Here is a 144179-nt window from a genome sequence, read left to right as displayed (position 1 = left end):
ACAAGAAACTTGCATGGCATGGCATGGACAACAGACGACCTGACAATCACACACTGAAAATAGAGGACTTAAATACACAGCAGGTGATTAGGGGAAGTGGAGACACATGAGGAAACAGCTGACTAGGATAAACATAATGATGCACAGGCAAGAGTAAAACTAACCGCATGAGCACAGAACACAAGACCCCTTTTCAAAATAAAACAGGAAACATGCAGACTTAGACACGACAACCAGAACTTGACAATGTAAGACACAGACATGAAACGCATGAAGAGCAGGGGAGATTTAACATGGTTGGAAACACGAGGGAAAAATAATAAGAACTAGAAACACTTAGGCATAATAATACAAACTTGATAACATAAGACACGCAGCATGAAACACGAAGGGTGAGGGGAAGCTTAAATACAGGGGAAGAAAACACAAGGAGTCTAATAACCAAATGAACTTAGATAACCTAATGAACAAAATAAACTCAAACTTAAAACGCTGGGTCAAAAGACCCAGGACCATGACACAACCTCACTGATCAGCCAGGAAGCCAAGGACCCTCGCATGCACTGGTTTATGACAAAAGAAGTACGCCAGATCTTTCAAGTTGTGCAAGAACAGGAGAAGACCTGAATCTAATTCATACTCAAAGTGTTAAATTGGGGGGGGGGGGTTGCCATCTTGGAGTTAATATGATCTAGGTAATTGGTGTGATCGACCCAGAATAACAGTTTATTCGAGTTCTAATTGTGTAATTACTTTGTTTATTACAACAGTTGTAATGTTATTCAACACAACATTGAAATTCTACTATTTTTAGTCATGCTCAAAAAAAAGGATCATCAGTGTATATAACCACCTCAGCTGGCAAATCATTAAAAAAAACAATTCACTTTTGGAACGCCACAAGATTTTTCCATACTGTCAGAAAAGCTGCTATTTAGAAATGCTCACCATCACCCAGAAAGACAGTTGTTCATCTGAGATACAACAACACCTAGGTTCAATTATTATTATTAATTGATTTTATTTGAAAAGGAAAAATGCACAATATTAACACAAGTGTTGTGATTCAATGTTTTGTACCAGAGTTAGTTTAAGATTATTTGCATCTGTAGGGCCTGGGAGATTACATGCAGAAGATCATAAAAGTATTACAAAAAAGTAAAACACAACACACGTGACAAATCCACACAACCATAAACACACACACACACACACACACACACACACACACACACACACAAAACACATCATTATAGACATTTCATTTTGTTATTAAAACACTGTTGTCGATGACCTTGAACACAGTAGCATCTAAAAGCACAACCCTGTCTAGTTTCCTATCATCTATATTTATTAACCAGTGATCCCTTATATGTGCTGAGGCAGTTCTAGTATGAACTGGTCTAAAAGCATGCTGTCCTAATATGAATAATCTGAGTGAGACAAGCAACCAGTTAAGCTCTGGTGGTATACATTTTGAGCCAGTATGGCCATTATTTTATTTAATAATTTGACTAAAAATATTTGAACACCACACTATAAAGAAATCTACAAACATCCTAAATTCTTGTTAACCAACTCTTAAGCGTTAAAAAATAGTTTCATATTGTATTTTAAACTGGAGTTTCCCCTCCTCTTGCGACTTGCATAGACTTTAGTTGTTCAGTTGTTAAGTAAGTGTTCATTTGGCAAATTCCTATCTCTGATTTGTTGGAGCGTCTTGATCTGAAGCAGCTGAAATAAAAACAAACAAACAATAAAAAAAGCTTTAGTTTCTGTTTGGTTTGGCAGTGATGAACAATAAAGATCCATGAAATGTAGCCCACACACACTAAAAAATGAGAATATCACAGAAAGATTTGTCTCACCACTCAAAGATGGCCAGTTTGATCACAAGCACTGTGATTCCTGCAGTCTGCAGTAGAGCAAAGAGACCAATACCACCTGAATGTTCAAACAAAAGATTTTAAAGTTTGCCTTCCTGAAGAAAAGTCGAACAATCAGCAATCACAAAGATTCTTTAAGAGTGTCATAGACAAGACAACAATAATCCATAAACAGGAATGCCAAATGCCTCTTTGCATTCAGTTGAATGAATACTGGTTAACATTACCTTCAGTATTCACACAAATCTCTGCTGATGTCTGATTACCCAGCTCATTAGTGGCCACACAGTAATAAACTCCTCCATCTGTTACATTGAAGCTGTAAATCTCTCCTTCAGATACTTTTACAGCTCCATCTCTGCTCTTCTTGAACCAGGTGAAGCTGATGACTGGCGGTTTGGCTTTACTATAACAAGCTAGGTTCACCTGACTGCCTGCTGGCACTGAACCTGATGGGTTGATAAATGCTGTGGTTTCTTTGGGGAGCACTGGAAAAAAAGGGGGGAAATAGCTCTAATACGGATTCCTATTATCCATTATAAACATTTAATATTCCATTACTCATAGTTTACTCACAGGATCCATAAAAACACTATGATTGTCTTACATGAAACACTGAGAGTCTCTTCTGTCTCTGCTGTGTTGGTGTCGTTTCCTTGTCTAAATTAGAGTCATTTATATTTATTTATTGATTTTATTCTTATCCATTTTTTAATCTTCTTACTCTATTTATATTTATATTTATATTGTATCCCGTTCTTATTTATTTTATCATTTTACCCTGTGTATAGCCTATTGTGGCATATCTCCAGTGTTTCCTGGAGGGGGCTCTCTGCACTGGGGCTGTGATTGACCATGGCTGCTGGGTCTCTGGGGGTCCTCTCAGCCTGGCTGGGGGGCTCCTTTGCCTCCCTCCTGCTGTGTGCCCAGCCTGGAGGCTTCGGTCTGTGACCGGCTCTCGGTGCAGACGGCTCCCTGTTATAGTGTTTCCTCACTTGGCTCATGTGAACCCAGCCCAATTTTTACTCTTTAAGTGTGCGTGTGTGTGGGTGGGTGGGTGGGGGGGGGATGGGTGTGTATTCACATCATTTATGTTAATGAGAGTGTGGGGAGTGAGTTGGAGGGTGGGGTGGGCTGCTTTTAACTATGTAAAGCACTTAGTGCTACATTTTTTTGTATGAAAAGTGCTTTATAAATAAAGACTGATTGATTGATTGATGACAACATGCACAAGTATGGAGGAATGGAAGAAAGTCTGGGGGTTTTTGGGCGAAGTCTCCTCCCTGGAAGTGGAGACGGATGGAGATCACGCAGGCAGACGAGGAGGAGCCCATGCATATCAACCATCATCAAACAACATTTTACTTTCTGTTCCGTGAACTTTAGTTCTGGGTCATCAAAAGCTTCTGTGTACCACCTGTAGGGTGATCGTGGCTCAAAGAGTTGGCAGTTCGTCCTGTAACCGGAAGGTTGCTGGTTCGAGCCCCGGCTCGGACAGTCTCGGTCGTTGTGTCCTTGGGCAAGACGCTTCACCTACTGCCTACTGGTGTTGGCCAGAGGGGCCGATGGCGCGATATGGCAGCCTTGCTTCTGTCAGTCTGCCCCAGGGCAGCTTTGGCTACAACTGTAGCTGCCTCCACCAGTGTGTGAATGTGAGAGTGAATGAATAGTGGAATTGCGCTTTGAGAGCCCCGAAAAGCGCTATATAAAATGCAATCCATTATTATTATTAGGGTTTTTAGTCACACAAATCACAGAAAAATCATTGAAAAGCAAAATAGCTAAATAGTTTTAGACTATATCCCTCCTTTTGACACATGGTCCTTCCCATGTGTCACTTCACCATAACTAGGAAAATAACAAAAGTTATTCTGTTCCATTATTATTCTGTTATTTGTCAGGCAATGTCAGAGCTTATCCTCTGGAGTAGCTTCGCTCCAGGCCTGTAAACCTGTGTTAGGAAATGAAATCAGTGTGGTTTTCATGTCGTCTGTTTAACTCCTTGCTCCGCCTGGAGCCTGCATTCACACCACAAAGTCAAAGTAAACTTTATTGTCATCTCCACTACATACAGTCCAGTATATAGAGACGAGACGACGAGCCTCCAGTTACAGCAGTGCAAGTAAACAAACAACAAATATGAGAAGAGTAAGAAAATAAATATACACTTTAGGACTCGGGGTAAAGGGATCAATAAGATTTAAACATTTATAATTTACGGTTTGATGATTTAAATTCTCACACACAACCAGTCGAAAGGTGAGGGAGACCCGCTGCTTCCAAATAGAGCACATTTCATTCATAATTATGTAAATCCAAGCCCATTATGTATTCATGATTTGAAATACACCCTCGACAAAGTGAATCTGGGAACTAAGGTGTAGGTCCATTAGGTTATGTTGTGGCGATCCTCGAGTTGGGGGATTTGTGTTCATACTGGAGTGCAAAATTAAAACCAATGGAAGATGGACAAGAAAGGTTCAGAGCCATCAGGTGCTCAGTTTAGAAAAAATAGAAAAGAAGAGGAGAAGAAACGAGCAAAAGATACAGGTAAGCAGATGTGTCATTGGATAATGGCAGGTCATCCTAAAACAATTAGAATCAGATACTTTATTAATCCCTAAGGAAATTATGTGGGTTACAGTTGCTCCAAGAAGAAATGGTAAAAAATAGCAACAGTAACAGACTAAACTCCAAACAATTCATTATGTTACAGATTTTAATATTAATTAGTCATTGTTAATTGTTGATTTGTCCTGTTCTCATTGTATGATGAATTATGATGGCTGTTTGGTAGCTGTTTGCATGCATACTCCCTCTCTCTTCATATGTGTGTGCGCGCACCAAACAAGCTAGGACCGCCACTGATAGTGACAGACTCCTTCTCCTTCAGATCACCTGCGATTGTAATATTGGGCCCCCAAGGAGAATCTGTGGTTTCACATCACAAAGATATTAACACTACAGAGCACACTAAGGGTACAGATTGTACAGATTTTAAAGTCTTCAAACCTTATCTTGTGAACTTTTACTCTTAAATTTAGAAGTTCAGAAATTTAAGCAAGTACTCAAAATAATAACAGTGCACAAATTGAAATAAGTATAAATGTCTTCTCATTGTCCGGCTGTTACATTAATGTGAGTCCAATGTAATATTTATATAATAATTCCTCAACAATTATTGATGAAAATTAAACAATTAAGGGTGAGTTTTCAAATGAGTGTTACATTATTATGTAATCATCTTATAAAATAAATCTGAAAAATTCTTTACCTCTGACCAATGTTCCCTCTAAGCTGCGCACGTGCGCAATTGCGCACTGCTGGCACGGCCTCTGCGCACAGAAAATATGCATTGCGCACAAAAAAAAAAAATCTCACCTGAATTGAAATTAAAATTAATACATTAACAATTCTGTTTTGCAGTGTTAGTCAGTAAGTGACTGGCTGCTCCTGTATGGGATTAGAACGATGCCACCTTATCCCGTAGTCCAGCCAATAATGCGATTCACATTCGTATATACGCAGATAAGCAACGTTGACAGGCTATGACAGCGTCCTTATGTGCCGACACTGGTGTTTTAGCTAGCAAAGCGGCGTGGAGCCACGTTAATGACAACATGTACAACCATTGGAGATGTGAGCAGGACAGACGGAACAATTGACAGAAAAAGTGTGGACTTTATACCAGTTTTGATTTTGTGTTGATAGGCCACGTAAAAGTTATGATAAAAAATATATGAAATGCTTGGTTTTCTTCCTGAATACTATTGTTGTTTATATTTACTGCGGGAAGAAACGGTAAAAACGGCGTTTTATAAGGAAAATGCAAGCACTCTCCACCTGTGAGCAAAAACAAAACCAAAAACCCCCAGCCTTTCCTATTGGTCGAAAAAAGTACCATGTCGACCAATCAAAAAATGATATGGCAACGTGGCATCTAGTTGTTAAGAAACGGGGGGAAGTTTTAGGAGTGACGGCGGTGTTTTGAGATGTGAGAAATTTGAGACGTTTAGCGCAAATCTTGTGTAGTTAGTGTGTAGTGTAGTCAATAGTTTTGTTGTGTGTGTCAGAACAATGAGGCCACTGCTGATTGTTACAGGTGTTACAGGAGTGATACATCTCCTGTTGTCAGGCTTGCAGGTATCAGGCTTGTGACGCTCTCCTTTATCTCATAGTGGACAGAAATTATTTTTTGGAGTGGCACAAATAATTTGTGTGGCATCAGATTTGATGCAGAACAGCTGATTGTTCTGTAAATAGTTTGAAATGTTTGTTTAAAAGCGCATTGGCTGCATTTAAAAAAAAAATAGCTGCAAAAAACTTTGCAGCTACTAGACCACATAGTCATACTCATAATACAAGTCAGAGCTTTACATATACATATATATATATATATGTATATATATGTATATATATATATATTAGGGGTGCAACGATATTCGTATCGATATTGAACCGTTCGATACAGTGCTTTCGGTTCGGTACGCATATGTATCGAACAATACAACATTTGTAATTTATTTTATCAACTTTCCTTCTGACGATGCTGTCTGTGTTGAGCGCTCAGTGAATCTGCGTTCAACTACTCCGCCTAGGCTGCACTGTCGAGCGCAGATCCACTGAGTGCTCCACACAGACAGCATAGTCAGAAGGAAGAGCGCAGGGCACCTCCCCCACCCTCATTCAGATCTGGCGTTTGGAATTATTTTGGTTTTCATGTGACGTATGACCCTGAAGGTAAGCGAGTCATGGACTAAAGTAAAACAGTATGTTGGATATGCCATGCAATGCTCAATTACATGGGTGGGAACTAGTGTGTTAGCGCAGTTAGCTCGTTAACGTGTTGGCCGTCTAGCCCCATGCACGGGGCGATCGGCGGTAGCTCGTTAACGGAGATTTGCCGTGTTGTGGTGTTAAGGTCATTTCAACGAGATTAACCTGAAAGCACTAGTGGGAACACAACGAATATGACTGCACATTTACGCCGACATCATCCTAGTACAAAGACAAAAACAACAAGCATGCTACTAACTTTAGCCGAGTCATTTAGACACCTGTTAGCACATGATTCTCCTTATGCTGCTGAGAATATAGCCCAGAAGAAGCGGATAGTATAGCTTTTATTTTGGAAAGAGACATTTCTCTGTAATAAACTCTTTTCCAAAGATGAGTGATTCCTCAATCAGATACAGGGCTTGCAATATCGCTAGCCCGATGTCCCGGAGCTAGCGATTTTTTCAGTCGGGCTACCAAAATCTATCTCTTCCCTGCCCGTTGGGCTATTGTAGGAAGGAAAAATATATGTCAATGCTTTTGCATTCTTTCAGAAATGTAGCTGGGTAATTATGTCATTGGCATCGGTGAGCCACTGTCAATATGTGACATATTGAAATCGCGTTTGAATTTGCGCTTGTTTTTTTGCTTTCACTTTGCAATCGTGCGAACTGTGTATAGAGAGCGACAGCACTGATTGGTGAGTGATGATAATTTGCGCACCAATTCCTCTGACATCGTCTTATTAATCGTTAGCTTATATGCAAACATGACAAGTGAAATCTCCCGCAGCAAGCTTAAACATGTGAGAGGTTGATCGCGCAGAGAATCGCTGAGCTTATGTGAGTGCGCGTGTAAAATCAGCAGTATATATATTTTAGTTCTGCTGAGCCAAATAAGACAGGTCAGGGTGAAGAAGTGACAGCCAAAGAAAAGCTTACCATAAAACGGAGAAGTTATGACAAATCAGACTATAAGGCAAAAAGAAAGTGCAGCTTTATGGTTTCATGGACAAAATAATTTCTGTGGCTGCAATATGATGAGCTAAATAACCAGGGCTGCACATAAGTGGTCCGCAGGTGCGCATTCGCTGTCAAAATAAAAAACACGCACAAGGGTTAGGGTTAAATTTAAAAACTGTACTTTTGAGTTAAAATATATATTTATAATTTTAATAAATGACAAATTAAAAAGGCATGAAGATTTTTTTTGTATCAAAAAAATATCGAACCGTGACACCAAAGTATCGAACCGAACCGAACCGTGAATTTTGTGTATCGTTGCACCCCTAATATATATATATATATATATATATATATATATATATATATTTATATATATACATATAGTTAAAAAGTTCAAGTTTTTTTTTACTTCCAATAGTGTTAACATACTGCACAGGTCAATGACTAGATTTTTTTACATTTTCATTGTAAGTGGGCTAAAGCAGTTAATGAAAAGTAGTCTAACATAAATGTAAATGCTGTAATTTGATTATTTTAATAAACCATGTCACTTGGATGGATTAGATGGTGGCGTGACCACAGTGCACATGTCTGATGTGTCATGATCCGGAGTCTGCGACTCCGTGTTTGTTTAGTTTATTAGTATTCTGTGGTTTTGGTTACCTTGGGTGTTTATACTCTTCTGTTTCATGGTTCATGTTCCTATGTTCTGTGTCCCCCAGTCTGTGTTAAGTTGGTGTGTTATGTCATTGCGTGTATGTGTTTCCTGTTTTATTGTGAAGGTCTGCGTCTTATGTGAGTGTTTCAGTTTGTCTCCCTACTCTCGTCACGTGATCACTCCCAGCTGTGTTCCCACCTGTATGTAATCTCCCTGTGTTCTCTGAGTGTATTTAAGTTGTGTCTTCTGTCATAGTAATTGCTGGTTCGTCTGTGTTGTTTCCCCTCGGTCTCCCTGCGTCTTCCCGTATGTATTTCTCCGGACCTCCCTGCATCCTCGTTTCTGGTTTGTCTTATTAGTTTACCCAGTTTAGGTTTCCAGTTTCATGTTTTGTCGCCACCGTTGTTTGTACTTACCCACCTCTGTGAATCAACACTCACCTGCACCAGAGCTGCCGCCTTTTGGTCCCTTTCTACAATTCCACACGGCTTGCCCCGGCAATCCGTGACAGTACGAACCAGCCACCATGGACCCAGCGGCAGTAAATCCGTCCGAGGAGCTCCGGGACGACGTTACATATAACGTGGAGATTCTCCTCTGGCTGTGGCTTGAGGACCCTCCAGAGGAGCTTCGCCGCGCCGTGGAAAGTCGGCTACAACGGCTCTTTTCCGGCCTGCCATGGCTTCTAACTTCGCTTCCTCCGACCGTGCAGGCTTTTCTCCGGCACACACCCCACCTTCTCTCAGCCACTCCTGCCTCGCTGCCCGACTCGCCGGATGTGATCTTGCCCGGCCCGTCGGAGCCGTCTGCGGAGAGGAAACGCCGATCGCGCCGCAAGCGCGCCACCCCACAGCCGGACGTTCGGGCTTCTAAATCGCCGGCTGTGGTGAGTGAGGACTCTTTTTCATTTTTGGACTGCATGACTGTTCATTCAGGGGCTGCGTTTTGTGTGAGGGATGTCAATGCGAGCTGCTTATCGCCTGTGCAGCTACCGGCAGCTCAGTTAGCTCCCCCGCAGCCACTCTCAGCTCGGTTAGCTCCCCCGCAGCCACTCTCAGCTCGGTTAGCTCCCCCGCAGCCACTCTCAGCTCGATTAGCTCCCCCGCAGCCATTCTCAGCTCAGTTAGCTCCCCCGCAGCCAGTGCTCCTCTCAGCTCAGTCTCCTGTGCCCCCTTCAGTTCAGTCTCCAGTGCCCCCTTCAGTTCAGTCTCCAGTGTTCCCCTCAGTTCAGTCTCCGGTGTCCCCCTCAGTTCAGTCTCCGGTGTCCCCCTCAGTTCAGTCTCCGGTGTCCCCCTCAGTTCAGTCTCCAGTGTCCCCCTCAGTTCAGTCTCCAGTGCCGCCTGTAGCGCAGGCCCCAGTAGCTCCAGTGCCGCCTGTAGCACAGGCCCCAGTAGCTCCAGTGCCGCCTGTGGCGCAGGCCCCAGTAGCTCCAGTGCCCCCGCTACCCGTAGCTCTGGCTCCAGTATCACCGGTTTCACTCATTCACTCCATGCAGGGAGAAAGTCTAATTTCACCTCAAGGTGCTTTTCATGGTTCAGCCGCCATTGGCACAGTTTGCCGCTCCAGGGCTTCCCCAGAGGCTAGGTCTCAGTCCCCGGCTGATTCTGGACCCCTGAAGTTTATGCAGCCACCTGAGAACTGCACCATGTCAGCGTTGCCTGGGCAGAGCCAGTGCTCAGTGCATCGCCAGTTGCCTTCGTGTTTGCCAGAGGACTCCATGGCTGCTGGCTTAGTGGTGACTTCTGCTGGAGGGTCCGTAGGACCGCTCCGGCCTTCGTCTCTAGTCTCCGCTGGGGGGTCCAAGAGACCGCTCCGGCCTTCGTCTCCTGTCTCCACTGGAGGGTCCGAGGGGCCCGTTCAGCCTCCTGCCTCCGCTGGAGGGTCCGAGGGGCCCGTTCAGCCTCCTGCCTCCGCTGGAGGGTCCGAGGGGCCCGTTCAGCCTGCCCAGCCGCCTGCTGTAGCTCCATCATCATCCTCGCCTGCTGCAGCTCCAGGGCCTTCAGCCTCGCCTGGTCTGGCTTCAGCCTGTGCTTCGCCTGGTCCGGCCTCTGCCTGTGCTTCGCCTGGTCCGGCCTCTGCCTGTGCTTCGCCTGGTCCGGCCTCTGCCTGTGCTTCGCCTGGTCCGGATCACCATCGCCTGAGTTGCCGCCATTGCCTTCCGCGCGGTCGGCCCCCTGAACTGCTCCGTCGTCTCCCTCGTCGCCGCCGTTGCCTTCCGCACGGCCGGCCCCCGGACCCTCTTCGCCTGAGTGGCCGCCGTTGCCTTCTGCACGGCCGGCCCCCCGAACTGTGTCCACGTCGCCGCCGTTGCCGTCCGCACGGTCGGCCCCCTGAACTGTTTGGACTCCTGTGCTGTCGGCCCCCTGGCCGGCCCCCTGAACTGTTTTGGACTCCTGTGCTGTCGGCCCCCTGAACTTTTCTGTTTTGGACTCCATTTTTCTTGGGCTGTGGTGTGTTTCGTTTCATTGGTTTTCTTGGGTTGGGTCTCGTGTTTTGTTTCTCTTTTTGTCTTCTGGCCTTCTGGTGCTCCTGTTTTGTTTTGCCTCGAGCCCTCCGTCCTGGACCCCCGCTGCCCGCCCTGGTCGGGTTGTTTTCTGTTTTTTCTGGCTGTTTTTCTTGTTGGGCTGTCTGGAGCCAGCCTTTGAGGGGGAGGGGGGGGGGGGTCCTGTCATGATCCGGAGTCTGCGACTCCGTGTTTGTTTAGTTTATTAGTATTCTGTGGTTTTGGTTACCTTGGGTGTTTATACTCTTCTGTTTCATGGTTCATGTTCCTATGTTCTGTGTCCCCCAGTCTGTGTTAAGTTGGTGTGTTATGTCATTGCGTGTATGTGTTTCCTGTTTTATTGTGAAGGTCTGCGTCTTATGTGAGTGTTTCAGTTTGTCTCCCTACTCTCGTCACGTGATCACCCCCAGCTGTGTTCCCACCTGTATGTAATCTCCCTGTGTTCTCTGAGTGTATTTAAGTTGTGTCTTCTGTCATAGTAATTGCTGGTTCGTCTGTGTTGTTTCCCCTCGGTCTCCCTGCGTCTTCCCGTATGTATTTCTCCGGACCTCCCTGCATCCTCGTTTCTGGTTTGTCTTATTAGTTTACCCAGTTTAGGTTTCCAGTTTCATGTTTTGTCGCCACCGTTGTTTGTACTTACCCACCTCTGTGAATAAACACTCACCTGCACCAGAGCTGCCGCCTTTTGGTCCCTTTCTACAATTCCACACGGCTTGCCCCGGCAATCCGTGACATGATGTCGCTCACAGTGGTCCAAGGGATTGCTCAGGGAGTTTGTGTGTTCGCTCAGACACATTAAAAATTAGAGGGAACATTGCCTCTGACTGTTATTTGAAGAGGATCACAAGAAGCTGTCGCTTTGAATGTTTCACTCTCTTCTCTGAAGAAGTATGTGTCTGTGTATGTGGTGGTTAAATTAGAAAAGTGGTGGTGCAGTCTCTCTGACTCAGGTTTCCAGTAATACTTATTCAATAGTAGTGATATGTCTGTCGCGAACGAAACGACGCAAGTCGCTGGAGAACAAAAGTTTTTTCTTTCTCTCACCTTCTCTCTCGCCCTTTTTTTCAGCTTCAATCTGCAGTTTTTAAAAACGTATATAATGTTCGGCAACTTTCCTCGCCTAACTTTGCTAGTTTTGAAGGTCAGTTATTGGAGATGACTGCTTCCACGATCACTCTGTGTGTGTTGGTCTACCGCCCAAATATAACAAGTGTTTTATCTCGGACTTTGCTGACTTCTTGGGTTCCGTTCTTTTTAAATATGATTCTGTTCTTATTCTTGGTGATTTTAACATACACATCTGTTGTAAGGATGACCTACTTGCTAAAGACTTTCTTGCTTTAATGGACTCTTTTAACCTATTCTTTAATGGACCTCCTTCAGTGGGTAAATGAACCAACCCACGTTAAAGGCCATATTTTGGACTTGGTCTTTACATATGGCCTGGATATCTGTATTAAGGATATAAATGACGCTGGGATTTCAGATAATTTTCCTATTTCCTTTGATATTGGCTTATCTGCCGCTGGACCGCAGTCTGAAGCTCTTTCTCTGTCATGACCCTGTGCCTTCTCGGCTGACTCTGTATGGCTACAAGTGTTTTTGTTGTGCTGCATCTCTCTCTCTCCCCTCCCGCGCACTGCGCTCTACCGGGGCGGAGTCGTGACGGCTCCAGCCCCTGGCTCGGACACCTGCAAGCAATCATCTCACCCACTTCTTAAGGCGGCTGCTGAGAGTGCTTCCTCACTGGATTATTGTGTAACACTCGTCAGTGTCATCACCTATCTGAGCCGTTTTTCGAGTTTCTGTCGTGCCACTACTTACCTGCCTTTCCTCTCTGTGCCAGAATTCTCGCCAGCCTGAGGACCGCCGTTGGTGAGCTAAAGCCGGAGTCCGAGCTACCTGAGCTTCAGTGGATTTTGTACCTAGCCCTCTTCTTCCCGTGCCTGTGTTCCCCGGAGACCCTCTTCCTGTGCCCCCTCACCCGTATATGTTCGCACCTGGTGTCTGTGTGTGTAAATAAATCACGAACTTAAGTGACGGTCTGCCTCCGAGTCCCTCCTGAGCCTGACATTCTCGTCCGCTACGCGTAGGGTTGCCAACCGTCCCTTAAAATACGGAATCGTCCCGTATTTAGAAACAAAAGTACACGTCCCGTATTGAGCTAATAAGGGACGCACTTTGTCCCGTAATACAGGGAGAATCACAAAAAGTCTAAAATTTTAATGGATTTAACGCTTTGTTTGAAAACATAATTCCCAGCCCCTCTCCTGCTCTGATACCAATGAGCTGACAGCACACTTAGCACGAGTATAACAATTCAGATTACCGCTTATCTAATTGGTCGAGGAAAGGTCGCGTGCGGAGAAGATACCGGAAGACAACAGATGATCAGCATGGCCAACAGAGAGACAAACACTGACACTGCGGCGCGACTCTGGGACGACAGTACACCTTTGAACAACAGTGCTTGTTCCCCTCCTAGAAAGAAAAAAAAAAGGTTGCAAAAATACAGGGAGGAATGGGAAAATGAAAACAACTGGCTGGGAAAAGTGCGCGATAACACGTATAAAGCGCACTGCACATTGTGCCGGTGCACTTTTTCCATTTGCCATGGTGGACTGACTGACGTTAAGCAGCATGCTTCTACACAGCAAATCCAGCATGTCCAAATTAACACTGTCGGATTTGATTTCAACACTATTAAAGTATATGGGTCCACACCAGAGAGTGTTAATTTAACTCTTTTTGGAGAGTTGGTACGTTAACTCTGATTTAGTGTTAAACACCAAATCTGTCTGGAGTTGATAATTTAACACTGGGTGTTAAGAGTTTATATATTAACTCTCAAAGAGTATTTTAGTTTAACTACGTAAGAGTTATCTTCTAATTCATTCTAAAAAGCAGGAATTTTACTGTTCTGAACTTCTAGAAATTTCTTTTGGAAATGAACATTTACTAAAAAGATGCAATGGTTTTTGAAAAACATTTATTCTGAACTGTGCACCACAATTTCAAAACATTTTCTGAAAGATGTAACAGTATACATGTTCTCACTTTCATTAGAATTTTGTTTATCAAAAGGTCTGACATGGTAAATGCAAATAACAGCATTCTCATCACTTATTTCTTCAATACAATATGCATGTCCTTCATTCATCCCTTTGTGGAACTTCAACGCACTTCTGCTCTCCCCCATATTCCATCTTCACAAGCATATCCTGTGCGGAGATTGAATAAAAATTAGTTGACACTAATTAACGGCACAAATAATCCAGTAAACAATTGCAGCACAGTAAAAAAAAAAAAAAAAGGAATCCTCTTTGAGCCACTACTTGTGTAAAGTATTTTCCCAAAAGAAGACACAGGCAACAGGTAATACTGAACTAAATGTAAAACCTCAACCTTTTTCATTTTTACCTAAACCGTGTGCACAAAACTCTGGAGGGATCTATGCTAACGTATAATCCAGTCAGGACGTCTGCTACTGCTGTTTGCTCGTGTGTTTTTTTTTTTTGTTTTTTTTTTTTTTTTTCATGGGCGATCGTTTTCAGGCTTCAAGTAGCACCATTATACCAACATTTCACATTCTAGACATTGTTTTAGGTGTATTTGACCAAAAGTTTGACTGAAAATTCACATGCAAGCTTTTTTTCAAGGCTGTGGTATTTGCCCGCAAACAATACCTTTCAGCTAGCTAAAACAGAATATTATGCTATCACCGAGCAACATGGCTACTGCCTTCCACACAGCTTTGTCTCAACTCCAAAGAGCCACAGAAGTAAAAGCTCATAATAATAATTGAAACAATATTTGAAAAAATGACTTACCAAGCATGGCAAACAACTCGAATATGTAGAGCAAAATGTTCTGAAACGGCTTCACTTCAGCTTCGATTGGAGCCGTGCTGGGGGCGGAGTCTGTGAATTTACTCTGTTGGTGTCATAGCCCCTCTAGGAGTTCAGAGTTAAGAGGTCAAGAGTTAATGTTTCCATTGTAACACCTCCAGATTTGACATAGAAACACTCATTTTTAACACTCGATTTTAACTACTATCATTTTACACCTCAGAGTTACATTAAAAGAATGTGACTCTGCTTAGAGTAAAATTAACTCTACTTTTGCAAGAAGACTATTAACACCAAAACATTTAACACTTTTGAATTTGCTGTGTACTTGTGGGCACATGATGAATATGAGGGTCGTGAAAGAAAGAGGAACCCTTGACCAATTTGTTGTCCACCAGGCCACGGCAGAAGCAGATATGGTATGTAAACATTGTTGTTTTTTTAAACCCTCTGGTTAAGGTTAATATGGGCATGTGCAATGAATATCAGCACTGTGTGGCCAGAAGTTTGATAATATAATTTGTTTTGTGTAATAAACAAGGATAGATGATTACAACAAATAGATGACTAATACATAAAAGTAATACATAGATGAATAATGATGATGAGTTATGATGCGTAATCATGGGAACAAGCGGGTTTACAAACTGGAGCAGCTGATTAGCATTAGAAAAGCTGAAATAATACCTCAACTGAAGCCACAAAGCCCGAATAAGTTGACACAGAAGAGACTTCAGTTTCAAGGCAAGGCAGAGATCCTTCCTTCCCACAGTGATTGTGGTCTTCAACAACTCTTTGAAGACTTGATTAGTCTGAGCTGCAACAACACCTAATTTCCCTCTGGGATTAATAAAGTATTACTGAATTGAATATATATAAGAATACACATTATATTGAAAACATACATATATATGACCATACCCATTTCTTACAAGTTGCATGCGTAATTTATACTTTAAAGTCAGTTGATAAACTACACAAACTATACAGATATACTGTAATATATATATATATATACAGTGGGGCAAAAAAGTATTTAGTCAGCCACCGATTGTGCAAGTTCCCCCACCTAAAATGATGACAGAGGTCAGTAATTTGCACCAGAGGTACACTTCAACTGTGAGAGACAGAATGTGAAAAAAAAAATCCATGAATCCACATGGTAGGATTTGTAAAGAATTTATTCATAAATTAGGGTGGAAAATAAGTATTTGGTCACCTCAAACAAGGAAAATCTCTGGCTCTCACAGACCTGTAACGTCTTCTGTAAGAAGCTTTTCTGTCCCCCACTCGTTACCTGTATGAATGGCACCTGTTTGAACTCATCATCTGTATAAAAGACACCTGTCCACAGCCTCAAACAGTCAGACTCCAAACTCCGCCATGGCCAAGACCAAAGAGCTTTCGAAGGATCTGGGGGTGGGCGTCCGGGTACACACCGGCTCACTCCTTGGCGGCCGCTTATTGGGGCTCGCTCGGGCCACTTTGGAGGTGGGGTGCCCCCGGCCTCTCGGCCTGGGGCTCGGTCACTCAGGCACAGCTGGCTGCCGGCGGAGCTCACGGGCGCGTCACTGCAACTCCCCCTGGCTTCTGCTCCGCGGCTGCTGAATGAGCTCTCATCTGGGACTCTCCTTAGCTCTTACTGGGACAGTGGCGCGGCTGCCCCTCTGTGGGTCTTCCTTGGTCTCTTGTGTTCTGGGGGCCTCTGGATGTCTGGAGTTTTGATCTCCTCCATACCTGCTTGATACCATAGAGGACAGGGCTGTGGCTCCCCACACTCTCTAGCAGATCATTACATGGAGAAACCTTTGGAATGCAAGCATGCTGATCCACACAGGTATGCACACAGGTGTACACATGGGTATTCACAGATGCGGACTACAGCTTTCTTGGCTGCTGCCTCAAAGCACACTGTGCGCTGTCTATCTTGCGTGCTGCACAATATCGTTTATTATTTAGTAACTATTGATATCTATGACTAGCTAGTTTATTGTGATGGTGCTTTTTTTTTTTTTTTTTATTATGTTGCTCTTTGTTGTTTGCTGTCTCCCCTGGTTTTTTTGTTTTTCTTTCTCTCCATACAGGTGACCCAGGAGTTTTTTTGTTTTTCTTTTTGTTTTTTTTTTCTCTCTTCCCCCCCTTCTCACCATCTCTTCTCCCCTTTGGTTTTCTTTCTTCCTCTCCCCCTCTTTCTTTCATTCTTTCCCCCTGTCCTATTAAAAAAAAAAAAAAAAAAAAAGGATGACAAAGGATGAACTGAAGCTCCGCCATCACGTGATGTCACATGCTGCTGTTTCTGATGTCACTTCCAAAAGAAAAAAAAAGAAAAAAAAAAAAGACCAAAGAGCTTTCGAAGGACACCAGGAAAAGTATTGTAGACCTGCACCAGACTGGGAAGAGTGAATCTACAATAGGCAAGCAGCTTGGTGTGAAAAAATCAACTGTGGGAGCAATCATCAGAAAATGGAAGACATACAAGACCACTGATAATCTCCCTCGATCTGGGGCTCCACGCAAGATCTCATCCCGTGGGGTCAAAATGATCATGAGAACGGTGAGCAAAGATCCCAGAACCACACTGGGGGGACCTGGTGAATGACCTGCAGAGAGCTGGGACCAAAGTAACAAAGGTCACCATCAGTAACACACTACAACGGCAGGGAATCAAATCCCGCAGTGCCAGACGTGTTCCGCTGCTGAAGCCAGTGCATGTCCAGGCCTGTCTGAAGTTTGCCAGAGAGCACATGGATGATACAGCAGAGGATTGGGAGAATGTCATGTGGTCAGATGAAACCAAAGTAGACTTTTTGGTATAAACTCAACTCGTCGTGTTTGGAGGAAGAAGAATACTGAGTTGCATCCCAAGAACACCATACCTACTGTGAAGCATGGGGGTGGAAACATCATGCTATGGGGCTGTTTTTCTGCCAAGGGGACAGGACGACTGATCCGTGTTAAGGACAGAATGAATGGGGCCATGTATCGTGAGATTTTGAGCCAAAACCTCCTTCCATCAGTGAGAACTTTCAAGATGAAACGAGGCTGGGTCTTCCAACATGACAATTGATAGGTTTGTAGCTTGTACCTATCCACTGGAACGTTGAAGACAATATAATTACACTGCAAAGCAAGACACAAGCAGGCTGGTTTACTCATGCATGAGGGAAATCTGGCTGGAGCCAAGTGTCGTCCCACCACCTAGCCTCCATCAGACTCTCAGCCAGGCTCCCCATAGCACTCCTTTTATTGTGGTTACATGAATATGCATAGGGTCATTAACATATGACATCTTACATAGGTATACATGTGAACAAAGAATACTGTGTGTGTGTGTGTGTGTGTGTGTGTGTGTGTATGAGGTCCAGATGTGACCCTGTGAAGACTCCCCAAAGCTGGTGCCAGGAGTCTAGCGGTCCATCTGAACAAAAGGCTCTTATACTTAAACAGATATACGTGTGTTTGCTATACCATATATGTCATGATTCGGCCGTGTGGCAGGCAGGATGAGGACCCAAATTGCAAACTCACAGACACGGGGGATAAACTCAAAATGCAGCTTTATTGCTGACAGGTGATAAACAATAGCGATGATACAAAAGCAATGCAAAACTACACTAAACTGGGAAAAGCTAAAGTAACATGTACCGGAAGACACGGGGAGAACCACACACGGCATGAGGGAGAACGCGACGCCGAACAGAGGGAGACTCAGACAGAAATACACAGAGGGTAAACGAGGAAAGTTTGAACACACGGGGAACACAGGTGACACTGATAATCATAACGAGACAGGGCGGGGTGAACTGAACATGACATGTACAGGCACAGAGGTTCAGACAGGAGGAGAGAGAGCACGGGGAAAACACAGACATAACGGGCTGGGGAAACATGAAACAACCACAAAGGGAGACGAGGGCTCATAAATACATAGAGGGCACACAGGGGGGAGAGAGAGCACGGGGAGAACTTAGGCAGGGGAAACATGGAATAAAACATGGAATAAAACATAAGGAGAGACGAGGGCTCACAGATACACAGATGGGCACACAGGGGGTAAAAGCCATGAAGGGAAAACACTTAGGGAACAACACAACAGGGCAACTCAGAAAACATGGCCTAAATAAGAAACGAAATACAAAAATACAAGGAACTAAGAATACTGGGCCCACATGGCCCAGGACCATGACAATATATCAGCAAGAGAAGATACGGCCTTTCCTAGGAGGTGTGTAATCTATGCCGGAACACTCTGTAGAGGGAGTGAACGCACTCCCCCTTCATGCTACACAGAGCTGTTACTTTAGGATGAAACATCCTTTCAATCCACCAATGATTATATACACTTCTAAGCATATATGAGTAAATATTTCTAAGCATAAATGACAATCAACAATACAAATCTAACATTACCCCCCTTTTTGACCTTTATGCTTGAAAAGTTCCCAGTTATGAATACCCCATGTCTGACAGTTTCAATGCAAACATTGTTATATTCAGCATATGTCAAATCACCCTAAATTACTGAAAAAATACACAGTTTAACAAATGTATTAGCAGTTATCTCATTCCTCATTGATCTCATCTCATGGCAAACTGCATCCTACAAGCAAACAAAGAAATTGTCAATTTAATAGTGAAAACAAGAAAGTAACATTTTCAAAAACATCTCAGCTTGGTGATGCTTCCTGCGGGTGTGCAAATCACATGTCTCTCTGCAGGGTGGTTTGAGTTCTGCAGGGCGTCATGAATGTCTCTTCCAGATGTTTCCATCATTGTCCATAGGACCAGAGTCCAAATGTATGTAGAATAAACATTCAAACATACCAGTTGGTTTTGTTGTTTGTCAACATGGGTCTCAGCTATTTCCAGAGCTGCAGACCTCTCAGCACTCTAGTTTTATGGCCTCCACCAACCCCCATCACCTCATTTCAGGCCTTCGTCCTGCGAGGGGGATATTTATGACTCCTTCATTGTCCACGCTCTGCAGAGAAACACCTCTGTGAAAACGGTGCAGGGTTCAGTTGTCTTACTGCTGTTATGATCCCAGCAGCCTTCAGAGTGTCATCGTATGTACAGTATAGTGGCACCGCATTAGGTGATGTTCATAGGAAACTGCTGTCATCACCACCATAGCTTCTGGTTCCTGTGCTTTCACAGAATCATGATGTCATCCTCGACCTCCTTCTGCGCTGTCGATGGAGCTTGGCACGCTCCTCATCCCTCGAGTTTTCATGTTCCAACGCTGCTGAAGGTTTAAGGCAGAGCACGTCGTACACCTTAGCTGTCTTCCTCAGCGTCAATATTGAATCTTTCATTTTATTTAAAATCTCCTGGAAGCTCAGTAGCACAGCTCTCTGTGTCATGTCTGCTGTGCTGAAGATGATCTCTGATCCTCCTGAAGCCTCTCTCCTGGCCTCAGCTCCCATCTTGTGGACGATCCTCTCAGGCACTCCTTTTCGTCACGCATAGTCCTGATTTTGGGCCTGCTGGATCTGTCTCAAAACACTCAGCTTCTCCGCCTTCCTCCTGGTTCAGCTGATTCAGCCGTCACGCCTCGCACTTGGTTGCCTTAGAGTTGATCAGAGGCTGGAGGTTGAAGTGCGAGCTTACCCTACGGGGGCTCAATCAGCACTCCCCCCTCACCACTGAAACAACCAAGTGTGAGATTTCTCTATTGTGCTGTCTTGGGGGTGCCGGGGTTTCCTGGGACCTCGACCTCTTTGCAGTGGCTCCAAGGTCTGATCTCATGATGGGCCCCAACCAGCTTGACCTTTGACCTCAACCACTGCCTGGGCTATGCCTGGAATGTTTCTTGCTTCTCACTGCTGCACCTGTATTTCAGAAAAACTTCTATTTGGAGAGCATGTCAACAATCATCAAACCACATTCTTTAGTTCAGTGAACTTCACTTATAGGCCATCAAAGCCTCATCTGAACATGGATGCACCACTTGCATAGGTTTAATACTTGTAAATAAACGGCTAATCACACAAATCACTGCAACAATAATAGTAAACATTGTTTAATGTTAATTCTGGACCCCACCTCTTGACGCATGGACACTCTCATGCGTCAACTCACCAAACCTGGATCCCTGTCTTAAAAACTGGCTCCACCAGGAGCCTGCATACACAAGATCTGGAAATAAAATCAAACTTCACACGTATAAACAATTATATCAAAAGAGTAATAAGCATTCAGCACGGGCAAGACAAGTGTCATGTGCAGGTTTTCTCAAATCATTAAATCACTATTATTACCATAATTCGCCTCAAACATGGATCATCCCATGTGCTCAGTTAACATTAATGTAATCGGTGACTTCTCTTAAGCAAAGTCACTCCACTCACATATTATTATTATGGGCTCAAAGTGGCCAGCAAAGAGCCCATAATAAACTATTCCATAAATACCGTAATCTCTTATTTGTTTTACTCATGTCACTTGTCCGTTTCAGCTGAATCTTCCACAGCATTCTCAAAGAAACAAACATTAGCAATACACATTGACTGTGGTCAGATGGAGGTCAGACACAGGTCAACAGGTTCCAGAGGTGCCATAAAAACACCATAAAATCAACCATCAAAGTAACGTCACATTTTCCCAAAACACAGTGTAACAGCATCACCACTCATAACCTGTAAACACAGTTTTCCTCACACATAAACCCAAAAATCCTGTAGTAGGAAAAACATCAACCAGGTGTCCTGGTATAAATCATGTGAGCAAACCACATGAAGAACTGTAATGCTCGCTGAATCCTTTTTTTTTTAGGCTGGGACATAATTGTCCCAAATAAGTGGCTTTCTCGATCGGTCGTATAGCACTTTCAATTCCCGACGTGCAGATCTGCTTAAAGAAAAGAAATAAACAAACAAAATCAGTGCCTGTTCAAAAGATAAAAAATGAAAAATAACAAATTATCAAACCAAACTTTCAGTGCACTGTGAAAGTATCAAAATAAAAAGGCCTTATTAAGTCATGACACAAGCTCCTCATCAACTTCACAACAGGAGAAGAATCATCAGCTAGATTCACTCCAAACCAACCATCAGCTGCACAACACACAACATAACCCTAATGTCATATTAACTATGAGTTTAATCACCAGGTCTGTGCTCTTCACTCATTTAGGCCACAGATCTATTTTATTCAATTTTCCTTTTTCCCTTCATCATAAAACATGTGACATGCTGTCATGCACTTCACAAAAGACGTTTGTTCTGACGTATTCAGAGTTGTATATCTAGATACAGAATTCACTCGCACATCAAAGCAGGGAACTCAGTGTTTTAGAGTTTCCACTCAAACACATCTCATCCACTCGTGCTAGAATTCAGTCACCTTTCATTAATCTAAAACCGATCAACTAATTTGCATATCAGCCATTAACCCACTAAGTTGACAGGACAACAGGAAAGCATGTTCAAAATAGTATCACAAAAGACAATTTCCCTCATACAGTAAATTACTTGCTGCATCAATCAAGCAGGAAGCTTCTCCCAATTTACCATTTTAACACTAAATTTATTGCCTGATCACTGATTCATCAAACCAGGATTTTTTTTTTTTTTTCCCCACAAAGGTTAAATTGTTGTCCTGCAACTTGGAGAGTCAATTTTTTTTAGGATAAATTCAGTATTTGATAACAAGTGTCTGCTAAATTGACACTATTTTAACACTGATGAACGATAACAAACTAATTTTCATTGCAGGTTTGTGTAATTAGACAGGTCTAATGCATGTCTGTGGAGCTGCATATCCAGCAGAGCATGTTCTTAAAGCTGCCTTTCCTACACACTTCTCTGCTATTATTTGATCATTTCTTAACTAATGTGCTATGAGTCTTCATGAGTCATTTTGTGTTTGGAATTGTTAGTAAAGTTAATTCATGTTCTGCTTGTTTGTGTGATTTTGTATGTTTCTATCTGTTTCAGACTCCTTCACAATTTTCCAACTTAAGCAGTCAGTTTTCTTTTCCCCAGATTTGCTAACCCAAATTTTGATTTCCCACATTTAATAACAGCATTCCTCTGTGTTTCCACTTACTCTCACTCTGTTGTCATCTCACTCTGTTGTCCTCTCCCACTTGCAACAGTCCCCAGCCGGCAGTTCTCCTTCAGCTTTGTCCTGTGTTCCACTGTCTCTTCTTGCCATTTTACTCCACAGGTGGCAAATGTCAAACTCCAACAGTCTCCTCAGTTCTCCTCAAAAGTTTTCTTCACATGCATAGTGAAGTTGCAGCTTGTTGTAAACACAGTGCCATTCATCCGATCAGTCAGGATGATGGGTTTGCATTGCTGCTGCTTGCTGAGACTTTTTGCTCAGGACTTGATGCTGTCTCTTTATCTGCCATGTTATTGCTTTGGAGCTGCATTCTTCAGGGAGGAGTGAGCTTGCTTGTGAGTTTGTGAGGTTGAGAAACACATTGCGCTGTATATAAGTCAGCCAGAACTTGGCCTGCATGTTTCCAATGATGTTTAACTATAAATTTCTTCCGTCCGACCGCTGCATGTGGAAAATTGATACAGGTCTGCTTTTCACCTGAAAGTGACAAACTAAGACATGTTCATTATCATCACTGCTTAATCAACACACATCTCTCTCTCTCTCTCTCTGTCCGTGTTTGTGTGAACAATCCTTTCTTAAAGCAGAAAATGACATTGTAGTTGTTTTTTGGCTGATCAACACAAAACCTTTTTCCTATGATTATTTTTCTTCGTCTACAATGTAATTTGTCTCTTTTTCACTCTTTTTTTTTTTTTCCCTTTACAATAGCTTGTGATCCGCAAAATCACTGCTCTCACTCACAATCAAAGGCAATTACTTTTGCACAGTGCACAAAAACACTGTGATGTCAGACACATTCACACTCACTTTTTCATCTGCATAAATAAATCATATGGCTGGAGATATGTGCCATGGTGATCCATAGGCATGATCACCAGTTTATTTAATTATTTTTAATCCAACAAAACAAATAAACAAAAACACGATGCTGATGCTACACACACACTAGTCAAGGTGCAGAAAAACTGCTCACGGAAACGCTGCACACTCTCTGTTTCCCCTCTCTTTGAGTAGTTCTCAGACAGCTCTTGATCTGATAATGTGTAGCTTGCTCATCAGCTCAAAAAACAAAAACAAAACTGCAACGCGACATCACACAGTAGTTGCAGCATATTAGTTGTTTTCACAGATGTGCTCTATATCTCAACAATGGCTCATAATAAGACGACAGTCTTCCACACAGGTCAAGTGCCTCTATGCACTTCATGAGTGTAAATATTTACCTATATCACTTCACCTCACATGTCATTGTACTGAATTTGAGCAACCACAAGCTTAATGTAGGTTACTTTTAACAACTATCCACCTCAATGGTTTGGCACACAGGCTGTTGTCGAACAGGGCAAGCTAAAGAGTTAACATTTTGTGTCAGCAAGGGGTGGGGGGAAAGCCACCCACCAGAGCACAGCTGCTGATGTGGGCTGGCCTTTTCCACACACTCCTGGCTGCTTAGGAAACCATGATAACAACAACAGTCGGTGTCGCAGACCACGTGTTCTACTCCGCACACACTCACACAACAACAACAACAACAAATATCCTCACTCACAACCAACAAAAATTAGGCCTATTGTCTCAACGCAGTCTCACACAGTGACCACGTGCTCTGCCGCACACAGTGGCAAAGACTTACATGATAGCAGTGATCACGCGCTTTATCGCACACAGTGATAAAGACTTTCAACGCAACCTCACACAGTGGATGCGTGCTTTGCTGCACACAGCGGCAAAGACTTTCAACGCAACCTCACACAGTGACCGCGTGCTTTGCTGCACACAGCGGCAAAGACTTAAACTTACTCGGTGTTGCTTAGCGTGTAATGTAGCCTCGAATCCCGCCGATCGTCATTCATCGAGGAGAAAGGACAGACAGCGAATCCACAGGAACTTCCTGGCTGACGTCAGTCTTTCAGCGTGCCTCTCCCCCCCCTCGGTGAATGCGATCCCAGGGCTCCGGCATCGAAGGACCAATTAATGATAGGTTTGTAGCTTGTACCTATCCGCTGGAACGTTGAAGACAATATAATTACACTGGAAAGCAAGACACAAGCAGGCTGGTTTACTCATGCATGAGGGAAATCTGGCTGGAGCCAAGTGTCGTCCCACCACCTAGCCTCCATCAGACTCTCAGCCAGGCTCCCCATAGCACTCCTTTTATTGTGGTTACATGAATATGCATAGGGTCATTAACATATGACATCTTACATAGGTATACATGTGAACAAAGAATACTGTGTGTGTGTGTGTGTGTGTGTGTGTGTGTGTGTGTGTGTGTGTGTGTGTGTGTGTGTGTGTGTGTGAGGTCCAGATGTGACCCTGTGAAGACTCCCCAAAGCTGGTGCCAGGAGTCTAGCGGTCCATCTGAACAAAAGGCTCTTATACTTAAACAGATATACGTGTGTTTGCTATACCATATATCAGCAAGAGAAGATACGGCCTTTCCTAGGAGGTGTGTAATCTATGCCGGAACACTCTGTAGAGGGAGTGAACGCACTCCCCCTTCATGCTACACAGAGCTGTTACTTTAGGATGAAACATCCTTTCAATCCACCAATGATTATATACACTTCTAAGCATATATGAGTAAATATTTCTAAGCATAAATGACAATCAACAATACAAATCTAACAACAATGATCCAAAACACACCACCCGGGCAACAAAGGAGTGGCTCCGTAAGAAGCATTTGAAAGTCCTGGAGTGGCCTAGCCAGTCTCCAGACCTCAACCCCATAGAAAATCTGTGGCGGGAGTTGAAAGTCCGTGTTGCTCGGCGTCAGCCCCAAAACATCACTGCTCTCCAGAAGATCTGCATGGAGGAATGGGCCAAAATACCAGCTACTGTGTGTGCAAACCTGGTAAAGACCTATAGTAAACGTTTGACCTCTGTTATTGCCAACAAAGGTTATGTTACAAAGTATTGAGTTGTATTTTTGTTATTGACCAAATACTTATTTTCCACCCTGATTTATGAATAAATTCTTTACAAATCCTACCATGTGGATTCATGGATTTTTTTTTTCACATTCTGTCTCTCACAGTTGAAGTGTACCTCTGGTGCAAATTACTGACCTCTGTCATCATTTTAGGTGGGGGAACTTGCACAATCGGTGGCTGACTAAATACTTTTTTGCCCCACTGTATCTCTATTTTATAGGTGACTGCTGCAGAGGTGACCCATGTCTACCACACTGTAAAGCACGGTTTAAGTTATAACTCGGGTGACTGTGCACTCAAACTGACTGTACGAATGCTGAATGACTCCAGTATTGCCAAAAAGATGTCCTGTGGGAGGACTAAAGCTGAAGCAGTTGTCACAGATGTCCTGTCTCCAAAGGCAATAGAAGAGGTGATCAAAAAATTGAAAAGTGGTGCAACTCCACTCCCATTCTCTCTTCACACTGATGCTTCAAACAAGGGAAATCGGAAGATGTTTCCCTTGGCCTTGCAGTTTTTTACACCAGAGGCTGGAGTTGTCAACAAGATGTTGGATTTTGTTGAAAATTCAGATGAGTCTGCAGAGGGAATAGTAAAAATAATACAAAGCTCTCTTGAAAACGTGGGGCTATCCTTAGATCAGGTTTCTGCATTCAGTGCTGACAATGCAAATGTAAATTATTGCATCCACAACTCAGTCTTCACAAAATTGAAAGAGACCAACAGTGAGATCCTTCGTGGCAACTGCCATGCACATATTGTTCATAACACTGTGAAAAAAGCCCTGGACAAGCTCTCAGTAGATGTGGAAAATATTGTCCTGAAGATATACAGCTTCTTTTCCACCTCTGCCAAAAGGAGAGAGTCCCTGAAAGAGTTCTGTGAATTTTGTGACGTTGAATTCCATGATATCCTGCGCCATGTTGTGACGAGATGGCTGTCACTCAACCCTGCAATCACCCGCCTGCTGCAGAACTGGGACCCGCTGAAGTCATATCTCATCAGCATTGGTGAGGAATGTCCAAGGCGCCTGAAGGAATTGCTGAAGTTGACAGAAGATGCTGCTGGAATTGAGGGAGAGGCAGACATTGTGGAAGTCTACCTCCTCTTCTGTAATAATGTCATGTGTCTGTTTGAAGAAGTGGTGAAAAAACTGGAGAAGAATGTAACCACGTCTGTTGACCTCTAGTCCATCATGGAGTGTTTCCTGACAAGACTTATTCAGAGAAGAGATGATGGGTTCTACGGGTACCTAACAAGACAAAAGCTCCAGCATCTATCGCCATCTGATTCTGATGGTGCCAGGCAGGAGTTTACAGCCGTCCTAGGCACTGCCATCAGTTATGTCCTGAAGTGGTTTGACTTTTCAGAAGAAAACTGGCTTTTCCACCTGCAGCCCCTCTCTCTAGCATCTGGGAAGATTTCCTTTGATGACATTGAGAAGATCATTGAACGGCTTCACCTGGCTGGCAGGTAAGAAGAAAACATTTGCCAGTGAAATGATAAACCATGTTTTAATAGTATTGATGGTTAAAAATAAACAAATACAATTGATAGATAACATATATAAATAAAACCATAATCATTAACTTTGTTTGGAGTGTATATATATTAATTAGAAGTGAGCTCATTGTCAGTCTAAATTATGATATGTCTTGCTCAGAGTTTTACTCTGCAGTACTGAAAGACAAACAACTCCTAACTGCAGCAAGAGCTAAAAAAAAAATACAAATGGAAAAAGTAGTCTGTTTCCACATAATGTAGCATTGAGCTTGAGTTCATGAGTTTGTTGGGGTTTTTTTTACTTCAACTTTCAGCTACAGTCAAGGCCTTTGAGGCACAAATGTTGTGTTTACAGGTGTTCCACAAACTTTTTTTGCACTTTTCTAATTGCACTAAATGTGCACTGTTACAAGAATGTTTTTCTTTCTATTGTTTTCTATTAATTTATATAATTTTAGGTTAAGCAGGACAGAGTTCTTTGTGTTAATTTTGTCATTTTGCACAAAAAGTGAAGCGTACCAGTCTTTCGTTTAGGAAAGAGACCTATTTTATTGTGTTAATGTTGTCATTTTGCGTTAAAAATAAATGGATAAATGATCATTTGTTTCCCATGTGTTCATATCACAAAGAATATGCATCTACTTAACTCAACTTCAAGTCAAATGGTTAAAAAAAAAATTTCACACTCAAAAAAAAGAGCTAAAAAAATTCACCACACAGGGAAGGATGACGACAATTGGGTCGCCCGGCCCTGGCCACTAGGTGTCCCTTATTTTTTTTTCAGGGAGTTGGCAACCCTAGCTACGCGTACTCAGCTCTGAAGCTGTGTCAAAGTTTGCTGTGTCTTTTTTAGATTTGGCGTTTATGATTCCTGACTGCTGCTCAGTTTGCTCATCTGATGGTTATGCTGATATTTTGTTATCATTATTTTCATCTACCCCTGATTTGGCTGTACCTGATGACTGTTCTTTCTGCTCGGTTGATGGTTGTGCTAATATCCTGTTATCTTTTTGTTCTTCTATTCTTGATTCTGTTGCTCCCATCAAAATGAAGCACTCTAGAACCTACTCTCATTGCTGGCTAAATGATACTACGCGTGCCTTACAACGTGTTTGTCGCCGCGATGAGAGGAGGTGGAAAAAAGATAAACTTCAGCTTTCTTATGACATGTTACAGACAGTTTCAAACTGCTGCTAGAATGGCTAAGGCATCTTTTCTTTCCAAAGTCATTCTGGCTAATGGTCACAACCCCCATATGCTATTTAAAATTTTTCATTCTGTTTTTAATCCCTGTCCTGATATGCCTTTACTGTATTCACAAGCTCTTTGTGAGCGTTTTCTTTTTTAGATGAGGTTTCATCCCTTAAGCTTTCCTCTTCGTCTGCCTCTTATCCCGTCTTTTCTTCTGAGTGTAATTCAACTTTTCATCAATTTGAGCCCGTGTTACTTTCAACTCTGAAGCAGCTGGTTGATCAACTGAAAAACACCAATGCTCTGTTTGATATTCATTGTTAAGGGCTGCTTTGATGTAATTGGACTGAGCATTCTATCTTAATGAATTTTTCTCTACTCTCTGGATCTGTCCCACTGACCTTTAAGCATGCTGTAGTCCAGCCTATTCTGAAAAAAAAAGAATCTTTATTGTTATGATCTTTTGAACTATAGACCAAACTCTAAGCTTCCGTTTCTGTCCAAGATCCTGGAGTGACTAGTTCTTTCTCAGCTTCAGGCGTATTTAGATGCGAACAACATTGCAGAGAAATTTCAGTCTGCCTTTAAGCCATGGCATAGCACTGAAACAGCCTTGCTTAGAGTTCTCAATGACCTTCTTGTAAGCACTGACTCTGGACGCTCTGTGGTCCTGGTTTTATTGGACCTTTCCTCTGCTTTTGATATGGTCGATCATAACATTCTTTTACTAAGACTTGAGCATACTGTGGGTATAAGAGGCACTGTCCTCAACTGGTTTAAATCTTATCTTGCTGACAGGTCAGTTTCTCGGTTAATTTGGGCAACTTCTCATCTTCCTCGGTACCTGTGCGCTGTGGTGTGCCTCAAAGATCTGTATTAGGACCTATTCTCTTCTCACTATATCTGCTCCCTCTTAGAGCAATTTTTGAGAAGTATAATATTGCCTTTCATTGCTACGCTGATGATATACAGATTTATTTTGAGATTACTGACAATCTTGCTATGTCTTTTCACTATTTTCGTGAATGCATGCATGAGGTTAAAGATTGGTTCAAGAGTAATTCTCTTATCCTGAACGAAAAGAAAACGGAGATCGTGGTGTTCGATAGTAAAATACCCCACGTGTGCTGCTCTGATGCCTTTTGCTAGCTCCCCTTCTGATTATGCAGGTAATATTACTGGATAGCTCATTTAAATTTGACAAGCAAGTGTCTGCTGTTGTGAGGTCTAGTTTTAATCAGCTGTGCCTCATTTCTAAGGCAAAGCGCTATATTCCGCACAATGACCTGGAAAAACTTATTCACACATTCGTGACTTCCAGGTTGGACTACTGCAACTCTCTTTACATTGGCCTTTCCTCCTCCCTTCTCGTTAGATTGCAGACTGTCCAGAATGCGGCGGCACGCCTTTTGACAGGTAGTAGGAAGTTTTCTTCTATCACTCCTGTTCTTGCTGGTTTGCACTGGCTGCCAGTTAAGTACCGTATTCAATTTAAAATTCTACTTTTCACTTACAAAATTTGTAATAATTTGGCGCTGAGCTACCTCAATGAGCTTCTTAGGTTACACACTCCTGTCAGACCACTGCTACCCAACTTCTTCTGGAGCAACCTCGTTCTCGGCTGAAATCTCGCGGCGACCGTGCGTTTGCTGTAGCTGCCCCAGTCTTATGGAACAACCTTCCTGTTGCTATCTGGGCGTCTGACTCTATGCCACTGTTTAAATCACGGCTGAAGACTTATTTATTTAATCTTGCTTTTCCACCTAGTTAACATTTGGTGTGCGTTGGTACATTTTTTTGCGTTATGCTTGTTAACTACTTTTATATATTATGATTGTCAAGGTTTTATAATTGATACGTGCCATGTCCTTTCTCTTTTCCCTCCCATCTCCTTTTTCTTATTTTATTTTTTCTCAAGCACCTTGGTATACCCTTGGTTTTTTAGTGTGCTTTATAAATAAAGTTTATTATTATTATTATTATTAAGTGACCAATCACCTTCTCCTGACGTCATCTGCTAACTCGAAAAAACAAACGCCTTCAAAAAATCTACTTCACTTGCGAGAAGAGAAACTGCCCCTGTAAGGACAATATGTATAATGCTTACCATTTATTAAAGAAAGGTATCCTGAAATGCAAAGAAGTTCCTGGATCGGCGGACAGAAGCGGTTTCTCTTCTCGCAAGTGAAGTATATTTTTTTAAGGCGGTATTTTTCAAAGGTACAAAAGGGGGACATCACAACAATGTGATTGGTCACTTGCAATGTTGAACCTGGAACAACATTTATTATGATGATGTGGGAACAATACCAACACAAGGATATCAGATCGTCCTTTTTGGAAGACATGTATACCTATATACCTGTATACACTATATATCTATCTGCATTGAACATACATACTATAACGTTCCCGTAGACTCTTAAGCACGACAATTTTTGCCCTTACCATGGGTTATTAAGGTAGTACAGTAACAGGGCAGATAATGCTAGGGAGAGTCCTTCCAAACACCTCACTCTCCAGCTCCAGTAACTAACAGAGGTGGGACCAAGTCATTGTTTTGCAAGTCTCAAGTAAGTCTCAAGTCTTTATCCTCAAGTCTCAAGTCAAGTCTCAAGTAATGTCAGGCAAGTCAGAGTCGAGTCTCAAGTCACTGGTGTAAAAGTCCGAGTGAAGTCACAAGTCTGAAATTTTGAATTTCAAGTCCTTTCGAGTCTTTAAAAAAAAAAACGAAAAAAGCATGTTGCAGTTATATGCTAAATGTAAATATTAGACCATGTAATTTTTAAATCTGTGTTTTTCTCAACACATGACAAAATAGTGAACTTAGAAAATATACACAAATTGTGAAATTGCACCTCTTTAAAATGCAGCTCAATTAAACCTAGCTCCAAGAATAATTTTCACCGACAGTTCTGAGATAAGCTGCATGTTATTCTTGGATGCGGTTGTAGGACCGGCTTTAAAATCGCATGACAAAAATATCATACACATTAAAAAAACTGCATCACCAACGTAGCCTGAACAACATTTGCTAGTTAGATGAAGTCAGCTATCTCATTGTAGCATATTTATATGCATATTTATAATCATACGGTTCTTGGAGTGAGTGCACACACTTATGAAGTTTAGTAACTTCCGGTCACTGCAACAAGCCCAGGTACAGTTTACCGCCGGATGGGTACAGACCCTTGAAATGCACCGTGTAGAACAAAAGACCATCGTACGTATCATAAGTTTACCAGTCTCACAAATCGTCTTCATAAATACACATTCGTTAACCGTTTATTAATAGGACCTTTGAGCTCAATGGTAATTAATTAGCAGTGGAAATAATTTCTGGTACGCATCACAGAAATGTAGCAGTGACAATAATATTGTATGCTGTAATCGCACTGGGCAATTAGTGATACAAAACAACTGTTTTATCCTGTGAATAAAAGTATATGTTTTTGTCAATGTACCATGGTAATAACAGAAGCGAAACGCAATACTGTGTCAGGACAATTCACTATTTATGCACAATAAACAAAGGAGCATAGCGCGACAATTTCTGTTCAGCGCCAGACTTGCTTGTAACCTATATCACCAATTATGTTATGAAAATGACGCATTAACTACAACAGAAGACTGACCTTTGTGGGAATGCTTGGAGCAGACTAACCTGTGAGCTGGAGTGTTCTGGGACGTTATATTTGATCTTTGAATGGCTGCAATCCAGGCCATCCGTCGCCTGTTTGTCAGTGCCAAGAAACATCATGTTTCCGCTGCTGTTATCATTTTGTACATAAAACATGTTAATTTAAAATCAGGATAGTGTCGTGGTTCCGGGTCATTTGACCAAGAGTTTTGAGTTTACTTGTGTTTTGGTGACTGTTGTGTATTATGATTTCAGTTAAACTGGTTAGTTCTGAGTTAATTCTTATTAAGTCTCTGAGTTTAATTGTAATCAGTTTAGTTCCTTGTTTATTAGTTCCTTGTGTCTTGTGCTCTGTGTCCCTCTCTGTGAGTTTGCGTTCCTTCATTTGCCCATATGTGTATTTATGTCAGCTTCTCCCTTTGTCACAATCTCCCTCATTCCCTACTGTGTTTTCTGCCTGTACCTTAGTTACTAGTTCTTTTTTCATCCAGATATAAAGCTGTGTTTTGAGTTTAGTTCTGCCTTTGAGTTTAGCATTTGGGTACAATCCTGCCTGCCGCACACAGTAACACATGCCAGATATGTTTCTAAATAAAGTTCATGTTGTAAAATAACTCCAATAATGACTTTAAAATACTGAAATACTCACCTAAAACAAACAGGGGAATCAGAAACATGCCGACTGCCTCCATGTTCACAGACAGGCTACTCTACTGCCTGGATTAAAAAAAGAGAGATCATTTCACGTATGGAGCTGTAACACTGTGCTTAATATTTTTAAAGCAATTTCATAATAAAAATGTTCCTTGTCCATTCATACATTCCTTTTTCTTGTAGTTCTTTCTTTTTAAAATATGTTGAAATATATTTTAAAAAAAGCCTCTGTTCCAAGTCCGCTTGCATCTGCCAATCCCTCGCAACCTTCAGCGGGCCCAGGTCTGAGGTTGAGGGGCTTGTCCTTGGCTTGTCTCCTTCCCGGACAAATGTTGATGAAAACTGACGCTCCTCTTGGTTCTTGAAAGGTTGAGCGTTGATAGATTTTCTTTTGCACTCCACTTTCTCAGCTAGAGACCTGAGAACCTGGTTGTGTCTCCATGTGTATCTGCCCTGAGTAAGGCTAGTCCTACAACTAACCAAGATGTGCTTGAATGTTGCTGGGACTGTACACAGGGGGCAAGATAGGTCCTTTCAAAACCACAGCTGCAGATTTATTGGGGAAGGTAGCACATCGTATGTCGCTCGGATGATGAAACTTAGTCTATTAGATTCCACGCCCCAGATTTCACTCCATGAGAGTTTCCTCTTTTCCACACGCTCCCAATTCACCCAGCAACCTTGTTTGGCCAGTGCCACGGCTCTGGCATGTCTGGCTGTTTCCTCCTGTCGACGCACCTCCTCCACCACCATTTTTCGACATTCGGGTACAGATGCCTGTTGCCACCGAGGTGTTACTGCGCCAAGACCAAATCCTCCTCTGCCCTGTTGGACGTGACCCATCACGTCAAGATGCCGTAGAGCGGATTTTGCCTGTAGCACAGATGTGGCTGGGGTCCACTTCCTCCCCGTTGCTAGGGTGGGATCAGTGCCTCTCACTATGGGGTCCCAGGAGTCCGTGAGTGACATCGCAAGCCTCACTTTTGCACATTTAAACTCCTCAACCAGGCTAGGGACAGGCAATGACAGTATACCGTTGCTGTAGAGTCCAACACTGCTGAGGCATTTGGGAAGTCCGAGCCACTTCTTAACGTAGGAGCTCACTAGCCTCTCTAGTCGACTGGCATGATTGAGTGAGACCTCGTACATTGTCAGCGGCCACAGTAGTTTGGGTAATAACCCAAACTGGAAGCACCAGAGTTTCAGTTTCCCTGGGAGTGCAGTGTTGTTAATCCGCTTGAGGTCATCAGCCAAGTTCTGCCTTAGTGGTTCTAGTTACCATTTATCATTGAGGTCTGCATTATACCACCGTCCCAGGCTCTTTATGGGCTTCTCTAAGACTGTTGGAATTGGTTCTCCACTGATATAGAATTGCCCGGCTGTCAGCTTTCCTTTTACGATGGAGATGCTGCGAGATTTACTTGGCTTAAACTCCATTCTTGCCCATTCTATGTTTTTTCTGGAGCTTCTGTAGCAATCGCCTAGTACATGGTTTTGTTGTTGTACTGATGGTCATGTCATCCATGTAGTCTCTAATGGGAGGAAGACGAAGGCCACTCTTGAGTCTCTCACCTCCTACTACCCACCGGGATGCCCACATGACCAACTTCATTGCCGTGATAAATGCCAGAGGGGAAATCGTGCAGCCTGCCATAACTCCAATTTCCAGGTGCTGCCAGACTGTGGTGGTGTTCTCAGATATCACACAAAACTGTAAATCCTGAAAGTAGATCTTGACCAGTCCTGTAATGTGGTTTGGTACGCTGAAATAGTTGAAGGCCATCCACAAGGTCTAGTGCGGAACTGACCTAAAGGCATTGGCAAGGTCTAAAAAGACCACATGAAGGTCTCTTCGTTCTTTCTTGGCAGTTTGAATCTGGTGCCAGATGATGCTGGCATGCTCCAGACATCCCGAGAAGCCCCGGATGCCAGCCTTCTGCACTGATGTGTCAATATAGTTGTTTCTTTGCAGGAAAGTAGATAGCCTTTGGGCCAAGACACTGAAGAAGATCTTTCCCTCTACGTTCAGCAGGCTGATCTGGCGAAACTGGCTGATGGATGAGGAGTTCTTCTCCTTAGGGATCAGAATACCTCCTGCTCTTCGCCAAGCCTTTGGAATCACTCCTTTCTGCCACGCTACCTTTATCAAAGTTATTGAATATGTGCAATACAATGTTTGCTAACCAAATAAGGCCAGGTGTAGTCTTATCCCTTAACAGTTTTAGCAGAATTACAGTGAACCGTGTTGGCCAGCCAATGTTAGAAAGAAGGAAATGCAAAGACAGAACTTGCTTTTTAAGAAGGTGCATTGAAGTCAGTTTATCACAAAGCTGCTGAAATAAACTCTTCAGTTCTGTTAATGTTCTGTGAAAGAGGAAGTCTGACACATATTTAAAGATGCAAATTACCGACACACTGTCAAAGACCTTTTTACTCACTTGAGTTTTTTTCAAGCTATGCAAACACAAATGATGTTGAAATAAGTAAGATTCAGAGTTCCTGAAAACTAACATTTTCAATTTCACTTTCCTTATATATTAAAAGTGCAGATATATGTTATTAAATATATTTCATATACTTATTTGGTGGAAGGTTTGCTGGTCCTATCCCCTGCAGGTTAAATTTTTTATTTAAAAAAAACTAAGAAAAAAACACTCATCTTCTCATGGAAGCAGTCCCTGCTGTGTGACCATGTTTGTTTTTGTTGGTGTTGGTGTTTCCCGGAGGCATCTGGCTCTGAGGGTTTCCTGCCATTAAACCAGCCACACGTGGAAGACCATGACAGTCATCTGTTGCTGATCAGCCTCTTCTGAGTAGCTCCTTAAAAGAGGAGCTGAGCCTCAGTCGATGCTGGATCGTTAAGAGAAATCATTTAGTTCAGTTCCCAGCAAGTGAGTGACAGTGTTTCCGGAGTGAAGTGTGGCGTGTACTTACCGGTTGCTTGTTGTTTTCCAGAGTGTGCCAACACAAGTAGAGGGAGTTAAGCACTTTGTACATATACACCACGAGGAGGAAGGAAACTCACCACTTACACTAGAGAAGTCACAGCACAGGAATATGGAGCAAGCACAAGGGGAAAAAGAAACTCACACATGGAGGATTGTTTTACTTATCGTCATTGTCATTCACTGTAAATAAATTCAGAGTCCTGTGTTTCAGTCCTGCATCCACACCGCCCTTGACACATCTGGCATAATTATTTTAAGGTTGCCAATACCAGGAGCCACACACTAAAAATAAAAATGATTCATAATTTGGGGCATAATCAGGAGCAAAAAACAACAACAACAACAAAAAATAGAATGTAGCAGGGAAACTGAAAAGTACCACGCCAAAGACAATGGGTCACGCCAGAACTTCCAGCAACATGCCCCCCAATCCAACAAGTACCCGAATCCCAGGAAAGGGCAGCAAGTAGTGGTATAGGGAGAGGCAACACCACTCTCCATGACCAGGTGCCACAGTATTTCTATGTATCATGGTGACTTGTTATGTCGATTAATAATAATAATAAATTTCTGCTACATCCTGGTAGGATTTCTACTGTGCTTTAAATACTACAGAAATGCTGGAACTGCATTTTAAAGTTATCAGACTCAGTAAACAGTTAAAAAAAATGTACGCTTTAAAATAAGCATGTTTTAGAAAAAGAATAGAATACCCACTTTATTTTCCATTCAGAACACACACCAGTTAATGCACATCAGAGGAAAGTATCAGTGCATTTACTCACCATCAGACTGCACAATATGGTTGTTGGGGGAAAACTCTGTAAAAGACCCAGGAGAAATAAAGACACAATGAGACAAAGTTACTTTCTTTATCAAACGTGTACACGGGTGAGCTGCTAAGAACAACTCACACCATGCACAGTGGCTTGGTAATTTTTATAGGAAAGACAGTGAGAACAGGATAAGAAAATACAAAACAAATAAAATAAACAACTCCATATGTGGCGCTAGTCTCGTCAGCAGAGAGCTGGGAGAAGGCTGTGAGAGATAAAACAATCTAAAACAATACGTCCCAAAACAGTATGTCTTTGCTGAGAAAGTCTAAAAAGATAATTCTAAACTAATCTAACCATAGGCAAAGGGCAGACAAAAGGCATCTTTGTACATTTAAAAGAAGGTAAAGAAACATAGAATCATTTTTCCTGTAACATTCCCTCCTGTTTAACTTATTTTAAATGTATACAACAATTGTCTATGAAAATTATTTATTAAGTATCTTAGGCCATTTTTAATTTCCAAAATTTTCAAAATGTCAGCATAGCAGAAATGGCAGTCATTTGGTCTAAAGAATAAAACAAAAGAAAATAATAAAAAGAAAAACATAGTAAATGAAAATCAGAGTAAATGAAATAACAAGTGGAATAAACAAGAAAAAATAATAAAACTACAAAAAATAAAGGATAAAAACCTTATATTTTAAAACGAAAACTTACAAAAAATAAAAGGATGAAAAGTAAAATGAAAACTTTATATTTAAAAATGATGAAAACCTAATATGTAAAATGAAAACTTCAAAAAATACAAGGATGAAAACCTTATATTTAAAATGATGCAAACCTTAAATTGAAAACTTTATATGTAAAATAATGAAAACTTCATATTTAAAATGAAAACTTTATGTTTAAAACTGAAGACTTCAAAAAAAATAAGAGTATGAAAACGTTATAAAAATGAAAAACTTCATGTTTAAAAGTCAAGACTTCAAAAAATAAAAGCATGAAAACTTGCATAACCTACTAATGTTTTAATCAGTGCATGATCACTTGACAAGTCATTTTTAATCACCACGTCATTTATTAGCAGCTAGTACAAGTTCTCTTCTAATAGAATTGCAACGGGATGTTGTTCTTCTTGAGGCACGGCAATATAAGCAGTCATTGTAGTTGTTATCATCTGTGAAATCATTACTCTTAGGCATGGCAACACACACAACACTAATATGAGCAGTGCTATCATGATGAGACCTAGAAGAAGAAATGGCTTTGCTACAGCAGCCAGCCATGAACCGCTGAACAGCCAGTCAAGCCAGCCTTGTGCTGTAGCTGCTCCAGGTGTGTGGTCAGTGACATATTTTTGCAGAGCGGTCAAATTCTGCAAAGCTTCATAAATGTCTCCTCCAGTTTCGTATCCATCAGGGATAAAAGTGCAACATGTTTCCCCGATCAGCTTGCAAACTCCTCCTTGTGATGCTGTTAGCAGGTCTAGTGTCAGTCTGTTCTGCAGCACCATCGTTCTGATGGCCTGCTGTTCTCCTGCTAAGGCAGTTCCCAGGGTCTTAGTCAAGTTGATGTGTCGTAGCAGAGCATATCGGTTGATTTCCACATGATCCCGCACCTCGGCAACTCCAATGCCGGGGATCAAGCTCTGTAAGAATTTCACTCCTCCTCAGATGCGAAACTCTGGTTCCTTTACTGCTTGGTGCCGTCCGTGCACATCCTGTCTGGTACTGAGTCTTTGTTTGTAGTGGCATCCGGTAGATAGGTGAGTAGGCAGCTCCCCCACTGCCCGCGATCCATTGTTCATCACACATACTGGCAGTTGCGCTGCGTTCAGTTTGTTTAGTAGAATTACATCAGGCAGTGGGTCTGAGACTTGGGGCCACGTCAGTAGGTAGGTCTGTCCGGAACAGTTCACATTTGTGGGTGATGATGACCTCCAGGTTGCTTTTGCTGGGATGCTGTAGTTGGCCTTGGACCAAAGAGTACCGTAGCCTGGATGTGTTGCCAGGCCCAACAGGCACCAACTGCGATCTTCAGGTATGCTGTACGGCCACAGGCCAGACGTCTGTGAGGATAGGGGCATATGGGTACATGCATAGCAGTCAGTTTTGTTATTCAAGTGAGCTGTAGTGTTCATAAACTGCCACCAGAAGTTAGTGGCGTAGCCATGGGGAAACTTGGTGTACTGTCCTTTGTCATACAGTGTCTGCCTTTTCTCCATATAGCGTGACTTGTTGTCCCTCACGGAAGCAAAGGTGAGGAGCCCGGCCATGGTCAGGGCCGCTGCAGTTGTTAAGAGCCACCACCTCATGACGACGGAACACACCCTCCTGTCGCGAGTAGACCCCCCGGCCAGGAAAGCTGACCCCTCCACCGGGCGAGATCACAACAAGCGGGCAAGCCTGCCGTCAGCTGTGTTTAGATGGCTTCACTGACACGCCTGCAGTGACTCTGATGGATCCAGGATGGTCGTTCCGCAATTTTGCAAGCGGTCGGTGTAGTGAGGAGGACTTGGTATGGCCCCTCCCACCTGGGTGTGCTCCAGTTTCTCCTTTGGAGCACCTTGATCAGAACCCAGTCACCGGGCTTTAGTCTGCAAGACACTGGAGAAACATCATCAGGTTGTTGATTATGTACAACGATCTCTTTGTTTTCTAACAGCTTAGACATCCACTCTGCTAATGTGTTTTCTCTGATTGCTTTGTCTATTGGTTGACTGGTAATAGGCAGTGGAAACGGCCTGCCATGAATGATTTCAAATGGAGTTAGTTTATGGGAGCCTTGTGTTAAGCGCATCCACATTTTCACTAAACCCAAACATTCAGGCCACGGCCTTCCTGTTTCTGCCATGCATTTCCTGAGCCTTTGTTTTATAGTGCCGTTAGTTCTCTCTACAAGGCCTGCGCTCTGAGGGTGATAAGCACAGTGGTGTTTTATGCTGAAACCGAGTGCTTCAGAGACCTTAGTGATGACATCATTTACAAAATGAGTGCCGTTGTCTGACCGTATCAAAGCTGGGATGCCATATGTGGGTATGAAGTGATTGCACAGGCACTTTGCTACTGAAATTGCATCTGCCTTTTTCACTGGATAGATTTCCGGCCACTTTGAGAACACGTCTATAACCACTAGGGCGTATTTTGACCCTTGACATTCGCTTAGTTCAATAAAATCCATATGAATTGTGTGAAAAGGATGAGGCGGAGTTGGAAAACGGCCTCTTTGTGGTCGCAGGTTACCCTGAGCATTATATTTTTGACACGTCATGCACGTTCTGACAAATTGTTTTGCTGAAGTTTCAAAATTTACAGTGTAAAAATGAGTGTTGACAATACAGGTCATTCCCCCCGATGACAAATGCGTACAGCCATGAGTCACTAATGCTGCTGTTTTGTGGAGAGATTTTGGCAACACTGGCTTGCCATAACACATCATTAAATCGTTTGTCAGAACTGCACCGTGTTTTAGCCATTTTGCCTGCTCTGCTGTGCTTGCTGCTTTTTGTTCATTTTTCAACACATCCAGTGGAATCTGATGTGTGTTTACTGCCATCAATGTCATGTTTGCCTGTTGTGCCGCCTATTTTGCTGCTCTGTCAGCAAAATTGTTGCCTGTAGTAATGAAAGAGTCAGTAGGCGTTGTAAGAGGTCGGCATGCTGGTTTGCCAATTGGTGTAATCATTCCTCTGGTTTTCCAGATTTTTTGCAAAATGATGCACAGCAGAGAAAACATACTGGCTGTCTGTATGTATGTTTATTAGTTTGTTTTTGTGTATTTAGCTTTCGCGTATCACAGCTATCAGCTCAGCGCTCTGTGCAGAACATGAAGAAGAAAATGGTTTTGCTTCTATTATTTTACTATCTGTGGTTACTGCGTAACCTACACAATTTCGGCCTGTGCTGTAAGGTCAAATGCTAATACCAGAAAAGAATGGCATGACTGCTATCTTAAGTTTTGTCAGAGCGTCTCTACCTAGCAAAGTTACTGGACACGACGGGTCCATCCATCCATCCATCCATCCATCCATCTTCATCCGCTTATCCGAGGTCGGGTCGCGGGGGTAGCAGCCCAAGCAAAGAGGTCCAGACCTCCCTCTCCCCAGCCACCTCCTCCAGCTTGTCCGGGGGAATACCAAGGCGTTCCCAGGCCAGCCGAGAGATATAATCTCTCCAGCGTGTCCTGGGTCTGCCCCGGGGCCTCCTCCCGGTGGGACATGCCTGGAACACCTCGCCCAGGAGGCGCCCAGGGGGCATCCTTGCCAGATGCCCGAACCACCTCAACTGGCTCCTTTCAATGTGGAGCAGCAGCTGCTCTACTCTAAGCCCCTCCCGGATGGCCGAACTTCTCACCCTATCTCTAAGGGAGAGGCCAGCCACCCTTCGGAGGAAGCTCATTTCCGCCGCTTGTATCCGCGATCTCGTTCTTTCGGTCACTACCCACAGCTCGTGGCCATAGGTGAGGGTAGGGACGTAGATCGACCGGTAAATTGAGAGCTTCGCTTTTACACTCAGCTCCCTCTTCACCACGACTGACCGGTGCAGCGTCCGCATTACTGCAGCCGCAGCCCCAATCCGTCTGTCGATCTCCAGCTCCCTTCTCCCATCACTCGCGAACAAGACCCCGAGATACTTGAACTCCTCCACTTGGGGCAGGAACTCATCCCCGACCCGGAGTGGGCACTCCACCCTTTTCCGGCTGAGAACCATGGCCTCAGATTTGGAGGTGCTGATCCTCATTCCCGCTGCGTTACACTCGGCTGCGAACCGCTCCAGTGCGAGCTGGAGGCCCTCACCCGATGAAGCCAACAGAACCACATCATCCGCAAAAATCAGAGATGAGATTCTGAGGCCACCAAAGCGAAAGCCCTCCGCCACTTGGCTGCGCCTAGAAATCCTGTCCATAAAAATTATGAACAGAACCGGAGACAAAGGGCAGCCCTGGCGGAGCCCATCACCCACCGGGAACGAGTCCGACTTATTGCCGGCAATGCGAACCAAGCTCTTGCAACGGTTGTATAGGGATTGAATGGCCCGTAGCAATGGGCCAGACACCCCATACTCGCGCAACACCTCCCACAGGACGCCCCGAGGGACACGGTCGAATGCCTTCTCCAGGTCCACAAAACACATGTAGACTGGTTGGGCAAACTCCCATGCACCCTCAAGTATCCTCGAGAGGACAAAGAGCTGGTCCAGTGTTCCGCGACCAGGACGAAAACCGCATTGTTCCTCCTGTATCCGAGGTTCGACTAGCGGACGAACCCTCCTCTCCAGCACCCTGGCATAGACTTTCCCGGGGAGGCTGAGGAGTGTGATCCCCCTGTAGTTGGAACACACCCTCCGGTCCCCCTTCTTGAAGATGGGGACCACCACCCCGGTCTGCCAGTCCACAGGTACTGCCCCTGATCTCCACGCAACATTGCAGAGACGTGTCAACCAAGACAGCCCTACAACGTCCAGAGCCTTCAGGAACTCGGGGCGGACCTCATCGACACCAGGGGCTCTGCCACCAAGGAGTTGTTTAACTGCCTCAGTGACCTCGCCCCCGGAAATTGGTGGGTCACACCCCTCATCCCCAGACTCTGCTTCCTCCCCGGAAGACGTGTCAGTGGGATTAAGGAGGTCCTCGAAGTATTCCTTCCACCGCCCGACAATTTTCTCAGTCGACGTCAACAGCGCTCCGCCAGCACTATACACAGTGCAGGTAGAGCACCGCTTTCCCCTCCTGAGACGCCTGACGGTTTGCCAGAATCTCTTCGAGGCAGTCCGAAAGTCTTTTTCCATGGCCTCTCCGAACTCCTCCCACACCCGAGTTTTTGCTTCAGCCACTGCCCGAGCCGCATTCCGCTTGGCCTGTCGATACCTGTCGGCTGCCTCCGGAGTCCCACAGGCTAACCAAGCCCGATAGGCCTCCTTCTTCAGCCTGGTGGCTCCCTTCACCTCTGGTGTCCACCATTTGGTTCGGGGATTACCACCACGGCAGGCACCAACCACCTTGCGGCCGCAGCTCAATGCAGCAGCTTCGGCAATGGAGACGCTGAACATGGTCCATTCGGACTCAATGTCCCCAGTCTCCCTCGGAATGCTGTTGAAGCTCTGCCGGAGGTGTGCGTTGAAGATCTCGCGGACTGGGGCCTCTGCTAGACGTTCCCAGCACACCCTCACTACGCGTTTAGGTGCACCAGGTCTGTCCAGCGTCCTCCCCCGCCACCTGATCCAACTCACCACCAGGTGGTGATCAGTTGATAGCTCAGCCCCTCTCTTTACCCGAGTGTCCAAAACATATGGTCGCAGGTCTGGTGATACGATTACAAAATCGATCATCGACCTACGGCCTAGAGCATCCTGGTGCCACGTGCACTTATGGACACTCTTATGTTCGAACAGGGTGTTCGTTATGGCCAAACTGTGATTAGCACAGAAGTCCAATAACAAAGCACCGCTCGGGTTCAGATCAGGGAGGCCGTTCCTCCCAATCACGCCCCTCCAGGTCTCGCTGTCGTTACCCACGTGAGCATTGAAGTCTCCCAGCAGGACAACAGAGTCTCCAGGTGGAGCACCTTCCAGCACCCCCCCCAGGGACTCTAAGAAGGCTGGGTACTCCGAACTGCCACTCGGCGCATAAGCGCAGATGACAGTCAGGACCCGTTCCCCGACCCTAAGGCGCAGGGAACAAACCCTCTCGTCCACCGGGAAAAACCCCAACGTACCGGCAGCAAGCCGAGGGGATATAAGAATACCCACCCCAGCCCGCCGCCTCTCACCAGGGGCAACTCCAGACTGAGACAGAGTCCAGCCCCTCTCCAGGAGACTGGTTCCAGAGCCCAGACAATGCGTAGAGGTGAGCCCAACTATATCTAGCCGGTACCTCTCAACCTCACGCACCAACTCAGGCTCCTTCCCCACCAGAGAGGTGACATTCCATGTCCCTATTGCCAGTCTTGGCAGCCGGGGGTCGGTCCGCCAGGGCCTCCGCTCCTGGCCGCCACCCGGCTCACAATGCACCCGACCCCTATGGCGCCTCCTGCGGGTGGTGGGCCTGCGGGAGGATGGGCCCATGTCTCCTCTTCGGGCTGTGCCCGGCCGGGCCCCATGGACTAAGGCCCGGCCACCAGACGCTCGCCCTCGGGCACCCTCCCCGGGCCTGGCTCCAGGGCGGGGCCCCGGTAACCCTATCCCGGGCAGGGTAAACTGTTCCCTCGATATTCTTTTCATGGGGGTCTTCTGAATCGCTCTTTGTCTGGTCCCTCACCCAGGACCAGTTTGCCATGGGAGACCCTACCAGGGGGCAAAAGCCCCCAGACAACATAGCCCCTGGGATCCCTGGGACACACAAACCCCTCCACCACGATAAGGTAGCGATTCAAGGAGGAGGACACGACGGGTCATATTCATTTAATAAAGCACCTGCGGCCACTTGCTGTATGTACTAGTTCTAAAGGGGCAGTTAATTGTTGTACAGTTGTGTGGCCTGCAGCTGACTTTACAACTAATTTGTCCTTTGAAAACTGTAAGTTTAAGTGGCTGCCTCAAAACTGTTTTGGATTATTTCTCTGTGGCCTACTCCTACAATCTCGTGGGAAGTGACCTTCCTCTCCACGGTTCTAGCAGGCGTTGTCTCTATGTTATCTGCTGTTTCTGCGTGGCTGTCTGCAGCCTTGGTGTTTGTGACTTTGCTCGCCTCTCTGTTCCTGATAGCCACCTGCGAATTAGTGTTTTAGTCTGTTGTCAACAGTCAGCCTTATTTTTAAGTTACAGAATGCTTCCCCCTTTTTTTGTTTTTTGTTTTTTTTGTTTGGGAGAATAGATGCAACTCTACATTTTCACTTAAGGCATTTTTAGGTAATTTCTAGTTCTTCAAACAATTCATGGATCTCACACATTTCAAACTTTCAAGTTAGGGTTGTTTCCCATTTATACAAATATATATATATATTTAACTTTGCATTCCTCACAGCTCATAGCTCACAGCTCTAAACCTAGGCATTTTTCAATCATATGCCTAATCACTATGTGTCATTGTGACTCTCAAGTATTGTCACAAGTTCGTTTAAATGCGTTTCCAAAACCAACAAAATAATCAAACAAAAACAAAAAACATAAACGTGTCAGGACACAAAAGAAAAAAGAAAAATGCTGCCACCCGAACAGGGCAGAAGTCTGCATATGTTGGCTTTAATAGCATGCAGCTTGTAACATGGTAGACTAATGTGCCTGTGTTAATTCAGCTCCATATTATTGTGTGAAGTTGCACTGGGTTGGGAGTGGTTTTGTGTGTGTCACATTTTTGGTGAGCCAATGGCTGGAATGAGGTTGGACTAATTAGAGGCAGGTGTACTTGATTGCACTGATACACCGGTCTACTTATAGCCCACACTACAAACACTGCTGTGTTGTTTTGTCTCTCTGTACAGGTATGTAATGTGATGAAATCAGATATGTGTGGGATGGATGGGTTTTGCACTATGAATTTTATATTAAGTGTGTCGTTTTGTCTCTCTGTGCAGTCCAGGGCCTATTATATGCCACAGCCTAAAGGCAGCTGGGTTGCAGAGGCTTGAGTGACCACTGACTATATGCTTGCAGGGTGGTGGGTCTCCAAGTACAACTTCTAACCCTGTTAAAGGCAACATGTGGAGTGCAACTTGGCCGTGTGTCATAGCTGTCTCTGGCCTTGGGACTGTGTGTTTTTATACAATTCTTAAGTGGGACACTGGACTGTTTTATCTTTTATCTCTTGATATATTTTTCGTCAAATTATCTTTTAGAATTTTATTGACCGACATCTTTTTGCCCATGACTGAGACGGTTGGTCAGACCTACAGTCTTTCTGTGGGTGTGTTACAGCAGCTTCTGCTCTAAAAGAAACAAATAAATAAAAAGAAAAGAGAATGTGGAACATGTTCATCAGCTTAGCAGTGTCTACATATGTAATTCAGCTTCTCAATCCTGTAGTTGTAGCTGTTGTCTACAGGGTTTTGCTTATTGGTTGTTATTATAGGTGTGCTCTATATCTCAGCAATGTGTCATTCTAGAATGATAAGTTTCAAGCTGGTCAAGTGCCTCTATGCACTTCATTAGTTTAGTTATTCTCTGTATTGTCTTCATCTCACATGTCATTACACTGAGTTTCAGCAAACCTTAAGCTTGATGCAGACTACTGCTTAACAATTATCCACCTCACATCATAACCGACTAAGGTGCCTCTTCATATTAATATTATGTCATTGTTAATATTATCATCTTTGTCTTATATAACAGCAATAGCATATTATAATATTTTATTAGTGTGTACCACTATACTACTACTGAGCCAATTTGTTAGTTAGATCATCTTATTCGGCAAACAGATAATTTAGAATTCATCCAATCTGCGGTCACATTTGTTCTCTCTGTTGCATGGCGGACCAGGCAGTTCTATTATAATATATTATTTATATTTTATTTTGTATCCATCAAGGGCTTCAGATGACCTGCAGAATCATCCTTTTCCCAGGGTGGAGACAGTTACCTTTTCACACACTGTCCTTGGCTGAACAATGACACAGCCTTAATATACTTTATTTATGTTATTAAAATATTTTCGTGTGAATTATTTGCTTTATATTCATTTTATACATGCTGGGCATGGTCATCATGTCAACTGTGTTTCATTGTTAATATCACTTTACAGGTTGTTATCCTTGCTATTATTAATTTCAAGTACTCTAAAGATAATTTCTACTGTAACTTTCCCTTTGTTCATCTTTATTTCGTACTTTTTATATTTATATCTACTCAGTGGGGTCTGTTTTCAACCCTTTTAAACTACTTCAAACTACTTTGATCTCTAGTTTTCACTTAATAAGGGATTATTAAGTTCTTCCTGATATGGGTGTTGCTGCAGATGCGGCTGCAGGAGTGAGTGATGGTTTACTAAAAGGATTGTGGGAACTGCACAGTGTCTCGTCTTCTGGTTTTACTAAACTGGCAGTTGAGTTCTGTTCTTCTGACTGTTTATATTTTGTTTTCTTAAATCTCTCAGTTTACAGACACTGTTTTTGTCCGGCGTCTGGACTTTTCTTTTCTCACCACTGCTCGTCAGCAGGAGTGAGTTTTAATTTCACTTGCTTGATTACCCATCTTATTTATGTATTTACTTATTTTTGTTTAAGTAATATATACACAATACAGCTGCTATCACCTTCGCTGGTATTAGAGACGAGAGTGGTTGCTCACACGCCCTTCTACTTTCGGACTATTTCCAAAAGCGGTGTGAACTTTACGAGACGGAACTCGACCGTTCTCTCAACTCACCAGCACGTCAGTGAACAGCAGTAAAAGAAAAACACAGTAGGAGCAGCTCAGTCTCTTATTGGACCGTGAAAATTCAGCTTGCTCCATTAATTAAAACAATACACACACACACACACACATTCACATTCACAGCTTCGACGCGCGCGACCGGAACCCTTATAATAAGGGGAGCTCCCAGAGCTACTTACTCCCTAGACCCAGTCTAGACCCAGCTGGGGGAGCTACCCAGAGCTCCAAAGCTACCAGTCGACGAGCTCCCAGAGCTTCCAGTCGACGAGCTACGCTACCAGTCGACGAGCTTCCAAAGCTACCAGTCGACGAGCTACTTCCGCTATTTTAAATTCCCTGAATTCAAAATGCGCTTTTACGCAAGATTGTGTCAGTGTGTCTGTATCTACCTGGTCAGTGTCGCCGGGTCTGGTCCACCTCGATCGGGTCCCACCACCGTGGGTCGCTTTCTAAGACGTTGGCCAAGACTCGAATTTAACGCTCTTGGACTTTTATCACACACCTAGTATGTGAGCTGTCGACAGGCGAGCAACGTGGACTGGTCACGGAGATGGGACACGATGGAGGCGCTCCGGCTCCGAAGGACCAAGAAATGTTGGGGGAAAACTCTGTAAAAGACCCAGGAGAAATAAAGACACAATGAGACAAAGTTACTTTCTTTATCAAACGTGTACACGGGTGAGCTGCTAAGAACAACTCACACCATGCACAGTGGCTTGGTAATTTTTATAGGAAAGACAGTGAGAACAGGATAAGAAAATACAAAACAAATAAAATAAACAACTCCATATGTGGCGCTAGTCTCGTCAGCAGAGAGCTGGGAGAAGGCTGTGAGAGATAAAACAATCTAAAACAATATGTTCCAAAACAGTATGTCTTTGCTGAGAAAGTCTAAAAAGATAATTCTAAACTAATCTAACCATAGGCAAAGGGCAGACAAAAGGCATCTTTGTACATTTAAAAGAAGGTAAAGAAACATAGAATCATTTTTCCTGTAACAATGGTCTTTCCGTTTTCATGTATTGGCCTCCTTGACTGGAGACCATTACAGAGGCTGTTTGGGTTCCCCTGGCAATCCTCCTGGGACTTCACAGCCTAAACTATGTTACTCTGTTTGTGACGGGGGGAACCGATCCTTGGGGTGGACCAATTTCATCAAATTGTAATGAATATTCTCTAGATCAGACATGAAGACAAAGAAACAATCCATTTTCTTTTTTCCCCCTCCAGTATTCAGTCACTCTCCATCTCACATCCAATTTCCAATCAGAGAGGAGATTACTCTGACTGAAAGCTTGTTGTTGAAATCTAAAATAAACTGAGGTTCACACAAACAGGTTGTCTTTATAAGTTTTATTTACCTTTGCAGAGAGGTCAAACAACAGCACAGACAGCAGTCTGCATGCGCTTTTTTTTTTTTTTTTTAAAAAGCAAGTGGAATATTTACAGAGAGACAGTATCTACCTCCCATGTTCACAGAATACATTCAGAAAATTGTGTATAAATGATAATTTATTCACCAATATGTGGTTTAAAGATGACAGCTAGAAAGGATTAATTACATTACAGCTTTAAGAGAAAAGATGAACATAGACTATTAGACAAAGAGTGGTCAGTGGTTTTCTACACCAACCCTCTTGAATATTAATTTCAGGGAATTCCTTACTGAAAGCGTAAAATAGCAAGTACAATATTTGAATCAAGTACACAAATGGATTTATAAAATAGTTTGATTCATGATCTCCAGATAATTGTTATAATGTAGCTACATCTTAATTTCTCCCTAGGATTAATCCCCAGTTAGTTTAAGAGCTTAAGCTAAGTTGCGTGACTGGCAGATCAGACATGTCATACCGAAATGAACTGAATGTGCCTGTAAAACTAACCAGACCTATCAGAAACATTTGGCCATGATATTTTGCTCTGTTTAGTAAATCTCACTCTAAAGATGCAAAACTGAACAGTTCAATTTTGGGAAGACAGCACCATCTCTGTACTCAGAGTATGATGGTCATGTACAGCTGTTGAACAAACAAACTATAAAGAATGTAAAAGATTCTACTAATTCTACAACATTGGAGTGAATTAAGTGATATTTTACAGTGGAGTTTGTCCTGCAGACACTTTAGTTGATGTGTTGTGATGTGACTCTGCTCATCTGACAGCTTTCTGTCTCTGGATTGTTGGAGCGACTTGATCTGAACCAGCTGAGGGATAAAAACAAAACAAATGAGAAGCAATAACTACTTAGTATATAGTTTTAAATCTCCCTGTACAACTCATGCACTTAACACACTGTTTACTGCAACAGTTACACCCTTCTTGCATATGTTCTTTTTCAGCTATTTATTAATAAGTGACTTTTATGTATATATATATATGCCTATATTGTGCTATTCTTAGTTAGTGTATTGTCTGTCTCTGTTAATGTTTGTTTATAATGGAGCACTGTAACGAAAAATAATTTCCCCTAGGGATCAATAAAGTATTCTGATTCTGATGATTCTGATTAAATGAGCAGAGGTGGGAAATAATGAAGTGCAACTCTTTATGTATGTGCGTATTTTACTTAAGTAGTTTTTTAATTAAATCTTTTTTACTTTTACTCCCTAAATTTTACAATAAATATCTGTACTTTCTACTACTATAAAACCACGTGGCATAGTCAGAGGTTAAAGTAGGCTGCAACTTAGTTGTTCTCCACGCCTCCTCCTCTCTTGCTCCTCCCACCCTTCTGTCTCTCTTTCACTCGGCCATCTCTCCAGGACGCACCTGCTGTTCATCACCCTCGTTTGGCACCTCGACCCAGTCAGCAATCACCTCGGAAGTTATATAGGCTGGGGAAGAACTGTGTGGTGCAGGTTGTTTTTTGTCCTGTGATTCTACACTATCTTTCTAGGTGTCGGAAAGGTCCAATTACATGTTTGGTCTGCCTGTGGCGTTAAATTGAGTGAGTAGACGGGCCCGTGGGCTCCGTAAGTGTCTCCCCGTGGTGAGGAGTGAAGTGGGAAGTGCCTCGTTTATTTGTTTGGGACTTTCGTCCCATTAGGTTACATAAAGGACAGCCGAGATTAATATGAATTATGGCTGATAATGAATTCCACCTTCATACCAACAGTATATGGCATAATATAAATACAGCATAAACAGTGTACTGTCAGTATAGAGGATGGAAATCAGTCAGGACAACTCATGAAACATTGACATACATCTGTTTAAATTTAGTTGTGTAAATCCACAAAAAGCAGTAAACCTCAGAGCAGCAGTTAAAACTGGAGCTCTCAATAGAAATTATTCTGTTGATGAATTTTTTCCCCCCACACTGAGCCACTCCTTCTTAGGGTTCCCCCACCCTCTGAATCCGACTTTAACCCCTGAATGTGCTCATTTTCCTGTTTAGAGGTAAACCCACCGGTTACAATGTGATCAACTGAAAATTTAGTTATTTTTAATTTTCCTTCTTTTTCTCTGCTCATGTTCTACTTAACTGATACTGGCAGAGATAGTTTATTTCAGTCTAATACCAAGACTGAAATAAAGTTTGTATTGCTATTTACCAATATAATGTTATTATTACATTAATATAGCACATTGTTCATTTAGCTTTGCATAAAAATAGGTAGTAAAAAGGTTCTTCTAGGAGTTCATTTTACATTCTTACTTTGAGTATATTTCAGAGCCGGTACTTTTTGACTTTCACTTTTACTTCCAAACAAGCTGAATTGGCATTTCAACTTTTACTCAAGTATGTTTTAGCACAAGTATCGCTACGTCTACATAAGCAAAGACTCTCTGTGCTTTTGACACCTCTGCAAATTAGTGTATCATAGAAACATTTTTCTTACCACTCAAACATGCCCAGTGTGCTCACAAGCATTATGATTCCCACAGTCTTCACTATAGTGTAGATACCATCCAGTGTTTCAGCTGTAATGCAACAGGATTGTAGAGCAAAGAAAAACTGTAATTGACAGAATAACTGATTAACAGTAAATAAAAGTTTTTAAAGTGAATCAAAATCATAATTTTGAAACAAGGCTGAAAAAACCCATGAAGAAGGATCTTTAAAGTTCATTAAACTAAATTCAGTCTCACTTAAACACATTTCCTTCTCTCCACTGTGGTAAGGTATGATGCAAAGACAATTTAGCAAGAAGGGGGGGGGGGATAAACACTTTATACACTTTGATGATTGAATTCATTTTAAAAAAATCAAGCTAAATGTTAGCTGTGACTGACTTTTACCTTCACAGTAAGTAAGAGTTAGATGAATCACTCCTGATGTCTGATTACCCAGATCATTAGTGGCCACACAGTAATAAACTCCTCCATCTGTTACATTGAAGCTGTAAATCTCTCCTTCAGATACTTTCACAGCTCCATCTCTGCTCTTCTTGAACCAGGTGAAGCTGCTGACTGGAGGTTTGGCTCTGCTGGAGCAGGTCAGCTTCACCCAGCTGCCTGCTGACACCAAACCTGATGGACTGATGGATGCTGAGGTGTACTTGGGAGCATCTGAAGAAAAGGAGTGACACAGATTACATTTGTTACAAAGAGCTGACTTCCCATAAATCATGATATGTTGACAGGATCCAACAACAAACTCTGATTGTCTTACATGAAACACTGAGAGTCTCTTCTGTCTCTGCTGTCTTGGTGTCGTTTCCTTGGTTCACAGGATATCTGGCAGAGCAGCTGATCTTCTTTCCATCATGTGTGTCTGACAGAGTGATGTTCTGCTGGATTTTAGTTGTAAAGCTTCCATCTGTGTTTTCCTCTATTTCGTTAGCAGAGTCTTGTTGGAGATTCCAGGTGAGTTGAGGAGGTGAGTGTGGACAGGGAGTGAGAGCTGAGCAGGTTATAGTGACAGACTCCTTCTCCTTCAGATCACCTGGGATTGTAATACTGGGCCTCCAAGGAGAATCTGTGGTTTGACAACACAAACATCAATACTACAGAGCAGACTGCACCTCATACCAGCTTTTAAAATCTTTAAAAATCTGTAAAATGCAACTCTTAAATTCAGATGTTTAGAAATGTAATCAAGTACTCAGAATAATAACAGTGCACAAACTGAAATAAGAAAGTGGAAATGTCCACTCAGTGGACTCCGTATAAAAATCATTATAAGTGTAATATACAATTATCAAATTGAGTTTAATTTTCATTGATAATATTAATGAAAATTAAAATATTAAAAGTAAGTTTTTAAATGAGTGTAACTATATTGTATAATTATCTTATAAAATAAACTTGAAATTTCTTTACCCCTGACTGTTATTTGAAGAGGATCACATTCTGCTGTTGCCTTGAATGGTTCACTCTCTACTCTGAAGAAGTATGTGTCTGTGTATGTGGTGGTTAAATTAGAAAATAGAGTTGTGCAGTCTCTCTGACTCAGGTTCCCAGTAATACTGATTGGATAAATCTTAACTGCTGCACTACTGTTGAAGATCACATTGTTTGGATTTTCGCCAAATTTGGGTCGATTTTTAATCCACACTCCAAAGATTTTTCTTGGGCTCTTAAATTTCTGTTCGTCTTTGGGTCTGAAGCTACATGGGATTTGCAAACAAGATCCACTCAGTGCTTCCAGCTTCTTTGATGCATTTATGAAGACTGCTGCTTCATCAGGACAATCAGCCAAAGTACCTGTAAATACAACTGAATAATTATTACATTAACACCCTCATTATTCTTCTTTAAACATTATTAAATGTTCATCAAACTACACTTATACATCCTAGTAAGTCACTGAGATTTTCATATGTAAAGTTTTAACAGATATTCCTGAGGTGACAGCCATTTATCCTCCACCATTTAAAAAGTTGGATTCATTGTAAAAACTCAGAGTAACAAACATTAAAGACAGTGATCATATATAAAACAGCTCACCTGAAAGAAAGAGGACAATCAGTAACATGCCAACTGTCATCATGTTCAGATTGAAGTTCAGTGGAGCTGTGTGCACTGAAAAACAATAACAAAACACAGAAAACTGAATTCATACAGATAACAAACCATCAATAAATACCCACTTAACATGTTGATGCTGAATAGCCATCAGCTGACCCCCTTTTGTTTCTTGTCTTGGTTGAAAAACAGCTTCAAAATCAAACTTCTGCCGACACCAAAATAGCACAGCAGTAAGTTTAATGTCTGCTGAACATGTTTTTGTAACTTTGCTTGGATGTTACTGAAAGTAAATCTTTATGCTGGTGGTGTTTGTGACAGTGGCTGCATTAAGGTGCATGAAACTGGATTTTTTAAAAAAGTTTTCTACATACATGTAAAGTTCACCATTAAACAAAAGGCCCGATTAATAAAAAGGCCCAGAATCTGCATGTAGATAATCAATAATGATTTTAAAGTGTTTATCTTTAGACAAACAACCATTTAGTAACCAAACCAGTTGTGAATCAAATGTATTTTTTTAAAAAAGACATGTGTTTCCCTGCTTTCAATATATACTGCAGTCATAAATGTCTCTTCCTCTGAAATAATACTACTGTTTTAAACATGATTTCTGGCTAACAATACTGTGTATCTGTATTAGATGAATTACAAATTTAAAATTTAATTTAAGAAGGAAAAAACCAAACACGAAAGGATCTCTTACCTAAGGAGCTCAAGTGAAGTCTTGTAACTGTAGAATGAAATGAAGCAGAATTACAATAAAACATGAACTAGTTGCTGCCAATGTCAGAAGAAGAACTAATGAAACACCCAAAGACTAAAACAATGTAAAAAGTTTCTTGTCCTTCCTGATTATGTTCAGCAAAAGAGGAAGTTACTGCAGCAGTCTTTTTTTCTGCCACTCACTTGTAAGTTTAACCTTTTAACAGAACTGCACAAAAAGTAACAGACAACATACATGCTGTTTAGAAAAGTGCCGTTTTTTTGGGATGCAAAGTGAAATATGTTCTTATAAATTAAGAACAATAGCGGTTATTGATACGGGCGACACGGGCGGTTGCCCGGGGCAGCATCGTGGTGGGGGGCGGCATCACGGGCATCTGCAAAAAAACAAAAATAAATTGCTCGTACTCATTCTGCCCCGACATCAGCCAGCGCATATTGGGAATGTCATAGGCACCTATTGGTTTTCTATCGCCCATTTGCTGGGAGTAAGGGCGCCCTCCGTTTGCGAAGTGCGCCTGCTGCTTGCGGCACAGGGAAGAGAGGGCGGGGCGGTGAGGGATTCACTGGTGGCTGGAGCAGCATCTAATAACCAACTCGCAAAATAAAACAAAATAAAAACAAACCAATAAACACGAAAACACCAGACATCATGATACAGACTTATAATTTGCACCGATGTTTTTTCGAAATTCTGTACGCGAAAAGTGAGCACGAGAGCCCTCGGTGCGCCTGCTGAAGTCAAAGTAAACTTAAACCCCGCTACATACAGTCCAGTATGTAGAGAGACGAGACGACGAGGCTCCAGTTACAGCAGTGCAAGTAAACAAACAATATATATAAGAAGAGTAAGAAAATAAATATACACTTTAGGACTCGTGGTAAAGGGATCAATAACAATTTAAATTTTATAATTTACAGTTTGCTGCTTTAAAGTCTCACACACAACCCGTCGAAAGGGAGGGGGGGGGGGGGGGGGCTGCTTCCAAATAGAGCACATTTCATTCATAGTGATGTAAATCCAAGCCCATTATCTATTCATGATTTGAATCCTGGGTTGTGTGCACTGTAAGAAGTCATCTATAGAATTTACCCAATAAATCTGAGGTAACAATTTGCATAGACTTTTTTGTGGTAGATTTAGTTCAATATATTGTGTATAAAATAGCTTCAATAAAAAGCTATGGAATACTTAATTAAATTGGGTAAAATTTACCCCATATTTATGTATACATTCAACAGCTACTTACTCATTGAAATGAGGTAAAATTATCTCTTGTTTGCTAGTTGGTAATACCTGATAATTACTAATAAAATTTAATTATTATCAGTTGATAAACATTACCTATTCATATAAGGTAAAATGTACCCCCCCAAAAAAGATATTCAAATGGTTCATCATCTCAATGTTTTTATTCCATAAAAACACAGAATAAAGTGCAACACAACAGCTAATGCAGACAACACTTTCAAAGGCCACTTAGTCCATTTTAAAAGCCAAAAGCACATACAGAAACTCTACGAGGTTGTTTCTGTGCATGTACGTTATCAAACATATGTATAGATAGAACAGAACACTAACACCAACATTCAATAGTTTCTGTGCTTGCTGTCAGCTCCATCAAGCTATGTCTGGACAAAATATCCTCTGGGAACAAGAGGGGAAATGTGTGTGCATTGCATAAGCTTATTTTTGAGGCCGTGGACCCTTTTCAGTAGTTTCGTACCGTCAAGTTCCAAAAAAGTTTTTGAAAAGTGTCAGATGTGTTCTTCAGCTCCTTCGGATATTCGAGGTTGAGGGCATATATCAGTCTGTGACGGAGTCACCCCGTCCCGAGCCGCCGACAGCTGATCTGGGCGCATACACGCACCACCACCATTAGTTTTTACAATTACCGGGGCTGCGCGGCTTTTCGGCGACCGGGCAGATAAACAAAAAGGGGTGAGAGGTATAGTTTGAGCAGCGCAGAAGGTGGCCAACGTATTTTCCCACTTACCTTCCATAAAGCCGGTCGCGGAGACTCGCTATGATCGCCGAATTATACGGGGGTTATGCAAGCCGATGGTATGGGGTTCCGGGGTTTAAATAGTGGGTTCGCGCGCGCTTGAAGAGTCACGTGAACTGCATTATTCTTTTGGTTTGTTTGGTGTTATTGTGAAACACTGTAGGCTGCCGGGAAGTGGCCATAAATGTCTGTATATACATATATGTATTGTAGGACTACAGCAGGAAATAAGCTGAGGGGGAAAGACGGTTTGATAAAAGAAATAATAAAGAGATGACTATTACGCCTAGTGGGAGGGGCTATGGGGTATAAGATAAGGCGGTCAGGGCCCACCTGTTGTCTTTTGTCCAGTGAGCTGTTACAGAGAGGGTAACATGCAGACTGTGTTTTGTATATAGATGTTTGTTTGTGCTGACTTAAGTCAGTTCTATTTTCTTTGTAAATAACTTTTTGTGCACCTGGGAGGCCGGCAAAATAAATAAATTATCCACACTGAATGCTTTCCGACTACGCCTGTATTTGTTCGGGAGAAGTTTAGGAGAGGACCCCGCGACACAGTCCCATCAGCAGTACACATGCCTTTGTTCGACTTCCACATCCCTCCATCACTTGGTTTCCCTCAATCACAATGAACACATCTGATGGATCCTCCTCAGCCATGATGTTGTGGATCACAATCACCTTCATCATATTGTCTGTGTAATCCTCACATTCCTACGTGTTAAAAAGAAAGAAACAAAAAGCATACACGTTTTATTTTATTTAAGATGCTTTTTCAATATATTTCAGTTTATCTAAAGAGGGGAGCAGACAGAAGATGAATGGAGAAGGGGAGAACAGGGGATAGGAGAGGACAGGAGAGAAGAACATTCGGATCCCTTGAGTTAATAAGTAATCTGTTATCAATATGACAAACCTGGCAGTCATGAAAAAGATCTTCTTGTCTTTCCCCGAGGTAGCTAATGAGGCAGCAGATAAGGAGATCCCTTTTCTTCTCAATGCTCTGTGTCTGTAGGGAGATACCATTTAGTGAAAAGACTAAGTGGAGTGATTTACTTACATTAAGACTGAATTACTTCAAAACAAAAACATGGTTGATGCCTCTCTCCAGCTTTCAACAGGTGAGAGGCTGGGTACACCCTGGACAGTCAATCACAAGGAAACATAGAGACAGACAGGATAAACAACCATGCACGCACACACTCAAACCTAAGGTCAATTTGGAGAGACCAATTAACCTAACAGTCATGTTTTCTTAATTTGATCTGTTATTGTATATTTTACATGTTTGTATGGGATATTGTATTTGTTTTAAATGTTATATACCTATGTGGTATGTGACTTTTGTTGTTGGAGGAAGCCGGAGTACCTGGGGGGAACCCACACATGCACAGGGAGAACATGCAAACTCCATGCATAAAGACCAGGTTTTGAACCCAGGACCTTCTTGCTACCCACTGCCCTCCATAATTACATATTTGTGAAAAAAGTCAAATAACATAGGTCTTTCAAAGTGTCCAGCAGAGGTTTCATCTTGGAATCAGCAGCTCCTCCTTTGGCACGCATAAGCTGCAAAAGATAATCACAATCCTCAAAAACACATGGCACAGTTTCAAACATTTTTAGATGGCCACCAGAATGTTCAAAAAACTGCCTCTCATTGTCAAAAGAGCACGAATTACAGACAATGCATGTGAACGAAAGGATGTTGCCTGGCTAGGATGACTGTGAATGATGCCTTGACAAATGTGTCCTCAATGCACCCCATGTCTTGACAGTGCAAGGGCAATCTGCATGAAGGCAGGGTATGGAGTGGACTCGACCAAAATACCCATGTATTAGCCTGATGTGTTTCAGCAGGTCTAATCTTTTTGTGGTTGTGAAGTTGCACAACTTGCATTTCCAATTCATTTTCACATAACTGAGGACTTTGGTTAAGATTAACCACATTTTCAAGGTCAATGTGATTTATTTCATTTAGAAACTTGCATACCTATAGGGCTTTGGAGCGTGATGTCACGGGGGGTGGGCGTGGAAAGGATTTTGGCCCGATCCGCCATTTTGGGGGTCTAGCGCAAGTGAAAAGGGAGCGAAGTCACACACAACAGCCATGGTTCGTATTTGCTGTGTGGTCAGCTGCAATGTTCGATCACATGACCGGCAAGAGAATAAGGTTGAAAATGGTTTATCTTTTCATTCTTTCCCAACCTGGAAGCAACATGAGGCAGCTCGTGTATTGATGTTACCAAACGAAGGCGTCTAGCCTGGATAGCAGCTGTGAGACGAGCTGACGTGCAGTTCTCTTCCATCTCCAAATACCTGTTGGTGCTTCAGACATTTTCATTCCGGTAAGTTCTAAATATGTTCATATCACTCTTTATAGCCTATTAGTTTTATTTTCTATGCGCTCTGAGCTCATAGCAAATTAGAACAAATATCCTACTGAGTGATTTTGCAGAACTACCTTCTATCTATAGAGATGCTAATTATTTGGCATTATTGCAGCAAACCAGCCAATGAAATGGATGAAACACATCATGACTGGGTTCCAGCGCTACACAAGGGACCTGCTGCAAACATACCACCATGCCAATCAGATTACTTCTTCCATGTGAGGGTGAAGAGTTGACCCTTCTGGATAAGATGGTGAAGGTTTGCTGCGTTTTGGTGAACAGTGTGATAATAAAACCAGGGAAGAATGAAACCTGCTCCTGTTAAATATTCTTAAGTCTTGTGCTGTTAAAATTGCTGTATTTTTTCAAAAGATACAGTAAATAAAGTAATGTTAGTAGTGGGTGATGTCATGTAAACACTCATGATTTTGTGTAAACATTTTGTCATTTGTAAACTATAAATGACATGGATTCTACATTGTAACTGATGTGATGTTCTATAAGGTGGTTTCAATTAACCCTTGTATGGTGTTCGGGTCTGTGAGACCCGTGTTCAGTTTTTTTCAAAAGAAAAATTAAACAATTAATTATTTTTTCACGTGTAAATGTGTTGTCTTTCCACTCACTCCACTTGATTATAACTGATTTATTTATAACATTTTATATAAAAGAAAAACGAGAAGCACATTAATTCATAAATGTGATCTAACAAAGGTAAAGGGAAAAAATTAACCATGTTTGCTGTTCATATGTCTTGTAATTGGGATGAAGTAAACATCTGTTGAGTAATTTAACATAAAATTGTTTGATAGTGTTAATTTGGAAAGCCAAAACTCTAGCGGGTCCACCAGACCCATGAACACTGGCTGAGTAACAAAAATACGAACATCACACAAGGGTTAAAAAAAAAAAGAGGCAAAAATTAGTTTGTTTCTTTATTCAACTTTTGAACAGTGGTACTCAGTCAGTATATATTCAGTAAATGCAAATTATTTACACGGCAGTGCACTACAGGCATAAATGTAGACCCCTAGATAAAACATTATGGGTCATTCCCACAACCCACAGCTTTACTGTGTTCCAGCAAAGTATCCAATAGCAGTGACAACTCCTCCAAAGTAGCAAGTGGGATTTTTCTGTTTTGAGGACGGCTCCTTTTACCTGTCACTACAGATGGTCTGTTTATGTTTTGATCAAGAGCCTTTTTTTGGGCAGCTGAAGAGGAGAAGTCTATCTTATGGCCAACCTCTGGCTGTATCTTGGTCATATTACCCAGCAAAACCCAGTATGCAGGTTCATCTGTAACAGTCCTTATGCCACAGATCAACACTGCTGCTTCTACATTAAACAGAAGAGCAGCGACATGGCTGCAGGTCTCTGCGACTCCGGCCTTACAGCTGCAGTGGGCGGCTTCAACCTTCCCTGTGATGCTCACAGTGACCCATGGCTGCAATGCTGGTTCATTCAGTCTTTGAGAGTGCAGGACCTGAAACACACACAGACAAAGTTCATTTAAAGACAAGAACTATGAGCCAAGGCCGACGTAAATGTGTTTTATCTACTTTATCATAAATGTAACAAAGTGTTTAGAAAGTTAGCACATACATGTAATTTTTCATTTCTTTATGTGTCCATCTATAGAACGCTGCATGTTATAGTGTAAATCTGCCTGCAGAAAATGAACCTAAAGTATGTACCGGTAATGCAAGGATGTCATCACTTTAGAGATGGAGAAAGCATAAAGTGACAATTATGAATCCCTTAATATGATAAGGAGATTCTGCAGGTCATTGATCAATATATAAAATTAAAATAAAATGTATTTTTAGTGACACAAGATACAAAACATGGAAGCAAGATGTTTAATTAGGATTATTTATAATAAATATGAATAAATTAGTGCAATTTCTTTAACCATAAAGAATAACAATCCTTCAGGAGAATGTCACATCAATGCACTGAACTCGCTATGTTATCCACCTAACAGCCTCCACATGTTGTCACTGTAATTTCCCCTCATGAATGAATTTATGCTGCACTAATTTGAATGTTTGCAGGGAAATCAAACGCATTTCACTCGCAGTACTCGAGCTGACTTACCTTTGCTTGAATGACGACTTGTACGCGCTGATTCCACAGATAAGGTACGAAAATATGTCAGGCTACGTCAATAGCGGTTGGTCTTCAGGGTTTCTACTCCACGGCCGTATTTCATACGGGTCCACATTTCCAATGCACGCTATTTTCTGCAAGTACCGCTGCTTCGCCTCTGAATGAAATCGGTCTCTATACAGTTCATTCTCTTTTGAGCTGCTTTTAAGCATCTTTCTTGTAGTCGTCGTTCCAACACAGTGTGTTTGGTTTGATTCGTAGACCCCGAAAATGGCGCTGCGCTCCCATAATGCATTGCGGCGTGACGTCAACTCCAAAGCCCTATTCCAGCAGCAGCACAGCTCCCTCTGCCTTTCGCTCGCTGGCTGTCGCATGCCTTCGCCACATACTGCACAGTAGTGATGTGTCAGTCACGAACAAAATGGCTCTTAGAGCCGGCTCCTTATCGCAAGCCGTGGGTTTTTGGTTTTTTTTCTTCCCTTTATCTCACCCTCTCTCACACTTTTTTCCGCTTCACTCCGCATGTGAGCTTTGTGCTTTGCGCTGGGCAGAGGGGGGAGGGGCGGTAGTCACACTGGCAGTAGCACAGGAACAGAGCGGGAGAGAGAGAGCCAGGGACAACAACGTCTAATTTATATTTAATTGTGCTGCGGTTTGCAGTGTTTTGAGTTGTTTCACTTTAAATTGGTTTAAAAGGAAAATGCTGAACATTTAAATAGTTAAAAGTTGAACTGTGACTAGTTGGTTTTTGTATTATATGAATATTTATTACATTTTATGTGGAGTGAATAAATAAAAGTATATTTACGGTGGCCCCTAAAGACAAAGCACGTAAAAACTCCAAAACACGTACAAACTCTGAAGCACGTACGAAACACAACAGAAGTGCTCCAGAATGCTAGGCGCAGTGTTGAGCTTTTGTTACCTAGTGGCTACACAAGCCTGCAAGTACCAACGACAAATGAACATTTTTTTATTATTATTTGAATATATACGAGTGCTTGTGTATAAATACACATATGCTTTCAATTGTGTAATTTAAGTGATCTAGGTAGCTCTGTTTTGGAAGTTCAGTTAACTCTGGGAATGTGCTTTGGAGTTTTTACGTGTTTTGTCTCTAGGGGCCACCGCATATATTTATATATAAACATATATAAATAAAACCACTTTTTTTTACATTAGTAATTCCTTTTGTGCATAATTTTATATTATTGTTAATAATAAATTAATTAAAGCAACAAAACAACATGAAGAGCCGGTTCGGAGCCGAAAGAGCCGGCTCTTTTTAGTGAGCCAAGCCGAAAGAGCCGGTTCTCTAAAAAGAGCCGGAAATCCCATCACTACCGTCTCGCCTGTGTGATTAGCATCCGCTGTGTTTCCCGGGGTTTCCTCTTTGCCCTGTTCCCTTCTCATATTTAGTGTCTGTTTCTTTCTCTGCTCGTCGTTGCGTTCTTTTTGTTATAAAATTTCAGCACTCATCTAGATGACTTCCTCAGTCTCAGCTTTGCATATTGACGGTATGGAGTCAACAATGCCAATGAAACTGACCACATCCCACTGTTGGTGGTGCTGTTTGTGATCTGAGACTGACAAAGTCACTTGGATAAATGATGAAACTTTCTCCCATTGAAAACACAACCATACCTGGATGACTAAGCATGCTTTGAGTTATTATATGTTATAATTGTATTTATTATATGCACACACATTTTTTAAAACCTTCTTCTCATTGATTTTATTTTATTTTATTTTTTTATTGAGGATGAAGACTATGAGCCCCGACGGCCCTCATCCTCTACATGGCGACATGCAGCAGCTCTCACACCCAAGCAGGCCAAAAAGGTGAAAACTGGAAAGGCTAAACCAAAGTTCAAGGAAAATGGGTCTCCTGGGGTGGAAGAACTGTGGAAAGACAGGAATGAGGAGGACAGAAATCCTAACCCCTTCAGGTTTAAGCCAGCAAGGGACCCAGGCCCTACATTTAACACCACAACAGCATGGTCTCCTCTGTCGCTGTTCCAGCTATTCTTTTGTGAGAACGTTGTCAGAACAATTATTGAGAACACAAATGCCAATGCTGCAAAGAAAAGGAGGGCTGGCAGCAAGTTTCCATGGACTGCTCTCACGGTGAAGCAAGTTTACATCTTCTTGGCAATTCTTCTTTACACAGGCCTTGTAAGTGTACACCACAGAGCTGACTATTGGAGAAAAAAATGGCCTTATAACTTGGCCTTATAACTTTCACTTCCCTCGTGACACTATGTCAAGAAACCATTTTGAAGCCATCTTGTGGTCATTGCACCTTAGCAGCCCAAAAGATGACGAGGACAATTAAAATAAAAGAAACACCCCAGAGTACGACCGGCTTTCCAAAATAAAGCCACTCTACAACCAGATTGTGACTGCCTGCAAAGCCCTTTTCCAGCCATATAAAAACATTTGCATCGATGAGAGAATGGTGGCATATAAGGGTAGGATATCAATGAAACAGTTTATGAAGGACAAACCCACAAAGTGGGGATATAAACTGTTTGTCTTGGCTGATTCAGACACTGGCTACACCAGTAAGAGTGAGGTCAGCACAACATATGGGCTTAGCTACTCAGCTGTTATGGATCTTTTACATCTGTCATTGCTTGGGCAGGGCTACATTTTGTATGTGGACAATTTTTACACAAGCCCTACACTCTTCAGTGACCTATATAAAGAAAAAAATGGCTGTTTTGGCACTATTAGAAAAAAACAGACAGGCTTTCCGCGCACGCGCAAAAATTACTTTCCTAAGAAGGCTGAGAGGGGAGATGTGCGCTGGATAAGGAAAGGCGAACTGGTGTTTGTGAAGTGGACTGACACTCGAGAGGTCACAATGTGCTCCACAGTGCACAAGGCCTTCAGCGGGAAGACTGTGAAGCAAAAAGTGAAGGAGGCTGCAGGTTGGACAACAAAGGCTGTACCTGTTCCAGATTGTGTTGTAGACTACAACAAGAACATGGGTGGTGTTGATTTGTCCGATGCTCTGATTGGTTATTACACTGTCCTTCATATAACTATGAAATGGTATAAAACTTTGTTTTATCATTTCTTAGACATTGCTGTTGTTAATAGTTTTCTTTTGCATATGGAGTTATGCAAGAGGCAAGGTAAGGAGCCAATGACACAAAAAATGTTTCGGGAGCAGCTTGCCAAGGAGATGCTGGACTTTGCTCCTGCCTCAGCATTACCACCACCAACACCATTGTCTAACCTCACCTGCATGCCATGTTATTTTGGCAGCAATGCAACAGATCTGAGGAGATATTGCTGGAGGTGCCAGGATGTTGGCATCCTGAGGGTGAAAACCCCAATTTATTGTAGGGCTTACGACGTCGCTCTGTGCCTCACATCAAAAAACAACTGCTTTAAAGACTGAGAGTCTCTTCTGTTTCTGCTGTCTTGCTGACTTTTCCTTGGTTCACAGAATATCTGATAGAGCAGCTGATATTCTTTCTGTCATGGTCTGGGTGAGTGCCAGTGTGTATCTCTTGAGCCGGCAGTTCAACCTCTCGGAGGAGCCACTGTGTTCCTGCTCATTGCTCTCACCTGTGGGTAATTAAGCTGTGGACTTTAAAGGCCACCACACTCAACCACTCTTTGCCAGATTCTCAGCTAACTACAGTTAGTGCAGGCCACCACTGTGTTTTGTACACTTTAATAGCAAACTACCTTGTCTCACCTTTTATCGCTCTTTCATGACTACTCACCAGATTACCAGACGCAAATCTCCACCATACTACAGTGGAGAGCTCTACCTGGATAGTAGGTAGGTAAAAGGGTCTGCACACTGACAATTACCCTACAGTACACCTGTTTGGGTTATGACAAACTTTGAAGGAGAATTCAGGCTGGACAATTCAAAACTTCAGGACAGAACACTTTAATTTGTTTTATTCATTCAAAAGATTGTTTAAAAAAGAAGTCACCTTTTTATTGTTGTATTTATTAAGAGATATGTATTACTTACAAAAAAGCCACCACACAAATAGGATTTGTAGAATATGATGGTGGACATTTAAGAGATTATACAGTGTTTAAAATCTGTTCACCTTCAATAGTTGCATAGTCTGTTTAACACTCATCGACAGCATGTTTCTGCAGAATAATTACAACTTACTAATTATATTACGTTTTGGTTTTTTTTTTAAATGCAACTTGCTGCCACAAGACAGTGACATCAAAACTAAAGACAGATATTCAACATGCTCATGGAGCTGACATCCCACTTCATTCAGAAAGTTGGAGCAAGTGAAGGAGAGAGTTAAAAATCACATTGAGTTCTTTTCTCCACCAGAATACTAGCATTGATGTTTGCATTCTAAAAGCTGTCTGTGTCTACTTAAAGGAAAAGCCAGATGACCTATTAAAGAAATTCTTGGTAAGTTGGAAAAGGAACTGTTGGCAGTCACAACGACATATTTTCATGTAAATGCTCCACATTTATATTTTATTCTTCATAGACTGTAAACAGATACTTCTCATTTTTTCTTCACCTCAGCGTAGAGTTCCTCTTGGCCATTAACTCTCTGTGTTAAGCTGTTTTCTGGCTTGTTGACTTTCACCTGTGCGTACACCGTACCCTGCTGCTGCCCTCTGTCCTGCATTGAGTCAGAGGATGCTTCATATCCCAGCTTAGAGAAGCTGACCTCTCCATAATGGATGTTTTCTTCCTCTTTTTCTGTGTTATTTGCTGGCCCTTCAACAACCTGCTCTTCATGAGGTTGAATCTATTAAAAAAAACAAATAAGAAAATCTGTGATGTAGACCTGTTGAGTCCATTCTTAATCATGTTTTTAGAAATTTGAAATCATGTGACTGTGGCTGTTATAGAAATACAGAAGTAAATATTCATGGAAACAGGCAGGTAAAGTGATTGAACAAATTTAGTATCTTCTTACCTGAGTGTGTTGTATAGTTTGACGCATTGACTTTAAGCACCTGGACATAAGAGGCAATAAAATAAAATATTTTTATACTAAATATATGTATGAGTAAATCTAAGCTTGGTGGGGGAAAAAACACATTTTATTGTGCAGCTAAAATATGAGTGACAAAATATCATGTTTCCTACTGTCATGTGTGATACTTGCCAAAGAAATATTGTCAAGAAAATTAGTAAGATGGTCCCAGTGATTCCTCCAAGAACTAGTCCCAGTGTGAAGTGATCATTCTGCTCTCCTGGTACAAGATAAATATGAAACACCATGTGAGTCAAACATTGTATAATAATCTAGACACAGAAAGACAGCCATTGCTAAAGTTTTTTCACATCCTCTTTAAATTTCAGTGTAGCAATGTAACTGAGAAATAAGTAAAAGCATCCAGTCAAGAAGAAAAGGGCGCCAAGGTCTGTGCCTATAGACTGTGTTGCTTTTGATGGGAACCCAAATATAGACAAAACGAGGTGTGGAAACAAACTTAAATTTAACCAAGGGTGAGACGTTTATTTAGGCTTAACACAAGAACACAAACTAAAGAGAAAACTAGAACACAAAAGTAACCTAAACTGGAAAACTACAAGGAACCTAGAAAACTATGAAACCTGGAGAGACAAGGAAAGACAAGAATGAGTGACAACTTACAACATAAAAACAAAAGAGGGTGATGAGGGAAAAGGAAACAAACAGGGAACACGACCCTGTCAAAGTAAAACAGGAAACACTAAGGTGCAGACTTAAAACACGTGGCCAGACACCGGGCCAGGAGGAAGGAACACACAGGGGAACGAGACAGACTGGGGAAAGAGGGAAACATGGAAACAATTAAGAAAGACAAGACACAAGGAGTGTGTGTGTCTGAGAGAGAGAGAGAGGAAGGGAGTGAGTGACACTGAGGGAGAGAGAGACAAGATGGGCTGGGGAGAAGAAATATGATGCAGGAGACAGGGGAGACATGAAATATGAGGAGTATGTGGGAACAGGAAAGAGAGACCCAAAGGGGAACACCTACAAGAGAGAGAAACATACATGAACGGGAAGACAAATTTTCACAGGATGCAGGGATGATGGAAACGCAAAAGGAGCCTAACACAAGAAAGCATAACACAGGCAAACACGAAAATTTCAGACACAGAGTCAACTAAACTTTAGGATGACTGTAACACTAAATCGTAACCTGTCTTAAAAATGCAAAAGTCACAAAACCCCAATAACCTCAAAGCTAAAAAATAGAAAACTAAAACATGACAACACAAAGAAATCACAAATCACAATAAAATCAAAATGACTCAGAGCCATGACAAAAGAGGAGAAAAGCAAGTCATCGGTTCTTAACAGCTCTGTTAAGAAAGAAAAACAAAAACAAAATAAGGGAAAACAAAAATAAATAAACAAAGAGAAGACAACATTACCTAAAGAAATAATAACAATAATAATAATAATAATAATAATAATAATAATAATAATAAGTAAGACTATTTAAGGTGAATAAATATTTTCAAGTCTAACGCATGAACAACCACACATTATAGGATAAAGTACAAGATTTGAACTTCATTAAGCTAAATGTACTTCCTTCTCAACTCAATTTTAATGAATACGTCAAAAAATTATTAAAAAAACAGCTTATGAAACTTAGTGCTGAGTAATTTTACCTCCAACAGTCATGTTAATCTCTGCTGATGTCTGATTACCCAGATCATTAGTGGCCACACAGTAATAAACTCCTCCATCTGTTACATTGAAGCTGTAAATCTCTCCTTCAGATACTTTCACAGCTCCATCTCTGCTCTTCTTGAACCAGGTGAAGCTGCTGACTGGAGGTTTGGCTCTGCTGGAGCAGGTCAGGTTCACCCAGCTGCCTGCTGACACCAAACCTGATGGACTGATGGATGCTGAGGTGTCTTGAGGAGCATCTGGAGAAACAAAAATGGAAAGAATTATCCCATAAATCATGTTGGTCTCCTCAAACTTTCACACGTGTCCCTGCTGCTAGACACCTGAATAAAATTAGTAGGTCATTAGCAAGACTTGACTGAATGCTGAGGTGGCAATCCCAACCCAACTCAAGTAAATTTAAGTAAATGTCAGTGCTTGGAAAAATGTACTTCTAAAAGTAATTTTATTGCACCATGTTCATTCACTCATGTGCTGCTGTAACATGAAACAAATGGCTGAATCGCCACCTCAGCATGCAGTCAAGTTCCACATAGTCTTGCAAATGACCTACTAATTTGATTCAGGTGTGTTGCATCAGGGATACGTGGAAAGGTTTCAGGACACCAGCCCTCCGGGACTGCAGTTTGACACGTGTGTCTTCAACAACAAACTCTGATTGTCTTACATGAAACACTGAGAGTCTCTTCTGTCTCTGCTGTCTTGGTGTCTTTTCCTTGGTTCACAGGATATCTGGCAGAGCAGCTGATCTTCTTTCCATCATGTGTGTCTGACAGAGTGATGTTCTGCTGGATTTTAGTTGTAAAGCTTCCATCTGTGTTTTCCTCTATTTTGTTGTGAGAGTCTTGTTGGAGATTCCAGGTGAGTTGAGGAGGGGAGTGTGGACAGGGAGTGAGAGCTGAGCAGGTTATAGTGACAGACTCCTTCTCCTTCAGATCACCTGAGATTGTAATATTGGGCCTCCAAGGAGAATCTGTGGTTTCACATAAAATCACACTGCTCTTTGCACCACTGATTAAAATCTGCAAACCTAATGCTTTCAAAACCTGTTGTAAATTCATACTTTGATTTATAAATGTAATCAAGTCTTGAACATAAAAGTGGAGCAGACGTTATAATAAGAAACAATTTTCTGAGTGTCATGCTGGGACAATCATTACAACTTTAATACAAGATTTGCTCAAGTGATATTGATTATATTCAAAAAATAGATCAAAGACTAGATAGTCAGTACTAAATGTTAGTTTAATGTTAATGTGATACATAAACAAAAAATAAACAAACAAACATACTATTACCTGTGACTGTTATTTGAAGAGGATCACAAGCTGCTGTTGCCTTGAATGTTTCACTCTCTACTCTGAAGAAGTATTTGTTTGTGTATGTGGTGGTTAAATTAGTAAACAGAGTGGTGCAGTCTCCCTGACTCAGGTTTCCAGTAATACTTATTGGATAGATGCTAACTGCTCCACTACTGTTGAAGAGCACATTGTTTGCCTCGTTGGCAAATTCGGGATTATTTTTAATCCACACTCCAAAAATTTCACTTTTGCTGTTAAATTTCTGTTCTCCTTTGGGTCTGAACCTACATGGGATTTGCAAACAAGATCCACTCAGTGCTTCCAGCTGCTTTGGTGCAGTTATGAAAAGGTCTGCTTTATAGGAATAACCAGCCAAAGCACCTGTAAATACAATTTAATGATTAATCCATTCACATATCAGTATTAAACAAAATAACTACATGTTTTTCTACTCCCAAACAAAACTCTCATCTCTGATTAAACTATTTGCTACACTTTAGTTAGCGTGAAAATTTTTTTTGCATATTTCCATTTTAAATTAAACATTTAGCTGATATTCCAGAGATGGTAGGAACATTTCCACCACCATCTGCTGTTTGGATGTAAGATGGAAATCTTCATAATCAGAGTTTCAAAAACTGTCTAGTGTAATGCTTGAAAGTGCCACCAAAGTTTTTTGTTCCTTAGGTGTTAACATTTTGTACAAAAACATTTTAATTTAAAGTCAGTACAAAAAGTAGGTCTATGTTCACTCTGTTAGTAAATGAAGTTTACGTTGTAAAATAACTCCAATAATGACTTTGAAATACTGAAATACTCACCTGAAACAAACAGGACAATCAGTAACATGCTGACTGTCTCCATGTTCACACACAGACTACTCTACTGCCTGGATTAAAAAAAGACAATTTCATGTACGGAGCTCTAACACTGTACTTAATATTTTTAAAGCTGTTTTATCATAAAAATGTTCCTTCTTCATTTATACAGATCTTGTTTTTATTTTCTTGTAGGATTTTGCTTTGAAACATGGTGAAATATAAAAAATGTAACACAAAGCAGTTCATATAAAACTTGAACATCAGTAAGTAAGATTACTTTACATGTGCCTGTCAGTGCAATGAAAGAAAAGTAAAAAGTTATTGAATAAAAGCAATAAAATGTTTCCTTACCAAACAATCCCAAGTGTAGAATTATTGTTTTGCAGTTTTAGAAGAATTACAGTGGACCGTGTCGCCCAGCTGATGTTGGAAAGAAGGAAGTACAGAAAGAGAACTTGTTTAAGAAAGTGCAATAAAGTCAGTTTATCACAAAGCTGCTGGAGGCGTCACTCGATGCCTCTGACAAAAACTCTTCAGTTCTGCTTTTCTACAAGTAGGCTACTTACATTTACATGTATCTTTTAGCATGTATCTACTGTTGTAGATCACATTGTTTGGATATTTGCCAAATTGGGATTTATTTTTAATCCACACTCCAAAGGTTTTTCTTGTGCTGATAAATTTCTGTTCATCTTTGGGTTTGAAGCTACATGGGATTTGCAAACAAGATCCACTCAGTGCTTCCAGTTTCTTTGATGCATTTATGGAGAAGTCTGTTTTATTAGGACAATCAGCCAAAGCATCTGTAAATACAGTTTCATTATTAACAAGCTGCTGTTCATTGTTTGTAAACTGTAAACTGTAAACTGTTTACATTTTCAATCACAACACAAAGCGCTGGCTCTGTGTTTCAGGTTGTTTTAAAGTGGGTGAAAGTTAAATTACAAATGAATCCAATAATGTCTTTGAATAACAGAACAATCAGCTCACCTGAAACAAAGAGAACAGTCAGTAAAATGCTGACTGTCACCATCTTCATCTGGATTCACAAAATACAAACAAACAATAAAATCAACAAAAAAGTGAATGATAATGATTTAGTTATTATTATTTATATCTGTGGTGCTGTGTGCTTTGAAAATAGCTGAAATATTAAAACAAGGTAAAATCACATGATGTGTCAGTCAGTTGACTGAAGGAAAAATAAGAAAAAGGTTAATTTATAAAGTTAATGAATACAATGAGTAAAATGTGTTTTACTGTAACATTAGGCAGTTTGTAAGGAAGTTTATAAAGACGACATGCTCTTTAAGAAAGACAAGTTCAAAATAATAAATGTCTTTCAGTTTAGAAAGTTAAGAAATAAAAGCAGTAAAATGTTTCTTTACCCCACATTACATCTGATGATTGTCTTATGAGTGAAACAAAGCAGCCTTCAGCAGAACTACTATAAACTGTAAAATACAAATGATCATCTGAGGAAGTACATGTAGAGACACCCACTGACTGTAGCGCTGCATAATGAAGTCTGTTTTGTGCCGCCTGCTTATTTCCTGTGAAAAAAGTCAGATGTTGCCCTTAAAGACATTTTTAACTTTTGGTCTGTCGAAGCCTCTGACCTTAACCTTACACAAGTGATTGAATCATTCTTAGTATGATATATATGTACAACCTGTGCTAACACAAATCATGATGATGGACTATGACAGACTGTATCTCTCTCTCTCTTTTTTTTTTTTTTTTTTTCTTTTTTCTTTTTGGCCTGTCCCGTTTGGCTCTTTTGCCATCAGAATTGTTGTCTAAAGGCAAAGAAAGATGCCCAACGGATTTACTTTACCAAATTGACCATCCCAGCCTTGCCGTAATGGTCCATTTGATTCACCTTTTATTGTTTATTTTATTTTCACTTACTGAATACGGGACAGACTTGACTGGGGGAAAGAAGGGGAGAAAGAAAGAGGGAAAGAGAAACAGCTGAGAAGAGGGACGGGGGAGAAGGGCAAAAGACAAAAACCAACAGAACGGGCAGAGAGAAAAAAAATGCATATATCAATCACCTGGATCACCTGCTGAGAAAGAAAAAAGAAAGCAAGCAGAAGAGAACAAGAGTAATAGAATAAACAACATCACAATGATATATGGGAATATGACAGTAAATACTAAATGTTAAACATTATTGTGCAACACATAAGATCAACAGAACACAGTGTGCTTTGAGGTAGGAGCCAAAAAGGTGTAGTTTGTGGGTGTGATCACCCGTGTGTACACCTGTGAGCATGGACGCGCTTGTTTTTTGTTTTTTAAAAGGTTCCTTCATGTAATAATCTGCTAGAGGGTGTGGGGGGGCCACAGCCCCGTCCTCCAGGGCGTGAAGCAGGTGTGGAGGAGATCAAAACTCCAGACATCCAGAGGCCCCCAGAACACAAGAGACCAAGGAAGACCAACAGAGGGGCAGCTGCGCCACTGTCCCGGAAAGAGCTGAGGAGAGTCCCAGATGAGGGCTCACTCAGCAGCCGCGGAGCAGAAGCCAGGGGGAGTTGCAGTGACGCGCCCGTGAGCTCCGCCGGCAGCCAGCTCTGCCTGAGTGACCGAGCCCCAGGCCGAGAGGCCGGGGGCACCCCACCTCCGAAGTGGCCCGAGCGAGCCCCAGGCTCCAGGCCCCGATAAGCGGCCGCCAAGGAGTGAGCCGGTGTGTACCTGGACGCCCATCCCCGGACACAAAGAACCACCAACGCACCGATGTCTGAGGGGGTCCGCCACTGGCAGGGGAAGTGGTGGTAGGGGGAGATAGGCCTCCAAACCTTGGAGGGCCTGAGATGTCCCCAGAGAGGTGGCGCCTGACACCCAACCTGACATATAGACACAGACATACAGGCACACACAGATACAAACATCCATTCCCACCCTCATGCTCTCATATGCACTTACTCCACACTCAACCAACGTGGAGATAGACATAAAGAGACGTTGTACACACGATCACACTCCCCAAGCGTACTCTACAAACCGGGTCTAGGTGCCCCCGCCCCTGGAGGGGGGAACTGCACCCAGACCCAGGTGGTGTTTCCCTTTTCCCTGCGGTGGGGGGAGGCAGACCGCCCCGACTCCACAGCAGCAGGAAGGCTCCACACTCCAGACCGCAGTCGGACGGCCAACTCCTCCTCCTAGTCCTAGCCCCCCTGCTCCAGCAGGTCGCAGAGAACGGGGGTGAGAGAAGACTCCAAACCTCCCTCCACCCGCTCATTGTAGTGTTGATGCATGTGTGTTCTAAGGTGCATTTAAAACCCAGGAGGGCTTGGAGCTACCTGCCAGAGAGCAGCAGGTAAGCGCATGGTCCCTCCTGCTAGCCCTCAATGTCTACGTGTATTTAAAATTGAGAGGTGGGCAACGATGCCAGGGGTGGGGTGTACACCCTGATGGTACTTTGGACTCCGTGTATCGTGCCCACCCCCAAGATCCTATATGTATGTGTAATGAGAGTGTGAGTAATGTGAATGTCTAAGTTGTGGGGAAAAAAAAAGACTGTATCTCTCTCGCTCTACACACACACGTTATCTGGACGTCCAGTATCAAGTGTTGCTTGCCTTTGACTGCTGGGCCCTGAGAGGCCATGCGTGTGCTGCTGGAGTGGTGATACTGGAAGATAGAAGTGGCAAAGCTGTGGGACCTGTTTATTCTGCTGTTTGGTAAAGTGATTCATTTATTAGTAGAAGCTTGGTAAAGGTTTTGAATTAAATTTTCTCCTTCAAGCAATGGAAACACAAAATTGAATTCAATGTAATTGTTCTGTGAGGTATTTGGCTACAGAGGATCCTTGTGGTGAATCATCAATCGTGTAGCACAGAGGTTCCCTGATGTTCCAACTTCTGGCTCGCTGATGTCATAAAATGTATGTTTTAGGTCATTTATATCAGGGAGGGTAAGAAATGTTGGTGAGATCAGTAACAGCATGCTGAGGCTGAACTCCTCCAACCTACGCGTGCCGCTGTGTCTCCAGCTCCTGGTTGAACCTTTCCAATGGACCTTTTAATTGGGACGTATTCAGAGGGAACATTTCTCTGTAACAACATTTGTTCAACTGCACACTCATTTACTCTGCACTTCTCTTCTGCTCTCAGTCTTGCACACTTACTTGCACACACAGTAGATACAATGAGAGTTCATACTCTCTGGGCCTTCACGTCTCGGCGTTACGCTGTTGCACACGTTGATCTGTGAATGCACTAAATCCTGCTTCTGTGTGCTGTCCTGCACTGAGACTAAAGAAGGTCTCTGCTTTGGTTTCATCATAATGAACATCTTCATTTTCTGCTGTTCTGACTGCTTCTTAAAAAAGACACTCTGTGAAATCACACAGACCAAACACATCAAACAAGCCCTGTGCTGCAGCCAGAGATCAGGCTGACAGTGATTACCACAATAGACAATGAGGAGCTGGAGGAAAACTGTATTCCACCTTATTTTGTTTGTTTCTTCATCAGTTAATAATTATGCAACGAGTTGATACCATCTGAATAACCACTACAATGTGTGACAGTCGGCATATATCAGTAACGTGGTCAAACACAGAAACTAGCTCCGTGCGGTTGCAAACAAAAAAGGAAGTACAGACAGAGAACCTGCTACTTAAGAAGATGCAATCTTACTTTAGTTGCAAAGCTGTTATAGGCCTGACGTGATGATACCAAATACAACACTGCAACATCAGTTTTGTCCTTTCTGCAAATATCCTGTAATAGACAACACTAGATAATTACTTATCACAGTCAAACAACCTTTTTACTAACTTAAGTTAATTCCAAACATGCATTGCAGCTTACAGAATACATATAACTCTCAGTATGAATGTCACATTATATCTGTAGACATCAAATATGCAGGTATTGTTAAGCTATGAGCAGTCACAGCACCACCACAGGAGCGATGCGGTAAATGGCCTGTATTTGTATAGCGCTTTTCTAGTCCCTAACCGGCAACCTTCCGATTACAAGGCGAACTCCCAACTCTTGAGCTGCACAGCCCAACACACAAAATTTGAGGTCAATAAATACAAAAAGGCATTTTATATTTTAGTTGCATGCCAAGAGCAGTAAATAAAAAAATATCTGAAAAAATAATAAATGTGCTTCATCTTCATTCTAGGAGAGTTCAAGACATTTGTACAAAAAAATATGTTTCATCAGGGAAAGACATATTTCAGTGTAAATAAACTGCTTTTGTGACTTCAATTTAATGCCTCCTTTTTAAAAGAGTTTATTTTCAAGTTGTGTGGAAGCACTGCTGACACTAACTTGTATATACATCACACATGAACATGTCAGGGCTAACAGATGGATTCAAGTGCAGACTGCGTTGTGGTAAGCACAAGGTTGACAATTTATTAACACAGAAGGGAAACCATAGTGATGTGTATATAGAGTGAATGGGGCAGGAAGGAATCCACACTTGCTCTCCACTCAATCCAAACTCCGCCACTCCTCTTCTCACGCACACTCGCCCACAGCCACTCTCGCTCCAAATTCCACTTGTGTCGACACACACAGGGATCAGGGTCCACCACCAGTTCCGGGGAGATCTAAACACAAAGAGTCCGATTAGATCAATACGCCACACAATACCGAGAGAGTTTCTTTGAGGAGAACTGAGAGCACGAACACGTGAGGTTCAACGTTCCAGTGCTGACTTAAATAGGCAAGGGAGACTCCGCCTGATCAGCAATAGGTGTAGTAATCACCGCAGGTGCGTGGGCCAAGGGTGAGAGCCCACAATGACCTCCACCCAGGGAAGCAGGAGAGAAAAGAAAACAATCCTGTGGCCAACATGAGTGAGCCGGAGAGGCACAGGGACCATGACAGAACAATCTGAACATGATGAAGAGAACATCCACACATTTCTTCTGCACCAGGAGGTGTTGTTTTAAGTCTGTCCAAAATAAGAACCATGTTGTTGATATTGTAACTAGGGCAGTTAACTTTATCTGGGCAAGAGTTCTGAGTAATAGAAGGCTTGGTTCACTTTTGATTCACTAAAGCGGAGCACTTCATGTTACTAACACTGCTGGGTTTTAATTCTTCTCTCAGAGAGGAGAGCTTCCCATACATAAGGAGACATACCCAGAAGATGTTGTTGCATCAGTTATGCTTAGACCTGGGGCCCGTTCTTCGTACCTCGCTAAGTAGGTTAGCCGGATTAGATTGTTGACGATTTCACGTGATCCTGGATCAGTCGGTTCCCCGAAGCTCATCCGGGACTTGCTGTCATAGCAACAGAGCCGTAAGCGTAAACCTGCTCGGGAGCAGGTTTACTTTATGTAAACAGGATTAGATCGCGGCCACGCAGGTATGTCCGCGTCATCATACGAAAGCAACAGCGACATTCCGCCACCGTTTCACCACAAATAAATAACATCAATGTAACTAAAGATAATGCAGCACTTGATCCTTTTATTGATTCCACACAGATACATACAGGTCAGTCCCTAAAAAAAGGGAAATGTACGAGTAATCACGCTATGGCATGTAGGTGATCACGCCAGATGCAACACACATTCCACAGTAGAGGAATAGCAAATTACGTCGTGTAATCAAGATGACAGACCACGGCTATAAAAGCGAAGGTGGAAGTGGGAAGTTTGTCGCAGCCATGTCCTGTCCGTTTCTACGCGAGCCACCCATTGCGGAAGGTGCAAGAGTGATAAGGAGAGTGTTCAGAATCCAACGTATATTGCGGGATAGACAGGATCCTTTAGCACAGCGCGACAGTGTGCTCATAGAGAGATACCGATTTTCCCGTGAGGGTATCATCTACCTAACCAACTTGCTGGATCCCCATGTTAAGAGTACCACCCACCGTAGTCGGGCATTAACAACTGCACAAACTGTGTGCATTGCCTTGCGCTACTTTGCGAGTGGCACGTTCCTGTACACTTGTGGAGACGCAGAGAACGTTGGGAAAAGTGCCGTCTGCCGGGCCATTCGCAAAGTGTACCTGGCACTCAAGCATTTCCTGGGTGTGTTTGTGGTTTTTCCAAGCCACTTAAGACCACAGGTCGTCAAACAGGGCTTTTTCGCCATTGCAGGTACAGTAAATTGGATAGTGAATGTGATGCAATCATGACCTATGTCGGTAACTGTAGCTCCAACGTCCGCAGGCTTCCCGAATGTGATTGGCACCATAGACTGCACACACATTGCGATCAAGGCCCCCCCAGGCCCCACTGAAGGGGACTTTGTCAACCGAAAGGGGGGCCACAGTATAAATGTGCAGGTGAGCAATACTAACACTCCAGATGGCAATATACGATGGGAGGAGTGTGGTCACACATAATGGAATCCCACAGATGGTGTGTGACTCGATGTGCCATATCACAAATGTGGAAGCAAAATGGCCCGGATCAGTGCATGACTCACGGATCTTCAGAGAGTCAGGGTTATGCACATCATTTGAGCGTGGTAAGTAAAAGAGGCTTATGTTGATGCCACATACTCATGTCGGGCCTAACATAACAGCATTTCTTCATTACACAGGGGCCTACGATGGGATCCTCCTCGGAGATAGAGGTTATGCATGCAGGCAGTACTTCATGACACCGTTCCCTGACCCCAACCCTGGGCCACAAACCCGCTACAATGCAGCCCTAGCCAGGACAAGGGCACGCATTGAAATGACCTTTGGGCAACTGAAGGAACGATTCCAGTGTCTAAAACGCCTGAGGGTTGCACCTGACAGGGCATGTGACATTATTGTTGCATGTGCCGTACTGCACAACATTGCCACCATCAGAAGAGAGAGGACCCCCGTGGTGGAGGTGCAGCCTGATGATGACCTCCAGCCAGTGCACCTGGACCAACCTAGTGGCAGAGCTGCACAGGACAGGATTGTGCAACACAATTTCGCATAATAAAAACATGACATGACACATTTTCTATTGACGTTTATTTGAGCATCGTTGTCTGTCCCACCACACACAGGCCAGTCATCAGTTGCCTGGGAAAACAGAGCATGTATACTGCGTCACGCAGGGTCAGCAATAGTGCTCCGTATGAACATGTATTCCTACTTACTCTGGAGTTCCTTTTGAAGCACCTCGATTTCCAATTGTAGTTTATGCCTCATTAGGGCTTGTAGTTCGATCTCACCTAGGAGCTTTTGTTTCTTCAGCTCAGTATACTCCATTTTTTGCTGGAGACTTCTCTTGTAGAGCAGACGTATGTCACCCTGTGTCAATTGTGGTGACAACATTTAACGGGGAATACATGTCATATAGGCAGTATAATTGATCACAACACTGCCCACCTCTGCATCAGCAGGCCTCTCTGCCGGCCTCCTGGCCTGCAAATCATACTGCAGTCAGACACACATGGCAGTACACAAGTAGATGGTATTTCAGGCCAATTCATGCATGTACTCACAGGGTCTTCCGCCACACCACAGCCATCTGACAGGGTTGCGTCACTGTCCTGTGCAATGGTAACACAATGGTGTTACTAAGGGGTGTGGTACAGCCTATAGGTCTGTACAATTGGGTGGGGACAGATATATGTATATCTCCCAACTTACTGTGCATGTTCCAGTCACCCCTTCCATGGGAACAGGTAAAAGTGATGGTGTGTCATGTAACACTACACACAGAGAAAACCCACAGTGCCAATGAATGAATGTCACAGTTCGAATAGCATTTTCATTTAGGCAACAACCACATATTTGACATTGTGCACATGGAATCATGAGCCCATTCACCAGTTATGTAGGTGCTGCTGCTACTGCACCCCGGCTTCTGGTCTCCGGAAGAGCTGCCCCCAGGGATGCCCTCAACAATGGGTCTGGTGGCATTCAACCTTAGGGCCAGCTCCTCTGCTGGGGTGTGACGAGGGGGTGCAGGACCACCACCTGTCTTTTGTTGCTCTGCCCTTTTCTTGGTTGCTGTTATACACAAACACAGGGATTGTTTCAGGGGTGTCTTTTCAAGTGACTGACAGCAATATGAGTGTTGGATATTACCATTCTGTAGTATGTTCTTGTATTTCACTCTTACTTGTTCCCATGTTCTGGTGGGTCCGGTTGTGGCTCTAATGTGTAAGAGGATATCATGTGGTATGATTTGATATGATAAAATATGATATGGTATGGTGCCATGTAATATGTTGCATTACTTACGCGTTTAATTTGTCAGCAACTTTCTGCCAGCCCTCTCTCCTTGCTTTTGCAGCCTTCGCACTGTTACCTTGCGTTTTAATTTCACTCTGGTACTCCTGAAATCCCTCAATCAGGAGTTCTTGCTCCGCTGCGGTGAAGTACTGTGCGCGCTCCTTCGACATTTTCGCCGACCAATCAGAGGCTTGCCGATCACTGTTTCTGCTATCGATGCGTAGCCCCTTTTACGGCACCCAGTGATCGCGCATTACTTCATCCAGCTGTAGTAATCGTCAACAGCAGGTGTGTTCGGGGAACCGGATTAGCGAGCTCACGGTTAGCGCGATGATTTGATCTTGGATGTGTCATTTGATCTTGGATGTAGTAAGCGACGTACGAAGAACAGGCCCCAGAACAAGTGTGATAGCAAAGCATTCATTTCTAAATTCACCCCTGTACCACTGCTTCCTACAGTCACTATCTACTCCCATATTTGAGGTGCAGTGCAAAGAATCAGACCAAGTGTCCTGTGTTTATGTATCAGTGTTCTTCCTCAGTAGATGTAGATTTGACTCAATATATAAGATTCTTATATTTCCACACATGGCATCCTTTATCCATTTTCCTCTTTTTCTCTTCTTTAAAAAAGGTCATTATCTTCTCATTCACTGAGCGTACATAACATATTAGCTAAGAATTATTTTTAATGATAGGCAGCAAAAATATCCATTAAATTTTTATTTTTAGTCCACAACTAATTTGTTTGGACGTTCAGTCTTTAGTTTGCTCTGCTGACACTTTGTGTCCCAATACTAGTTGTAAAAGTCTTTAATGGATTACATTTTCTCCTTCAAGCAACGGAAACTCCAAATTGAATTCAATGTAATTGTTCTGTGAGGTATTTGGCTACAGAGGATCCTTGTGGTGAATCATCAATCGTGTAGCACAGAGGTTCCCTGATGTTCCAACTTCTGGCTCGCTGATGTCATAAAATGTATGTTTTAGGTCATTTATATCAGGGAGGGTAAGAAATGTTGGTGAGATCAGTAACAGCATGCTGAGGCTGAACTCCAACCTACGCGTGCCGCTGTGTCTCCAGCTCCTGGTTGAACCTTTCCAATGGACCTTTTAATTGGGACGTATTCAGAGGGAACATTTCTCTGTAACAACATTTGTTCAACTGCACACTCATTTACTCTGCACTTCTCTTCTGCTCTCAGTCTTGCACACTTACTTGCACACTCAGTAGATACAATGAGAGTTCATACTCTCTGGGCCTTCACGTCTCGGCGTTACGCTGTTGCACACGTTGATCTGTGAATGCACTAAATCCTGCTTCTGTGTGCTGTCCTGCACTGAGACTAAAGAAGGTCTCTGCTTTGGTTTCATCATAATGAACATCTTCATTTTCTGCTGTTCTGACTGCTTCTTAAAAAAGACACACTCTGTGAAATCACACAGACCAAACACATCAAACAAGCCCTGTGCTGCAGCCAGAGATCAGGCTGACAGTGATTACCACAATAGACAATGAGGAGCTGGAGAAAAACTGTATTCCACCTTATTTTGTTTGTTTCTTCATCAGTTAATAATTATGCAACGAGTTGATACCATCTAAATAACCACTACAATGTGTGACAGTCGGCATATATCAGTAACGTGGTCAAACACAGAAACTAGCTCCCTGCGGTTGCAAACAAAAAAGGAAGTACAGACAGAGAACCTGCTACTTAAGAAGATGCAATCTTGCTTTAGTTGCAAAGCTGTTAGAGGCCTGATGTGATGATACCAAATACAACACTGCAACAACAGTTTTGTCCTTTCTGCAAATATCCTGTAATAGACAACACAAGATAATTACTTATCACAGTCAAACAACCTTTTTACTAACTTAAGTTAATTCCAAACATGCATAACAGCTTACAGAATACATATATCTCTCAGTATGAATGTCACATTATATCTGTAGACATCAAATATGCAGGTATTGTTAAGCTATGAGCAGTCACAGCACCACCACAGGAGCGATGCGGTAAATGGCCTGTATTTGTATAGCGCTTTTCTAGTCCCTAAGGACCCCAAAGCGCTTTACACAACCAGTCATCCACACACTGGTGATGGCAAGCTACATTGTAGCCACAGCCACCTTGGGGCGGACTGACAGAGGCGAGGCTGCCGGAACCTGGCGCCAACGGGCCCTCTGACCACCACCAGTAGGCGCAATGGGTGAAGTGTCTTGCCCAAGGACACAACGACTGAGACTGTCAAGCCGGTGCTTGAACCGGCAACCTTCCGATTACAAGGCGAACTCCCAACTCTTGAGCCACGATCGCCTCGGTGACACTCAGAGATGTTACAAAGGAATCCAGTGTTACTGCACAGCCCAACACACAACATTTGAGATCAATAAATACAAAAAGGCATTTTATATTTTAGTTGCATGTCAAGAGCAGTAAATAAATAAATATCTGAAAAAATAATAAATGTGCTTCATCTTCATTCTAGGAGAGTTTAAGACATTTGTATGAAAAAATATGTTTCGTTAGGGAAAGACATATTTCAGTCTATCATTTTTCAGGTGTTTTTATTTGTCATATTTAGTTTTTGACATTAAAGTTTCCAAAATATAACTTGAGTATTTCTTAGTTTTAAACTCGTCAGTTAGTCGACAAAGACATTAGTCGCCAGCAACATCCCTACAGAAAAACTAGTTAAAAGAATTGATAATGATTTATATAAAATGATTAATTTATTTGGGATTTAGACCCTTGTTACGCCCCCCCCCCCCATGGCGGAGGCAAAGGTAGGAAGGAGACAGCAACACTGGACAACCACAATCAATGAAGGAGGAAGACCACAGAGCAGTTAGGTATCAGGCAGAATTTAATGGTTGGACAGTCAATCTTAACAACAGAGAAAAGGTGGGGGGGGAGCAGGACTGGGCGGTTGATCCAAATCAAAGAAAGTAATAAAACAAAAAGAGGTCGGTAGCTTCCAGGGCCTAGCCTAACTGAAAGAAAAATGCAAAACAAAAGGCCTACCTAGCTACTCGATAAAAGTCAGTGAAAACATACAAGGGTGGCATCAACCGCATAACCTAGTGTGTCTAACAGAGTAAAATCTACAACCAATGTATAGGGTACCCCGGCTTACCTGTCCAGCCTCCCACCACACACAACATACAGAAGCCTGTTCGCAAATGTTTGTCGAAGCAGAAGCCAGCAGCCCCCAGCTGGCCAGGGAGCGGCTCATTTGTAGTGTTCCTTGGAGTGTGATTGGCCAACTGAGCCCAGTCCAGCCAATAGACACCTGCCAATCAACTTCGAACTGGCCAATCAGAGGAGGCCTGACGCCTGAAAGATGAATAGAACACAAAACAGAGCACAAAAGCAAAGCCACACCCCTTGGCACGTAACACCCTGATGACCCATCATGTTAGAATGGAATACCAGAGATTGAACACGACCCCCTGAAGGCTAGAAGCTGGCGGGGATGAATTTGAAGGCTGAAGCTTGGATGGAGCTCTGAGGTGTCTGTGAAGTGGAGATGGGGAGGTGGTGTGTTGCACAAAGAGAGAATGACAGAGAGCACAAATGTAGAGCACACAAAGTGGTGGCTGATTGGCTCAAATAAGAATATGCTTGGACTAGAGTATAACTGTGTCAGTATAAGAAACAGGTAGTGATGTAAAGAGAAAAGCAGCCTAACACCCATGAAAGAGGGCAGATGAGTGATCACAGATCTTGTTGGACTTCTCTGCCCTCAGCTGTGGGCTTCTATTTATCCTATGCATCAAGCTAAACATTTATGGCTTCATTGAGCACTCAGGGAACTGTTGCATTCTTCAGAGCTTTTACTAATGTACCTTTTGTAGTACTTTCATTCTTTTGAAATGATTGCTTGGAGTAAAAGCTCCACTCCAGCCATTACATGGTTTTTCTGCTATTCCATTAGATGACGGGCCTTGACATGACCAGACCAGGAATACAAATATTTGTTGATACAAAGATTCAATTACTTAAAAGAAATGACTATGACTGGTGTTATAGCTACGTATGGCATTTGCAGGGAGTTTATAGATTAGCTGAACAGACCAAAGGGGGTGCTGCTGCCACTGTCACAAGTAATGGACTGGTTAGACTAAGAACGCAGACTCAGAGGATTAAGTTCAGTGTGTTTATTCACAGTGAAGCAACAACAGAATGTGACAACAGAAGGATTTCCAATTAATGATTCCAGGGCTCCAGTTCAGACAGGACCACAGGAAGTCTCTCTCTCAGTAACTCACTCTGAAGTGTTGACAGAAAAGTCCAGACAGGAGAGATAAAGAGAAAATGGTTAAGTCAGCATGGGACGACTGCAGGATCACAAGGAGACCATTCACATACAAGTGACTTTGCACTGTTAACAGATTCTGAGGTTGTAGAGCTAGATCATCAGTGTAATTAAAATCACCTACCAAAGGAATTTGGTTTAATTTTGCAACAATGTATTAAAACAGATCAAAGAATTCATTCAGAAAGTCATCACAGGTGGATAATACTACAGCAAACTGGACTTTCATGGTTAACTTTGAAGGAATGAAATGAGCTCAGAGTAAATGTATCATAACTGAAGTTGTACTTGTAAATCACTGCTATTCCCCCAATGCAGCCTGAACACTTCAGGGCATTACAAATGTTCTTTTGTGTAGTCCACAAAGGGGGCAGCAGAAGCTGTTATTCAATAGTCAAGTCAAGTCAAGTCAAGTCATCTTTATTTATATAGCACATTTAAAAGACATCAAGTGTCGGCCAAAGTGCTGAACAGAGGGATAATATAATAAAAGAATTGAAATAGAAAGAAAACATTTTAAAAAAGAATTGTAAGACATGTAAGAGTATATAGCATATAATGTACATGCAAATATGCACATACATATACAAAACTGTACACATTCACACACAAGCACACATATGTGAATATAACGTATATACACATACAACACCATCCATAATATAAGAGACCAAATAGACAGAATAAAAAAAGATATCAAAGAGATCTGAAAGCCTTGGAAAATAAGTAGGTCTTGAGAATCGATTTAAAGACTTCCAAGGATGAAGAGAATTTTATGAAGGGGGGAAGACTATTCCAGAGTCTCGGGGCGGCAATGGAGAAAGCCCTGTCCTCTCTAGATTTGAGCTGGGAGCGTGGAACTGATAAAACCATCTGACTGGAGGAGAGCAGAGATCGAGTGGGTAAGTGCAGGCTAAGAAGATCTGAAATGTAACCTGGAGCCAAACCATGGAGAGCTTTAAAAACAAATAGTAAAACCTTAAAATTGATTCTGTAGTAATAGCAAGAACACAGCTGTACCTGTAATAGAGTGTAAAATTGCGTGCATCTCCACACATTATGCTGGATCAGTCTTACAGAAGTGTGGTGTTAGATCAATATTCATGGATACACTATAAAAAAATAAGATGGTCAGGCTGAAGCAGCCCCTGTTTAACAGACTCAGGGCAGCGAAGGAATGATATGAAATTATCCACAAAGTAAATGTTTCGATTTCTGCAACAGCATCTCTACATTCAAAGTAAAATGGTCATGCACAACTGTTGAAAGTCACTGAATGGAATTAAGTGATAATTGAAGGTGGAGTTTTTCCTCCTGTGGAAACTTTAGTTGATGTGTTGTGATGTGACTCTGTTCATCTGACAGCTTTCAGTATCTGGTTTGTTGGAGCGTCTTGATCTGAACCAGCTGAAGGGAAAAAACAGAATCAAATCAAAGAAACCAGAAAGACTGAATTATGTTGTTTTACGATGAGTTAGTTGGTTTCAAATGCGTGTGTCACAGAAACATTTGTCTCACCACTCAAATACGATCAGTGTGCTCACGAGCATTATGATTCCCACAGTCTTCACTATAGTGTAGACACCAACCAGGTTTCCACCTGTAATGCAGAAAACAGTAAATAAGATTGTTTTAGGTGAAAAAATAGTTTTCAAGTCTAACACATGAACAACCACATGTTGCAGGATACATTACAAGATTTGAACTTCATGAAGCTAAATTTGCTTCCTTTTCAACTCACTTTTAAGAAATACCTCAAAAAATGATTAAAAAATAAATTAAAAAAACAGCTAAATGCTGAGTAACTTTACCTCCAACAGTCAAGTCAATCTCTGCTGATGTCTGATTACCCAGATCATTAGTGGCCACACAGTAATAAACTCCTCCATCTGTTACATTGAAGCTGTAAATCTCTCCTTCAGATACTTTCACAGCTCCATCTCTGCTCTTCTTGAACCAGGTGAAGTTGCTGACTGGAGGTTTGGCTCTGCTGGAGCAGGTCAGGTTCACCCAGCTGCCTGCTGACACCAAACCTGATGGACTGATGGATGCTGAGGTGTCTTTAGGAGCATCTGGACAAATAAAAGAGAGAAAGTGATATCCCATATACCATGGTGTCCTGAAGGATTCAGTTCAACAACAAACTCTGATTGTCTTACATGAAACACTGAGAGTCTCTTCTGTCTCTGCTGTCTTGGTGTCTTTTCCTTGGTTCACAGGATATCTGGCAGAGCAGCTGATCTTCTTTCCATCATGTGTGTCTGACAGAGTGATGTTCTGCTGGATTTTAGTTGTAAAGCTTCCATCTGTGTTTTCCTCTATTTTGTTGTGAGAGTCTTGTTGGAGATTCCAGGTGAGTTGAGGAGGGGAGTGTGGACAGGGAGTGAGAGCTGAGCAGGTTATAGTGACAGACTCCTTCTCCTTCAGATCACCTGGGATTGTAATATCGGGCCTCCAAGGAGAATCTGTGGTTTCACATCACAAACGTATTAACACTAAAGCATACATGCAGTTTGAACAACTATGGATTCTCAGTTTTGTCAATATAAACAACAACTGACAGTCAAATCGATTAAACCTGAAACATCACTGGTTAAAAGTGAGACATTTGATGTTTTTTCTTAATATCGACACATTTTGAAGACCATTTCTGCACCAAGAATTTCAAATTGTTCGTCTATAATGAAAAGAAAAAACATATCTACAAGAGGAACCACACACACAGCTGCTTTCTCTGGGCATGTTTGCAAAAAAATGAAATTTGGGTTGTTGTTACATTTACAAGAGTCCAAAGTGAAATTTGAACAAAATACTTTTATGTTTCCACGGTGAACTGAATTAAATCATCGACGATCTGCATGAAATTCAACAACTTAAAACTAGTTAATTGTATTCTTGTTGAGATGACATGATACAATTGAATAGGAGTGGTTAGTTGCCTGAACTTGTGATGTTACAAGATCACGTGAGATTTCCAACCACAGGAAAATCACTGGGGTTATGAGAGGCAGAAAAGCGTACACACTCCACATGTCTGCTGTTGCTATTGGTAAATGGACTGATTCTTATGTAGCATTTTTCTACTCTCCCAGACCATAAAGCGCTTTATACAACATGCCACACAAGCACTTTCTCAATGCTTTTAAGTGCTTTCAAACTAACATTCACACCTATTCATACTATGATGGATGCATCGGACAGCAATTTAGTATTTTGCCCAAGGATTTTTGGCATGCAAACTGGTGGAGCCAAAGGTTAAACCAGCAACCTTCCAATCAGCAGACGACCTGCTCTACCTCCTGAACTACAGCCACCCATATTGTGGCTTAAAGCTCAATAACTGGCAGAGCAGCCAGTCTGAGCGGCCTGTCATAGACCTGTCGAGGACAAAGACGTAAAGAAAATTCTGTTTCAACCTTGTTGGCTTTAAGTAAATGATTCTAAATTGCCCATAGGTGTGAGTGTGAGTAGGAATGGTTATCTGTCTCCTTGCAACAGACTGGTGACCTGTGCAGGATGTGCTCCACCTCTCGCCCGATGACAGCTGAAATAAATCCCTGCCCCTTTGGATATCTGATGAGGAAAGGAGGAAAAGGACGGATGGAGTGACAGGTATGTTCTAAATCCATTAAATTGGAGGAAATCTGGGTATGTATTATTGGGCCTCCAAGAAGAATCTGTGGTTTCATATCACAAACATATTAACACTAAAGAACAGTATATTACATACATGCAGTTTGAACTGCTGTGCATTCTCAGTTTGCTGAAGTAAACTAAAACTGACGTAGAAATGAATTAAATCTGAAAAAACATCTTCTTAAAAAAAATTACAATAAATTTTCTCTTCTTTATCTCATATTATGTTCTTTTATAAATGATTTGTAAATGTCTGCATTCATTAAAGAGAGTGAGTATCAGAACAAAGGTTTATATTATTTTTTGATATAAATGGATTAAAAACTTCAGTCTTTACCTGTGACTGTTATTTGAAGAGGATCACACTGAGCTGTTGCCTTGAATGGTTCACTCTCTACTCTGAAGAAGTATGTGTTTGTGTAGTTTGTGGTTAAATTAGAAAACAGAGTGGTGCAGTCTCCCTGACTCAGGTTTCCAGTAATACTTATTGGATAGATGCTAACTGCTCCACTACTGTTGAAGAGCACATTGTTTGCCTCGTTGGCAAATTCGGGATTATTTTTAATCCACACTCCAAAAATTTCACTTTTGCTGTTAAATTTCTGTTCTCCTTTGGGTCTGAACCTACATGGGATTTGCAAACAAGATCCACTCAGTGCTTCCAGCTGCTTTGGTGCAGTTATGAAAAGGTCTGCTTTATAGGAATAACCAGCCAAAGCACCTGTAAATACAATTTAATGATTAATCCATTCACATATCAGTATTAAACAAAATAACTACATGTTTTTCTACTCCCAAACAAAACTCTCATCTCTGATTAAACTATTTGCTACACTTTAGTTAGCGTGAAATTTTTTTTTGCATATTTCCATTTTAAATTAAACATTTAGCTGATATTCCAGAGATGGTAGGAACATTTCCACCACCATCTGCTGTTTGGATGTAAGATGGAAATCTTCATAATCAGAGTTTCAAAAACTGTCTAGTGTAATGCTTGAAAGTGCCACCAAAGTTTTTTGTTCCTTAGGTGTTAACATTTTGTACAAAAACATTTTAATTTAAAGTCAGTACAAAAAGTAGGTCTATGTTCACTCTGTTAGTAAATGAAGTTTACGTTGTAAAATAACTCCAATAATGACTTTGAAATACTGAAATACTCACCTGAAACAAACAGGACAATCAGTAACATGCTGACTGTCTCCATGTTCACACACAGACTACTCTACTGCCTGGATTAAAAAAAGACAATTTCATGTACGGAGCTCTAACACTGTACTTAATATTTTTAAAGCTGTTTTATCATAAAAATGTTCCTTCTTCATTTATACAGATCTTGTTTTTATTTTCTTGTAGGATTTTGCTTTGAAACATGGTGAAATATAAAAAATGTAACACAAAGCAGTTCATATAAAACTTGAACATCAGTAAGTAAGATTACTTTACATGTGCCTGTCAGTGCAATGAAAGAAAAGTAAAAAGTTATTGAATAAAAGCAATAAAATGTTTCCTTACCAAACAATCCCAAGTGTAGAATTATTGTTTTGCAGTTTTAGAAGAATTACAGTGGACCGTGTCGCCCAGCTGATGTTGGAAAGAAGGAAGTACAGAAAGAGAACTTGTTTAAGAAAGTGCAATAAAGTCAGTTTATCACAAAGCTGCTGGAGGCGTCACTCGATGCCTCTGACAAAAACTCTTCAGTTCTGCTTTTCTACAAGTAGGCTACTTACATTTACATGTATCTTTTAGCAAATCTGCAGTGACTGCATCAGCACTAAAATTAATCACAAAGTGTGGGAAAGAGCACAGTAACACTACAATTTGGTTGTTGAGCAGCAACACCAGGCATTTGATTTCTGGCACATAAGTTTAGTTGTGGAAAAATCTTATTTTATATCTGAGCTCAATAAATGTTAAGCCATTTTTAATTTAGCCATGTTGTAATGAGGCCACAAATGTAAATTTGGATTTGGGAAATATTAATTATTATGATACATGATAAATATAAACTATTAAATCCCCCCATCTAATGAACTAACATGTATCTATAGATATAGATACATGTATAGATACACTAAATGACAAATACTTTCTAATTTTACTGGTCAAAATGCAAAACCCTAATCAGTCCATCTAGTAGATTATTTAATAAAACATTATGGTACAAATATTACAAATTGTTCATCTGAATTAGTTTATTCCCAAAATCAGATCTCAGTGAATACACGTACTGGCTTGCTGTCGTAATGATCGTTTAAGTGGTCCAGTCTACTTAAGATCAAAGTGGGCCATATGTGGCCTGTGAGGTAAAATGAATTTGACACACCTGATGTAGAGTTCTTCATGGAATTGGTTTCCATGTTCAAGGAGCTTCATGGGTTCATCACCAAGCACAATGCAAAGCATAGACTACAGTGGCATAAAGCACACCAGCACTGGACTCAGTGCAATGGAGACGTGTTCACTGGAGTGATGACCTTTGACGTTTACCAGGATTTGCTCATTCAGTGCTGTTCTGCTTGTCTTGTGGCCTGTTGATATCCAGCTTTAATAGTAGTTGTTAATGGAAGATCGTTGAGCTAACAGGTGCTTTACAGTCAGGGTGGAAACTGGTCTTCTGCTCAATCACACGTCTCACATGTGTTACACGTCACGCATGTCATTGGTTCTGCTATTATAGTACAGATACAGTGACTTAAAATGGACAGCAGATCTGTGATGGGCCCTTAGCTGGGCCTTGGCTGGTCTTTGAACTTAATAACATCTCTTCTAGTGACATCAAAGAACAACTCAGTCTGAAACTAAGAACATGTATTCTTCAGTGTGATCTATGTGTACAGTACAGTTGTAAATTTTATAAAGTTTCAATTCACACGTATCCATAAAAGACCCAAAGTTCTTCACAAAGAAAAAACAAAAACAGGTTATTGGAGTATTTTATAGATTTAGTGACAATTAAAGCCTAAAATACTCTTTTCATAAACACTACAAAGAACATTTGTGACACTCACAGTGCAGCTCTGGTGAAGCCTACTTCTTACTTATTCAATTTGATTGATCGGCCAGGAAGCCAAGAACCCACGCATGCACTGGTTTATGACTAAAGAATTACGGCAGATCTTTCAAAAATTGCACGAACAATGGAAGACCTGCATCTAATTTATTATGAAATTGTAGCTCTACACATAGCCATTTGAGAAAGAAATACTTTGGTTCCTCTATTGCGTAGTGTTTTCTTGAGATTGCAGAATAAAATGAAAGAGAATTACAATAAAACATATGAACTAAATGCTCCCAATGTCAGAAAAAAGTAGTAATGAAACACCCAGAAGACTAAAACAATGTAAAAGTAGAGTCAGTCTTGTCCTTCCTGATTATGTTCAGCAAAAGAGGAAGTCACTGTGACAGTCTAAATCTTCACGCTTAAATATTTGTTTTTTCTGTCACTCACTCAAAGCTTGTAAGTTTAACCTTAGAAATTTAAGGACAACTAAACAGCAGGTACAGACAGAGTACACGCTGTTTAGGAAAGTGCAGTTTTCTTGCATGCAAAGTAAAATATGTTCTTATAAATTAAGAACATACGAACAAGAAATTCAGTTGCTCTGTGACAGATTCACAGCCTCTGTCACACGCTATCTCTCCCTATTCTAGCTTTGATAGGCTGCACTGCCCAGCTGGCTGCATTTATAAAATCAAACTTCCAGTGTTAAAGCTGAAGAGAAAAATTTCAATCTTTGTGTGTACATCAGCTTCAGTACTAACCAGTGTCACAGCAAAGCATTTACTGTGGTATTATGTGGTTGGTTTGATCTACCATATCTATGTTTTCCATCCTGCAGTGTTTTGCTTAATGATATGCTTTTAGCTTCTATATTAAGTCATTACAATTTTATTTATACAGTGTCAAATCACAAAAAACAGTCGCCTCAAGATACTTTACATTGTAAGGTAGATCCTAAATTAATACATACAGAGAAAAACCAAAATAATAATTTAACCCCCTATGAGCAAACACATTTGAGAGAGTCTGATACTGTCACGGTTCTGGGTCCGTTGGACCCAGTATTTTCAGTTTTTTATGTTTTGGTTCACTTTTGCATCATGGATTATTCTTTGTTTCTCTGGTACCTTGTGTTTCAGTTATCTTGGTGTTTTGGATTGTTTCTCATTCTCTTGTTGTGATTATTATTATTATTATTATTATTATTATTATTATTATTATTATTAGTTTCATGTTTCTATTATCCATGTTTTAGGAATGGTGGTTTCATGTATAGTTCAGTTCCATGTTTCATTTTCTGTCTCTGTGTTGAGTCCATGTCTCTGAGTTGTGATTCATGTTTCCTGTTTTATTGTGAAAGTCTTTGTCTTATGTTAGTGTGTGCAGCTTTGTTCCCCATGTCTCGTTAGCCCTGATCTCTCCCAGCTGTGTCTCCCTTCTGTGGCCCATTTCCTCATTACTACCCTGTGTATTTAAGCCCTGTGTTTTCCCATGCCCAGTGTCGCGTCGTACCCACAGATTATGCCTGTGTATCCTTGGTCTCAGTGTTCCATCCTCACTTCATGTTTGTTTTCCTGCCAGCAATAAAGCTGAGGTTTTTGAGTTACATTCCGTTTTCCGAGTCCTGCATTTGGATCCTCATCTCTGCCTGCCCGCACACAGAGCCCTGACAGATACATTTATTAACAAAGTGCTCAATTTTTACATACTGAAATTATATTTCAAACAGCACCAGGCCATAAAAGGGTTAATCATCAGTAAATGTCTAAGCTGTAACTTAAGATCAGCAAACAATATGTGTTTCATTGCAATGCAAATGATCACACCAAAGCTTTGAAGGAACTACATTCAGTTCACATGTACATACTCTGCAAACAAGTTAGGCATCAGTACTCGAGTAAAATTAGAAATGTAAAATTAGAAATGTATATCACATGAAGCAGATTTTGAAGGAAGTGATGAAAATAGTAGAAGTTACTCTGCTCTTACAAGAGCAGCACCCAGATGTTTTGATGTGATTGCCCTACATGGCTAAGCTGAAGGACAACAAAGAGTCACTGCTGAACACAAAAAATGTCCATTAAAAAAATTTCCACTCACAATATGAATGTCAATATTACAAAAATCAGTGTAGCCAGTGTATTTAAACCCTCAGTTTCCACCAGTTCCTTGTCGTGTCATTGTAGATATTATGTTGTCGTTCCCACATGTTGTCAGTTGTTCAGCCAGCCATTCAGTCTTTCAGTCAGTCAGTCCTGTCGTTCCTGCTCTGTTCTTTCACTCGCTCCAGTAAAACATCATCATTCTACACCGTGAATCCAGTGTTTGGGTCATCTCTTCCTCGCCTCCACACACAACCTCTGACACAGTCATAAATCTTAAAAGGCTGTACCTACAACCAGATCAAAGTTTTCCATGCTGTTGGTTTAAATCTCAACACATTCGTGCATAAACTATGTGACCACATTGAAATGTCCAAAGACAAAAAAGCACCATCACCACCCTCAATCAGTAAATAAACTGTTATTATAGTAAGTTGTATTCATAAAACCCACAGATCCTTTACCCAGAAAACTGGCACCACACCCAGCTTCCATAAATCATTGCTCTGCTAGTCAAAAGGCAGGTACACCACTCCTTTACAACACACACCAAATCATTCCACAAAAATTCCATCTTTGTCCTTCATCTTTCAGTGTACCAAGGTATATGCAGCAACCAATTACTTTACGTGTGTCTGCAACCAAACCTCCTCGTTTTCACTCCCAGCACTGGACAGTCTTGCGTCAGTTGTTCTCAATAGGTCACATGATAGGGTGAGGCAGGGTCTCTTTGACTGTTATAAGTAATTACCTAGCAGTGTCCAACATTTGAAACATGGAGAGTTTGAAGACAAAATAAATTTCTTACCCACTTATTTAGATAAGAAAAAGACATCCAGCACTTCACATCACAAAATACGGAGTAAACCTTCAGCACAAATTATATTAAATATCACACAAAAACACTTTAAATTAAGTAAACATATTTTATTGAACACAAATTTACATGTTTTGATGCCAGCTTGCCTGCAGCCATTTAAATTACCTGTGACAAACTTTTTCATTTCAACATGTCTACAATGTAAATAATAAATCATTCAAGAGCACACACAACATGCAAATACTGTATGAGCACGATGAAAGCTAAAATAAGTTTGTAAGTGGAGGTTTCTAGTCATCTGCAGAAATGTCTCAACTGTCATGTAAAGTAGTTCCTTATTGGAGTGCTGCAACATCTATTTACACGTATTTAAGAAAAATCTAAACAAAAAAGTCGACTGAAAACAGCCGTGTGAGATTAAAGCTGAACATAAAAAGCTGCAGGATTTTGTTTAAGTAACTACTTAAGAACAACACTAAACCGGAAAAATGACATTTGTATGTGCAGGTTCTGTGTGTGTTTCTTTAATACACTGTGTTAGTGTAATGTTACTTTTTTCTTCACCTGAGTGTAGAGTTCCTCTTGGCCGTGAGCGCACTCTGTGTTTTCGTGCTTTTTGACTTTCACCTGTGTGTACACCGTATCCTGCTGCTGTCCTCTGTACTGCACTGAGTCAGTGGATGCTTCATATCTCAGCACAGAGAAGTTGATCTCTCCATAATGGATGTTTTCTTCTTCTCCTTCTGATTTACTTGCTGGCTCTTCACTCACGTTTCTGGGGTTCCTGCTTGAAAATCAAATAGCCAAAATGAATAGAGTATCTTTCTGCTATTACAAACGCTGTGTAAACAATCTTGGTATCAAAATATAGCTAAACCTTGTAAACCTTGTTCATGAGCTGTTTAAGTATCAGAGTCAGAGTCAGAGACACTTTATTTATCCCCAAGGGGCAGTTAAGATAGATGATACCTTGCCGACCGTACATACAATACACAAACATCACACTGGCAAGACAGGTCAGGCTAGGTAGCACTGGCCACATGAGCAGCGACCTGGAACCAAAACAATGGAAAATGCACAACATGAGGAAAGACGAGGAGAAAAAAGAACTCCGCCCAGACTGAGCTCCAACGAGGAGATCAGTTTGAGAACAGAAAAAAAGCCCACCTCAGCACATAGCACATAAATCATCACATCTCACAACATAGAAGACATAAGCTTCGAAGGCATTTGGAGGGGGTGGGGGGGTAAGTGTAGGTCTGTGTCAGAGTACATGCATATGTGTGCGTGTGTGTGTCTGTTCCGTGTTCAGCCGAGAGAAAGTGTCCCTTCACTTGGTTGGGAAAAAGTCAACAATCTTCGGTCGACGCAGGTAGCCTTGAAGGAGGAGGGAGAGAGTCACAACATAGTCTTGTTATCTAAGGAAGAACTTTGTTATTCCCGTCAGCTTTTGCCTTGAGCATCCAGCTGGCACCAGGGGGGCCGCATGAGATGGAGATGGTAGTTGTTTTGGTTAGTGCGAAGAAACTGCTTCCAATTTTACAGTTGGTCTAATGTCTTTCACTGGTCACCAGGTCTCTCAGATCCTGTTGTTCTTCTCCAAGATCTTATCCATATTGCAAAGCCGTGAACTTCTTGAAGATCTTCCCATATGGTGTTCAATAAACACAGTCTGAGTACTCACAGCTTGCACATCGTCAATCATGTCGGCCAGCCTAATGCAGGTTTTGAATAGCTGTAACTAGGGATGGGTATCGTTTAGGTTTTATCCGATACCGGTGCCAAACCGGTACTTTTGAAACGGTGCCGGTGCTTAAACGGTGCTCAAACCGGTGCTTAAAGAATGGAGAACACAAAATTGGTCCAAAAACCTCTCATGTTCAGCTGTTTTTTTGTAAAAAGATAACAATGTTAGCCTTTTCTGCAGCTATGGGGCATATATGGTATCACTCTTGGCTGGAAGCAGTGCTTAAACAATGGAAAAAACACCAACTTTGTCCAAAAACCTCTCATGTTTAACTGTTTTCCACTTTTTCTTTGGTCATTTTAGCCTTTTTGGCCAGGGTGAAGGGAGTATCTGCCATCAAACAAGAAGACAGCCGCATGTAGCTATGATGATGTTTGCTAGTTCACCTTACATGCATTAATATAATAACGTGGTTAGCCTACTCAACGTAAATTACACATGAACAACATTAAGATACTCACGCAGAGAAGAACGGCTGCTGCTGCATCATCATCCTCATCATTTCTGCTACACTGGCAGGGCTAGGGGCCAGGACTCTCCTCTTCGTGTTTTTGGGGATGTTGCTAACTCCGGGTCTGATAACAGGCACCACACCCGTAGTAGATGTGCTCGGTGTGAGGTCTCGCAGCAAGCTATCAAATACAGCGCATTTCTTGGCTTTTAAAAAAAAACGCTATGCGTCGCCAGGTGTTTCATCGGATTCGAAGTGTTACCTCCTTTGACAGTATCACAGTATCAGCTTAAAGCACTTGTTGCTGCTGAGTTTGCATATTTTGCTGTGAAGTACAGCCAGACTTTTGACCGCTTGCCTTGGGCATTTTTAATCTGTAGCTCTGCTCTAAAAGAACGTACGTACCTGGACCCGCCTACTATCCTCGGAAACGTAAAATGATTGGCTAGAATCGAAAGTGTATCACAGCTCAGGAAAAAAAAAGCACTGAAATAAAGCACCGAAATGTGCGCTGCTTTTCGGTCTGGTTACTACCGTTTATGTCAGAACCGGTGCCATCATGGCACCGGACACCGGTACCCATCCCTAGCTGTAACTGCTTTCTTTGTTCTTCGATAAGCCACGTCTGAGCCAGCTCTGATCAGCCAGAACTCTGTTATCATCTTTCCGAATGGTAGATGTCATTCAGTGTCCTCTATCACGGGTGTCACCAGGCACGCGACACAATCGGGTATCCAGCAGCAAACGACTCTGAAGAACAATCGGGCTCTCCTGAGTAGGGATGGGTATCCTTTAGGTTTTATCCGATACCGGTGCAAAACTGGTACTTTTGAAACGGTGCCGGTGCTTAAACGGTGCTCGAACCTGTGCTTAAACAATGGACAACACAAACTTTGTCCTAAAACCTCTCGTGTTTAGCAGTTTTTTTTGTAAAAAGATAACAATGTTAGTCTTCTCTGCAGCTATAGGGCATATATGGTATCACTCTTGGCTGGAAGCAGTGCTTAAACATTGGAAAAACACCAACTTTGTCCAAAAACCTCTCATGTTTAACTGTTTTCCACTTTTTCTTTGGTCATTTTAGCCTTTTTAGCCAGGGTGAAGGGAGTATCTGCCATCAAACAAGAAGTCAGCCGCATGTAACTACAACGGTGTTTGCTAGTTCACCTTACATGCATTAATGTAATAACGTGGTCAGCGTACTCAATGTAAATTACACACGAATAACATTAAGCTACTGACCCAGAGAAGAACGGCTGCTGCTGCCATCATCATCCTCATCATTTCTGCTACACTGGCAGGGCTAGGGGCCAGGACTATACTCTTCGGGTTTTTGGGGGATGTTGCTAACTCCGGGTCCGATAACAGGCACCACACCCGCAGTAGATGTGTACGGTGCTCGGTCTTGCAGCAAGCTATCAAATACGATGCATTTCTCTGCTTTTAAAAAAACACTATGCGTCACCAGGTGTTTCATCAGATTCGAGGTGTTACCTCCTTTGCACAGTATCACAGTATCACCTTAAAGCACTTGTTGCAGGCTGCTGAGTTTGCATCTTTTGCTGTGAAGTACAGCCAGACTTCTGACCGCTTCGCCTTGGGCGTTTTTAATCTGTAGCTCTGCTCTAAAAGAACGTACGTACCTGGGCCAGCCTACTATCCTCGGAAAGGTAAAATGATTGGCTAGAATCCAAAGTGTATGACATCTCAGGGGGAAAAAAGCACAGAAATAAAGCACCGAAATGTGTGCAGCTTTTCGGTCTGGTTACTACCGTTTATGTCATGGCACCGGACACCGGTACCCATCCCTACTCCTGAGCCCAGGCTTTTCGTCTAGAGTAGAGTGCCAATATCCATTGAGGAACCAGTTGATCAGATCCACAATTCTTTGGGTTTTAGAGAACAAGACTGAGAAACTCTGAGGGTTAGAGTTAGACGAGATTAGACAAGGATATAGAAGCCAAGCAGGAAAGATAAGGGAGGGAGAGGGTGAGAGATCATATTTTCTGCTGTAATGTAATATTTACCAAACAAAGATAATCAGGCAGACGAGTAAGATGAACCCAAGGATTCCTCCAAGAATTAGCCATGTTGGGAAGGAGCTACCATTCTGCTCTCCTGAAAAACAAGATCAATAAGAAAAAACATTTCAGTTAAAGAGTTAAACAGAAGCCATATACGGATTCATTTTATATTTTGTATAGCTCTGTTTAGAAAAAAAGAAATAAACAAAGAGAAGACAACAGTAGATAAGATGAAGAAAAATTGGATAAGAACATGCAACACATTAGTGGTTTCGACCTAAATTTACCTCCAACAGTCACGTCAATCTCTGCTGATGTCTGATTACCCAGATCATTAGTGGCCACACAGTAATAAACTCCTCCATCTGTTACATTGAAGCTGTAAATCTCTCCTTCAGATACTTTCACAGCTCCATCTCTGCTCTTCTTGAACCAGGTGAAGTTGCTGACTGGAGGTTTGGCTCTGCTGGAGCAGGTCAGGTTCACCCAGCTGCCTGCTGACACCAAACCTGATGGACTGATGGATGCTGAGGTGTCTTTAGGAGCATCTGGAGAAATAAAAGAGAGAAAGTGATATCCCATATACCATGGTGTCCTGAAGGATTCAGTTCAACAACAAACTCTGATTGTCTTACATGAAACACTGAGAGTCTCGTCTGTCTTTGCTGTCTTGGTGTCGTTTTCTTGGTTCACAGGATATCTGGCAGAGCAGCTGATCTTCTTTCCATCATGTGTGTCTGACAGAGTGATGTTCTGCTGGATTTTAGTTGTAAAGCTTCCATCTGTGTTTTGCTCCATTTTGTTGTGAGAGTCTTGTTGGAGATTCCAGGTGAGTTGAGGAGGGGAGTGTGGACAGGGAGTGAGAGCTGAGCAGGTTATAGTGACAGACTCCTTCTCCTTCAGATCACCTGGGATTGTAATATTGGGCCTCCAAGGAGAATCTGTGGTTTCACATCAAAAACGTATTAACACTAAAGCATACATGCAGTTTGAACTACTATGGATTCTCAGTTTTGTCAATATAAACAACAACTGACAGTCAAATCGATTAAACCTGAAACATCACTGGTTAAAAGTGAGACATTTGATGTTTTTTGTTAATATGGACACATTTCTGCACCAAGAATTTCAAATTGTTCGTCTATAATGAAAAGAAAAAACATATCTACAAGAGGAACCACACACACAGCTGCTTTCTCTGGGCATGTTTGCAAAAAAATGAAATTTGGGTTGTTGTTACATTTACAAGAGTCCAAAGTGAAATTTGAACAAAATACTTTTATGTTTCCACGGTGAACTGAATTAAATCATCGACGATCTGCATGAAATTCAACAACTTAAAACTAGTTAATTGTATTCTTGTTGAGATGACATGATACAATTGAATAGGAGTGGTTAGTTGCCTGAACTTGTGATGTTACAAGATCACGTGAGATTTCCAACCACAGGAAAATCACTGGGGTTATGAGAGGCAGAAAAGCGTACACACTCCACATGTCTGCTGTTGCTATTGGTAAATGGACTGATTCTTATGTAGCATTTTTCTACTCTCCCAGACCATAAAGCGCTTTATACAACATGCCACACAAGCACTTTCTCAATGCTTTTAAGTGCTTTCAAACTAACATTCACACCTATTCATTCTACGATGGATGCATCGGACAGCAATTTTGCCCAAGGACTTTTGGCATGCAGACTGGTGGAGCCAAAGGTTGAACCAGCAACCTTCCAATCAGCAGACGACCTGCTCTACCTCCTGAACTACAGCCACCCATATTGTGGCTTAAAGCTCAATAACTGGCAGAGCAGCCAGTCTGAGCGGCCTGTCATAGACCTGTCGAGGACAAAGACGTAAAGAAAATTCTGTTTCAACCTTGTTGGCTTTAAGTAAATGATTCTAAATTGCCCATAGGTGTGAGTGTGAGTAGGAATGGTTATCTGTCTCCTTGCAACAGACTGGTGACCTGTGCAGGATGTGCTCCACCTCTCGCCCGATGACAGCTGAAATAAATCCCTGCCCCCTTGGATATCTGATGAGGAAAGGAGGAAAAGGACGGATGGAGTGACAGGTATGTTCTAAATCCATTAAATTGGAGGAAATCTGGGTATGTATTATTGGGCCTCCAAGAAGAATCTGTGGTTTCATATCACAAACATGTTAACACTAAAGAACAGTATATTACATACATGCAGTTTGAACTGCTGTGCATTCTCAGTTTGCTGAAGTAAACTAAAACTGACGTAGAAATGAATTAAATCTGAAAAAACATCTTCTTAAAAAAATTACAATAAATTTTCTCTTCTTTATCTCATATTATGTTCTTTTATAAATGATTTGTAAATGTCTGCATTCATTAAAGAGAGTGAGTATCAGAACAAAGGTTTATATTATTTTTTTGATATAAATGGATTAAAAACTTCAGTCTTTACCTCTGACTGTTATTTGAAGAGGATCATGTTGAGCTGTTGCCTTGAATGGTTCACTCTCTACTCTGAAGAAGTATGTGTTTGTGTAGTTTGTGGTTAAATTAGAAAACAGAGTGGTGCAGTCTCTCTGACTCAGGTTCCCAGTAATACTCATTGGATAGATGCTAACTGCTCCACTACCGTTGAAGATCACATTGTTTGGATTTTTGCCAAAGTCACCATTATTTTTAATCCACACTCCAAAGATTTCACTTTTGCTGTTAAATTTCTGTTCGTCTTTGGTGCTGAAGTTACATGGGATTTGCAAACAAGATCCACTCAGTGCTTCCATCTGCTTTGGTGCAGTCATGTAGAGTGCTATCCACTGAGAATAATCAGCCAAAGCACCTGTAAATACAGTTTCATTATTAACAAGCTGCTGTTCATTGTTTGTAAACTGTAAACATTTTCAATCACAACACAAAGCGCTGGCTCTGTCTTTCAGGTTGTTTTAAAATGGGTGAAAGTTAAATTACAAATGAATCCAATAATGTCTTTGAATAACAGAACAATCAGCTCACCTGAAACAAAGAGAACAGTCAGTAAAATGCTGACTGTCACCATCTTCATCTGGATTCACAAAATACAAACAAACAATAAAATCAACAAAAAAGTGAATGATAATGATTTAGTTATTATTTATATCTGTGGTGCTGTGTGCTTTGAAAATAGCTGAAATATTAAAACAAGGTAAAAATCACATGATGTGTCAGTCAGTTGACTGAAGGAAAAATAAGAAAAAGGTTAATTTATAAAGTTAATGAATACAATGAGTAAAATGTGTTTTACTGTAACATTAGGCAGTTTATAAGGAAGTTTATAAAGACGACATGCTCTTTAAGAAAGACAAGTTCAAAATAATAAATGTGTTTCAGTTTAGAAATTTAAGAAATAAAAGCAGTAAAATGTTTCTTTACCCCACATTACATCTGATGATTGTCTTATGAGTGAAACAAAGCAGCCTTCAGCAGAACTACTATAAACTGTAAAATACAAATGACCATCTGAGGAAGTACATGTAGAGACACCCACTGACTGTAGCGCTGCATAATGAAGTCTGTTTTCTGCCGCCTGCTTATTTCCTGTGAAAGAAGTCAGATGTTGCCCTTAAAGACATTTTTAACTTTTGGTCTGTCGAAGCCTCTGACCTTAACCTTACACAAGTGATTGAATCATTCTTAGTATGATATATATGTACAACCTGTGCTAACACAAATCATGATGATGGACTATGACAGACTGTATCTCTCTCTTTTTTTTTTTTTTTTTTTTTCTTTTTTTTTTTTGGCCTGTCCCGTTTGGCTCTTTTGCCATCAGAATTGTTGTCTAAAGGCAAAGAAAGATGCCCAACGGATTTACTTTACCAAACTGACCATCCCAGCCTTGCCGTAATGGTCCATTTGATTCACCTTTTATTGTTTATTTTATTTTCACTTACTGAATACGGGACAGACTTGACTGGGGGAAAGAAGGGGAGAAAGAAAGAGGGAAAGAGAAACAGCTGAGAAGAGGGACGGGGGAGAAGGGCAAAAGACAAAAACCAACAGAACGGGCAGAGAAAAAAAATGCATATATCAATCACCTGGATCACCTGCTGAGAAAGAAAAAAGAAAGCAAGCAGAAGAGAACAAGAGTAATAGAATAAACAACATCACAATGATATATGGGAATATGACAGTAAATACTAAATGTTAAACATTATTGTGCAACACATAAGATCAACAGAACACAGTGTGCTTTGAGGTAGGAGCCAAAAAGGGTGTAGTTTGTGGGTGTGATCACCCGTGTGTACACCTGTGAGCATGGACGCGCTTGTTTTTTGTTTTTTAAAAGGTTCCTTCATGTAATAATCTGCTAGAGGGTGTGGGGGGGCCACAGCCCCGTCCTCCAGGGCGTGAAGCAGGTGTGGAGGAGATCAAAACTCCAGACATCCAGAGGCCCCCAGAACACAAGAGACCAAGGAAGACCAACAGAGGGGCAGCTGCGCCACTCATTTACTCTGCACTTCTCTTCTGCTCTCAGTCTTGCACACTCAGTAGATACAATGAGAGTTCATACTCTCTGGGCCTTCACGTCTCGGCGTTACGCTGTTGCACACGTTGATCTGTGAATGCACTAAATCCTGCTTCTGTGTGCTGTCCTGCACTGAGACTAAAGAAGGTCTCTGCTTTGGTTTCATCATAATGAACATCTTCATTTTCTGCTGTTCTGACTGCTTCTTAAAAAAGACACACTCTGTGAAATCACACAGACCAAACACATCAAACAAGCCCTGTGCTGCAGCCAGAGATCAGGCTGACAGTGATTACCACAATAGACAATGAGGAGCTGGAGAAAAACTGTATTCCACCTTATTTTGTTTGTTTCTTCATCAGTTAATAATTATGCAACGAGTTGATACCATCTAAATAACCACTACAATGTGTGACAGTCGGCATATATCAGTAACGTGGTCAAACACAGAAACTAGCTCCGTGCGGTTGCAAACAAAAAAGGAAGTACAGACAGAGAACCCGCTACTTAAGAAGATGCAATCTTGCTTTAGTTGCAAAGCTGTTATAGGCCTGATGTGATGATACCAAATACAACACTGCAACAACAGTTTTGTCCTTTCTGCAAATATCCTGTAATAGACAACACAGTCAAACAACATTTTTACTAAATTGACTTAATTCCAAACATGCATAACAGCTTACAGAATACATACATCTCTCAGTATGAATGTCACATTATATCTGTAGACATCAAATATGCAGGTATTGTTAAGCTATGAGCAGTCACAGCACCACCACAGGAGCGATGCGGTAAATGGCCTGTATTTGTATAGCGCTTTTCTAGTCCCTAAGGACCCCAAAGCGCTTTACACAACCAGTCATCCACACACTGGTGATGGTAAGCTACATTGTAGCCACAGCCACCTTGGGGCGGACTGACAGAGGCGAGGCTGCCGGAACCTGGCGCCAACGGGCCCTCTGACCACCACCAGTAGGCGCAATGGGTGAAGTGTCTTGCCCAAGGACACAACGACTGAGACTGTCAAGCCGGTGCTTGAACCGGCAACCTTCCGATTACAAGGCGAACTCCCAACTCTTGAGCCACGATCGCCTCGGTGACACTCAGAGATGTTACAAAGGAATCCAGTGTTACTGCACAGCCCAACACACAACATTTGAGGTCAATAAATACAAAAAGGCATTTTATATTTTAGTTGCATGTCAAGAGCAGTAAATAAATATCTGAAAAAATAATAAATGTGCTTCATCTTCATTCTAGGAGAGTTTAAGACATTTGTACGAAAAAATATGTTTCGTTAGGGAAAGACATATTTCAGTCTATCATTTTTCAGGTGTTTTTATTTGTCATATTTAGTTTTTGACATTAAAGTTTCCAAAATATAACTTGAGTATTTCTTAGTTTTAAACTCGTCAGTTAGTCGACAAAGACATTAGTCGCCAGCAACATCCCTACAGAAAAACTAGTTAAAAGAATTGATAATGATTTATATAAAATGATTAATTTATTTGGGATTTAGACCCTTGTTACGCCCCCCCCCCCACCATGGCGGAGGCAAAGGTAGGAAGGAGACAGCAACACTGGACAACCACAATCAATGAAGGAGGAAGACCACAGAGCAGTTAGGTATCAGGCAGAATTTAATGGTTGGACAGTCAATCTTAACAACAGAGAAAAGGTGGGGGGGGAGGAGGACTGGGCGGTTGATCCAAATCAAAGAAAGTAATAAAACAAAAAGAGGTCGGTAGCTTCCAGGGCCTAGCCTAACTGAAAGAAAAATGCAAAACAAAAGGCCTACCTAGCTACTCGATAAAAGTCAGTGAAAACATACAAGGGTGGCATCAACCGCATAACCTAGTGTGTCTAACAGAGTAAAATCTACAACCAATGTATAGGGTACCCCGGCTTACCTGTCCAGCCTCCCACCACACACAACATACAGAAGCCTGTTCGCAAATGTTTGTCGAAGCAGAAGCCAGCAGCCCCCAGCTGGCCAGGGAGCGGCTCATTTGTAGTGTTCCTTGGAGTGTGATTGGCCAACTGAGCCCAGTCCAGCCAATAGACACCTGCCAATCAACTTCGAACTGGCCAATCAGAGGAGGCCTGACGCCTGAAAGATGAATAGAACACAAAACAGAGCACAAAAGCAAAGCCACACCCCTTGGCACGTAACACCCTGATGACCCATCATGTTAGAATGGAATACCAGAGATTGAACACGACCCCCTGAAGGCTAGAAGCTGGCGGGGATGAATTTGAAGGCTGAAGCTTGGATGGAGCTCTGAGGTGTCTGTGAAGTGGAGATGGGGAGGTGGTGTGTTGCACAAAGAGAGAATGACAGAGAGCACAAATGTAGAGCACACAAAGTGGTGGCTGATTGGCTCAAATAAGAATATGCTTGGACTAGAGTATAACTGTGTCAGTATAAGAAACAGGTAGTGATGTAAAGAGAAAAGCAGCCTAACACCCATGAAAGAGGGCAGATGAGTGATCACAGATCTTGTTGGACTTCTCTGCCCTCAGCTGTGGGCTTCTATTTATCCTATGCATCAAGCTAAACATTTATGGCTTCATTGAGCACTCAGGGAACTGTTGCATTCTTCAGAGCTTTTACTAATGTACCTTTTGTAGTACTTTCATTCTTGTGAAATGATTGCTTGGAGTAAAAGCTCCACTCCAGCCATTACATGGTTTTTCTGCTATTCCATTAGATGACGGGCCTTGACATGACCAGACCAGGAATACAAATATTTGTTGATACAAAGATTCAATTACTTAAAAGAAATGACTATGACTGGTGTTATAGCTACGTATGGCATTTGCAGGGAGTTTATAGATTAGCTGAACAGACCAAAGGGGGTGCTGCTGCCACTGTCACAAGTAATGGACTGGTTAGACTAAGAACGCAGACTCAGAGGATTAAGTTCAGTGTGTTTATTCACAGTGAAGCAACAACAGAATGTGACAACAGAAGGATTTCCAATTAATGATTCCAGGGCTCCAGTTCAGACAGGACCACAGAAAGTCTCTCTCTCAGTAACTCACTCTGAAGTGTTGACAGAAAAGTCCAGACAGGAGAGATAAAGAGAAAATGGTTAAGTCAGCATGGGACGACTGCAGGATCACAAGGAGACCATTCACATACAAGTGACTTTGCACTGTTAACAGATTCTGAGGTTGTAGAGCTAGATCATCAGTGTAATTAAAATCACCTACCAAAGGAATTTGGTTTAATTTTGCAACAATGTATTAAAACAGATCAAAGAATTCATTCAGAAAGTCATCACAGGTGGATAATACTACAGCAAACTGGACTTTCATGGTTAACTTTGAAGGAATGAAATGAGCTCAGAGTAAATGTATCATAACTGAAGTTGTACTTGTAAATCACTGCTATTCCCCCAATGCAGCCTGAACACTTCAGGGCATTACAAATGTTCTTTTGTGTAGTCCACAAAGGGGGCAGCAGAAGCTGTTATTCAATAGTCAAGTCAAGTCAAGTCAAGTCATCTTTATTTATATAGCACATTTAAAAGACATCAAGTGTCGGCCAAAGTGCTGAACAGAGGGATAATATAATAAAAGAATTGAAATAGAAAGAAAACATTTTAAAAAAGAATTGTAAGACATGTAAGAGTATATAGCATATAATGTACATGCAAATATGCACATACATATACAAAACTGTACACATTCACACACAAGCACACATATGTGAATATAACGTATATACACATACAACACCATCCATAATATAAGAGACCAAATAGACAGAATAAAAAAAGATATCAAAGAGATCTGAAAGCCTTGGAAAATAAGTAGGTCTTGAGAATCGATTTAAAGACTTCCAAGGATGAAGAGAATTTTATGAAGGGGGGAAGACTATTCCAGAGTCTCGGGGCGGCAATGGAGAAAGCCCTGTCCCCTCTAGATTTGAGCTGGGAGCGTGGAACTGATAAAACCATCTGACTGGAGGAGAGCAGAGATCGAGTGGGTAAGTGCAGGCTAAGAAGATCTGAAATGTAACCTGGAGCCAAACCATGGAGAGCTTTAAAAACAAATAGTAAAACCTTAAAATTGATTCTATAGTAATAGCAAGAACACAGCTGTACCTGTAATAGAGTGTAAAATTGCGTGCATCTCCACACATTATGCTGGATCAGTCTTACAGAAGTGTGGTGTTAGATCAATATTCATGGATACACTATAAAAAAATAAGATGGTCAGGCTGAAGCAGCCCCTGTTTAACAGACTCAGGGCAGCGAAGGAATGATATGAAATTATCCACAAAGTAAATGTTTCGATTTCTGCAACAGCATCTCTACATTCAAAGTAAAATGGTCATGCACAACTGTTGAAAGTCACTGAATGGAATTAAGTGATAATTGAAGGTGGAGTTTTTCCTCCTGTGGAAACTTTAGTTGATGTGTTGTGATGTGACTCTGTTCATCTGACAGCTTTCAGTATCTGGTTTGTTGGAGAATCTTGATCTGAACCAGCTGAAGGGAAAAAACAGAATCAAATCAAAGAAACCAGAAAGACTGAATTATGTTGTTTTACGACGAGTTAGTTGGTTTCAAATGCGTGTGTCACAGAAACATTTGTCTCACCACTCAAATACGATCAGTGTGCTCACGAGCATTATGATTCCCACAGTCTTCACTATAGTGTAGACACCAACCAGGTTTCCACCTGTAATGCAGAAAACAGTAAATAAGATTGTTTTAGGTGAAAAAATAGTTTTCAAGTCTAACACATGGACAACCACATGTTGCAGGATACAATACAAGATTTGAACTTCATGAAGCTAAATTTGCTTCCTTTTCAACTCACTTTTAAGAAATACCTCAAAAAATGATTAAAAAATAAATAAAAAAAACAGCTAAATGCTGAGTAACTTTACCTCCAACAGTCATGTTAATCTCTGCTGATGTCTGATTACCCAGATCATTAGTGGCCACACAGTAATAAACTCCTCCATCTGTTACATTGAAGCTGTAAATCTCTCCTTCAGATACTTTCACAGCTCCATCTCTGCTCTTCTTGAACCAGGTGAAGCTGCTGACTGGAGGTTTGGCTCTGCTGGAGCAGGTCAGGTTCACCCAGCTGCCTGCTGACACCAAACCTGATGGACTGATGGATGCTGAGGTGTCTTTAGGAGCATCTGGAGAAATAAAAGAGAGAAAGTGATATCCCATATACCATGGTGTCCTGAAGGATTCAGTTCAACAACAAATTCTGATTGTCTTACATGAAACACTGAGAGTCTCTTCTGTTTCTTCTGTCTTGGTGTCTTTTCCTTGGTTCACAGGATATCTGGCAGAGCAGCTGATCTTCTTTCCATCATGTGTGTCTGACAGAGTGATGTTCTGCTGGATTTTAGTTGTAAAGCTTCCATCTGTGTTTTGCTCCATTTTGTTGTGAGAGTCTTGTTGGAGATTCCAGGTGAGTTGAGGAGGGGAGTGTGGACAGGGAGTGAGAGCTGAGCAGGTTATAGTGACAGACTCCTTCTCCTTCAGATCACCTGGGATTGTAATATTGGGCCTCCAAGGAGAATCTGTGGTTTCACATCACAAACGTATTAACACTAAAGCATACATGCAGTTTGAACTACTATGGATTCTCAGTTTTGTCAATATAAACAACAACTGACAGTCAAATCGATTAAACCTGAAACATCACTGGTTAAAAGTGAGACATTTGATGTTTTTTGTTAATATGGACACATTTCTGCACCAAGAATTTCAAATTGTTCGTCTATAATGAAAAGAAAAAACATATCTACAAGAGGAACCACACACACAGCTGCTTTCTCTGGGCATGTTTGCAAAAAAATGAAATTTGGGTTGTTGTTACATTTACAAGAGTCTAAAGTGAAATTTGAACAAAATACTTTTATGTTTCCACGGTGAACTGAATTAAATCATCGACGATCTGCATGAAATTCGGCAACTTAAAACTAGTTAATTGTATTCTTGTTGAGATGACATGATACAATTGAGTAGGAGTGGTTAGTTGCCTGAACTTGTGATGTTACAAGATCACGTGAGATTTCCAACCACAGGAAAATCACTGGGGTTATGAGAGGCAGAAAAGCATACACACTCCACATGTCTGCTGTTGCTATTGGTAAATGGACTGATTCTTATGTAGCATTTTTCTACTCTCCCAGACCATAAAGCGCTTTATACAACATGCCACACAAGCACTTTCTCAATGCTTTTAAGTGCTTTCAAACTAACATTCACACCTATTCATTCTATGATGGATGCATCGGACAGCAATTTAGTATTTTGCCCAAGGATTTTTGGCATGCAAACTGGTGGAGCCAAAGGTTAAACCAGCAACCTTCCAATCAGCAGACGACCTGCTCTACCTCCTGAACTACAGCCACCCATATTGTGGCTTAAAGCTCAATAACTGGCAGAGCAGCCAGTCTGAGCGGCCTGTCATAGACCTGTCGAGGACAAAGACGTAAAGAAAATTCTGTTTCAACCTTGTTGGCTTTAAGTAAATGATTCTAAATTTCCCATAGGTGTGAGTGTGAGTAGGAATGGTTATCTGTCTCCTTGCAACAGACTGGTGACCTGTGCAGGATGTGCTCCACCTCTCGCCCGATGACAGCTGAAATAAATCCCTGCCCCTTTGGATATCTGATGAGGAAAGGAGGAAAAGGACGGATGGAGTGACAGGTATGTTCTAAATCCATTAAATTGGAGGAAATCTGGGTATGTATTATTGGGCCTCCAAGAAGAATCTGTGGTTTCATATCACAAACATATTAACACTAAAGAACAGTATATTACATACATGCAGTTTGAACTGCTGTGCATTCTCAGTTTGCTGAAGTAAACTAAAACTGACGTAGAAATGAATTAAATCTGAAAAAACATCTTCTTAAAAAAAATTACAATAAATTTTCTCTTCTTTATCTCATATTATGTTCTTTTATAAATGATTTGTAAATGTCTGCATTCATTAAAGAGAGTGAGTATCAGAACAAAGGTTTGTATTATTTTTTGATATAAATGGATTAAAAACTTCAGTCTTTACCTGTGACTGTTATTTGAAGAGGATCATGTTGAGCTGTTGCCTTGAATGGTTCACTCTCTACTCTGAAGAAGTATGTGTTTGTGTAGTTTGTGGTTAAATTAGAAAACAGAGTGGTGCAGTCTCTCTGACTCAGGTTCCCAGTAATACTCATTGGATAGATGCTAACTGCTCCACTACTGTTGAAGATCACATTGTTTGGATTTTTGCCAAAGTCACAATTATTTTTAATCCACACTCCAAAGATTTTTCTTTTGCTGTTAAATTTCTGTTCGTCTTTGGGTCTGAAGTTACATGGGATTTGCAAACAAGATCCACTCAGTGCTTCCATCTGCTTTGGTGCAGTCATGTAGAGTGCTATCCACTGAGAATAATCAGCCAAAGCACCTGTAAATACAGTTTCATTATTAACAAGCTGCTGTTCATTGTTTGTAAACTGTAAACTGTAAACTGTTTACATTTTCAATCACAACACAAAGCGCTGGCTCTGTGTTTCAGGTTGTTTTAAAGTGGGTGAAAGTTAAATTACAAATGAATCCAATAATGTCTTTGAATAACAGAACAATCAGCTCACCTGAAACAAAGAGAACAGTCAGTAAAATGCTGACTGTCACCATCTTCATTTGGATTCACAAAATACAAACAAACAATAAAATCAACAAAAAAGTGAATGATAATGATTTAGTTATTATTATTTATATCTGTGGTGCTGTGTGCTTTGAAAATAGCTGAAATATTAAAACAAGGTAAAATCACATGATGTGTCAGTCAGTTGACTGAAGGAAAAATAAGAAAAAGGTTAATTTATAAAGTTAATGAATACAATGAGTAAAATGTGTTTTACTGTAACATTAGGCAGTTTGTAAGGAAGTTTATAAAGACGACATGCTCTTTAAGAAAGACAAGTTCAAAATAATAAATGTGTTTCAGTTTAGAAAGTTAAGAAATAAAAGCAGTAAAATGTTTCTTTACCCCACATTAGATCTGATGATTGTCTTATGAGTGAAACAAAGCAGCCTTCAGCAGAACTACTATAAACTGTAAAATACAAATGATCATCTGAGGAAGTACATGTAGAGACACCCACTGACTGTAGCGCTGCATAATGAAGTCTGTTTTGTGCCGCCTGCTTATTTCCTGTTAAAAAAGTCAGATGTTGCCCTTAAAGACATTTTTAACTTTTGGTCTGTCGAAGCCTCTGACCTTAACCTTACACAAGTGATTGAATCATTCTTAGTATGATATATATGTACAACCTGTGCTAACACAAATCATGATGATGGACTATGACAGACTGTATCTCTCTCTTTTTTTTTTTTTTTTTTTTCTTTTTTTTTTTTGGCCTGTCCCGTTTGGCTCTTTTGCCATCAGAATTGTTGTCTAAAGGCAAAGAAAGATGCCCAACGGATTTACTTTACCAAACTGACCATCCCAGCCTTGCCGTAATGGTCCATTTGATTCACCTTTTATTGTTTATTTTATTTTCACTTACTGAATACGGGACAGACTTGACTGGGGGAAAGAAGGGGAGAAAGAAAGAGGGAAAGAGAAACAGCTGAGAAGAGGGACGGGGGAGAAGGGCAAAAGACAAAAACCAACAGAACGGGCAGAGAAAAAAAATGCATATATCAATCACCTGGATCACCTGCTGAGAAAGAAAAAAGAAAGCAAGCAGAAGAGAACAAGAGTAATAGAATAAACAACATCACAATGATATATGGGAATATGACAGTAAATACTAAATGTTAAACATTATTGTGCAACACATAAGATCAACAGAACACAGTGTGCTTTGAGGTAGGAGCCAAAAAGGGTGTAGTTTGTGGGTGTGATCACCCGTGTGTACACCTGTGAGCATGGACGCGCTTGTTTTTTGTTTTTTAAAAGGTTCCTTCATGTAATAATCTGCTAGAGGGTGTGGGGGGGCCACAGCCCCGTCCTCCAGGGCGTGAAGCAGGTGTGGAGGAGATCAAAACTCCAGACATCCAGAGGCCCCCAGAACACAACAGACCAAGGAAGACCAACAGAGGGGCAGCTGCGCCACTGTCCCGGAAAGAGCTGAGGAGAGTCCCAGATGAGGGCTCACTCAGCAGCCGCGGAGCAGAAGCCAGGGAGAGTTGCAGTGACGCGCCCGTGAGCTCTGCCTGAGTGACCGAGCCCCAGGCCGAGAGGCCGGGGGCACCCCACCTCCGAAGTGGCCCGAGCGAGCCCCAGGCTCCAGCCCCGATAAGCGGCCGCCAAGGAGTGAGCCGGTGTGTACCTGGACGCCCATCCCCGGACACAAAGAACCACCAACGCACCGATGTCTGAGGGGGTCTGCCACTGGCAGGGGAAGTGGTGGTAGGGGGAGATAGGCCTCCAAACCTTGGAGGGCCTGAGATGTCCCCAGAGAGGTGGCGCCTGACACCCAACCTGACATATAGACACAGACATACAGGCACACACAGATACAAACATCCATTCCCACCCTCATGCTCTCATATGCACTTACTCCACACTCAACCAACGTGGAGACAGACATAAAGAGACGTTGTACACACGATCACACTCCCCAAGCGTACTCTACAAACCGGGTCTAGGTGCCCCCGCCCCTGGAGGGGGGAACTGCACCCAGACCCAGGTGGTGTTTCCCTTTTCCCTGCGGTGGGGGGAGGCAGACCGCCCCGACTCCACAGCAGCAGGAAGGCTCCACACTCCAGACCGCAGTCGGACGGCCAACTCCTCCTCCTAGTCCTAGCCCCCCTGCTCCAGCAGGTCGCAGAGAACGGGGGTGAGAGAAGACTCCAAACCTCCCTCCACCCGCTCATTGTAATGTTGATGCATGTGTGTTCTAAGGTGCATTTAAAACCCAGGAGGGCTTGGAGCTACCTGCCAGAGAGCAGCAGGTAAGCGCATGGTCCCTCCTGCTAGCCCTCAATGTCTACGTGTATTTAAAATTGAGAGGTGGGCAACGATGCCAGGGGTGGGGTGTACACCCTGATGGTACTTTGGACTCCGTGTATCGTGCCCACCCCCAAGATCCTATATGTATGTGTAATGAGAGTGTGAGTAATGTGAATGTCTAAGTTGTGGGGAAAAAAAAAAGACTGTATCTCTCTCGCTCTACACACACACGTTATCTGGACGTCCAGTATCAAGTGTTGCTTGCCTTTGACTGCTGGGCCCTGAGAGGCCATGCGTGTGCTGCTGGAGTGGTGATACTGGAAGATAGAAGTGGCAAAGCTGTGGGACCTGTTTATTCTGCTGTTTGGTAAAGTGTTTCATTTATTAGTAGAAGCTTGGTAAAGGTTTTGAATTAAATTTTCTCCTTCAAGCAATGGAAACACAAAATTGAATTCAATGTAATTGTTCTGTGAGGTATTTGGCTACAGAGGATCCTTGTGGTGAATCATCAATCGTGTAGCACAGAGGTTCCCTGATGTTCCAACTTCTGGCTCGCTGATGTCATAAAATGTATGTTTTAGGTCATTTATATCAGGGAGGGTAAGAAATGTTGGTGAGATCAGTAACAGCATGCTGAGGCTGAACTCCTCCAACCTACGCGTGCCGCTGTGTCTCCAGCTCCTGGTTGAACCTTTCCAATGGACCTTTTAATTGGGACGTATTCAGAGGGAACATTTCTCTGTAACAACATTTGTTCAACTGCACACTCATTTACTCTGCACTTCTCTTCTGCTCTCAGTCTTGCACACTTACTTGCACACTCAGTAGATACAATGAGAGTTCATACTCTCTGGGCCTTCACGTCTCGGCGTTACGCTGTTGCACACGTTGATCTGTGAATGCACTAAATCCTGCTTCTGTGTGCTGTCCTGCACTGAGACTAAAGAAGGTCTCTGCTTTGGTTTCATCATAATGAACATCTTCATTTTCTGCTGTTCTGACTGCTTCTTAAAAAAGACACACTCTGTGAAATCACACAGACCAAACACATCAAACAAGCCCTGTGCTGCAGCCAGAGATCAGGCTGACAGTGATTACCACAATAGACAATGAGGAGCTGGAGAAAAACTGTATTCCACCTTATTTTGTTTGTTTCTTCATCAGTTAATAATTATGCAACGAGTTGATACCATCTAAATAACCACTACAATGTGTGACAGTCGGCATATATCAGTAACGTGGTCAAACACAGAAACTAGCTCCGTGCGGTTGCAAACAAAAAAGGAAGTACAGACAGAGAACCTGCTACTTAAGAAGATGCAATCTTGCTTTAGTTGCAAAGCTGTTATAGGCCTGACGTGATGATACCAAATACAACACTGCAACAACAGTTTTGTCCTTTCTGCAAATATCCTGTAATAGACAACACAAGATAATTACTTATCACAGTCAAACAACCTTTTTACTAACTTAAGTTAATTCCAAACATGCATTGCAGCTTACAGAATACATATAACTCTCAGTATGAATGTCACATTATATCTGTAGACATCAAATATGCAGGTATTGTTAAGCTATGAGCAGTCACAGCACCACCACAGGAGCGATGCGGTAAATGGCCTGTATTTGTATAGCGCTTTTCTAGTCCCTAACCGGCAACCTTCCGATTACAAGGCGAACTCCCAACTCTTGAGCTGCACAGCCCAACACACAAAATTTGAGGTCAATAAATACAAAAAGGCATTTTATATTTTAGTTGCATGCCAAGAGCAGTAAATAAAAAAAATATCTGAAAAAATAATAAATGTGCTTCATCTTCATTCTAGGAGAGTTCAAGACATTTGTACAAAAAAATATGTTTCATCAGGGAAAGACATATTTCAGTGTAAATAAACTGCTTTTGTGACTTCAATTTAATGCCTCCTTTTTAAAAGAGTTTATTTTCAAGTTGTGTGGAAGCACTGCTGACACTAACTTGTATATACATCACACATGAACATGTCAGGGCTAACAGATGGATTCAAGTGCAGACTGCGTTGTGGTAAGCACAAGGTTGACAATTTATTAACACAGAAGGGAAACCATAGTGATGTGTATATAGAGTGAATGGGGCAGGAAGGAATCCACACTTGCTCTCCACTCAATCCAAACTCCGCCACTCCTCTTCTCACGCACACTCGCCCACAGCCACTCTCGCTCCAAATTCCACTTGTGTCGACACACACAGGGATCAGGGTCCACCACCAGTTCCGGGGAGATCTAAACACAAAGAGTCCGATTAGATCAATACGCCACACAATACCGAGAGAGTTTCTTTGAGGAGAACTGAGAGCACGAACACGTGAGGTTCAACGTTCCAGTGCTGACTTAAATAGGCAAGGGAGACTCCGCCTGATCAGCAATAGGTGTAGTAATCACCGCAGGTGCGTGGGCCAAGGGTGAGAGCCCACAATGACCTCCACCCAGGGAAGCAGGAGAGAAAAGAAAACAATCCTGTGGCCAACATGAGTGAGCCGGAGAGGCACAGGGACCATGACAGAACAATCTGAACATGATGAAGAGAACATCCACACATTTCTTCTGCACCAGGAGGTGTTGTTTTAAGTCTGTCCAAAATAAGAACCATGTTGTTGATATTGTAACTAGGGCAGTTAACTTTATCTGGGCAAGAGTTCTGAGTAATAGAAGGCTTGGTTCACTTTTGATTCACTAAAGCGGAGCACTTCATGTTACTAACACTGCTGGGTTTTAATTCTTCTCTCAGAGAGGAGAGCTTCCCATACATAAGGAGACATACCCAGAAGATGTTGTTGCATCAGTTATGCTTAGACCTGGGGCCCGTTCTTCGTACCTCGCTAAGTAGGTTAGCCGGATTAGATTGTTGACGATTTCGCGTGATCCTGGATCAGTCGGTTCCCCGAAGCTCATCCGGGACTTGCTGTCATAGCAACAGAGCCGTAAGCGTAAACCTGCTCGGGAGCAGGTTTACTTTATGTAAACAGGATTAGATCGCGGCCACGCAGGTATGTCCGCGTCATCATACGAAAGCAACAGCGACATTCCGCCACCGTTTCACCACAAATAAATAACATCAATGTAACTAAAGATAATGCAGCACTTGATCCTTTTATTGATTCCACACAGATACATACAGGTCAGTCCCTAAAAAAAGGGAAATGTACGAGTAATCACGCTATGGCATGTAGGTGATCACGCCAGATGCAACACACATTCCACAGTAGAGGAATAGCAAATTACGTCGTGTAATCAAGATGACAGACCACGGCTATAAAAGCGAAGGTGGAAGTGGGAAGTTTGTCGCAGCCATGTCCTGTCCGTTTCTACGCGAGCCACCCATTGCGGAAGGTGCAAGAGTGATAAGGAGAGTGTTCAGAATCCAACGTATATTGCGGGATAGACAGGATCCTTTAGCACAGCGCGACAGTGTGCTCATAGAGAGATACCGATTTTCCCGTGAGGGTATCATCTACCTAACCAACTTGCTGGATCCCCATGTTAAGAGTACCACCCACCGTAGTCGGGCATTAACAACTGCACAAACTGTGTGCATTGCCTTGCGCTACTTTGCGAGTGGCACGTTCCTGTACACTTGTGGAGACGCAGAGAACGTTGGGAAAAGTGCCGTCTGCCGGGCCATTCGCAAAGTGTACCTGGCACTCAAGCATTTCCTGGGTGTGTTTGTGGTTTTTCCAAGCCACTTAAGACCACAGGTCGTCAAACAGGGCTTTTTCGCCATTGCAGGTACAGTAAATTGGATAGTGAATGTGATGCAATCATGACCTATGTCGGTAACTGTAGCTCCAACGTCCGCAGGCTTCCCGAATGTGATTGGCACCATAGACTGCACACACATTGCGATCAAGGCCCCCCCAGGCCCCACTGAAGGGGACTTTGTCAACCGAAAGGGGGGCCACAGTATAAATGTGCAGGTGAGCAATACTAACACTCCAGATGGCAATATACGATGGGAGGAGTGTGGTCACACATAATGGAATCCCACAGATGGTGTGTGACTCGATGTGCCATATCACAAATGTGGAAGCAAAATGGCCCGGATCAGTGCATGACTCACGGATCTTCAGAGAGTCAGGGTTATGCACATCATTTGAGCGTGGTAAGTAAAAGAGGCTTATGTTGATGCCACATACTCATGTCGGGCCTAACATAACAGCATTTCTTCATTACACAGGGGCCTACGATGGGATCCTCCTCGGAGATAGAGGTTATGCATGCAGGCAGTACTTCATGACACCGTTCCCTGACCCCAACCCTGGGCCACAAACCCGCTACAATGCAGCCCTAGCCAGGACAAGGGCACGCATTGAAATGACCTTTGGGCAACTGAAGGAACGATTCCAGTGTCTAAAACGCCTGAGGGTTGCACCTGACAGGGCATGTGACATTATTGTTGCATGTGCCGTACTGCACAACATTGCCACCATCAGAAGAGAGAGGACCCCCGTGGTGGAGGTGCAGCCTGATGATGACCTCCAGCCAGTGCACCTGGACCAACCTAGTGGCAGAGCTGCACAGGACAGGATTGTGCAACACAATTTCGCATAATAAAAACATGACATGACACATTTTCTATTGACGTTTATTTGAGCATCGTTGTCTGTCCCACCACACACAGGCCAGTCATCAGTTGCCTGGGAAAACAGAGCATGTATACTGCGTCACGCAGGGTCAGCAATAGTGCTCCGTATGAACATGTATTCCTACTTACTCTGGAGTTCCTTTTGAAGCACCTCGATTTCCAATTGTAGTTTATGCCTCATTAGGGCTTGTAGTTCGATCTCACCTAGGAGCTTTTGTTTCTTCAGCTCAGTATACTCCATTTTTTGCTAGAGACTTCTCTTGTAGAGCAGACGTATGTCACCCTGTGTCAATTGTGGTGACAACATTTAACGGGGAATACATGTCATATAGGCAGTATAATTGATCACAACACTGCCCACCTCTGCATCAGCAGGCCTCTCTGCCGGCCTCCTGGCCTGCAAATCATACTGCAGTCAGACACACATGGCAGTACACAAGTAGATGGTATTTCAGGCCAATTCATGCATGTACTCACAGGGTCTTCCGCCACACCACAGCCATCTGACAGGGTTGCGTCACTGTCCTGTGCAATGGTAACACAATGGTGTTACTAAGGGGTGTGGTACAGCCTATAGGTCTGTACAATTGGGTGGGGACAGATATATGTATATCTCCCAACTTACTGTGCATGTTCCAGTCACCCCTTCCATGGGAACAGGTAAAAGTGATGGTGTGTCATGTAACACTACACACAGAGAAAACCCACAGTGCCAATGAATGAATGTCACAGTTCGAATAGCATTTTCATTTAGGCAACAACCACATATTTGACATTGTGCACATGGAATCATGAGCCCATTCACCAGTTATGTAGGTGCTGCTGCTACTGCACCCCGGCTTCTGGTCTCCGGAAGAGCTGCCCCCAGGGATGCCCTCAACAATGGGTCTGGTGGCATTCAACCTTAGGGCCAGCTCCTCTGCTGGGGTGTGACGAGGGGGTGCAGGACCACCACCTGTCTTTTGTTGCTCTGCCCTTTTCTTGGTTGCTGTTATACACAAACACAGGGATTGTTTCAGGGGTGTCTTTTCAAGTGACTGACAGCAATATGAGTGTTGGATATTACCATTCTGTAGTATGTTCTTGTATTTCACTCTTACTTGTTCCCATGTTCTGGTGGGTCCGGTTGTGGCTCTAATGTGTAAGAGGATATCATGTGGTATGATTTGATATGATAAAATATGATATGGTATGGTGCCATGTAATATGTTGCATTACTTACGCGTTTAATTTGTCAGCAACTTTCTGCCAGCCCTCTCTCCTTGCTTTTGCAGCCTTCGCACTGTTACCTTGCGTTTTAATTTCACTCTGGTACTCCTGAAATCCCTCAATCAGGAGTTCTTGCTCCGCTGCGGTGAAGTACTGTGCACGCTCCTTCGACATTTTCGCCGACCAATCAGAGGCTTGCCGATCACTGTTTCTGCTATCGATGCGTAGCCCCTTTTACGGCACCCAGTGATCGCGCATTACTTCATCCAGCTGTAGTAATCGTCAACAGCAGGTGTGTTCGGGGAACCGGAATAGCGAGCTCACGGTTAGCGCGATGATTTGATCTTGGATGTGTCATTTGATCTTGGATGTAGTAAGCGACGTACGAAGAACAGGCCCCAGAACAAGTGTGATAGCAAAGCATTCATTTCTAAATTCACCCCTGTACCACTGCTTCCTACAGTCACTATCTACTCCCATATTTGAGGTGCAGTGCAAAGAATCAGACCAAGTGTCCTGTGTTTATGTATCAGTGTTCTTCCTCAGTAGATGTAGATTTGACTCAATATATAAGATTCTTATATTTCCACACATGGCATCCTTTATCCATTTTCCTCTTTTTCTCTTCTTTAAAAAAGGTCATTATCTTCTCATTCACTGAGCGTACATAACATATTAGCTAAGAATTATTTTTAATGATAGGCAGCAAAAATATCCATTAAATTTTTATTTTTAGTCCACAACTAATTTGTTTGGACGTTCAGTCTTTAGTTTGCTCTGCTGACACTTTGTGTCCAAATACTAGTTGTAAAAGTCTTTAATGGATTACATTTTCTCCTTCAAGCAATGGAAACTCCAAATTGAATTCAATGTAATTGTTCTGTGAGGTATTTGGCTACAGAGGATCCTTGTGGTGAATCATCAATCGTGTAGCACAGAGGTTCCCTGATGTTCCAACTTCTGGCTCGCTGATGTCATAAAATGTATGTTTTAGGTCATTTATATCAGGGAGGGTAAGAAATGTTGGTGAGATCAGTAACAGCATGCTGATGCTGAACTCCTCCAACCTACGCGTGCCGCTGTGTCTCCAGCTCCTGGTTGAACCTTTCCAATGGACCTTTTAATTGGGACGTATTCAGAGGGAACATTTCTCTGTAACAACATTTGTTCAACTGCACACTCATTTACTCTGCACTTCTCTTCTGCTCTCAGTCTTGCACACTTACTTGCACACACAGTAGATACAATGAGAGTTCATACTCTCTGGGCCTTCACGTCTCGGCGTTACGCTGTTGCACATGTTGATCTGTGAATGCACTAAATCCTGCTTCTGTGTGCTGTCCTGCACTGAGTCTAAAGAAGGTCTCTGCTTGAAGAAGCCAGTCTCTCTGTAATGGACATCTTCATTTTCTGCTGTTCTTCTGCTTCTTGAGGAGACAGACTCAGTGAAATCAAATATACCAAAGTGAATTGCAATGACGAGCTGGAGGAAAACTCTCATGCACTTCGTCAAAGGAGCTTGCAAAAAAAAGCGTCTGGACTTCTTTAAGTTGCTTGAAGACGTTTCACCTCTCATCCGAGAAGCTTCTTCAGTTCATCTTCTCATGTACTTCATTTTGATACTAATCTGTTATGGCTTTTAATTTACTACCAGCACATGAAGAGTTGGCTCTGTCCTCAGATTCTTTTAGCTTTGTTTCTAAAAGAAATTTAGATTGTAAAGATACAGACTATTTTAAAAACTCTGGAGCAGGTCAGCTCACCTAAAACAAAGAGAACGATCAGTAATGTGCGTACTGTCAGACAGAAACTGACTCCCTGGTTTGGCAAATATACAAAATACTAGCTACTTCACTGTTTGTTGATTACTACAGAGTTTTGATTGTCTTTAATTCACAATAAAAAACTTCCCCTCTGCAACCAGAGTTGAATCATGTCTAATAAAGATGATTATTCCCTTCTGTGAGAACAAGGTGGCTGAAAAATAAAAACTATAATAACACAGTGTTCCAGTTTTTGAGAGTAAAATTCAAACACCAGTCAATGAAATTCCTGAACATATCTGTCAGTGGAATATGAGAGAAATGACAAAATACAGCTGAGAAATCAAAACATTTCAGTACCAAAGAAACTGAACATTAAGTTCTATGATTTCAGAGCAAAATTAATTTCTTTAACACAGTTACAATAAACCATACTAACAAGTTTCATGATAGAAAGAGTGTCACATGCATCAACTGACTATCACACTGCATAATGAAGTCAGTTTTCTCTTTCCTGCTTATATCGTGCAAAAGAGGAGTCAGAAGTCAGTGTGCCATATGATTGCATTAGCAATAAATTTAACAACGCTCTATATTAACAGTTACACACTATATAGAACCACTTTATAGAATTATATTTGTTCGCAGATGTTGGCAGCTATCAGCGAATAGTTATCAGCTATTTTGAAACAAAAAATGTCATGTGGGGGATGTTGGAGAAAGGACCCAAACGCTGGACTTAGTGGAATGAGCAGTGGGTTTATTTACAGTGAGGTAAATGTACACCACACAATAAATCTCCAAAGTGCTCCCTCGACACCCGTGACGTGTCTTCTCCTAAGTGCTGGTATTTCGTGCTCTCTGCCCCTGTGCCTTCGCACACCCCGTGTGTCTTGCAGCCCTGTGTTCCGTTGTCCTCCTGAGGAAAAACAACAGACACAGCCGTTATGGCACCAACTCCAGCAGGCATACACTGAACAGCACTTTAAACACTGACATGGAGTCTAACTCAACGATCCTGCGCCAGAGGAAGCTCCATCGCACTGTTAAGTAGCTCCCCCGACGAGCCTGATCAGAAGCAGGTGTGTGAGAACCTAGGCGTGACTGGCAGCCGGCAGGGCCACGCCCATAAGGCCTGCAGGTGGCTGTCCTTCATCCTTCAGCCACACCCGCAGACACCCACACGTACACACACCAGCATGGAACACAAGAGCACAGTGCAGCAAATATACATCCAATACAATAATAACAATAATACTAATAATAATAACAACAACAACAGCAATAGTAATACTAAAGGTCCACACTGCTCACGGACCCCAAGTCCCCGGAACTGGGTCCGTGACAAAAAAGACTTTTTATCCATAAGAAGAACTCCATAACAGCAAATGAACTGTACAACAGAAAAATCGAAGGCTATTTATGGTCTCCTCACAAGAATGATATGAAAAATAAACTAAGCCAATATGGCATGTCTGTTAATACAGAGACACGCATGTTAATATGATCTCTGGTCTCCCACTCAGTGACACAGGTCTCCGAGTGTCCAGCATTCAGACGGCTACCTGAGGACTCATGTGAGAGAAAATCTGCTCACACAGATATGCAGAGCCAAATCCTGTCAATAAGGCCTCTGCAATGTTCTGAAGACAGTTAAACTTGTCAGGTAGTAATGTCCAGCAGGTGAAAATGCAGCTCCATGAACACGCACAGCTGTGGATTCCAGCTGCTTCGATGTTGCATTAACTGGCATTAACTCAGCCAGTTAATGCGAGACAAATCTAGCTGCTCATTAAAGATTTCTGGTTTGATCAGAAAATAAAACATTGGTCCATACACCTGAAAGTCCCAAAAATCCATTGTGTCTCGAGTCCACAGATGTATCCATGTATTTCCGTGGTGCTGATGCTGTGCTGAGCGGAAAGCTCCTGAAGCTTTTGAAGTGTCGGAATGTGGAAAGCTAACAACGACCCTCTCACCTGTAGGCTAAGTTATTTTTAGCCAATTACAAGTTGAATCTGGTAGTTGGGGTTGTTAGCTAAGATACCGTCATTAAGAAGAGGAACAACTAATGTGTCTATGCGAGCTGATTTGCGATGTGCACCGCTGGCGCGGCCAATTATTTTTTGATGCACCTTCTCAGATTATTTCACTGCGTGTCGTGCCCAGGACTGGACTGGGACAAAAAAAAAAAAAAAAAAAAAACAGCCCGGGCATTTTGACTAAAGACCGGCCCACCAGGTATTAAAGCCATAAAGCCTTTGAATGAAAACAAACGCTGTTGTGACAGTGATGTACAATGTTGTTGGTATATGTATGATTTCTATTCATTTTATGTCAGATAAAAACTTTGGTTGTAAGCTTCAGATAATTATTTAATAACAGCCAGACATTTTAAATGAGAATAAGAAAGTATTTCTTTGTGCCCCTCTTTCCCTGTTAATGCCCTACCTGGCCCCCTGGCAAAACTTTGCTAGAGCCACCCCTGCACAGTTACCAGCTGTCAGCTACTTAGAAAATGATATTGGTGTTATTTGTCTCTTAGAAACAGTTCATAACTTCCCATCAACTCATTAATGTCACCTAAAAGGTAAACCTGTTTCTCCATCACCTGTTCAGCTCTGATGATTCACTAAGGACATCTCCTGGTTTCATCTTCATGTTTCCCTCTCACAAGATAACCAAACCGATATCATGACCAGCAGCTTTTACAGCTGTGGCTCCAACAAACATCAGCTGATACTAGAAATTAATATTAAATAAATTCTAACAACAGCTGATCAAGCTTAAACGTGCTGCTGTTGTTTAGCACGACATCTGGCGCAAAGTGGGCGATAAACAAACAAGAGAGCCGATCAGCTGATCATTGATCAGTTTCATGATTAAAGTAGCAATAGGAGAGAGAGGGAGAGAAGAAGAGGCAGCTGTGCAGCTCCACCTTTGTGTCTTTTTTCATTCTAGCTGAAGTACGGGACAAACTGCGTCCCTTCTCAGCTCAACACGAAACGAGTAATAATTTCTCTGAATGCTGGACAATTCCGTCTTTTTACAGGACGGTGGCAACTCTACTAACTAACCTTATGAATAAAATAAAGTTCACTATCAGTAACATCATAGCACCCACCCAGCTGTATAAAACTCCATCATGCTAGCTAGTACGCAGTACGAGTTATTGTAACTGACTGTAAAAAGTCAGCACAACGAAAATAAACTCCACCTAAACTTGGTTTATATCTGACCCAGATAGACTGCAGGTCATAACTTCTTACCTGAAGTTCAGTTCACCTGACACTCGGACCGGCGGCCGCCTCGGGTCTCTCCTTGTCCTGCCTCCCCTCTCCCTGATCCACCTGCCAGCCTCCACCACTTGTTAATGTTACTGAATCTGTGGAAGCTCCGTGATGCCACCACCAAATAACTGAGTTATTTTCACACACCAATCCACCACCTTTCATTGTTTATACCGTTACAAAACAAAAAAAAAAAAAACATCGGGCCACCGAGAAAATGCCCGGTATGGCCAGTCCAGCTATGGCCGTGCCATCAGTTAACCCGTTCCTAGGGTTGCCAACCCCTGGTCTAACCAATCAGAGAGCTCCTTACTGTCACGGCGAGTGAGGTGAGCCGTGTGGAGGAAATGAAGGAGGATCCAAATGCAGGCAGTCGTGAAGGTGTAAAGGTGGTTTATTGAACATGAAAGTAAATACAAATGGCAAATGGAGCTAGAACTAAACTATACTGGGATCAACTAAACTACAGAGCACAAACCTTAACGAGAACGACCAGAAGAGACTAACCCGAAACACAAAAAACCAGGAGCACGAGAGTCCAGAACCAAAACACGACTGTCCACTAGTCCGTAACACAGTCAGGGGGCCGACCACGCACACAGCAACGGCGGCGACGGGCAAACAGTTCTGGGGGCCGACCGCGCACACGGCAACGGCGGCGACGGGCAAACAGTTCTGGGGACCGACCGTGCACACGGCAACGGCGGCGACGGGCAAACAGTTCAGGAGGCCGACCTCTTGGAAGGTAGTGGCGGCCACTGAGCAGGTCCGGAGGATGGCCGCGATGCCAGCGGCGGCGACAAACTCTTTCCGGAGGCCGTCCCTGAAGGCCATGATGCCATCTTAGAGGCCCGGAAAACGGCTGGCAGAGGCGAGGCGGAACGGGTCGAGCTGGCACTGACGGCGGCGTGGCAACCACAGGACCAGACGAGGGCGGAGCTGAAGCAGGACCAGGCGTGGATGACGGCAGCAGGACGGCTGCGGAACCTGACGGCAGCGGGACGGCTGCGGAACCTGACGGCAGCGACGCTGCAGGCGGTGGCGTGAATGCTGCAGGCGGTGGCGTGGAAGTCGCGGGGGATGAGCCAGCAGGTGACGGCTGAACGGACTCCCACAGACTGTCAGCGGATGTGCGGATGTGCTGGCTGGGTCCTTCAGGACCCTCAGCTAACGAGACGTGGTGCTGGGTGGGCTCCTCGGGCCCTCCAGCAGACGTGGCGTGGGGCTGGACGGGCTCCTCGGGCCCTCCAGCAGACGTGGCGTGGGGCTGGACGGGCTCCTCGGGCCCTCCAGCAGACGTGGCGTGGGGCTGGACGGGCTCCTCGGGCCCTCCAGCAGACGAAACAGGAGGCTGGCTGGGTTCTTCCGAACCCCCAGCAGACGAAACATGAGGCAGGCTGGGTTCTCCAGAACCCCCAGCAGACGAGACTTGAGGCTGGCTGGGTTCTCCAGAAGCCCCAGCAGACGAGACTTGAGGCTGGCTGGGCTCCTCAGGCCCTCCAGCTGGCGACACTTGAGGCTGGACGGGCTCCTCGGGCCCTCCAGCTGAGATTGACGGCTGAATGGGTCCCTCTGGTCCTCCAGCAGAGGACAGGGGCAGAGGGGTGGACTCACTGGAGCTCTCAGCAGGGGATGACGGCCGAGACTGCTCAGTAAAGTCCTCTAATGAAGCTGCTGGTACTGGCATCTCGACCTCTAGGGGTCCAGAGTCGGCTGGTGACTGGCACCCAGCCTCTGGGGAGGCCCTAGAGGGAGCAACTGTCTCTGAGATGGCCAGCTTAAATGAACCAGCTACAGTTTGTGTGGAGTGTGTTCCCTGCTTGTAATGAGGCTGTGAGGATAAAGGCTGGGTAAATGAGTGGACAGGCTGCTGAACTGGTGGCCACTGAGCTACAGGTAGCGAAGTAGTAACAGGTAGTGGAGTGGCTGGCTGAACTGATAATAAGGCTGATGAATCTCTTGCCAACTGAGCTATTGACTGGGCTATGGACTGTAACATGGTGTCTACTGGGTCTGACTGTGACTGTAATGGAGGTGATGATTGAGCGGCTGACTGAGTTAGCGACTGCTGGGCAGCTAACCGAGCTACCGGCTGACTCAACGAACACAGCCCCGGTATAAACAGTCATATGAACTGGTGAAACAGACGGAGAGTCTCTTCCACTCACCACAGCCGGCAGTTCCGAAGTCCTAATCTCCGGCTGTGGGGCGACGCGCCGACGGCGCGATCGCCACTTCCTCCCGGGCAAAACCTCCGGCGGGCCGGGCAAAACCTCCGGCGTCCGGCTGGGTTGGGAAGCGGTAGCGGCTGGTGGGTGTAGGTGAAGTTCGTGAAGGATGAAGTCTTGCACGAGTGGGTGTAGCGAGTCCAATAGCCAGGGATAATCCGTGAGCAGCTGTTGCAGTCTGGCTTCCAGAACGTGGAGGAATGCTTCTCCCTCATGCTCCAGCCACAGGTTGATTATGTTTGAGGCGGAGTTCGTGATGAGGTCCCGAAGCTCCGTGGGTGGGGTGAATGCCGCTGGATCCATATCTGGCTGGTCCGTACTGTCACGGCGAGTGAGGTGAGCCGTGTGGAGGAAATGAAGGAGGATCCAAATGCAGGCAGTCGTGAAGGTGTAAAGGTGGTTTATTGAACATGAAAGTAAATACAAACGGCAAATGGAGCTAGAACTAAACTATACTGGGATCAACTAAACTACAGAGCACAAACCTTAACGAGAACGACCAGAAGAGACTAACGGCGGACAGCAGGGAGAACACACGGGTGAGACATGGTAGAAACGCAGATGAGGCAGGGTGGAATACACAGACGGACCAGCAACTACAATGACGGAGGACATGACTTAAATACACCCAGAGAAACACAGGGGAATTACACACAGGTGGTGGACACAGCTGGGAATGATCAACAAGACGAGACAGAGGTAAAACTGAACACACTCACATGAGACCCAGACCTTCACAATAAAACAGGAAATGAGAACACCAAGACGCAGACCTGACACTGAGAAACAGACAGAGTGACACATGGAACCTGAACTAAACTAAACGTGAGATACAACCGAGAACAATTCCTTAAACATGAAACTCAAATAATAAACATCATAATCATCATCATCATAAACACAACAAGAGAACAAGAAAACAATCCCTGATGCAAACTAAAACCAAAACATAATAACCTCAAACATGGAATAACAAAAATATGAAACTCCACATACTGGGTCCAACGGACCCAGACCCGTGACACTTACAATGCACCACTCGGCTAATTCATATTTCTTCAGAAATTTGGAAATGATAGCTAATCCAATAGTTAATCTGTTATCTAATTTTATAGCTAATCTGATAGTTAATTTGTTTTCTAATTGTTCAGGATAAACCAAGCAGATGGTGTCTTGAAGAATGGCTAAAGCAACCTGTAACTTTCCAACAGACAGGCAAGGATCAGATGACTTGAGAACAGTTGCTAAACTGGCATAAGAAGCAACCTTCTTACTGCAACATTCTTATGGAGGAGGTGGAAGAAGCAGTTCCCAGAGAACTGCTGGGAGGATATGGAGGCAAAGGCATAGCATGAACATAGCATGCTAGGCATCATGTAGAGATGCATGACTGTCTGAGAGCACTGCACCACATCCATGCAGCTAGTAGATGGAGTAGATAGTTGATCGTAGATAGAGCTAGTAGACCCAGACAGCAAATAGGCTTGGTTCTGGTTCTTTTTCGTCTGCGAGTGATTGATTTGGAAGAAGCAGAAACACTGGGAATTACAGCAATGCCATCGGCATTGACTTTTACACCATGGGAAAGGGAAAGTGATGTAATGAATAGACAAGTAGCCAAACACCTGGGAAAGCAGACATATGACTGAATGTAGATCTCCCCATTGAACCAATGCACATGCTTCACTAAAATACCTACAATAGCATATCTGCAGATGTTGTCTACATCTGTCATGGTCTGGGTGAGTGGCTGTGTTTTTTCATAGAGCTGGACTTTTCACCTGTGGGTGGAGCCCCTTCATTCCAATCACAGTCTGGACCTGTTTGCAATTTGGGCTACCTGCACTTAAGACCAGCGATCTCTGTGAGTCCTGGCCAGATCTTCTGCTAACATGAGTTAGTGTGAGGCCTCCAAGTTTTTCTATGCATCATAGTTTTCAGCGTATGCTTACCTGGTGTTCTTCTCCCTGCGATTTTTGGGAATTCTCTGGTCCACCATTTCACTTTTAGCAATACTCACCATTTCCAAATGCTGGTCTGCTAGGTAATCACCGTCACAGCCAAGCCACTTGGATTTCCATTCACCTGCCTGACTCCTTGCCATTGCTCAACGGATTCACAGAACTCCCTCCCTCTGGACCCTTGGTTTCTGGACACTCACCCAGACCAGTTTAGCTTATGCATCCACTTCCTAGCTCATGTTTCATTGTCTACAGTTCATATTTCTCGTTCATAGGTTATGTTTCTATTTCCTAGCGTTTTGTTTCGTTTCATAGTTCAGACATAGTACTCAGGTTTGAGATAATTTAGTTCACAGCCATCTCCTGACTGTCATGGTTGTTTGAAAATAAAATCTTATTATAATGTTTGAACCTTTGACTCCAAGCTGTGTTTGCATTTGAATCCATTCTCTTGGGTTTTGGCCACCTGGCCCTAGTAAACATATTGTTTTAGCAGGCAAGTTTCAGCTGAAGTGAAGTTTGAAGCTTAAGTTTAAGAACTTAGTTTATGACATTTTATTCACTTTGTTCAAATCTGAAACTATAAGTTTAGCTACATTTAGTTCATCTCTCCCCAACAGAGTGCCTGTTCTCTTTTTCTATCAGTATATCAAAGATGAGTGGACCGTGTAATTTCCATTACTTCACTGGTTTGTTTAACAGACAAATTATTTTTATTTAATGACATTTCAATGTATTTTCAATAAAATTGTTCAGATGATGATTTTTAGTAGAAAACTCATTTGTATCACTTATTCTCTCAGCATCATGTGTTATTATACCTTGTAAATGATAAACTTAATCATTGTAAATTTGCAGGCTTTGAATTAGTAACAGAAAAATGATTAATGTTGAGCATGTCACTTTAGATGTTCACAATACAGTAACATCTGACTTCCTCTTTTGCACGATATAAGCAGGAAAGAGAAAACTGACTTCATTATGCAGTGTGATAGTCAGTTGATGCATGTGACACTCTTTCTATCATGAAACTTGTTAGTATGGTTTATTGTAACTGTGTTAAAGAAATTAATTTTGCTCTGAAATCATAGAACTTAATGTTCAGTTTCTTTGGTACTGAAATGTTTTGATTTCTCAGCTGTATTTTGTCATTTCTCTCATATTCCACTGACAGATATGTTCAGGAATTTCATTGACTGGTGTTTGAATTTTACTCTCAAAAACTGGAACACTGTGTTATTATAGTTTTTATTTTTCAGCCACCTTGTTCTCACAGAAGTGAATAATCATCTTTATTAGACATGATTCAACTCTGGTTGCAGAGGGGAAGTTTTTTATTGTGAATTAAAGACAATCAAAACTCTGTAGTAATCAACAAACAATGAAGTAGCTAGTATTTTGTATATTTGCCAATCCAGGGAGTCAGTTTCTGTCTGACAGTACGCACATTACTGATCGTTCTCTTTGTTTGAGGTGAGCTGACCTGCTCCAGAGTTTTTAAATATACAGACTATTTTAACTATTTAAATTTCTTTTAGAAGCAAAGCTAATAAACCAGCGTGTCTGTGAAGGTTCTCAGTCATCCAAACCTGAAGACAGAGCCAACTCTTCATGTGCTGGTTGAAAATCAGCAGAAAATGAAGACGTCCATTACAGAGAGACTGGCTTCTTCAAGCAGAGACCTTCTTTAGACTCAGTGCAGGACAGCACACAGCAGGATTTATTCACAGTTCAAAGACTGAAAATAGCTTAACACAGACAGGTGGTGGCACAGAGTGTATCTACTCTCAGCTTATACATTCTTGGAATAACTCATGGTAGTAAAAAGTATTTGAGGGTGAGGAAGTAATTTCAGACTTAAGCTGCTGTCATGTCTGACTTCCTCTTTCACAGGATTTTTGCAGGAAGCTAAAAACTGACGATTTTTTCACTGCTGTATTTCAGGGGCATCGTGTCACACCTCTAGCAGTTTTGCAACCAGACAAAACAGACTTGTTGAACTTTCTTGAACTGCATGTTTTTTTTGTACCTCCTTTTTAATCTAGTGACTTATATGTTAAGTTGACTAAATGTTTCACTAAAAACATTTTCATCTCACTGTGAGATCTTCACTTGGGTGTATTTGGTAAGGAAACATTTTACTGCTTCTTGTCACAAAAACTTTTGTTTATTCGTCTTTTGCTAAGAGAAGCATACATATTTTATTTATTGATGCTTCAGTTTTCCAGGAACTCTTATGTTATTGTTTTCTTATTTCAAGTGGTTTCAAATCACACAGCTCTTTAGATTTTCTTCATCTTTGGTAATAAAAATGGAAAATCTGCTGATAAAAGTTTTGATTGTTAACTTGTTTTGAAACACACCAGTAGAGTATAAAAGCTCCATGTGTGAAATCATTTAAATAAAAAATCATTTTTGTTCACAAATGCAGGGAATGAGTTTCTGAACATGGTGACAGTCGGGATGTTACTGATGGTCGTCTTTTTTTCAGGTGAGCTGTTTATTTAGTCAATCTAAGACATTTTTGAATCATTTATAATATTATTTGTTTCTTCAAGCAAAGTGAAAACAGAGACTTTTTCTCTTTATGTCTTGAAAAGCTTTATGTAGAAACGAGAGGGAAAATGTCAGTTTGTTTCTACATAAAACATACACACACAGAAACATAATGATACTAATAATTTGATCAAAGTTTGTTTAAAGTTTTGTTGGGAGCAAAATTCTTTTTATTATTATTTTTTTAACAATATTTAATGTGTGAATGGGTTAACCATGAAACTATCCTTACAGGTGCTTCGGCTCACTGCCATGATGACTTTTGTAACTGCACCAAAGAAGCTGGAAGCACTGAGTGGAACTTGTTTGCAAATCCCATGTAGCTTCAGCCACAAAGCAGAACAGACATTTATCAGCACAAGAAAAACCTTTGGAGTGTGGATTAAAAACAATTCTGATATTACCAAAATCAAAAACAATGTGATCTTCAAAAGTAGTGGAGCAGTTAGCATCTATCCAATAAGTATTACCGGGAACCTGAGTCAGAGAGACTGCACCACTCTGTTTTCTAATTTAACCACCACATACACAGACACATACTTCTTCAGAGTAGAGAGTGAAACCTTCAAGGCGACAGCTTCTTGTGATCCTCTTCAAATAACAGTCAGAGGTAAAGAAATGTGAGTTTATACTTTGTAACATGTTATTTTTAATTAATTTTAATTAAATTAACTGCTGAGGAAATGTTAGATGAAAGACATAATGATCATCATAACTAACATCCTGACACTAAAAGGATGTATGTATTTCTTTCTTTTAATTTCTGTGCTGCTTTGTTCAGGACTTGATTACATTTCTGAACTTCTATGTGAATTCAGGAAGATAGCATCACATGATTAGTTTGAAAGATTTTGTCCTCTTCATTTTTAATATGTGTTTGATGTGAAACCACAGATTCTCCTTGGAGGCCCAATATTACAATCTCAGGTGATCTGAAGGAGAAGGAGTCTGTCACTATAACCTGCTCAGCTCTCACTCCCTGTCCACACTCCCCTCCTCAACTCACCTGGAATCTCCAACAAGACTCTCACAACAAAATAGAGGAAAACACAGATGGAAGCTTTACAACTAAAATCCAGCAGAACATCACTCTGTCAGACACACATGATGGAAAGAAGATCAGCTGCTCTGCCAGATATCCTGTGAACCAAGGAAAAGACACCAAGACAGCAGAGACAGATGAGACTCTCAGTGTTTCATGTAAGACGATCAGTTTGTTTTTTCATCCTGCAAACATATCATGATTTATAGGATATAATTTATTTGTCCAGATGCTCCTAAAGACACCTCAGCATCCATCAGTCCATCAGGTTTGGTGTCAGCAGGCAGCTGGGTGAACCTGACCTGCTCCAGCAGAGCCAAACCTCCAGTCAGCAGCTTCACCTGGTTAAAGAAGAGCAGAGATGGAGCTGTGAAAGTATCTGAAGGAGAGATTTACAGCTTCAATGTAACAGATGGAGGAGTTTATTACTGTGTGGCCACTAATGATCTGGGTAATCAGACATCAGCAGAGATTCATGTGACTGTTGGAGGTAAAGTAAAGACAAATATAAAACTTAGTCATCAGGACTTTATTAAAGTCTTTGGAATCTGCATAAAGGACAAGTCCAGAAATTTAAGAAAGAGTCATGTGTGTAAATATCTGCTTTTACTTTTATTTTTAAGTGTATCTTATTTTGCTGTTTGTTTTTATACCTGTACATGTAAGTACATATCCAACTTAGACCCATCTCACACAAATGAAAGGTTCAGTCACTTATATGGTTTGGATTTGGTTCTTTCTTTTGTTTCTCTCTACAGGAATGATCAAGCCTGTATTATGGGGGGCTGCTGTTGGAGCGATCATTGGGATCATCATTCTCATCTGTATGGTTTTCATCCTTTGGTAAGACTCCCAGATACATGTTTTGCTTTTTTAAATCCATAGTAGCTTTTATGTAACTGGAAAATAAAACCAAAAGTTGCAAGATACCGGTGTGTATGCCCCACAGGGTTGATGTCAGGAATTCTGGAGTAAGTTAGATGAAGTGTCTCCAGGGTGGTGGTTGTAGAAGACTTCAGTGTAGGTGATGGAAACAAAGGTGATCGGTAGGTTCTGGATAGGTGTGTGTTAAGAGATGCAGAAGGATAGATGGTAATGGATTTTTTGAGAGAATGTAAATGACTGTGTAAATGACATTGTACTTTAAGGAGAGAGGGACATAGGGTGACGTATAAGAGTTTAATACATCTTGTGGCAAAAGTGCACTCTGAAAGAGACAGGAGACTCTCCAGGTCCACTTTGAAAAGTGAAGTGAATAAAGGCAGATTAAATGTTGGTGGATGTTGAAGATGAAACAATGTTGCACAGATTTCATGGAGGAGTTGAGTCTCCAGGTGGTAGACAGGAGTAACCAGATGGCTGGGAAAGTACAGCCGAAGTAGTGAGGTAATCTGCCAAGGAAGTGTATCCTCTGGACAGAAGAAAGAAGGGAATGAAACTTGGTGTGGAATGAGGACGTACAGGAAAGTATTCAAAGGAAGAGGTTAGTAATGAAAAGGTTGGATCAGGGATATTGAGAAAGTGCGTGGGACTTGTCTACATCTAACATTGATATGTAATTATTATTCAACAACTTTCAGACATTTTTGAAGACATTTATTCAAAACTGTATTGCAATATATAATAATACTAATATTACTTTTTCACATACTACTGATGCTACCGATGCTAATAATACTATTAATAATGATTTAATAATTGTTATTAATAATATTATTATAATTGAAAATTTCAATTTAAAGAGCTCCGCTGTTTTTTGTAGGTATCTGCAGTCAACACATGTAGCTTCACATCCGACACAGGTGGGTAACTGAATTTCATTGTGTAATATTTTCTGTGTTTATGATTCTAGGACATAGATTTAACTGAGGTGATTCATAGTAAGTGAGGTAGAAATGTGAAAAGTGACCCTTTGTTGTGTCTTTTATTTCTCTTTTTACTGTTTGATGTGAGACACACCTGATGTTTTGACGCACAGGACTATATATTTAATATTAAATTTGGGTCTGATCTCTGGCTACAACATTGGACTTTATAGCAGTTCTACGTTTACTGTGTTCAGTAAAAGATGGTTATTTTAATGGTACCAGAATTAACTTTGGTCTGTTTGCTTTCGCAGAGTGTGTCGCTTGAAGAAGCAGCCAGAACAGCAGAAAATGAAGACGTCCATTACAATGAGATCGAGTTCTCGAAGCAGAGGCCTTCTTTAGACTCAGCGCAGGACAGCACACAGCAGCAGGATGTGGTGTATTCACAGGTCAAAGAGTGCAAGACTGAACAAAGATTAACACAGACAAGTAATCGAGAGTGCGTCTACTCTCAAGTACAGAAAAAGTGAGAGTGCGGATGTGTCTTTGGTTAAACAAACGTTAATACAGAGAAATGTTCTCTTGTAGTAAAATACAGGGAACGGGATCAATATGCTTAAGCTGGTAATGTCTGATGGTTGTTAACAGCAGTGAGTAGTGCTCCCACAGGAGACTAAAGTAAACAAAGGAGATATCAAAGTGACTCACCTTAGCAGTTTATTTCCAGTAAAATATGTTTGTTCTGTGGAACCCATTTATCATACATACTACATTTTCAGTGCTTCTAAAATGAAGAATTTTAAAATAATAAGCTCAGCATGCAACTAAAAAATAAGCTCCACCTTCTGTATGTATGACCCAAAATGTTGTGTGTTGGGTGGGGAAGTAATATTGGGTTCCTTTGTGGTCACTTAGTTTCTTACATGCGTCACTCTTGTAGTGATCTGTTTCTGTCCACCACTAACTAGTAGAGAAACTACAGTCCTAAACCCTCATTTTTTTGCATTTTTCTATGGTTGACATGAATAATTATTTAGAGATTGTAACATTTTACAATCTAATAAAAAACAACAACTTGTTTTCTGAAGACTTCTGAAATATTTTTTGTGCCATGATTTACACCTGAGTTACATGTTATACAATCAGGCTTTCATAAACTCAGCTCTTAAGTAAATGCATGACTGAAAGAATGAAGATATAAATGCATCGATCTATAAATGAATTTATAAAGTTTAGTAAGTCTAAACTGGGTGAAAAACTGAATGCCAGCTCTTCCTCTACAGTGGGTCTCCAATTAGAGAGACGGACACAAAATAAGAGCTCTTTATTCAACTCAAACTTTAGTAAGTAGTTATAGTTCCAAATAAAGTCAAAGGAGTCTATCTTCTTTTGTTTTAAAAAGTGTATTTTTTTTCATGAAGCTTCTTGCTAGTTTGCATCCATCCTTTACTGCCACCTTGTGACAGCAGTTTTCTATTGTCTCTGAACGTAGGCTTAACTGTACTTGACTGCAGGCCATGAATCCTTGTACTGTGGTAGTGTGGTTGAGTCCATCTGAGTAAGTATTTGCCTACAGAGAAGGATTTTCAGTCTGCACGAACGTGCTCCTGTGCTGTCCTCCAAAAACCAAACAGCATGTAGCTTTTTAGCATTCATAGGTTGAATGGAGGTTTCTTGACACAAGGGCCAGAACAGACCCATCTGCCTTGTTCTGGAGTTTATCAGGAACAGGAGAAGCATTAAAAAACATCAAATAGCTGGCTGAAGGACCAACAACACACTGTGAATAATAAAAAAAAAAGAATGCTTGGACATTGCTAGCATAACGGACAGGTTTTTTGATGGGGCTCCCACATTAACGCAAAGCAGAAGACGAAGCAAGAAAATATAATCAAGTATATCTTGTCTTTGACTTCACCTGCACAATGGCGGTGCCAAGTTAGGTATCCCCGGCAGAATTTGTTTCCCGTTGTTAAGGTTCAAAATATTGGGGATGGACACCAGAGGAAAAACCCACAATAACAACACTGGTCCGGTCGGGTTGAGTCAAACGATGATTTAATGATCACACACGTGGGAGATGGACACTGTATGCAGACAGCCTCAGATCTCGTCTCAAAAAACACATCACCATAGTTTTATGAAATCAGGGTATTAGAACGCCCCCTCATGCGTAGTGACAGGTGTAATACAATCAATGTTGACAATTTTATTTAACACAAAGAATATCATTGTCTCCTTCGCGAGGGCAGACGCTGACTGCCCCCGTCTCCTGGACCCGTCTGTACCCTGCTAAGACACAACATGGCAGCTACAAGGACTCTTTCATTTGTTAAGACCATCAGTGTGTATTGCTCTAAATCAAGTATATAATATTAAATGAATATTGCTGGATCAGCTACTTCTACTTAAAACATATTAAAACATGACTAAGCACAAAATCACCAAGAATAACATCTTATAAGTGCTGTGTAAGCGCGTGCGGCCTTCCAAGCTCAAAGCCTTTGCCCTCCATAGATCAGCCAGACTCGCGCTGGCTGTAGCTTTTAACCTTTAATTACCTTGAGCACAACTCTAGAATAAGCAACGAACTGCAATATGTATGGAATGATCATGGTTACATCTGCAATGGAAAATCATGTTATTATTCTGGTACCTGTAAGAAAAGATCAAACTAAAGTTATAACAATCACTGTAATGCAAAGGATAATGTAAGGTCAAAGACTTCAATTTATGTTTAATGCAAAGCTGGTTATATACTTCTGATGAACTAATAATGCCATATTAAAATATTAAATGATAATGAGAAAAACATCCCCTCCTTATTCTACACCGTGCATCGAGAGCACGCGCAGGGCTGTCCAAATCACGGACAAACAGCATCCCACAGCTGTTTGTGTTTTTAAACCCATTTTGCACAGAGAGGCATTTTTTGAAAAATGTACTGATAGCAATGTTGAATATTATTACACAGTTAAAAAACAAAAATAACAACTACGTGTAAAATAATTACACCATAAAGATGTTTTGTTATTTAAAAGAGGTAGCAGTTTATTTTATTGCTACATGTAAGTTATTGTAGTTTACTTGTATGTGTTTACAAAAGGTTTGATGTGTGAAATAAACTGCAGTAGAGTTTGAAAACAAAATATCGGTGTGTTTAGGATGTACTGGGGGGCAGTGCTCCAGGTACACAGGCCCTCCATAGCTCCCTTCTTCTCTGCCAGTGAACTGCTAATGGAGAAATACACTTTTAAGATATTTTCAGGCGAAATTGTAGCTGTATAACCATCAAATATCTCCTCAATTTATCAAGACATCACATATTTCCAAAAGTGCTCCGACGTTTTCGGGGACGTCTGTCACCCACCAGCTTGATAGCAGACCGGGAGGTCGAGGATCACTAGAGCCTGGTTAGAACAGCGGACTCCCGGCACATCATTTTCAAACCCCCCGCGGCCTTTCACTACTCAGGGTTAAACATGATATATAAATAACTTAGATAACTTCTAAATGTTAATGTTTGGCTTATGTGTGTTTGTTGTTGTTCCTGAGTAAATCATTTTGGCTGAGATTAGCTGACTCAGAATTAATTCTAACATTAAAAATATTTTAATTCAGGAGGAAACATTTTCACCGGGAACAATAATACATGTTAATACATGGAGATTCTGAAGGCTGCTTCAAAAATGATCAGATTATATTTTAAATATTTGTTCAGTTCTCTTCCAAACCCCAGCAGCTGTCTGTTGTAAATTTGGAGTGTCTACTAAAATAAAAATAAAAACGTTCTAAGATCTTACCTGTTTGTTTTTTTTCAGGCATACATCTACACTAGTTTTATTAATAGAGAGATTTTGCTACTGAGGTTAAACATGATATATAAGTCACTGAGATAACTTCTAAATCTTAATGTTTGGTTTGTTTCAGTGTTTTATTTGTTTCTGAGTAAACTGGTTTGGCTGAGTTTAAAGTTAAGCTTCATAACATAATACCAGTTAAATTACGGGACGGCAGTAAAAACTCCGACCTGTGACATCATCAAGTACACTGGTGTTCCAATTGTACAAATCGCGAGTCCATACTCACATTCTTGGCAAGTGAAAATTGAGAAAGGGAATCTGTTTCCTGGTTCCCATTATGCTCTCTGTGTGTCATTTCCTATTAGTAGTTAGCTTTAGCATTAGCGTTAGCCTAAGGCTACTTTAGAAACATGTTTAATCAAAATTGAATAAACTTTAAGACTTTCAAAGAATGTGGAGATTTAGATTTATTTTTACTGTACAGTACAAAAGTGTGTGTGTGTTCTAGTTACATAATCTATTACAAAATCTTTGTACATAATCAGGGGCGGAGCGTGGGGGTGGCTTACTGGGCTTAAGCCCGGGTTGTTTTGTCAGAAGCCCGGGGTCTTTTGGAGTGTAATTTTTTCATAGTTAGATGCCTGGCTGACACTGTATAAAACTAGAAAGTGCATTTTCTGAAGAAACTGCAGTGTGAATGCTTGAATCTGAATGTATGCATTGAAATGAAATAATTACTGAATTTAAGTTAAAAATTTTGAATGAGATTAAAAAAAAAACCCGAATTTAACCTGAAAACAAAAGTGCTGAACTGCTAAAAGCTGAAGGTTACACAGAAGAAGAAGTTGGAAAAAAGCTGAAAATGTTTTAATTGTAAATTAGAAAAACCTAAGAAATGAGAAAAGAACATTTAGAGTCAGAAAACATCTGAAAGAATATTAAAAGGTCATATTCTTTGAATCACTGAATGACTAAAATGTGATCCCTCCACTTGGATCCACACAGTTTAAAAAGTTGACATCTCTGAGCTTTGAAAGACAAGATGTTGGAAAGAGAACAACGATGGCGACGTTTTGAGGGTAAAATGATGGCTTTAACACTGTGGACACAGCAGCAGTTGAAAGAGAAGTGTTTAAGATGAATCTTGGCAGAGTGGCAGGCAGAGCTCGTTAAGCAGGCAGGTGTGAGCCTGGTTGCTATAGTGACCGCACCCAATGGCTCCATACACACGACACAGACATGCACCTCACTTTTGCTGCTTAAAATGAACAGAAAAGTCAGGCCGAAACAAATCGTTCCCAAATGAAAAGTACATGTCGTACTGACAAAATTCTTTCACCGTGAGCGACAGCCATGTCTAGTCTACCTAATTCTCAGTTTTCATGCCTGTGGAGCTTATTATATGGACGTGGTGACAGTGTAAAGACACCATGCTCTTCTGATTTTCAAACGAACCTTCTGAGCCATTTTAACATTAGAGTCTATGGAAGAGTTGGAGGGAGGAGGCTGTGCATTGGTGACATTTATGAAAGAACCATAACACCTAGGACAATAGTAAACACATTGGATGAAAGAGGACAGCCATGGCTACGTTTTGAGGGTAAAATCATACCTGTAGAGCAAACGCTGCGGACACAGCAGCAGTTTTAAAAAAGATTTTAAGATTAATTTTTTTGCTCCTCTCACTCTAGCAGTTGAGCTGCCTCACTCTAGCCCCAACATTCCGTCCCATACACACCCATTATAAACTCTGAAACGGGTGAAAAAACATCATGAAACTTAAACTGGAACTGAAGAAAAAGTATAATAGATATTGAAAAGATAAATACAAGTTGAATAGTTGAATGTCTTGTCTTCGTTTTAAAGTTTGAATGGTGGCTCTATGTCAATGTATGTGGAAGTAGTAAGAGTTTAAAAATGAGTAAGTTGAATGAGAATTTGAAGGGTCTCCCCATTGAAATACATGGGAAATTTTTGTTGAATAAAGTTGAATAAAATTAAAAATATAAATGTTAAAAATATGAAAAATAGAAGCAGTCATGTCCAAAAGAATAGGAATCTAACGGTGTTTGAATGGTTTTTCTAAGTTGAACGGTTTTGAAGGAGTTAGATGCCAAAAAACGTACGGAATATATAATAATAACTAGAAAGTGCATTTTCTGAAGAAACTGCAGTGTGAATGCTTGAATCTGAATGTATGCATTGAAATGAAATAATTACTGAATTCAAGTTAAAAATTTTGAATGAGATAAAAAAAAAACCCGAATTTAACCTGAAAACAAAAGTGCTGAACTGCTAAAAGCTGAAGGTTACACAGAAGAAGAAGTTGGAAAAAAGCTGAAAATGTTTTAATTGTAAATTAGAAAAACCTAAGAAATGAGAAAAGAACATTTAGAGTCAGAAAACATCTGAAAGAATATTAAAAGGTCATATTCTTTGAATCACTGAATGACTAAAATGTGATCCCTCCACTTGGACCCACACAGTTTAAAAAGTTTACATCTCTGAGCTTTGAAAGACAAGATGTTGGAAAAAGAACAACGATGGCGACGTTTTGAGGGTAAAATGATGGCTTTAACACTGTGGACAGAGCAGCAGTTGAAAGAGAAGTGTTTAAGATTAATTTTGGCAGAGTGGCAGAGAGAGCTCGTTAAGCAGGCAGGTGTGAGCCTGGTTGCTATAGTGACCGCACCCAAGGGCTCCATACACACGCACACAGACATGCACCTCACTTTTGCTGCTTAAAATGAACAGAAAAGTCAGGCCGAAACAAATCGTTCCCAAATGAAAAGTAAAAGTCGTATTGACAAAATTCTTTCACTGTGAGCGACAGCAATGTCTACTCTACCAAATTCTCAGTTTTCATGTCTGTGGAGTTTATTATATGGACGTGGTGACAGTGGAAAGACACCATGCTCTTCTGATTTTCAAACGAACCTTCTGAGCCATTTTAACATTAGAGTCTATGGAAGAGTTGGAGGGAGGAGGCTGTGCATTGGTGACATTTATGAAAGAACCATAACACCTAGTACAATAGTAAACACATTGGATGAAAGAGGACAGCCATGGCTACGTTTTGAGGGTAAAATCATACCTGTAGAGCAAACGCTGCGGACACAGCAGCAGTTTTAAAAAAGATTTTAAGATTATTTTTTTTGCTCCTCTCACTCTAGCAGTTGAGCTGCCTCACTCTAGCCCCAACATTCCGTCCCATACACACCCATTATAAACTCTGAAACGGGTGAAAAAACATCATGAAACTTAAACTGGAACTGAAGAAAAAGTATAATAGATATTGAAAAGATAAATACAAGTTGAATAGTTGAATGTCTTGTCTTCGTTTTAAAGTTTGAATGGTGGCTCTATGTGAACGTATGTTGAAGTAGTAAGAGTTTAAAAATGAGTAAGTTGAATGAGAATTTGAAGGGTCTCCCCATTGAAATACATGGGAAATTTTTGTTGAATAAAGTTGAATAAAATTAAAAATATAAATGTTAAAAATGAGAAAAATACAAGCAATCATGTCCAAAATAATAGGAATCTAACGATGTTTGAATGGTTTTTCTAAGTTGAACGGTTTTGAAGGAGTAGGCTTTCAAAAAACGTACGGAATAGATAAAATATAATAATAAAGATTAGAAGAACAATACTGTGAATGCTTTTCAAGCATTCACACTAACTAGAAAGTGCATTTTCTGAAGAAACTGCAGTGTGAATGCTTGAATCTGAATGTATGCACTGAAATGAATTAATTGCTGAATTTTGAGTTAAAAATATTGAATGAGATAAAAAAAAAAACAAAAAAAAAAAACCGAATTTAACCTGAAAACAAAGGTGCTGAACTGCTAAAAGCAGAAAACCCTAAGAAAAGAACATTTAGAGTCAGAAAACATCTGAATGAATATTAAAAGGTCATATTCTTTGAATCACTGAATAACTCAAATGTGATCCCTCCACTTTGATCCACACAGTTTAAAAAGTTTAAATGCCTGAGCTTTGAAAGATACGGTGTTGGAAAGAGAACAATAATGGCGACAATTTGAGGGTAAAATGATGGCTGTAACACTGTGGACACAGCAGCAGTTGAAAGAGAAGTGCTTAAGATGAATTTTGGCAGAGTGGCAGGCAGAGCTCGTTAAGCAGGCAGGTGTGAGCCTGGTTGTTATAGTGACCGCACCCAATGGCTCCATACACACGCACACAGACATGCACCTCACTTTTGCTGCTTAAAATGAACAGAAAAGTCAGGCCGAAACAAATCGTTCCCAAATGAAAAGTAAAAGTCGTATTGACAAAATTCTTTCACCGTGAGCGACAGCAATGTCTAGTCTACCTAATTCTCAGTTTTCATGCCTGTGGAGCTTATTATATGGACGTGGTGACAGTGGAAAGACACCATGCTCTTCTGATTTTCAAACGAACCTTCTGAGCCATTTTAACATTAGAGTCTATGGAAGAGTTGGAGGGAGGAGGCTGTGCATTGGTGACATTTATGAAAGAACCATAACACCTAGGACAATAGTAAACACATTGGATGAAAGAGGACAGCCATGGCTACGTTTTGAGGGTAAAATCATACCTGTAGAGCAAACGCTGCGGACACAGCAGCAGTTTTAAAAAAGATTTTAAGATTAATTTTTTTGCTCCTCTCACTCTAGCAGTTGAGCTGCCTCACTCTAGCCCCAACATTCCGTCCCATACACACCCATTATAAACTCTGAAACGGGTGAAAAAACATCATGAAACTTAAACTGGAACTGAAGAAAAAGTATAACAGATTTTGAAAAGATAAATACAAGTTGAATAGTTGAATGTCTTGTCTTCGTTTTAAAGTTTGAATGGTGGCTCTATGTGAACGTATGTTGAAGTAGTAAGGGTTTAAAAATGAGTAAGTTGAATGAGAATTTGAAGGGTCTCCCCATTGAAATACATGGGAAATTTTTGTTGAATAAAGTTGAATAAAATTAAAAATATAAATGTTAAAAATGAGAAAAATAGAAGCAGTCATGTCCAAAAGAATAGGAATCTAACGGTGTTTGAATGGTTTTTCTAAGTTGAACGGTTTCGAAGGAGTTAGATGCCAAAAAACGTACGGAATATATAATAATAACTAGAAAGTGCATTTTCTGAAGAAACTGCAGTGTGAATGCTTGAATCTGAATCTATGTGCTGAAATGAATTAATTGCTGAATTTAAGTTAAAAATGTTGAATGAGATGAAAAATACAGAAATTTTTGCCTGAAAACAAAAGTGCTGAACTGCTAAAAGCTGAAGGTTACACAGAAGAAGAAGTTGGAAAAAAGCTGAAAATGTTTTAATTGTAAATTAGAAAAACCTAAGAAATGAGAAAAGAACATTTAGAGTCAGAAAACATCTGAAAGAATATTAAAAGGTCATATTCTTTGAATCACTGAATGACTAAAATGTGATCCCTCCACTTGGATCCACACAGTTTAAAAAGTTTACATCTCTGAGCTTTGAAAGACAAGATGTTGGAAAGAGAACAACGATGGCGACGTTTTGAGGGTAAAATGATGGCTGTAACACTGTGGAGACAGCAGCAGTTGAAAGAGAAGTGCTTCAGATGAATCTTGGCAGAGTGAGAGAGAGAGCTCGTTAAGCAGGCAGGTGTGAGCCTGGTTGCTATAGTGACTGCACCCAAGGGCTCCATACACACGTACACAGACATGCACCTCACTTTTGCTGCTTAAAATGAACAGAAAAGTCAGGCCGAAACAAATCGCTCCCAAATGAAAAGTAAAAGTCGTATTGACAAAATTCTTTCACCGTGAGCGACAGCAATGTCTAGTCTACCTAATTCTCAGTTTTCATGCCTGTGGAGCTTATTATATGGACGTGGTGACAGTGGAAAGACACCATGCTCTTCTGATTTTCAAACGAACCTTCTGAGCCATTTTAACATTAGAGTCTATGGAAGAGTTGGAGGGAGGAGGCTGTGCATTGGTGACATTTATGAAAGAACCATAACACCTAGTACAATAGTAAACACATTGGATGAAAGAGGACAGCCATGGCTACGTTTTGAGGGTAAAATCATACCTGTAGAGCAAACGCTGTGGACACAGCAGCAGTTTTAAAAAAGATTTTAAGATTAATTTTTTCGCTCCTCTCACTCTAGCAGTTGAGCTGTCTCACTCTAGCCCCAACATTCCGTCCCATACACACCCATTATAAACTCTGAAACGGGTGAAAAAACATCATGAAACTTAAACTGGAACTGAAGAAAAAGTATAATAGATATTGAAAAGATAAATACAAGTTGAATAGTTGAATGTCTTGTCTTCGTTTTAAAGTTTGAATGGTGGCTCTATGTCAATGTATGTGGAAGTAGTAAGAGTTTAAAAATGAGTAAGTTGAATGAGAATTTGAAGGGTCTCCCCATTGAAATACATTATAAATTTTTGTTGAAAAAAGTTGAATAAAATTAAAAATATAAATGTTAAAAATGCGAAAAATAGAAGCAGTGTTGTCCAAAAGAATAGGAATCTAATGGTGTTTGAATGGTTTTGAAGGAGTTAGATGCCAAAAAACGTACGGAATATATAATAATAATAATAAAGATTCGAATAACAATACTGTGAATGCTTTTCAAGCATTCACACTAACTAGAAAGTGCATTTTCTGAAGAAACTGCAGTGTGAATGCTTGAATCTGAATGTATGCACTGAAATGAATTAATTGCTGAATTTTGAGTTAAAAATATTGAATGAGATTAAAAAAAAACAAAAAAAAAAAAACGAATTTAACCTGAAAACAAAGGTGCTGAACTGCTAAAAGCTGAAGGTTACACAGAAGAAGAAGTTGGAAAAAAGCTAAACATGTTTAAAATGTAAATAATAAAAAAAATGAGTAATGACAAAAGAAAATTTAGAGTCAGAAAATCTCTGAATGAATATTAAAAGTTCAAATTCTTCTAACTGAAATGAACTTAAAAGATGAACAAAAATTCTGGAGAAAATGCAAACTTTAATATACAGCATAATGTTTTTCAGACATATACACATGTGTATATCATGTTTAATAGTATTACATACATCAATTTGTTTTGTATGTCATAGAAAATAAAAAAAAACTTAAGTCATATTTTACAGCTTCTTTCTGAAAAGGACTAGTAGAATAAATAAAAATAACTAAATTAAATAACTAAATAAAAAATAATAAGCAAGATATGAAATACATGAAAATTCAACTTTTAAAACCACAATCCTGAACCTTTAAATTGTGTTGGTTTCTTAGAACATGGCTGAACAGCTGTTTCTATCGTCCTACTTAATCTGTCTACACATCTTTTTATTACTCATTCTTCTTTATGTTTTAATGTAAACAGAGTCCACACAGTGGTAAAAGAGAACTGTATAGAGATTTTTGAGTAAACTCAAATGAAAGCCTAAGGTGGTGACACAGTTTAACACGTGCAAATAATCAAATAAACACATTAGTCCTTTTTGTGAACATGGATAAATAAGTATCCATACAGCATTGTTCAGCCATGCCACTAAATGCTTTTTTACACATTGTTTTAACCTGGGCTCAGACACAAAGTCCCAAAATTAGTTAGTCCCTGACTTTGAGTTGTGGTTATGACTAATTATTATACACAAGGCTTTATCTATCTAAACTCTAAGTACACAAATATGAAAAAAAAACCTATACTTACCAGCTGATACCCCACACTACACACTAGGTGTGCCATGTGACCTGAAACTTTGGTACAAAATCATCATAATCATTCTGTTAACACTGTTTTTTAACACTGTTTGTGTTGCTGTTCAGCAGTTTAAAATGTTTTAGATTGGATTACATGGAATGAATTTGAATTTTCTTGGGGGGTTTTGTGTGTGTTTTGTTCTTAGCAGATTTTTTCTTCCATAACGTTGAATTCCAGTTACCACATTTCTGGCCATATGACATCCCGAGTGCCCACTTAAAAAAATCCCCACAGTTAATTCAACATTAAAACAAAATAAAAATATGTTAAATAAATAAAGGTTTGCTCTGTGATGAAATACTAAATAAGCATACATTGTACAGAGCACTAACAATGACAACAATCCTTTAGCCTGTTGATCAGAGAGAGGCAGTCATTATGTCCATTTAAAACCTGTAATCACAGAGCACAACGTTTCTGTGAAACTATGAAGTCCCATATGATCCTCATCATGTCCAGTGACTTCAGAGTGGATCCTCCCTGTCATCCGGCCAGTGTTTGATGTGTGGCAAGCAGCACAGAAGCAGGATAGCTGAGGACTTTAAAAGAAGAGCAGAAAACAGGAATATGTAGTTGTAAATGTAAATATCAGTGATACTTGTCTTGTCAAAGGGAATAAAATAATGAAAATGTTAACTTACACACTCATTTAGGGAGGATCTTGACACTGCACAGAGGAGGCACAGTCAGTCTGACAATGATGGTGATCTCCAGGGATGTTTTCCTGCAGCAACATTCCTGCCAACTGGCCGTATGATCCAGAGTAGTTGGTTTGTAATAAACAGAAAGGTGTATATGTTAGGTAGTGTGCACTCAGAGCTGGTCCTAAGAAACAAACACATCCTGTAATAAACTGAATACCTGTAGTAGTGCTGCTGCAAATATGAAGCCCTTCTATCATGAGTGGTTTCAAAGAAGGTGTTTTGGAGGCTCAGTCACAGAAACTGTGCCGTCTGTTCAGTCCTGAGTGTCTCGGCTCTGAAGGGGATGGATCACAGAGGGAAACACCTGAGTACAGACATTACAATACACTCTAACACTCCTAAGGTCAAGTGAAAACACAATTTAAACACTTCACAAAGAATGAATACATGTTTTCATGGAAATAATGTCATTAACCCTTTTTGTTGTTAGTAAATCTCACCGACTGCTTGTGGGACAAGCTAGAAGGAAGACTTATCACAGAATCTCTCCTGTGCTCCAGATGTGAAGTCTCACGCTCTGATCGTATGGCGATGAAGATGGTGATGATGAAGTTTCTCTGATCTGTGGCATTACAGTTTCTAGCTGCTATGTGCTTCACATTGTTGGATTTTACATGTGAAGATTGGAGAAGACACAGGAGGACTGTGTCTTGCTTAAAAAAAAAAAAGAAAAAAAAAAGGAAACCTAACAGGAAAGGAAACCCCCCCTCAACTCCCACCGTACCCTCCCACCCCCCCCCCCCCCCCCCTCCCACTCAACTCCCCAACCTCACACCATCCAATGTCTATACAAATGTAGGGTATCAGCTGGTAACAGAAAGCAAGTGTAACATATGCACTACATATGTAACACTGCTGAAACATTTCTGGCCAGAAATGTGCAGTTATCAACCCAGACCCACCCTGATGATTGCACTGGCCAGAAACATGATAAAAGCTCATAAAAATTTATGTTTCATAGTAAAATTGGTCCAAAAATATAATTGTGTACTTTTGAAAAAGTTTAAAGTTTATAACAAACCAAAATAATAATATTTTTGTAAATAGTATTTCAAAATAGAGGCACACATAAAGTGGCTTAACTGTCATTATTGCTGTAATTAGGTTTGTTTGTTTGTTTGTTTGTTTGTTTTTTTAAAAAGCAACCTTTAGTCATTATTGTTCTCTCAGAAACAATGAAGAAGCTGTTGAACATTTATGTGTTGTGTGGGCAATCCTCTGGTCC

At 41.5% G+C, this 144179-nt stretch overlaps 6 protein-coding genes, 1 long non-coding RNA gene and 4 pseudogenes across 10 annotated transcripts; 3 read left to right on the top strand and 8 right to left on the bottom strand.

Annotated features, from left to right (window-relative positions):
- The first annotated feature begins 8811 nt into the window (after positions 1-8811).
- LOC147322451 (uncharacterized) lies at positions 8812-12651 on the top strand (annotated as a pseudogene).
- A 13304-nt stretch (positions 12652-25955) lies between these two features.
- On the top strand, positions 25956-27119 carry LOC147322450 (uncharacterized; annotated as a pseudogene).
- A 6045-nt stretch (positions 27120-33164) lies between these two features.
- Positions 33165-34413, bottom strand: LOC147322449 (uncharacterized; annotated as a pseudogene).
- Positions 34414-48578: 14165 nt separating this feature from the next.
- Positions 48579-53358, bottom strand: LOC147322448 (myelin-associated glycoprotein-like). Of its 2 annotated transcripts, none has more exons than XM_086306929.1 (7): positions 53284-53358; positions 52560-52634; positions 51933-52316; positions 51283-51588; positions 50910-51179; positions 50510-50591; positions 48579-48871 (listed from the first exon to the last, which is right to left on the bottom strand). In XM_086306929.1, exons 1-7 carry the CDS (start codon positions 53345-53347, stop codon positions 48790-48792), a joined length of 1263 nt encoding a protein of 420 aa, XP_086163055.1. In that variant the 5' UTR covers positions 53348-53358; the 3' UTR covers positions 48579-48789. The 2 variants fall into 2 exon arrangements, with proteins under 2 accessions (XP_086163055.1, XP_086163056.1); XM_086306930.1 differs by having other exon boundaries at positions 52560-52625; positions 53284-53347.
- A 10521-nt stretch (positions 53359-63879) lies between these two features.
- LOC147322446 (B-cell receptor CD22-like) lies at positions 63880-87269 on the bottom strand. 2 transcript variants are annotated; one of them, XM_086306923.1, is made up of 9 exons: positions 87199-87269; positions 86848-86915; positions 86024-86407; positions 84210-84515; positions 83862-84122; positions 66440-66700; positions 64938-65025; positions 64746-64785; positions 63880-64574 (listed from the first exon to the last, which is right to left on the bottom strand). In XM_086306923.1, the coding sequence occupies exons 2-9, from the start codon at positions 86888-86890 to the stop codon at positions 64326-64328; spliced, it is 1632 nt and encodes a 543-aa protein (XP_086163049.1). In that variant the 5' UTR covers positions 86891-86915; positions 87199-87269; the 3' UTR covers positions 63880-64325. The 2 variants fall into 2 exon arrangements, with proteins under 2 accessions (XP_086163049.1, XP_086163051.1); XM_086306925.1 differs by lacking the exons at positions 63880-64574; positions 64746-64785; positions 64938-65025; positions 66440-66700; positions 87199-87269 and adding exons at positions 82897-83457; positions 83569-83650 and having other exon boundaries at positions 86848-86890.
- On the bottom strand, positions 76639-77900 carry LOC147322447 (uncharacterized). Its single transcript, XM_086305242.1, has 7 exons — positions 77740-77900; positions 77584-77651; positions 77323-77505; positions 77143-77204; positions 76995-77042; positions 76879-76914; positions 76639-76800 (listed from the first exon to the last, which is right to left on the bottom strand). The coding sequence occupies exons 1-7, from the start codon at positions 77898-77900 to the stop codon at positions 76639-76641; spliced, it is 720 nt and encodes a 239-aa protein (XP_086161368.1).
- A 4535-nt stretch (positions 87270-91804) lies between the features above and the next one.
- Positions 91805-98863, bottom strand: LOC147322445 (B-cell receptor CD22-like). The gene is made up of 6 exons (XM_086306927.1): positions 98819-98863; positions 98262-98645; positions 96467-96772; positions 96119-96379; positions 95835-95925; positions 91805-92396 (listed from the first exon to the last, which is right to left on the bottom strand). The coding sequence occupies exons 1-6, from the start codon at positions 98859-98861 to the stop codon at positions 92147-92149; spliced, it is 1335 nt and encodes a 444-aa protein (XP_086163053.1). The 5' UTR covers positions 98862-98863; the 3' UTR covers positions 91805-92146.
- Positions 98864-105079: 6216 nt separating this feature from the next.
- LOC147322444 (myelin-associated glycoprotein-like) lies at positions 105080-108018 on the bottom strand. Its single transcript, XM_086306933.1, has 4 exons — positions 107935-108018; positions 107364-107747; positions 105562-105867; positions 105080-105474 (listed from the first exon to the last, which is right to left on the bottom strand). The coding sequence occupies exons 1-4, from the start codon at positions 107981-107983 to the stop codon at positions 105158-105160; spliced, it is 1056 nt and encodes a 351-aa protein (XP_086163059.1). The 5' UTR covers positions 107984-108018; the 3' UTR covers positions 105080-105157.
- A 7188-nt stretch (positions 108019-115206) lies between these two features.
- On the bottom strand, positions 115207-116244 carry LOC147322443 (uncharacterized). The gene is made up of 5 exons (XM_086306935.1): positions 116084-116244; positions 115928-115995; positions 115667-115849; positions 115487-115548; positions 115207-115386 (listed from the first exon to the last, which is right to left on the bottom strand). The coding sequence occupies exons 1-5, from the start codon at positions 116242-116244 to the stop codon at positions 115207-115209; spliced, it is 654 nt and encodes a 217-aa protein (XP_086163061.1).
- An 11084-nt stretch (positions 116245-127328) lies between these two features.
- LOC147322442 (myelin-associated glycoprotein-like) lies at positions 127329-131441 on the top strand (annotated as a pseudogene). Its single transcript, XR_015131092.1, has 8 exons — positions 127329-127437; positions 127744-127803; positions 128103-128478; positions 128763-129068; positions 129140-129405; positions 129680-129753; positions 130673-130712; positions 131030-131441. The product of XR_015131092.1 is annotated as a myelin-associated glycoprotein-like (transcript).
- A 9739-nt stretch (positions 131442-141180) lies between these two features.
- LOC147322441 (uncharacterized) lies at positions 141181-143645 on the bottom strand. The gene is made up of 3 exons (XR_015131094.1): positions 143112-143645; positions 142892-142995; positions 141181-142789 (listed from the first exon to the last, which is right to left on the bottom strand). It is a non-coding gene; the product is annotated as an uncharacterized LOC147322441 (long non-coding RNA).
- Between the last annotated feature and the right edge of the window lie 534 nt (positions 143646-144179).

The sequence above is a fragment of the Aulonocara sp. 'chitande type north' Nkhata Bay genome, linkage group LG9 (genome assembly GCF_057382095.1).
Source record: "Aulonocara sp. 'chitande type north' Nkhata Bay isolate Kocher_YH1m ecotype deep benthic linkage group LG9, A_spYH_male_GT1.1, whole genome shotgun sequence".
Classification (NCBI taxonomy): domain Eukaryota; kingdom Metazoa; phylum Chordata; class Actinopteri; order Cichliformes; family Cichlidae; genus Aulonocara; species Aulonocara sp. 'chitande type north' Nkhata Bay.
Note: the sequence above shows the minus strand (reverse complement) of the source record. Positions and strands in the feature narration are given on the sequence as shown.

Coding starts and splice junctions, on each gene's coding strand:
- LOC147322448 (XM_086306929.1), bottom strand. CDS start 53,347: ATGTTTTATTGTAATTCTGCTTCATTTCATTCTACAGTTACAAGACTT. Junction 50,592..50,909: donor AACTCTTACTTACTGTGAAG/GTAAAAGTCAGT, acceptor GTTGCATTACAG/CTGAAACACTGGATGGTATC. Junction 48,872..50,509: donor ACACTGGGCATGTTTGAGTG/GTAAGAAAAATG, acceptor TTTATCCCTCAG/CTGGTTCAGATCAAGTCGCT.
- LOC147322447 (XM_086305242.1), bottom strand. CDS start 77,900: ATGTCGAAGGAGCGCGCACAGTACTTCACCGCAGCGGAGCAAGAACTC. Junction 77,205..77,322: donor CAGCAGCACCTACATAACTG/GTGAATGGGCTC, acceptor CTCTGTGTGTAG/TGTTACATGACACACCATCA. Junction 76,801..76,878: donor AGAGGCCTGCTGATGCAGAG/GTGGGCAGTGTT, acceptor CAATTGACACAG/GGTGACATACGTCTGCTCTA.
- LOC147322446 (XM_086306923.1), bottom strand. CDS start 86,890: ATGGAGACAGTCAGCATGTTACTGATTGTCCTGTTTGTTTCAG. Junction 86,408..86,847: donor GATTGTCCTGTTTGTTTCAG/GTGAGTATTTCA, acceptor TTGTATTTACAG/GTGCTTTGGCTGGTTATTCC. Junction 84,123..84,209: donor AGAGACTCTCAGTGTTTCAT/GTAAGACAATCA, acceptor TTATTTGTCCAG/ATGCTCCTAAAGACACCTCA.
- LOC147322445 (XM_086306927.1), bottom strand. CDS start 98,861: ATGGTGACAGTCAGCATTTTACTGACTGTTCTCTTTGTTTCAG. Junction 98,646..98,818: donor GACTGTTCTCTTTGTTTCAG/GTGAGCTGATTG, acceptor CTGTATTTACAG/GTGCTTTGGCTGATTATTCT. Junction 95,926..96,118: donor GATTGACGTGACTGTTGGAG/GTAAATTTAGGT, acceptor CTTGTTTTTCAG/GAGAGCAGAATGGTAGCTCC.
- LOC147322444 (XM_086306933.1), bottom strand. CDS start 107,983: ATGAAGATGGTGACAGTCAGCATTTTACTGACTGTTCTCTTTGTTTCA. Junction 107,748..107,934: donor GACTGTTCTCTTTGTTTCAG/GTGAGCTGATTG, acceptor CTGTATTTACAG/GTGCTTTGGCTGATTATTCT. Junction 105,475..105,561: donor AGAGACTCTCAGTGTTTCAT/GTAAGACAATCA, acceptor TTATTTCTCCAG/ATGCTCCTAAAGACACCTCA.
- LOC147322443 (XM_086306935.1), bottom strand. CDS start 116,244: ATGTCGAAGGAGCGTGCACAGTACTTCACCGCAGCGGAGCAAGAACTC. Junction 115,996..116,083: donor GTTGCTGACAAATTAAACGC/GTAAGTAATGCA, acceptor CTTACACATTAG/AGCCACAACCGGACCCACCA. Junction 115,549..115,666: donor CAGCAGCACCTACATAACTG/GTGAATGGGCTC, acceptor CTCTGTGTGTAG/TGTTACATGACACACCATCA.